The sequence below is a fragment of the Polypterus senegalus genome, chromosome 5 (genome assembly GCF_016835505.1).
Source record: "Polypterus senegalus isolate Bchr_013 chromosome 5, ASM1683550v1, whole genome shotgun sequence".
NCBI classification, from domain to species: Eukaryota; Metazoa; Chordata; class Cladistia; order Polypteriformes; family Polypteridae; genus Polypterus; species Polypterus senegalus.
In genome coordinates, this window is record NC_053158.1 from 23,747,034 (window position 1) to 23,891,212 (window position 144,179).

Here is a 144,179-nt window from a genome sequence, read left to right on the forward strand (position 1 = left end):
TTGTATTTTTTATCATTTGTGACTTGTGTAATTAATTATAGCTGAGATACTATGTGTGTTGTAAAGCAGAACACACGACACACCACCAATATTTGCCATTCATCATTGGTACCCGTTTTTCAAGTCCAGTGTAGCAGGGTGTCGTGACGTGGCTCCAGACAACCCACTGGATGGTCCGCCAAGTATTGACTTTTCCACTAATTCCATGGTAGCCCTCTTCATGGACAACTCGGCTGAATAAAAAGCATTCTGAAGGTCATAAAAGTTCAGGAATGATAGGAGCACAAACCGGTATCTGTAGTCCTTCATTGTGGACAGAATACAGTGATATGAAAGGCTTGTAGTGAACGCGTTGCTCTTCCACCCCCATAGCCACCTTGATGTGCATGACTGGTAGACTGAACTTGAGAGATTTCCAGGAAATCAATGTCGGACTGCTGGTTTTGTGGAACTGCTGCACAACATTGTTTAGAAGATTCTGTGATCCCCCATAATGCATCTGAAACTGAGTTGCAGATCTTTCAGTAGATCCGCTGAAGCCTGAGTATCTTCCTTGTCAGACAGCAGGGGGTCACTTTTGTCAGTTAAATGCCAACGTCTGATCGTGATGATCGGAGTATTCTTCATGTACAACCCTCTTTTGACAACGTCACAAAAACCCCCAACACATTCCTTCTTTGTAGCAAAATAATTTGGCTTGTCATAAGAAGGCATAAACGCTAATCTCCTCTCCGCTCATCTTCTGGTTCAACAAAGCTCCAAACTTTAGAAGAACTGCTAACCATCTGAAACCTGCAAAGTGTACGACAGATCTGGTTAGGTTAAGAAGGATGAGGGTTGTATTATCACTTGCAACGCATCTTCATATTCTGGTGTACATTTCAAGGGGACTTTTCTGCTCCTCTTCAAATTGCTCAGTAGGGCAGGGGCGTCCGTGAAATCTGGAATTAAATCTGTGGAGTCCCCTCATCAGAGCCACAAATCCCCTAAAGAACCTTGAATGATTTGTGAGAAATGATCGTTCACAATGGCAGAGGCCGTGTCCGCTCCCAGTTTTACTGAAGCAAAATCCCACAAGAAGGGGATTTGAAGCTCCAAGAAGTAACATCCAGTGCCTTTTTAACACCACCTCACTTGCTGGACAACAGTTGTGAGGTCTTGGAGATGCTGAACTAACAGGAAGAACATGATGCAGTCTTCTCTAAGTGACCTGTTTAGGACTTGTTCTAGTAAACTCTGAAAGGTAACTTGGCTGGCTTATTATTTTTTTTTCTCAATCCAAAAGTCCTAACTTGGAATTGCACGCCTTTGGCGGTCATTAATGCCGTCTCCCCCCATGTGTATCTGTCGATGTCCAGACTGCAGCCCAAGACTGCTGAATATTGCTACTTCATTCACAAACTCCTGTAGCAGGGCCACGGGATGGACATCATGTTGGGACATAACAGGTAGGCCGCACAGAATCTGCATGGACCATAAGGTTTTAGCAAATAAACCACCGGTGGTGCCCCCTGTTTTAGTGCTGTAATGGTGAGACCCCATTTACTTGGGGGCCTGTCAACTTGAGTGTGTGGCCAGTTTGCATTTGGACACATCACTTACAGGAGGATGGCACAGTGACAGATGGCACTACTGCCTTACAATAAGGAGACCAGGCGTCCCGGGTTTCCCTTGCATGCTCTCCCAGTGTCTGGGTGGGTCCGTGGGTCACGCGAGCCCGCCCCGGATTAACTGGTTTCCTCCCACAGTATATAAGACATGCAAGTTAGGTGAACTGGCGACGTTAAATTGGCCCTAGAGTGTGGTTGGGGGGGAGTGTGTGTGTATTTGCCCTTCAGGTGCATTCGAGGGCTGTGCAGGCACCGTTAGTCCTCAAATGGACCGAGTCTGGCAGGTCTAATTCAGGGGGCCAAAGGCTATCCCACCAGGGCTGGACAGGATTCTGACGGCCACTGTCACTCCCACACCCAGTATTCTCTAAGCCACATGACCTAACTGTTATCAATTCCTTCTTTGCTTGTCTGCGTCTGGCTGTTGTCATTTTTATGAATCTGGACTTGTAAAACTATTCAGTTATGACAAAGATTAGGTAATAACAAAAGTGAAAGGCAAACTCTGATTACAGCAAGTGACGGTTATGGTTACCAGGTGAATGTGACACTCTGATGGTAAATTCTGCGGTGACCGGATTTTCAAAGTCCCAAACTGGGGAACTTGTGTAGCATGGATGTCTACGTAAAAAGCCCATCCTCATTTACTTATCTCGTCATCAACACCGAGGGATCAGGGCATGGGAGAAAATAAAGAGAAACATTCGCAAATAACACTTGAAGTGAAAACAAATAAATCCCGGTACTCTGTTCTTGTGTGCTGCCATTCAACTTTAACACACGTTCTTAAATCGAGCAGAGAGGGGGTTTTTGCTGACGGAGTTTTGCACCCCAAACCCCAGACACAGCTACACAGACACAAGTCCCAGGTGCAAATGCGAACTTTATTAGCAAAGATAACTTACAACGGTTTCCTTCAGATAGCGGCACAAGCACAACATAATTCTCTCTCATTCTTTCTTTTCCTCCACTCCTCCCGAGACGAGCTTTATCCGTCCTCACACCCAACTTCAGCTCGCCTGGATGAAGTCAAACATCTGCTTTAATCTGTGACCCAGGAGCACTTCCGGTGCGAGGGCACAGCCTGTTGGAAGCACTTCCGGGTTAAATAGAAATCCCTGTAGGAATTGAGAATTACAGAGATCCCCATGGAACCCAAAAGGGCAGCAACACAGGACTACAGGTTCCAGCATTCCCTGCAGATGTTAATGTGGAAATCCTAACCCAGGGATGCTGCCATCTAGCTTATGAGGGTAGCAAATAGTCTAAAGTAGGTTAACTCCCTCGATTCTACCATTATATTTGTCTCACGGCCAGGTAAGGAACCTAAACGTGTCCCAGGAGGGGTACCAGCGTAGGCAGATGTCTGGATGGGACATCCTTCCTTTCTTCCAGCTTCTTCCTTCCCCTGACCAGGCAATGGACTGGAACCTGAGCCAGTAGGATTGCCTGCCCATGTGTTCCATCCACTACGGCCGCTAGGTATCGTATGGCTACGGTCAGGTTCATCAGTCTGCAGAGTGGCATTGTGCCAAGGTGATCGAGTTTGTATTTCTGCCATTTATTCAATAATCGTGCGAGTGATTTTCTTCCTCCAAGTCACCACTGGCAGATTTTCAACAGTTTTCGAGCAACGACAGACTTGTTCATGGAGAGTTGGTTCCACATAGACAGCGACTTTACACTGAACTGCTGAGTTTTGGTTCACCCCAAACTGCACTTCTCACCATGAACTGTGCACCTGCACACAGTCAGCAGTTCTGACCAGAAACAATGTGGTTGTTGCTTTGCACTCACCATATTTGCCCAGTCTTGGTACATGCGACTTCTTTTTGTTGCTGAAATTAAAAGTGATACTGAAGGGAAGAAGATTTGCTACCATGGGAGAAATCCTGGGGAAAAAAAATGCAAGAGGCAATGGACATGATACCGAAAGATGAAAACAGGAACAGGGAGGCGCTGCGACAGAGGAGTGCATCTCAAGGAGAGGATTCTGAAGGTGACTAAAAGAGAACTGCTGTAAGCGTCATTACAAAGGGTTTTGACATCTGGGACCCCCTTGCACAGGACTAGCTCGTCTGTCCAGATTCCTAAAATTTGTGGAGTATGGAAGTGCTTCCTGGCTTCAGTTGAGGGGAAGTGGTCATTAGGTAACTTGGGGGGCAGAGACATTGGCAGTGATGACTGTTTGTGTAGCGAGATTTTCCAGGAGAGAAAATACTGTAATGTGCCCAAGCAGGCGTTTTGGAGCGTCGTAAAGTGGAAAACACACTCAGCACATCATATCTCTCTATTATAAAAAACATTCTTGGAAGGAGACGAGACGTGATTTTTTCACAGAGAAACTTTCACGTCCCACAATTCAAGTCTTTGTGCCAAGAAATGTAACCACACACGGGGCCGGAAATAAAAGATAAAAAGAGGAGATGACAATGCAGAACGTCATAAAGAATTAAAAAACGTTGCCGTGATACACATGCAGAGTAGGTTAGTGATAATGGAAGTACGAAAATTCAAAAGTCTCAAAAAAAAAAAAAAAGGATAAGAAAGGTCGCATTAGCGCAAACAAATGGAAATTATTACTCGGTGAAATAAGAGAACAGCAAAAAGAGATTGAATATATTGTTAGGATTTAAACTTTAAGTCGGAGACTTGTAGATCGTCTAACTTGTGTTGCCATCAGGGAGAAGTAGTGTTTCTTCCCAATGAAGAGGCGTATCTGCGAGAAATAAAAGATTCCAAAAACGTTGTTGCAGTATGAAGTCCCGTAAGATGGAGACTTTTAACAGGAGATTCTTTCAAGTCACACCCTACTTACAACTATTTTCAAACAAGACCACAGTCAACTAACCTTAGTCACGTGAATGCTTTTGTCAGAAACGATTCCTGCGCTCTCAGCTCTTATAAATTTTATCAGGACAATAATTGTATACGTTCTAGATGACACGTTAATGACTAAGCGAAGAAGAAGCAGCAGGGACAAACATTTGAAAAAGTCATTTTATTTATTAGAGAGAAACGCTATTCACTCACAGGCAGTTATACGTTGTGTTGTCACGATGTAAGTTCAAACGCGGAATTAAAATTCAATGCGATCGTGAAGAAAAGGTAATTCCAAATAATGTTCTTACTAAAGTTTTAAAGTAACAATTCCAATGAAAATAATCTCTTGAAATTGTATATCCGGTTAACCAAACCCGGGAGGGGGGGAGCGAAGCGAGCAGGAGGGAAAGCGCCCCCTAGTTTATAAAAATACAAACTGCACTTCTCTGCGATGGCGAGAACACAAGGCCTAAAGGGAGATGCTTTGACTGGTGTGCAGATGATTTATCTGCATATTATTATGAACACGGTAGTGCAAACAAAGCTTTAAAAAGTAATCTTCCTCATTTCCACCTAATCTATTTTTAAATCCCCCAAAAATGTCATTTTAACAAGAGTAACGTGTCACAGTTGCTAAACCTCATTTAGTGTCATTTTCACAAATACCGTACAGGGTGTGAACTGAAACGTACCCGTCTTACTCATCACTAAACATAACGTACAACAACATAACACGAGGAGGAAGATGGAGCCGGGAATCAATCCCAAGCTTATGAAAAACCTGGAGAGAATAAAGGCTCAAATAATCAGGTAAAGTGACAAACATATTTCAACAAGTGCCACTCTAAACGACGCAATTAAGTGCTTTCATCTCGGCATTTCAACCTCTCAACAATAAACAAAAGGGAAAGAACTCCTGAGGCTTAAAAATAATTGTTTTATTTCAATTGCTGAACTAATAAAGGATTTCAATCTTTTGAAAAATTCTTAAAAAAAAAAAAAAAGCCCTCCTCTGCCTTTGTCGATTCAATGACCTTATCACGTACAAAAGCAATCATAAATCGGTTTGTTTGCATAGCCTGAGCTCATCCTTCATTTTCTTAAACACGTTGGCTCATTCTATGAAATGTGCCACCAAGAAGGACGGCACATGGAATTACCCAATTTGTCAAATTAAAAACATCTCTGTCCATTTCTACTAAATTCCACATTCTGACCTATCAGAACATCGTATTTAATCATCAAATTAGCTTTTGTTTCAAGAAAGGGAATAATACACAACACAAGTCTAGCATCACGTGATGGCACTCAGGTGACCGCACCGGCTGGACGTCCTCGTCTCTGGCTCACTTGCGAGGCTGGTGGATCTGCTGGTGCACGTGATGACACGGGGGCAGCTTCTCTGCAGATGGCTGAGGCTTCTGATGAGCTACCTGAGCTGCAGCAGGCGGAAAATCCTTATTGCCCTGAGAAAGAGAACAGGAAGATCTGAGAACAGGAGGAGAGCACATCTGTGTTTGTAATTAACAATAAAGCCGCTCCGCCGCAGTGCCATGGCAACTGAAGGGGGGCAACGCCACGGAGCCGACAGACCTGCTGCTGCCGCTGAATTTCAAAGGGCATGGACCACCTCTTCAGTCAAGTCGCTTCTTTATCTGTCACTTTCAGTTATTGATGATTTTTCATTTCATAAAGAAAAATAAATATTAAACTGGCAAGAATACTCATGTAAAAAGCTGTAGGCTAACCTGGAATATCACACATCTTTTTGCACTTTATGACATACTCATTGGTGCCTTTAAACCCTTGGGGATTCAAAGATCACTGCTTGAAAGTCGGCAATATATGAATGCTCAGTAAAACCAAATGATTTGAAACACTAAATACTCAGAATTTAATCAAACCATGGACTGCTAGGACTGGGAGAAAGAACCTCGGGGAAACACAGAGGAAAATGACAGCCATGCAGTCGAGCTAGGCCAACTGCATTCAGTGACGATCTCAACACACAATCTGCGTCTCAGTGCCTTTATTGACGGAGAAAAACTCTAAAAGTGATGCAGATATGCAAAGGGCCACTAGATGGCGATACGAGAACAGCAGCCGCATTGCATAAGAACCTGGGAAAGAAATGAAGGCCATCAAGTGAATGCAGTAAGCACATGGAAACATATGGGGGTCCATCTGACAGACAGACAGAGACAGACAGACTGACTGAGAGACGGAAGGATGTAGATAAGAGGTGAAAGGAACTTTGAAGGTTGCCGCTTTGAATCCCAGCAGTGACAGAAGGAATGCGACTCTGTTGGTCCCTTGGGAAAGGCCTTTAAACTGCAATTGCTGCAGGGGTGCTGTACACATAGCTGAGCCCAGAAACTCCCTGGAGAGCAAGTTGGGGTTTGCGAAAAGTGACATATTCCTAATACAAGAAAATGTATATATGACGATTAAAGGATTAAAACTCACTATATTAGAGAGCTAATAAAAGTGATATATTAGATAGACAGATAGGAAGGCTCAAGGTTATAGATAGATATGAAAGGCACTATATAAACACAGACAAATGGATATTACACTACATTAGACAGCTAATAAAAATGATACATTAGACAGACAGACGGACAGATATGAAAGGCACTATAAAATGTTATTGATAGACAGATAGGAAAGGCACTATATAATAGATAATAATAATGTATATATATATATATATATATATATTTATATATATATATATATATATATATATGTATATATATATATATATATATTTTCTCACTACTCAAGGCGCTCAGCAATTACAGGTTAAGGACCTTGCTCACGGGCCCAACAGAGCAGAGTCCTTTTTGGCATTTACGGGATTCGAACCTTCCGATTGCCAATGCAGATCCCTAGCCTCAGAGCCACCACTCCACCTATAATAGATAGACAGATAAGGCACTATATAACAGATAGATAGACAGATAGATAAGGCACTATATGATAGATAAATGGATAGATAAGTCACTATATAACAGATAGAGATAGATATATATCTATGAATGGCAATAGATAGATAGATAGAGGCACTATGTAATAGATAGATATATAGATAGATAAGGCACTATATAATAGATAGATAGATAAGACACTATATGATAGATAAATGGATAGCTAAGGCACTATATAACAAATAAACAGATAGACAGACAGACAAACTCACTCTTCAGTCCTCACTGGTGCAGCCGACTGGTTTTAGAAGTCACAGAATTTGTTTACTGGAGATGTTAGAAGTTTTTCTTCACGCAGAGAGACACAGTACTGGGGTGCAGAGAAGGAGCTTTTGGGACCTTCAAAGTCAGCTTGATGTTATTTGGAGATTTCAGGACTGAACACATTTGATGTTCTTGTCAAAACCGTACAATATGCACCACAAAAAGTGTACTTGGTTTCATATGCTTAGCAATTATCATGTAAAGTCTCCTAATATTTGCTAGCTGTAGGATTTTAACAATTTGAGGAATAAAAAAAAAATTACATTTTTTCAAAAAAATAAACACATTAGAGGTAAAATGCCCCTTTGTTTTACATACACCCCCCTTTTTCTAGGCGGAGGTACGTATTTTGTTGTCAAGCAGCTTCTTTTCAGGGTTTTTGCGCCTCTTGGTTGGTCTTTGACGAGGAGCCCATTTTCCCGATCTTAACCTTTAGGATACAAACCCTGCTTGTCAAGACTCTTCTCTCTTTGCCCTTTTAAAGGAATGTCTGCCTCACTCACAGAATAAAATCAATCCCCGTGATCTTTTTTTTTTTTGTTTGTTTTTAAATAAAAACATTTCAATCGGTCACGTCAAATACACAAACTCCAGACTGACAGCGAGTGTGCTGGGATTTAATGTTGGGATTCTGGAGCTGTGAGGCCGCACTGCTAACCCACTGCTCCCCTGTGCTGGGCGTCTTTATAAAACACTCATGCAAATAAAACCTTTTTTTACAATATAAGCTCCAAGTATGAAGTCTTTGAAGAGAAAGTGCGGGCAGTCAGAAGTGAAATCCAAAAGATATTTTTTAAGCAGACCAAAACAGTGCTGACTTCATGTGACAGGCGAGAGTACAGGCTCTTTAAAATGCTTTGAGGATTTTCAGACTACCAGCCATCGACCAGCTGAGTCGCTTAGCAGGCCTGCATGAAGAAGATCAAGCAGAAAGTTGGCTGAAGCTCCGATGATCAACCGTGGATTCCTTATACAAGATCTGGACCACAGTAGAGTTTGTTGTTCCCAACCCATTATAACAATTCATTTCTGTAATTATAATAACAGAGCTTCACAGCATACCGAGAGCTCAAGTGGACTTGTTTATAATCATTGAGGGACTCATCCTATAGCCTGGAAAATGGACACGAACGACAAGTACAAAACCCAAGAGCAGGGCATGTTTTTATCAAGAGCACATTTACAGATGATGACGACTGGCTTCGAAGTCGATTTCGAGTTCCAAGAGCTCTCCTCTAGACGCTGTGTAATGAACTGGCGCTGGCTTTACGAAGGCACGCTTTGAGGAATTGTGCGCTACCTGCTCCTTTGCAAGTTCTGTCCACTCTCGAGTTTTTAACCGCAGAAGCTTTTCAATGTGAACTTGCTGGCTGATCGGGTGTTTCACAATCATCACCGAGTTTGTGTCATGTCAGCTGTTTAGGATGGTACTATCTGCTTGCCATCCATATATGTAAGATTTCCTAACACTGTGGTTGAACCGGAAACATCAAAGTGCAATACACAGCAACGTCTGGTTTTCCCAAATGTAATCGGAGCGATCAGCTGCACGCACACTGCTATTGCAACGGCAGTGAACAAGTTACACCAGCCAGGGATGAATCACCTAAAGAATGAGCTGGCATTACATTATCTATAAAAATGGCAGCTCTGCACAGTCACAAGTGCTTTTTCCAACTAGTGTAGCAAAGGGCAAGCAGTTCTTTAACACAAAGGCGTCGTCACAGAAAGTGTGTCGCATTGTTCAAGCATGTAGTGTGGTGCCTAATGTGGCACACAGTTGTTTCTTGCCCGTACCTGAAGAGATGTGGTATGATGAGCCTGACCCTGACCCACCAAATGATCAGCTAAATCGGACAGCGTTACAACTTCGTTTGAATGTAATTAGCAGAATGTAAAAACAGGGAAACGGATGCACCATTTATTTTTTAACCAATTCATTTAAATTGTGGTCAGTATCACATAGTATAGATCTTATATTCCTTTGTTCACTGGCCAGATTTCTTACAGCATCCACTACTGAATTTTGTGACTCCAGAACAGTGCGCCAGCGCACAGGGAGATGGCCCTGCAGAAGTTCCCAAGGCAGAGGTGTGCGAAATATTTTATATAGCCGAAAATCATACAAGTAGTGTCGCAATGGCCTTTAACAGGCCCTGCCTTTTAAAAGCCTCCTAGCCTTGAGTCTTTAAGACGACAAAGAAAAACTCCCCGAAAAAAAACACAAACCCTTGTAGGGAAAAAAAAAAATGGAAGAAACCTTAGGAACGGCAATTCAAAGAGTATAAGGATTAATGGAGAGCTAGCAGGTAAACTAACTTGTTTAAGGGCACATCAAGAGTTGGGGGAAAAGACTCAACCTGCATCTCTGTGGCTTCCAATCAAAGACATTTTGGCCACCAAATACTGCAATACATGCAAGAGCAATGGGACCACCACAAGTACACTGGGGTCTCTTAATAGGCAGTCTGCTGCCGTATCACTGGTACAGATCTCTACAAAATCTGCTCTGCAGATTAAAAGGCATCCAGAGGTCAAGTGCCCACCATGTCTCCATGCCAGACCTTGCAAACTGAGAGCTTTAGAGGATTCCCGACTAAACATTCAAGTGGTCTACAGCCAGAATCACAAATATAAAATGTTACAAACAAAAGATTTTGACCATCATACAAACAGGGCTGGTGCCCTGCCCAGGGGTTTGTTTCCTGCCTTGCACCCTGTGTTGGCTGGGATTGGCTGCAGCAGACCCCCCGTGACGCTGTAGTTAGGATATAGCGGGCTGGATAATGGATGGATGGATGGATGGATGGATACAGAGATGTTAACAACCTTCTAGTCTAATTAATTTTTGCATACAATAAGGCCTCGTATATGTGAGGTGCCACAATTTGCCAGATAACCTCAATATTCATTTTACATGGAGGTTATTGAGCAGCGAAGCGTCATCGCCACAACGGGTTTGGTGCCCAGTCACTGCCCGTGTGGAGGCTGCACCATCTTCTCTTGTTTTAGTGGGTGCTCCACTTTTCTTCCCAGATGCCAAAGATGTGAATGTTAAGTTAATCTGTTCTTCTAACGTAGGCCCTCCATGTACACTGTCCTCCATAATGTTTACAACACATTTCTCCTTGATCTACCCCACAAGTTAAAGTTAACAATCAAACAGTTCAGACATTGTGATTAAAGTGCACATTGCAGGCTTTCATTTAAGGGGATTTGCATACATGAGGAAATGCCAACACTTTTTATACATGGTACCCGTATTTCAGGCCACCATAATGTTTGGAACAATTGGCGTCACAGATGTTTGTGATTCCTTATGTGTGTTTCATGGCTTCATCAGATACCTCAGCTTACTTCTACCCTTTGAGTCTGTAGTTTCCATTGTTCAACATGAGAAGAGCTCTGTCAATGAAAGTCAAAGAAGCCAGTATGAGGTTGAAAAACAAGAATAAAACCAACAGAGACATCGGCAAAGCATTAGAATTAACCAAATCATCTGTCTGGAATATCATTAAGAAGAAAGAACACACTGGTGAGCTCAGTAATCGCAAAGGGACTGGAAGGCCGAGGAAGACTTAAACTGCTGATGACAGAAGAATCCTCACTACGGTAAAGAAAAAGACCCAAACGCCTGTGTGACAGATCAGAAACAGTCTTCAGGAGGCAGACACGTGTGTGCGTGTGTGTGTGTGTGTCAGAGACGACTATCTGCAGAAGACTTCATGAACAGAAACACAGAGGATACACTGCAAGATGTAAACCACTAGTCAGCCACAAAAACAGGATGGCCAGAACAGTTTATTAAAAAGGACTTAAAAGAGCCAGCAGTATTCTGGGAAAAGGTCTTGTGGACAAACAAGAGGAAGTTGAACCTGATCAGAGTGATGGCAAGAGTGTGGAGACCAAAAGGAACTGTCTAAAATCAAAGTAGACCACCTCATCTGTTAAACATGGTGCTGGTGGGGTTATGGTTTGGGCATGTATGGCTACCACAGGTCCTGGCACACTTCTCTTCATTGGATGATGGAACTGCGGATGCCAGGGGCACAATGAATTCTGAGGTGAAGAGAAACATCTGATCTGCTCAAGTTGTAGTAAATCATCCAAACTCACTGGATGGCACTTCATCGTACAACAGGATGACAATCCCAAAACATTCTGCTGAGGCCACACAGGAGTTTTTCAAAGCTAAAATGTGGAAAACTCTTGAATGGCCAAACCAGTCACCCGATTTAAATTCATATGCTGAAGGGACAAGGGGACAAGCCCCAAAACAAGCAGGAGCTGAAGATGGCTGCATCGGAGGCTTGGCAGAGCATCGCCAGAGAAGATCCTCAGCATTTGGTGATGTTTGTGAATCACAGACTTCAAGCAGTCACTGCATGCAAGGGATATGCGACAAAGCACTAAATATGATGGCTTTAATAGATCACTGATAAGATCATAGATAATAGCCATTGCTATTACGGTGCCCTGAAATGGGAGGACCATGTAGAAATGTCGTGTGACCGGAAAGTAAACCCTCAAATGAAAGTCTGCAATGTGCACTTTAATCACGACATCGGAATTGTGGGGAAGAGGGCTAAATCAAGGAAAAAAAAAAAAAGTGTCTTTGTCCCAAACATTATGGAGGGCACTGTATGTGGGAGTGAAAGGGGGCCGGTGACATACAGTTAATCCTGTCCAGGGGTGGCCACTCCGTTGTGCTTAATGCCATCAGGACAGACTTCAAATTTGATTAAGCAGGTCTAATAATCTTCTATTATAAACTTCATGTCACCAAGGAAACACACGAAAGAAGGGAAAAGCTCATACTAATCAGCCCAGAGAGAATACTGCTGTCCTTGTTAGTCATAAAGTTCATATCCTGTATTAGCCACCGTTTGTTCCAGCAGATACTTGTAGTTGTCATCACACAAATCCTGCTTCTTATTGTTGTTTGGAAGATGAATTGGACAGAATGTCTGCAGAACGTGGACGGGTGGATGCTTTAGTTGCAAGTCACTATTATCCGAGTGTGATGCCACACAGTATATTGTCAAGGTCCACTCCACTTCCTAGTTAATCTGCTGGTCTGGTGTGATTTTATTGTGCTTTAATGTGTACCCTCCATCTAACGTTTCCTTTTTTCCTGCCAAAGCTCTATTATAAATTTAATGGCCACACGGACTCCATTACTAGCCTTCCCATGCCATTCGTCACCCTCAAAGAGCCACATGTGGAAGTTTAACGGGTCATACAGTAGATGACTAGAAACAACGGAGGTTTAGACTCAGTTTAAAGTGGAAGGCAGTTCAATGATTGCACTAAAGGCGGATTTTAAATTATTAATATATAAACGTAGTTTAAAGCACACCATGTTCTGAACGGGGTTGAGTAAAGAAAATCTTTTATTATCAGTAAACTAAATAGCTAATACTGGACTAACTGGAAAAACACTGATGCTGACAGTGACACGGCTGCAGACTAACTGATGTAATGTAATGTCATAGGACTGCAGAAATTTTGAATGTGCTTTTAACTCAATGAATGATCAATATGGGAAACTCGGGCGGAATTACTCTTAAGTTTATAACTTTCATTTCCCAGCTTTACCCTTTCAATAAACGATCAATATGCAAGTATTTGTCCATTTTAATAAATCACATCCTAACATGTTCAAGTCCTTGCTTCTAGTTGGAAGTTGGGGTCCCTACTGAAATCCAAAATTATTTAGACTGGCATCCCACCCAGAATTGGTTCCTACTCTGCTCCTGATACTTCCTAGGGCAGGCTTGGCCTCTGTGTCACCCGGTATTAGTGAATGAGGACAGATGGATGGACATTTAAGACGGAATGAAACGAACATCCATCCATTTAATGCTTTTCTGAATTGGATCATTCTAATATGGGTTTGTGTGGAGCAACAGCCTGTGCTTGTAGCAATGGCTGTAAGACATGAAACAATAACTCCTGTGCCCTCACCAATCAACCTAACGTGCACATCTGTGGGAGGGAAATAAAATAACCGGGACAAAAACCCACAAGTGCATCAACAGAACACGCAAACACAACAAAGAAAATAGCTACAGTAGGACTTGCACTCCTATCCATGGACACGTAATATGACAACACTAAAACGGAGCCAATAATTCATTATTTAATAAACCATTCTAGCGGTTATTCCTTACTGTTCATCATTCCAACCCATTATCTTAACAGGGCTTTCTTAGAGCTTCACTTTAGTGTAACCCTGATATTCTGTACATGCATTTAATGATGATTTTTAGCAAGGCTCCGTGATTCATACTAACCCCTACTTTCTCTGTTGTTCTTTTTCCGGTTTTCAGTGGAGGCCTTGGAACCCCTGCAGATTTTTTTTTTTTTTTCTCCAGCCCTCTGAAGTTTTTTTTGTTGTTTTCTTTCTGTCCTCCTGGCCATCAGACCTTACTTTAGTCTTTGTTACTTAGTATTGCTTAATCATATTATAATTTCATTTTTTCTTTCTTCATCTTTTAAAGCACTTTAAGCTACATATTTTGTGAGAAAATGTGCTATATAAAAAATGTTGTTGTTGTTGTTGGCAGGTTCAAGTGCAAAAAACAAAGTGAAAAGTAAAAGAGGAGCTCTCCATTGGTAGGCCGTCACAGGGCATTTCAGATTTCTACACTCTTAACAAGCCATGGAGCAATGCTGATGTGGAGCAGGACACGCTCTTCCTGCAGGTATGAAATGGCAGGCAATCAATACAACTGACATGCAAGACAATACAGAAAACAAGGAATCACAATACCTTTGCAACAACTCCAGAAATGATCAGAGTTGGCTTAGGGGGGCTGTGAAAGACATAAGAAAAAAAAATATGTCAAGTTAGTATTATGACATGATACCTTCAGAAAATTGCTCATCTTCAACCATATTGAAACTAAAATCTATTTTATTTATTTAATGTAAACAGGAGTCAATGCATTTGTTGTTCTTGGAGTATAATGGCAGCAGTTCTGCCTAAATTCACAATGAAGTGTATTATCATGCTCTTACCCTTGAACTACCCAAATTTGCTACCAGATTGGTTTACCCGTGCAATTTATGATTAACACACACACACACACACAGATATGCACATACGCACAGACCATGACCGCATTAAGTGCCATATGAATGATGCCTGCACAGCCCATCACTCCTTAGCACTTTAAGAGACTTACTTATTATTGGCGTGAACAACGTACAACATCTTAAATACAGAGTACATCAGACCTAAAGATTATATTGGTCTCCAAGAATATACAGTATTTGAACAAACAAAGGCTCAACATCCTTGGCCATTAGCCATTCATCAACCAATGGGGTCTTACTTTACATACAGTTCCCCTCTATTGGCTGGAGCTTCCCTCCTCAGACTGATACACCCCACAGATCAGAGCGTATAGCAACTTCCAGCTGCTCTTAATATTTACTTTATTACTTCAGTCACTCTAGATATTGAGACAAAGTATAGAAATGTAAAAGTGGCATGGTGTTTATTACCCCACGTCTGTGTGGGTTTCCTCCCACAGTCCATGCCAGTTAAGTGCATTGGCGATTCTAAATTGTCCCTAGAGTGTGCTTGGAGTGTGTGTGTGTGCGCGCACCCTGCGGTGGGCTGGCGCCCTGCCTGGGGTTTATTTCCTGCCTTGCTCCCTGTGTTGGCTGGGATTGGCTCCAGCAGACCCCCCCGTGACCCTGTAGTTAGGATATAGCAGGTTGGATAATGGATGTATGGTGTTTATTAAAGAATAATAATACCAGTAGAAGGAAGCATAAAAGAGAATAAAGATAGCAAAGTCTGGATATGCTGTAGTCTTCAGAAAAAAAGCTTATGGAGGATGTCAAGGAGTAGAGGTTTGTCCCGAGGCAGCCTTTGACTTCGTAATCAGTGTTGCACATAAGATGCTTTCACTGAGAGTCCGATGAAACAGTTGTCTCTGCGTCCTTTTCTGACTTCACCTTCACTCTCTTCTGTTCTTTTTGTTGTCACCAACATTGTGGTTTCTTCTTTGGTCCCTCAGACCAGCCATATTTATTTTAAAATTCCACGTGGGCTTCGGTACATGCGATATTACACACATTTGATTGGCTGACTATCCACATGATGGACAACCTCATTTAAACACCTAGATCTAGGAGCTCCTAGACCTAGAACCAATTTGGTAATTCTTAGTCCCACTGCGTCCATCTCTTCACAGGTTATAATGTAATTTACACGGCTGAGGCATCACAACCATTTTCTGGTCTTCTGCTTTGTTTACAGAGATGTTTTAAGGTGATTGATTACTGGTACAATTCCAGAAAAAGAAGATCCTTTAATGTTAATTGCCCATGCATGTGTCCTGTATTTCAGATTCATCTTGTTTATTTGATCAAGTTAATAATGAAAAATATAGGCATCTATTACGTAACAAATTGCAGATCTGGCACACCTAGGACAGACTGGTTCTGACTGGTGAGTTTTATTCAATGACATGAGATAAGAACTCACACAGACGTTGCCCTAGTTAGGATTTGCACCTAGAAACATGGACTTGTGAAGCAAACAGAGCTGATCAGTCAGTGCATTTCAGTGCGCTTCAATAACCCGATTATCCATAGAAACTTCATTTCTATAATGCCATATAAAAACTTATTCCAGTTAAAGAAATCGGGTTATTGGTTAACAGAGGTAGATTTCTCAGTGAATAATCGGATTATGCAGCCATGTAAACCCATAACCAGGTTACTGCAATTTATTTTATAGTCCACTGCATTCTGTCAGCCCGCACATGTATTTGCTTTGCATACACTTTCAGCAGCCACGGGTGTGCAAATGTTTGGGCGATTGCATTATTCCTTCTCCTGACTGAAAGGATCTATCTTAATATTTCTGAAATTGTTAAATTAGTGTTGTTGAGCTGAACATACAGTGCTAAGCCCAGAAACACAAAGTCGAGAGTAGTAGGGTAACATGTTAAAAGTAATGCGTGTTAGTAGTTTGATTACTTTTTAAAGTAATGATTAATCTGATGCAATAATAACTGAAGTAAAAATACCTGTGTTATCATCACAGCAGCACTGGCTGTAAGGCGAGAAGCACACGTACTGCGTCCTTCGCAGAGCTCATTGCACAGCCAAAGAGAAAAGAGTTTGTTGTGTGCAATCCTGTAAAAGAAACCTATAAAACATGTCTCAATCTGACTAAATAGATTTATAAAACACAATTACTACAGGGGTCATACTTGTTTTCTGATTCATGGAAAATTGAGATTTATTTGAAGAGATTAATGACATCAGAGCGTTTTGACAAAGAAGAACTCCAGAAGATTATTTGGGCATGTAAACAGGGATTTTTAAGAAACCAGATTTCTGCTTTAACTGGGCTATTCACATTAACCTGATTATAGTATGTCCCTGTGCCACCCAAAATCCATTGGCAGATTATTAAAGCCTTTGGTTCCCGCATATTGCCACTGGCTGCATTGGTGTTGCTTTCTGAACTACCTGGTCCTGTACAGGATCATGGAAAGTCAAAACCTGTCCCAGGAATAAAGCGTTCAAAGTAGGAACTAACACCGGACAGGATATCACGGAGAACACTAATGCAAAAATAAATGAAAACATGAAAGGATGAAAACAGAACTATTTTTAAAGAGAGCATGAGGGGGGAAAAAAGTGATCAGGAAAGCAAAAAATACAGAGAGAAGTAAGTACAACTGAAGTTTTTCCGCCTTTTGCTGTGCAAGAGTTAAAGATCACAAATGTTTATTTTTTTATTCCCTAGAACTACTTCAACCATTCCGATTACATTACTTCATACACCAGAAATGGAAAAAAAAACGAAAGAAAGCAAAAACAAAAGCAGTGTTCTCAGATACAGAAAAGAATCATTCATACCAGCTGGCAGGCTGAGCAACATGTCACCAGCACAATAACATTGGGAAATTGATAGAAACTCGGGTATAATAAGAGCCAAATCCTTTAAATTAATGGTAATGGCAAGTTTACCTTAGCTTGCTTAGTTTTGACCTTGAATATAAAAATGTTACCTGGGTACGACAGAACAGCACTTAGACTGAAGTTAAGACAGATGGGCATTCAGATTTCTGACTGTTAAGATCGTAGATGTGGTGAATGAGACAACACAACCCTTATGACATCTCACCAAGATACTTTCCGTTTTCCACTCATTGTTTGTGTGAACTGTTTGCTTTGAATTTCACTTAAATCTTTAAAAAGAATACACTTAGACAGTGGAGTTTATTTAAGTACGGCGAATCATACTAGTGCTGGAGTGTTTGTCTGGTAGCTGCATTCAAACTATTTCTAGTTCTCATCAACTAGAAATGAGGTCCAAAAGCCCATCAGTGCAGTCGCTGCTTCCTTCCAGTGGTCCTAGAACTCCAGTTAACGCCACTCATTCAACACTTGGCAGGCATGTTACAGTAAGACAAGCAACAAACCAAATAAAATAGCAAAAACTAAAATGCCTTTTTTTCACACTGGCGTTATAACTATGGTTACAGGTTTCTAGCAGAACACACCGAGAGCTTTAAGACGAGGTTTTCTTTCATTTTCAGATGATTTTTGGCTTGCATGCAGCTAATCATCAGATTCCACAACTGTTGCTCTCGTGTTGCAGCCATCTAATTATGATTTTCAAAGTCTGATTTCTAGTCCAGTCGCAAGAAGAAACAACATTTCCTTGTTCTTTGTGTCTCTTGTAGTACAAACCTCATTATTTTATTTGCAATGCTGAGGCATGTTGTGTATCTGAGACTCGGGAGAAGCAGGAACAGAAATCATTTAATGTACTGAAGCCCAGCACAGAATCTCTGAACGCGTGCCACTGTGGTAATTAGATTTAACTCAAAGGGAATCGCACATATCACAGACTCCAAGAACGACGATTTGGTTCACACAGGGAACAAAGTGGCAGTTGAGAGTGACCATAAAGCAGCACAATTCTGTTTGGTCAAGACCTCCCAAAAAGCCACCGAATATATTATCCATTTCCCTTGATAAGCGTTTATCTTGCAGCAGCCCTGCGGCACTAAGGTTCACACCATTGAAAAACAAGGATATGTTTAATTTAAATGGGGAAGCCAGGTGAGCACCCGGCCTGGTCCGACATGAACTCTACTCACAGACACAAAACGGTGAGGTGAAGTCCAACATATGCACTCATCGGCCACTTTTATTAGTTACAACTTGCTAGGACCCCCCAACCCCTGATTTGCCTTCTGAACTGCTGTAATTCTTTGTGGCATAAATTCAATAAAATGCAGGAAACATTCCTCAGGGATTTTGGTCCATATTGACAAGACAGGATCACGCAGTTACTGCAGATTTGTTGGCTGCACATCCATTCCATTCCACCACATCCCAAAGGTGCTCTACTGGATTGAGATCTGGTGACTGTGGAGGCCATTTGAGTGCAGTGAACTCATTCTCATGTTCAAGTTGGAGATGATCTGAGCTTTGTGACATGGTGCGTTATCCTACTGGAAGTAGCCATCAGAAGATGGTTACACTGCAGTCATAAAGGGATGGACATGGTCAGCAACAATACTCAGGTAGGCTGTGACATTTAAACGATGCTCAGTTGGTACTAAGGGGCCCAAAGTGTGCCAATAAAATATCCCCGACTCCATTACACCACCACCACCACCAGATTGAACCGTTGGTACAAAGGTAGGAGTTCATGTCGTGGACACCAAATTCTGACCCTACTATCTGAATGTCAAAGCAGAAATTGAGACTCGTCAGACAGCAATGTTTTTTCAGTCTTCCAATGTCCAATTTTGGTGAGCAAATGCGAAATTGTAGCCTTAGCTGCCAGGAGTGGCACCCAGTGTGGTCTCCTGCTGCTGTAGCCCATCTGCTTCAAGGGTTGACGTGTTGTGCATTCAGAGATGCTCTTCTGCACACCTCAGTTGTAATGAGTGCTTATTTGAGTTACTGTTGCATTTCTATCAGCTTGACCCAGTCTGGCCATTCTCCTCTGACCTCTGGCATCAACACAGCATTTCTGCCCAGACAGCTGCCACTCAATTATAATATTTTACCTTTTTCGGACCATCCTCTATAAACCCTAGAGTTGGTTATGTGTGAAAATCCCAGTAGATCAGCAGTTTCTGAAATACTCAGACCAGCCAATCTGGAACCAACAACCATGCCACGTTCAAAGTCACAGAAATCCCCTTAATTCCTCATCTGATGCCTGGTTTGAACTACAGCAGGTCGTCTTGACAATGTCTACAGGCCAAAATGCACTGAGTTGCTGCCATGTGATTGGCTGACTAGATAACTGCGTTAACAAGAAGTTGAACAGGTGTTCCCAATAAAGTGGCCGGTGAATGTGTGTGTGTGTGTGTGTGCGTGTGAATGTGTGTGTGTGTGTGTGTGGGGAAAAAAAAATTGTATAACTATTTACAGACATAAATATTTATTTAGTATTATATACAAAATGCACACCCAAAAACCATGACGGCGATGCACAACGAATTACTAACACAGTCCAGTTGCCTGGTGATGTTGACGAATGGCAGATAAAACACTCAAGTAAATGGCCTTCTGGAAGTTTACAAACCTTGTCTTGCTGTACTGCTGATGTTGATCTGATCTGTATCTAACCCTAACCCTAACCTCAAATGAACAAATCCCATAAACAAACCTGACCATGTACAAAGAACAGAAAACTAAGAAAACTGAAGTGATCAGCCTACTGGAAAAGTAAATGGGAAAACGATGAGATTCTCTGTAACTTCAATAGGAAAAAAGGGGGTCTTTAGTTCTATCTTGCACAGACAACATTCAATGTCCGCAGGGACAGCTGTTTTACTGTATTTTTTTTTTTTTTACACAAGTGACAATAACGGCAAGTCCCCCTTGAGGCGTACAATCTCAGGTTCTTTGAGAGGATGTGCAAGAGTTCATTCCAATTTGACTTGTTGACGCCATCCACTGGCAGCACACTAATAAACTGAACATCAGTCCATTCTGTAAAATCTGATGGCAGGAGGCAAATGCATCACAGGCACCTTTTAAAAAGCACCAACTCCCTGCAGAAAAGTGCAATGACAATGGCTTTTAAAAATACGTTAACATGCAGTCAGAACTCTGATGTGGCAGTCACAATTAAAAGAGGATGCCATTGACAGATCTGCAGAAGATTCACACTCATCTCCAGGTTAGACTGGCGACACATATAACGGAAAGAAAAGCACACAAGATTCTAGCTTCTTAACACAACAGAGCTATTGAAATTTTATAAGGTGAAAGTCATGCTGTTCTTGTGATTTGTAAAATGCTGAAAGGGAAATACTCCAAGAGTGTTAAAGTTCAAAGCATGGAAATTCAAAAAGGCAACAGCTTTACAAATCTTAAAAGCATATGAAAAAATGGAGGAGTGAAAACCATTCAGTTCAGCCCCTTGATACACTTAATAGAAAAGGAATCAGAGCAGACGCAGTGTGCCGAGCAGCGGCAAACCGATGGAGTTCAGGATGAATCCTGGCACTGCACTAATACCAGAAATGGCTTCTTCTCGATGTGACCCCGTACTGGAAGAGCTGGCTCAATAAACGGACTGAACAACAGCCGCTACAAGAGCCTCAGCCTGGACCACTCTGGGTTTCTTTTCTTTTTTGTTTTATGTTTTGATTAACTAAGTATTAAGCAGATGTTGATAAGAAAGAGATTTAAGGTCTCCAAAGACTTCTAACACTACTATGGATACTCTTTACTTTTGGAATACTGGAGAAACCTATAAGATAAATGGACTGTAAGGAAACAACTATGAATTAATAAAAGAGGAATACTTATGTCATCAACATTTGTTCTTACTGGCATGTTGCTCTGGCCTAGTGTCCGTGAAACAGGACTGAATCCTACAAGGGTACAGATTCAGTTCCTTCTCCTACGATTAACTGTTTGATTCCAAGTAAAAAGCTTTTTTTGTTGTATTAGAATTCCATTAAAGTGTATCAAGTCAACAACAGCACTTGACTCCAGTCGATGACTAGGGTTGGACTGGTCCTAAACTTTTGAATTCAGTATTGATTTTGGTTTTTTGGTACCGAAGCAAACAATGGATAACTGAAACTATCCCCCGTCCCTGGCACGCAGCAGCCTCTCGGCCTCAATACGAGGAAGAGGGAGGGTTCCCCTGTGGAGTCTCCAGTCTGTTTTTATGTATATAGAATCAGGACATTTAAGAATGATTTAGCACTGGGTCCACCATAAACACGTGTTGCAGAAGAGGAAGAGGGTGCAGCTGCTCATTCGGGTCTTCAATGGTCTTCTGTGCCAGTGTGCCCTCAAAGGGCGGCCTCTGGCTATCCCAGGACCACTGAAGCTAGGGTGCTAGGGTATTGTCACATTTAGGAAAGTTTGACTTAAAGGCATTCAGTCATAATCCTGCAGATGGTAGCTTCACCCCATCGGCTTGTCAGCAAAGCACATACACCAAATGTCTGACCTTGAGGTTCCTATTGTACTGACCAGGATTGCTTCTGTGATCAAACAAATGATCATTAGGGTAAAGCTAAACCGCCACATGAGGGTCAATAACACATTGAGCATGGGAAAATAAAACCAAAAAAATTTGGACATGAGCGTCAATAGGGTTTGTGCCCTAGGAAGCAACTATTCTATAACGTTTCAGTAATTATTTACCGCTTTGATGCTGCTCTTTCTGATCATAAAACAGGCCATTACGATAGTAATTGATGAGAAGAATTCATAATTAATTACAGAATTACAGTATTTGAGGGATTCTCTAGAGTGCCTCTTTAGCTTGCACGATTTGACTCAAAAACTAATCAGCACATCGTCATCTTAAAACAGGCTTAAGTTTCGAGTTTGGTATTTTTTGCTCCAGCCGTTTAGCTCTAGACCGTCCAAAACACTGACATACAGACAGACACACACACACCCATCATCGATATATCAATGTTTTTGGTATCAGGGGACCCTAAAATGTCACAATCCATCAAAAACTGGAGATCAAAATTTTTGACAACTCTTAAGCTTTTGCTCCTCTCCCATAGACAACAGATTATGGGGGTGGAGGGCATAAAGCAAAAATTGGCACAGAAAGTAGGACAAATTAAGAACTATGTTTTAATTGCACATGCCCTAATTAAAACAGAATTATACATCTTTAACTAAAGAAAAAACCTTAAATCTGTAATGTCATGGAGGTGCAGTCACAGTCCATGAAGGCCTGGTTCACCAACAAAAGCGCGATAGACATATGCGGCCGATAAAACCGTGACGGACAAATGAGCGCCAACAAACCCGCTAACTGGTTTTTGACAAATGAGCGCCAACAAAATCGGCACGATAAAATCGTGAGAGAGGCCAAGAGAGTGGGACGCCCTTGCTGCAACTCTTCCTACATATGCAGGGCGAGATCTTAAGGACTATCTGCGTGCCGTGCTGATGGCATGCCGTGTCTCATAATAGTGACTTCTAAAATAAACATTATTATATATGCTTTAAACTAGTAATTCATATTTAATGAAACTTTCGCGATTTTGTCGGGGCGATTTAATCGGCGCTATTTTGTCGGCACGCATATGTCTATCGTGCAAATGTCAGGTCACAGAAGGCTTGGCATGTTTCTCTGTGTCCATGTGGGCCATTCTCTGGGTAGTCCAGTTTTTAAATGTCACACTCCAAAGATGTGTACATTAGGTCAACGGACAACTCCAGGTTGGTCCCGTAAAAGTGGGGCTCTCTCACCACGCAGGGGTAACTCTAACCTGTCAATGGGATGCTCAAACCCCGTGACCATGAACTGGATTAAGTGGGTTTGATAATGGATGAACCTACAGCAATATCTAATTATAATGAGAACTTACTGAAAGACAGTGGGAAACATTTTCAGTATGCTATCAATGCAAGGTAGGAAAGTTCACTTTAAAAAGTTTCTTTTTGAGGTTGGAACAGCTTTTTGTATTCGCAAAAATTAAATAAATAAAATAATAATAAAAAAATAAAAAAAACCACAGACTGTAAATACCAAGTATTCACACGTTTTTGTTACACTCATCACAGCCATGAACATAAATGTTCCCTCTAAGATGTTTTTTAAATTTAAAGATCCAAGTCTGTGCGTCTCTACCTAATAACAAGAAAAGAAACTAACACTTTTTTCTCATGAATTATGAACACTAAAACTTAAGGCTTATATTTTTGCCGGACATGATACAAAATCATTAAATCTGTTGAGAAGCATGACCAACAAAAATAAAAATGAAGACATACTGTAGCACACTAGGCCAAGGCAGGACTAACTAAGCAGTGCAGTGACCCTACATATCCCGGACATTTTCTTGAAATGTTGAGAGAGTCAGACCCTGACCAGCCTTGTTGGAGAACAGCCAGCAAATGTTGGCTGCTATGCAGTTCTTGGGTACCTTCTCTCAGATGACCTGGCTTGACCACACAACACTGGTGTTAAAGCACAGTTACACTTTTCACTTTTCCGAGGAGCCTAACAAATTGAAGGATGTCCTTCAGTGGGTTGTCCAGGGTTGGTTTTGGCCTTGTTGCTTCTGTGACAGCTTGGTTGGTCTAATCAGCCTGTACTGATATAAACCCGTGGTTTTCAAACTTTTTGATAGGTGGACTGGTTTTAGTTTCAGAATCTCTTCACGGACCTTTATGGGGAAATTGCAAAACGATGACAGCTTCCCTATTGAATTTTGAGGGGCTTGATCGATTAACACTAGATCAAATTGGGGGGAGTTGTGGTGGTGGATGGGAGTGTTAGGTCTGTCATGGATAGTTGAGTGGCTTCAATTAGAACATTAAATTGGGGAACGGGATGCGCCTATGAGCTTTTGCATTTATTAACAGTGGAGAACACCACAGACCAGTGACATTCCTAACCTGCTTTATGGAATGGTGCTGGTCTGTGGACCGGCGGTTGGGAAACACTGTTATAAACCACATGAATAAATGAAAAATTGTTTGCAGATAAATAAAATGCAGATTTTTAATAAATATCCATCACATATGTCAGGTAACCAGTTTGGTTTTCATTGGTATAGTGATCCGGTGGTGTCTTTTTTTTTTTTTTTTAGACTGCTGTGGCTTTTTGGCCCTTGATTGGAGGTCCAATCCCTGATCTTCGAGAACCCTCCTTCAACCCCATCCCATGAACTTAAGACATCAAGCCCCTGATCCTCGAGACCCCAGCCCCACTTTATTCCGTTCTGACACGCATGAATGACTGCACAAAAATTAAATGGGTGAGAAAACCTCCTCTATTTTCGATTGCGCAAAAACTCAAAGGGGGCAAACCTCGTTTTTTCATCCAAGTTTTCTGTTGGGCTAATGGCAATATCAGAGGGGGCACGAAGTCCCTAATGCAGTGAAACCTTGGATTGCGAGTAACTTGGTCTGCGAGTGTTTTACAAGATGAGCTAAAATTTGTATTAAAATTTAACTTCATAAACGAGCGAGGTCTTGCAATACGAGTAGTACGTATACGCTTTGTCCGACGAGCGTCACGTGGGAATTGTGGGTAATGGTCTCCCATGCTTGTTCTCAGTCGTCATGCCTCACTCGTATAGTCAACATCCGTATGAGCGTATACTGTTTACTATAGCATGGTAACCATGTGTGTGCTGTAATGTGTGAGTCCCTGTCTTGCACCCCAAAACACGAGGCTGAGTCCTAGTACTTTACCAAAACCAGATTTGTTCAGCGTGAAACGGGAACAGCACGGTTATTTATTGTAGCGGGATCTACCGCTCTCCTATACACAGACACTGCAGTCAGGCAGGGTCGTGACCAAGTTAGTGGCCAAGTAATACTGTGCTTTTGCATTTATAATCTTCCTTGCATCACCCATTGACGGCAGGGCGCTTATATCTTGACTGAAATCTTTTCCGATTCTCTTTTAAGGCGAACTGGTACAGCACTGGGAGCCTGTGGTTGCTTACTTCGGGATGCTCTTTCGCGTGTTGGCCTTGTTGGGGGGAATCCCAAAACAGTTTATAAACCTTACAATGCGTAAAGCATTTTTTTTTTTAAATTTTCCTTGTTAAAGTTGCAAAAAAAGAAAAAGATTCCAGTGAGCCAACATATAGCAGTGATTCCGTTAGTTACAGTGAAGATTTTGTATTAATCATTTTTATATAAATATTTGTGGGTTGTGAAACGACTTATCTGAGTTTCCATTATTTCTTATGGGGAAATTCGCTTTGATATACAAGTGCATTGGATTACAAGCATGTTTCCAGAACGAATTATGCTCGCAAACCGAGGCACCACTGTAAGCGGTAAAGCTAGTGCACCTTTATGAAGGAATACAGAGAGATAGACAGACGGATTTAATTTGTCCCCAGGAGGAAATTTAGCTTTTTACAGAAGCTATCTGGGAAATATTGAGCTTCCATTAATATGTCAACTTAAATTAGAATTTTAAGATACGGCAAATGAAGCTCTCTGTTTTTAATTGATGGACATTCCATAAATTACTCTTCATTGATGTCCATGGGTTTATCACAGCAGAAATAATCTTTGGAGGCATCAGAATGACCAGGTGGTTAGCAATACTGCCTTATGGATCGAGTGTCGTGCTGTGTACTGGGCTTGTATGCTACATCTGATTGTTATGTGTGTGACGTTTGCATTTTTTTTCTTGTGTTAATGTATTTATTTTTTTTAACTGGAGTACCACAACCCAAAGAGGTGGGCTGGATTAAGGGGTACTTCAAAAATGCTCTGCCTGAGTGTGGATGTGTGAGAGCGAGTTCATCCAGAGCCTGTGCCATTCTTGTGCCCAATCCTATTCTGATAGCCTCTGGTTACTTGCCACTCCGAGTTGGATTAAGTAAATCGGGGAATGTTTGCATATAAATTTTATGCAAATCATTAAATACATGGGATTTATTTTCAAACCAGTAAACAAACGCTTCTGAAAGAGTGCTCTGAAATCTTGATCAGTTCTTACTTACAGCATGACCAAACCATTTCAAGCACTGCATGCACAAACCGTCCCTTCTAAACACACCGAGAGGACCACCTGCAAATGGGGAGAGACGATGCTACTAAAGTGTTTCTTCTTTAATAAACGAAGAAGTACAGTCCTTGTGAAGGCAGTTGCCTTAAAATTCATAAATGTCAGAATGCAAATAACTGTATGAAGTTTACTCTTTGTTAAAAATTACTATATAGTGTTATTTCTAAACCCACCATTTTGGCATCATTGCCTTTGTGTTATTCAGTGGCTGCACGGCTATACATGCTGTGCCTACGCTCCTGCTACATGAGGACTCCATTAGTATGCATAGCTATGACTACGCTGTTGGCACTCGTTTCCAAACAGCACCAGCAGATGGCAGCATCAGACTTTTCAGTCTAAGTTCAGTTTCGAGCTGCTGTCCAGAAGCAGTAATTCTTTACCAAACACCTAAATACAATCAAATGAAATTATATGCAACAGATCTGACAAACAGAGTGAGCCGATTTCTTCAATTCATATGTAATACTTCCGCTAACATTTCTATCTGCAAATTTATCAACTTAAGTGTTTATATGAGAAAAAACAATATTGTATTTACAATGAAGAATAAGATGATGACATTAATATTAGTATATTAGGATAACCTGTTTTTTAGGGAACAAAACACCAAAGCATTACAGGTTGGTAGAGTAACACAAGGGGTGGATTTACTGAATTAGGGGGTCTAGGTAGAGGTCAGCATGCCCCCCCACCTCTCAAGGCTTTCATATTAATTCAATCCCCATTTCTCCCCCTGTCTTCAAGTAGTGACCTGTAGCAAGCATGAAACACAAACTACTGCACAGTAATTAATTTACATATCGATTTTAACACATAAAAGAAACTAAAAGCACTTAAAAAAAAAAAAAAAAAAAGATAATAAATGCCATACAAATGTGCTTTATGAAACACCAGTCTGGCATTTAGATAAACACATATAAAATGAACAGCAGTGACTGAAGGAATAACCAAGTGTGATTCAGGAGGAAATCTAAATCACTAAGAACAACAAGGACGCTTCTATTATTTTACATGGTGGTGTAATGCTGTCGAACCAATGACAAACCCTAATCTGACGACACAATACAAAAATGTATGGCCATATTTTAAGAAGCTTTTATTCTTTTTGTCCAGCAAAATACTTAATGATTCCTGGAAAATCCTATTGTTAAAGAATATCACTTCCAAGGAGCGTCGGGGTTAGACTGCTTAGTTTACTTTCCTATTGCACTGTGGACCTCAGTCCTTTTTTTTTTTTAAATTATTTTAACTAAATCCCACTTTGAAAAAAAGTGACAAGCAGGTGACAAGTTGCACAGTGGGTGATGACCCTTGGGGAGTACAATCACATGATTGGTGAGGTGTGCCGAGGATGCAGACGGCGTCACTTATGTCTTGACTCTTCACCTTTTATGCTGAACAGCTCATCTTTGGGAACTCTAAAGCTGTGCAAGTCAGGCCGACTATAAACTGGCCCGGTACGAATAAGTGTAGCCACCAGTGTGACGGTGACTAACAAAACACTGGCATCACATTCAGGCTTGGCATATTCTTTACACTTGTGGTTGCTGGGACATGTTCCAGCTCCAAAAAAGCCAGTCAGGGGGGAATAAAAATAATGGGCGATATATGTGGGTAGCATGGGGCTAAACTGTTTAGTGTTATTGCTTCCCATGTTCAGGTATCTTGGCTCAAATCCCAGCTCGCTTAGTGTGGCACCGCATTGTGTTTTTGGACAATTCCCAGTTCAGTTTACTGCACCACGATGAGGTTCCTGGAGATGTGCATTGTGCAGCACCATACAGGCCCGCCACCATGTGTTATAATGTGGGGTGACATTAGGTTCCACTCCTGTTCCCACCACTTGAGCATTTTGGACAGTAGCATGCATTTATTAAGACCTATATTGGAAACAACTGGGAAGAGAGGGCAAAAAAAAGTCCACAAATTTAAAACCAATAAACAAAGGCAGGGTCCAAATTGCTCTCTATAAACATCCCTAAATTTACATGCTTATAATAACTGAATATACACAGCTGTCACAATCAAACTAAAAGACAGTCCCTTTGTTATATGGCTGGCTACTGTGAAACCAGCTGCAAACACGACCACCCTAACATCCCATAACAAGTGAACAGAACAATCTGCCAACCTCTAAAAAGTGGAACTTACATTGGCTTGAAATGGAAATGCACACTGACCAAATATTTCATCTGTATGGCAAGGCTTGCTGAGTTTTTCCTTGCAGTGGCAGCAATGCCACGCCCTCGACCCTCTGCAGTTCGCATACCAGGAGAAGGTGGGAGCGGAGGATGCCATCATCTATATGCTACACCAATCCCTCTCCCACCTGGACAGAGGCAGTGGTGCTGTAAGAATTATGTTTTTGGACTTCTCTAGCGCCTTCAACACCATCCAACCTCTGCTCCTTAGAGACAAGCTGACTGAGATGGGAGTAGACTCACACCTGGTGGCATGGATCGTGGACTATCTGACAGACAGACCTGAATATGTGCGTCTTGGGAACTGCACGTCTGACATTGTGTTCAGCAATACAGGGGCGCCGCAGGGGACTGTACGTTCTCCGGTCCTGTTCAATCTATATACATCAGACTTCCAATATGACTCGGAGTCCTGCCACGTGCAAAAGTTCGCTGATGACACTGCTATTGTGGGCTGCATCAGGTGTGGGCAGGAGGAGGAGTACAGAAAGCTAATCAAAGACTTTGTTAAATGGTGCGACTCAAACCACTTACATCTGAACACCAGACAAACCAAGGAGCTGGTGGTGGATTTTAGGAGGCCCAGGCCCTTCACAGACCCTGTGATCATCAGAGGTGACTGTGCAGAGGGTGCAGACCTATAAATATCTGGGAGTGCAGCTAGATGACAAATTTGACTAGACTGCCAATACTGATGCTCTATATAAGAAAGGTCAGAGCCGACTGTACTTTCTAAGAAGGTTGGTATCCTTCAACATCTGCAATAAGATGCTGCAGATGTTCTACCAGACGGTTGTGGCGAGTGCCCTCTTCTACGCGGTGGTGTGCTGGGGTGGCAGCATAAAGATGAAAGACGCCTCACTCCTGGTGATAAACTGGTGAGGAAGGCAGACTCTATTGTAGGAGTAAAGTTGGACAGTTTAACATCTGTGGCAGAGCGACGGGCATTAAGCAAACTCCTGTCAATCATGGAGAATCCACTGCATCCACTGAACAGTGTCATCTCCAGGCAGAGGAGCAGCTTCAGTGACAGACTGCTGTCACCATCCTGCTCCACTGACAGACTGAGGAGATCGTTCCTCCCCCACACTATGCGACTCTTCAATTCCACCCGGGGGAGTAAATGATAACATTACTCAAAGTTATGCTGCTTTATTTTTTTTTTTCATTTTTCATTTTTATTACTATTTAATTTAATATTGTTTCTTTGTATCAGTATACTGTTGCTGGATTATGTGAATTTCCCCTTGGGATTAATAAAGTATCTATCCATCTATGTTGCTTATTTTCAGCAAGGGTAGTAAAAACAAATACATGGCTTAACAGCACCATACAACCAAAAATCTCAATTTCAGTACATGATGAGTTAACGTCTTAATGTCTTTCAATGGTGGTTTATATTCCTTAGAGCTTGTCACAACTAAACTAGTTAAAAGCTAATGAGATGTTCTGACAGCACCCATTCCTAGCATTGTCAATAGTTCATTACTGAATGGCGCAGTTCCTGATGAACTGAAGTGTCAGTTAACAGACCATTACTTAGAAAGTCATAACCAGACCCACAAATACTGCATAATTACAGATCCATTTCAGTTTTACCCCGTCTCTCTAATATACTTCAAAAAGTAGTCACCATGCAGCTTTAGTCACGTATTGCACATCACAATTTACTTGAGAATTTCCAGTGTGGCTTCCACACCAGTCATAGTATAGAAACAGTACAGACACGTGCTGTAAATGAAATGAAAGTCATGGTATTATTAGATTTACAGTCAGTTCAGCGTTTGACACCACTGACCGTTTTAGCACACAGGCTGGAAAATGACATTGGGTTCAATGGCTCTGTGATTACCTGGTTTGCTTCTTCTCAAACAAATCATTTATTACCAGTTGTGATGGACGGCTGGCAGCTGAACCTGGCCGACACACCCAGGACGCTATTTGGAGACAGCAGCTTAGAGGTGCCCCAGATTCCCGCAGGGCACCATGGGAAATGGAGTTCAGCTTCATAGCTCTGTTGGGTACCGTGGGTGCCACCATATGATGCTGCAGGAAGACGCGGGGATTTTTGTTTCCCATATAGCCCAGAAGTATTCCCAAGTCACGGGGACTTTAGAACGGAAGTACTTCCAGGCTGAAGAAAAATGTAATTCTCCATCTGACCCGGAAGTGCTGGTGAATCACATGGACAGAAGGACAGAATCACTTCCGGGTCAAGGACTATATAAAGGACTAGGTGGAGACCCAGGGGAGAGAGGGAGTGTGACAGAGCTGCTGGGAGGAGAGGAGGAGAATTATTGTATTACTGATTTATTTATTGTGGTGGTTGTGGCGCTTTGTGGCACAATATTGAGAAAAGAAGAAATAAAAATATTTCCTGGTGCTTTTACGTGGTGTCTTGGACGTTTGTCTGTGGTGTTTGTGGAGTGACAGCGCCCTCTAGTGTCACACAGTACATATGGAAATGAAGCAGACGATACTCCATCATTATACTCAGATGTTAAACATGGTGTCCCACAATGCTCAATACATGGACCTTTCCAGTTTTCATTTCACATGCTTCCATGTTAATTTTCACTCACATGCAGATGACACCCAGTTATGCCTTTCTTTTAGGCCAAATGGCGTTTCTCCAATGCTGTTCTTAATTAGTTATGTCAGTGAGTTAAAGGAGTGAATTGATGAGAACTACTAGTCTCTGAATACAGAAACAGTGAATTAAATTAGTTCTATCTATCTAAAAGCTATTAAAATGGTTATACTTTGCTAGATTCTTCTTTACATTTGGTACCTGTTAGAGATTTTTCACAATGTCATTACAATGCCACAATAAGCTCTAATCATCTGTTGAAGTGCCATGGAATGAAGGATAAATCTTTACATAAATTCGGTGTCATTATCAGTACTGGTTTATTCACATTCATGTTTCTGCTTTTTCAATATAAACTCATAACTTAAAAGAGTACAGATTACTTAAACGAAGTACAAAATTGTTTTTCTCTTTAAATACCACATATTTTAACCTTTGCTAGCTAGCTTAATTTCAAAACCAAATTAAATAAAAGTAATATGAACTCTTGTTTTGTCACCTCCGAGTTAAATGGAAACATGCTGCTTAGTAGTCATAAACATCTAAAGTAACACGTTTTGTTTCTGTTATGCATTAACAAGTGTTTGTGTTTTACTGTTTTTGAATTCTTATTTTTCATGCGTTTATGTATTTTTTGAGATATTTGCAATTATGTACCCTTCCTTTAAATGTCTCGATATTCCTTGTGCTTTGTGGGTGGAGCCCCAGGAGGCATGGCCACCCTGATTTCACCACTCCTGAGCCCTCCCTGTGACTATTTAGCCAGAGCAGACTGCAGGTACAGTAGCAGGAGAACACGGTTTGTGAAAGGAGTTCTGCGATTTTCTGGTTCTCTGTTCCGGATAGTGTATTTGGATAGTTTTCTTGTTGATTACCTTTTGGACAACACCTTTTTGGCCCACTTTCAATCTTTTGAACATTTTGCCTGTATTTTTTCTAATAAATCCTTTATTTATAACGGTCATTCTTCCACTGGGGCTTTTGAAATATTTTGGCACATTGTCATTTTGCCAGCTTGCCTTGTTTGGGGCCCATTAGGTCAAAAGCCTGTAATGAGTAGTTTTGAAGTTAGCTGGATTTGGTGCGAGTCTCCTTGGGCAGGTTAGTTGGGTTTGAGGTCCCCTAAAAGGACCATAAAGGCAGGGCCAAAACCTATTTTGCTCTGCCTGTGACTCCTAATCATAACAGTGTTCAGGGTGCATAGGCTGAATTGTTTCATCTTTCTCATGGAGCAGAAATGTTTACAGTATAGGCAATGTGAGGCAGTGCTCTTTTAGATGATTAATTAATTTTTGTATTTGTTTTTAATCAAACTCCTACCACCTAAGACATCTAGAGGACAAGTGTTGCATGCTGGTATTCTGTTGAACAATGACCACCACCGCTGACATTACAGCCAACAACCCACACAGTGTTTAATGAGCAACCTTGCTTCTGTGGATTATAATTAATATAACATCATATCAGTCAATCATATATAATTTTGACATTGGACACCGTAACATTTTTTTTTTTTTTAATACCATTATAGGGTGAAATACGAACATGATGTCTGACTCATGGCAACTTCCTAGTGTAAAAATCATTACACTGTTACTACTATTCTGCCCGTGTCTGCGTGGGTTTCCTCCTACAGTCCAAAGACATGCAGGTTTGGGGCATTGGTGATTCTAAATTGTCCCTAGTGTGTGCCTGATGTGTGTATGCGCACCCTGCAGTGGACTGGCACCCTGCCCGGGGTTTGTTTCCTGCCTTGCGCCCTGTGTTGGCTGGGATTGTTTCCAGCAGACCCTCCGTGACGCTGTAGTTAGGATATAGCGGGTTGGATAATGGATGGATAGATGATACTACTATGTCTTTTTTTCTATTAATTGCTTACAAAAAGTCTATTTATTATGGGTTAAGGATTATAATAGTGTGCAACTTGATCAGCTAAATAATTTTGGCAAGTTTAGTTAAAAAAGCTGTAATCAGAATGACCCTTGATAAGAATAGCCACTGTCTGAACATCACTTGCCCGTTTCTCTTGGCAATTCATGTGCTTGCAGCACTAACCGGCAAATACAGCACAACACATGCAAAGCAGGAGAGCCATGAAGAGACTCTTTAAGGCATTTAATATAGTCTAAATACAGTGGTAACCTTGAGAAACGAGTGCCCCAATGTACAAATTTTTTGAGATACGAGCCATCACTAAGTCGATTTTTTGCCTTGAGTTACGAGCCATCAAAGAGCTTGTCGCCACACATTGCGAGGAACTGACGATGGAGGAGTTGACGGAACTACAGACGCAGCAACATACAGAGGTTCTGCAGGAGATCGGTATCGCGGAGGTTATCTATTAAAGTGAGAGTGTTTATTTCTTTCGATCCTCTTTTATGTTTTAGGTTTTATTTTGTTTGTATACAATATTTGTTCATTATAAATAAATTTTTCTTATGTTTGTAGCAGTGCTACCATTAGTTAGAACTGCATCTCCCAGCAGTCCTTTCAGGGGCTGTTGGGGGTCAAAGGTGGCCAGAGGGGTTTAAAAGGAGGGCAGGGGTCAAAGGGGAAAAAAAAGTTTGTTTTGTTTGTTTGGTGCTTGTATTTATCTGTTGAAATGAGTGCCGTTTTTCTGCCATACATCTTCATGTCCTGTATTGTATTGTTTGTTGGGGTCTGGAATCATTTGTCTACCTGTCTACTGCTTACTGAGGACAGTGTCTGGATTCATTGGCTTTCCCGGAAGAAGGAGCGCTCCTGAACCATTCATCTAGCATCATACTTCACCAATTACCGGTAGGACTGTGTTTTTCCATTTCCCTCTCTTCATGTAAATCGCTGGACTTGACTTCACCGCTGCTCATTTCCATGGACTTTACTGCGTGTTTGTCATGTTAATCTGTTAAATGTAATATCGCCCAAGGGATCGGGGGTGGTATTATTGTTTCATTTAATTAATTTAATTTCACTATACTTTATCGTTTAAATTCCCAGCATGTTTTTCTTTGTTGTCTCTGTAGTGTGTGTGTGTCGTGTCAAGGCTGGGGTTGTCCCTGGTAATCCTCGAGTAAAATAAATAAATCACCATCACGCACGACGGTGTGAATCTTAGCGGCTTATGACCGCTACATGTTGAAAACATTTAACAAAAAATTGGGGTGGTTTTTTGGGGGCTGGCACGAAGTAATCTCATTTCAATTAATTTCAATGGGGAAAATTGATTTGAGATACATGCATTTTGACTTACGAGCTCGGTCACAGAACAAATTAAACTCGTATCTCAAGGTATCACTGTACTAAATTAGAGATGGGCATGAATTTATGGAGTTTATGTTATGGAGTTAAGAAAAGGACTGCTATAGCATGCACTAGCAAAAGGGGAAAGTAAAAATAAAGAGAAAGGCGTATTGTCCTTCAGTGGTTTAACAGTCAAGACATTATGTCGCTCACTCTTCTGTATTCTTCAGCAGTTTTCTCAGGCCACTGACATAATAGTTTTCTGCTCCGTGAGAAGCAAAGGTGATCACGTGCCTCGTGTGTGGTGTTTCAGTATGTCTGGTTTGCCTTTCAGCTTTTATTCCTTCACTGCCACAACATTACAATGTGGTATAGGAGTGCCGCCTGTCACAAGTGGTGCACGATGTGAAGATTTACATCAGCTAATCACCTTTACAAAACTTTCAGTTTTCTTGTTTTGTTCTTTTCTCAAAAAGCTTAAAATTCAGAATCTTTGAACATCTGTAACCTCTTAGTTGTTATTTCACTGCTAATTACCTCTGGTTTCATTAATTATTTCTTCTTTGAATTTCCGTATTTCTTTTCTTTTCAATTACATCAATTACTGAAATCCTCTTGTCAACACTGCCTGCAGTCCATCACTTTTTTTTTTTTAATCACAATTTAAAAACAACTTAATTGCTCCTTAGTCATTATGGTAAAACTTACATTTAACTTTTTTTACACCCAATATAAATATAAAGGTTGAAGCTTTGCACAAATTGTAACAGGCAGACAAAAAGAAAATTAAAGCAAAAGGAAAAGAGAAAATAAATTTGAGGCACAGAACATCGCATTTTTGCCTGCTACTTGTTAAGGTGTCCTGTGATGTGCTGACCACCAAGGCATGGCATGGATAGGCCCTAGCACTTTATTATTCTGATCTGTGTACAGGATTGAGAAAGCCCTTTATATTATACAAGGGTGGTCCAGATCCAAGTATGCAACTTTTAAAGCAGTGCACCTCTGAAACATCGCCAGTTATCGAGAAAAGGCGAACACACTGAACCTGCTATTCGACTGACAACTGTCTCCCCGCCATTTTGGAATGCAGGGCAGGTGCTGCCATCTATCGGCAACAAAAATAATTTTTTGTGAATTTTCTATGTAATAAACTTAAGTTATTGCGTAATGAAAATTGCATAATTAGATCTGGACCACCCTATATTGTTGTTCCTTTAGTGCTATGTTTCATAATGGAGATGTGCTGCCCTTATTTTGCATTTCTTCCCATATTTCATTTTAATGAATTTAGTGGGCAAGCACAAAAAAAGAATTATGTTGTGCTTTTAACATATGGCAAATAGAAGTGAAACTGAAAAGCCTGAGTCGCACAAGGTATTCACTGTTTCGTGTTAAAAGTCGATTCTTGTCTTTAATTACACTACTTGCTTAATTAGACACATTAAAATGGTTTAGAAAAAAATCAATGAACACAGGAGTTGTGTGTGTTTTCACTCTTAATTCATAAAGTCAGAGACACAGAGTGTTATTAACATTATGACTTTAAGACTGTAGCAGACTTCTCAAAGTTGATATTTTTAACCGAGGTTTTAGATAATGCTTGGTTGACTTCAGATCTCCAGACTTGGCGAGGTCATGCCATATGGAGAACTCCGTTTTCATGGCTGTCAAAACAATGGGTGATAACACCTGCTTGGTAGGTATGTAGGTAGGTAGCATGGCCACATAGGAAATCCTGGGATGAAGGTGATAATTCAGAATCATTAACCCAGGATTACAGTGTGTTCAGATCCTGTCAAGAAAATTCATTCAGTTTCATTTTGGAAATGTCAGCTATATTCACTGTCTGAAGCATGTACTCTGTAGGCTATCTGTGTGTGCTACAAGTACTGTACATTTGTCCACTTATGGAGAACATAATGTAAAAATCGCAAGTGGTCTCCTCAGGACTTTTCTTGTACACTCAAATATGGGAATGGATATTTGAGGAATAAACCGCAAGACAATGATTACATTTTTATATTATGTACATTAAAGACATAATTGTACATACAACAACAAATCAAATTAATAATATATTGAACAATTATTATAAAAGTAAAGTTGAATAAATCAGACTCTGCAGCTGCATGAATAAAAAGGTATCAGTTCTGGTTAGCGGAAATACCTCAAAAGTTGCTAGAAATCTACGTTTTGTACCTAATACTTGTAGGCAAAATTTGGATGACCTAAGTGAAAGTGTACTCAAGTTATTGTGTTTACACTCACAAAAACACACACACACACAAACACACACGGACAGAATAGTATTTTTGGACTCATTGAGGTAGAAAACACTGAGATTCATCAAAATCTTGAGGTCGAATTTTTGGATAATTACAATATTCTCTTTCCCTATACTTTGTATGAGAAAGTAAAAATTAATAATCTCATCAAATAATATTTATCCATGTCTCAGCTGTTCTACATTTGTAGCCTGATACTGTGAGCTTGCTCATTACAGTGGCCTACCAAAGATTACACACAGTAATATCATTCTATAAATCATTCAATAATCAAAGCTATGTAAAGCAACTTAGGTTTATAAGGCCTCTCCCAGTAACACTGGACAAAAACCAGTTAGCAAACCTTACTTTCAACAGATAGAAAAATAAAAAAAAAAAAAATCAGAAGATGCCGATTTCAGAAACACTATCAACTTTGATTATTCAGGAGGGTTTTGTGACAAATATGTTCTTATGTTAGCTTGTTTTTCCCATGTATCTATGTAACATAAGAAATCTGACAAACAAGAGTCTATCAAGGCCATTTGTTTAGCGAATAGCTAAACTGTCCCCAAAAGCTAGAAGTCAGTTATTTTCTAAGCCACAAGGGCCCAGGAGCCTTCTGGGACGCAAACCCTGGTCTCCTGAATGCAAGGCAGCAGCACTAACACTGGGCCATCGTGCCACAAAGCACATCACCACACCACTATGCTGTGTATGGATGTTCTGCAGAGGCCTGTAATCCTTGGAGGGCACCCAACCAAACTGTTTGTGCCATATAACACTTATTAGGTATATTTAGCACACGGATGTCTGAACATCTGAAGCAGAAATGAAGATTGCAAAGTGCATTATAACTTAAGAGGTGTTCTCTTTGGTTTTAAAAATGCTGTTACATTGGAACATTTTAAAAACCTAATGGAACAAATCTCACCAAATGGTCTAACTTCTGACAATGAGCTCTCCTTCTTTAAAGCAGATCTGTGATCTTCAGAGTGAATGTGAACTTTAAGTCGCACATACACATTTGGCTTTCGACTACTTAGACAAAATATTACAATTTATGGATTTATTTTTTCTTTGGTTTTTTTGAGCACCTTTTGTATTTATAAGTTGGTGTTGAACAGTACTGTGATGTGACTCCGACGTGTGCGTTTTTCTTTAAACAAAACCAGCGCCACACGTGAGGAGATACAAAACATACATGTCTCCTACAACAATCTGACCAAATCTGTAGGTCTGCAGTTTGTAGCGATCATGGCAAATCCCAGACAATTTTAAGGATTTTATAAATACTAGCCAGACCACGGTTTTAGGATATCATGGGAGAGTTGAGGACATGCTGTCACCCTGTACTGTATGTATTAATCTATCCATTTATTATTTTTGAAAAGGACATCAAAAGACCAACTCGGATTACATTGTAAAAGAAGAAAAAAACAACATGTCATCAGTGAGGTGTTTTTTCTCCAAAACATTCTGCTGATTTAAGATTCCACTTAGGCTACGTGCCAAATTCAAGTGCCTGTGAAAGAGAAAAGTGGGAATGCTTCTAGAAGCAGAATGGAACCCTTTGTGACAGGGAAGAAACTGGCAGGAGCAGGTGGAAACAGGGCAGAATTTTGTCAGCAGCAGCCGGGAGCATTACAAATCCATGGCGGGACTGAGAAATCACACTAGCAGCATACATACAAAAATAACAGCTAATAATCATCACAAGACACCCAAATTCTAATTTTAAACTGATCTGTGACTTACATGAACCCTGCAAAGTAAACTTCAGCTCATTCATTAATTACTGTTCCACTGTCTCCCTTTTAAACCAGTTCCATGCTTCTCTGTTCAGTGTCTATTACAGCTTTATTCATCATTTCAGTCAAGAACGGTGAGGTAAGCTCCTCCTGTCTGTATATTTATTTTCTTGCCTAGTTTTTACATTTTTTCCTGTATTCTAGTTCTTTTGTTACCCTAACTATTTCTCTTTCTTCTGTAATTCTCTATTTTGTCTACACAGCTCTACTCATGACAAGGAGTTACAGCATTTTGATGGTTCCAATTATAGTGTGCATCGAAATCCACCAAACAGGAATCTTGATCTCTTACTTCACATACCGACTCTACAAATCCAACTGAGAATTTGTCACTAATATGTTTAGCTCTTTACTTAAAAGAAAGCTTGGTTTGCCCTGAAGAAGAGGTTCCCACCTTGAAATGCGTCAGGAAAAATCACTACATATGCTGAATTTGCAAGATTCCAGTCAAAAGCACCTCCAATTTCTTTTCCAGGTTTTTCAAGTGATACCAGATTTTAAGGACTGATTAGGTCATTGAGGTTATTTACATCATTAGTTTTGAACAACACTCACTTTGTTTTTGCACTTTTTGTTTTTGTTTCACGATTTATACATGTATTTTTTTCTCTATAATGTTATACTAGTACATTGTGTTTTTTTTTTCCATTTTTTCCCTTTTGTTAAAAATGAATTATTCAATCATTTCTACTTTTAATTACATATTTGTTTAATTCATTACATCTTCCTATCTTGTAGATTGATAGATAATTGTAATTACTTCATAGGTTTTGTTTATATTGCTGTATGATTATGCTGCATTTCATTAATATTTGTTCTCTCTTTCTCATTTTGTTTCTCTTTTATGTTACAAATTCAATTACAGTACATCTCGTTATGCACAGAGGTTCTGTTACTGAAAAACAACACGGATACAGAAACTGTGGAAGCTAAAGCATTAATGCTATGGGAAAAATGGAGTCAGGTTCCAGTGGGACACCATCTCAGAGGGAGGAGCCAGCAGAGGGAGATGGAGTCGGGGGACGGACAGGCCTTCCTCTCTCTTGCCCCTTGAGGCACAGTAATGATCCCACCATGGGTTCACCTAGGGAAGCCTTGTTATGACTTTTATTTCCTTTGTATTCAAGCTTTGTTATCTTCTAGCTGTTCCACCAGAGGCTGCGAGTGATTACAGCAGGGATGATCTGAGGACCTCAATAAAACAACCAATTTGTAGTAGCAACGGGCAGTGTGTACAAAGAGCAGGAACTTCGCATGAGTGGGAGCTTATGACACCCACTTACTGGGAATACCTTGTCTGTTGGGAACAACTGTCAGCCTTGTTCCTAATCACAAGTGGGGTTCCACAGCTAACCCACGCCTCTTGGCACCAGGTAGATGCACATTGATCCATTTGCTGTAGTGCGTGTATAGACACGGGCATCACAGACCTATTTTTGGTCAATCCTGCTTTTTGCTGCTGCGCGATAGGCCTCTGAATTTTGTATCCCCCTGCACTTGGCTGCGACTACAACTCCCTGATGTCCGTTCTCACCCCATCCCTTGGTCTGCAGTAAGGACCATCCATGTGATTAGGTGCGTTTAGACTGCAGATATAGCAAAATGGTTTGCACTTTTTTTTATATAATAGTAGATAAGAGAAACTGAGGATAGCGAGGATTTACTGTACTGCTAATGGTGACTGTCAAATTTCTCATAATTTAATTTCTATTTGTGTACTCCGATATACTCTCTTCCTCATGATAAATATACCAGCTATTTATTTTTTTATTATTATCCCTTTGTTATAATTATTGGTTAATTTTTATTTATTACAAATTTATCTATTCAAAATCAGATATAATTGTTACATTCTATTTCCTTGTTTATGCTCACTTTTGACTATGGGATTTTTTTTTTTTTCATTTTATTTATATCAATAAGCAAAATACAGGATGTATTATAATGTTCTTTTTATCCAATTGTCGACTCATTGTTTGACCTATCATTACAACACCTATTGAAATGGTGAGATATCACACATTTATTTAGTTCAGTCATTGACGAAGCCGTGTTATTAAATTTGCTAGTGTAGCTTTCACACAGCTGATGAGATGACGGCAGACAGAAATTAGGCTGGACAGAAGTACGCATTTCATTGTAGGCTCACTGGCCTGCTTAATTGTCTGTAATAACTTAAGAAGAAACTTGCACAGATATGGAGTCAGCTGCCAAGAGATTTTCTGTAATTCAAGCAGAAGTGGACCTCAAGCTGCTTCATAAACAGTACCAGCACCTGTTCATTTTTCAGCCAAGATATTTGCACTGCAGTTTTTTGGTTTTTTTGTAAAACTAAAATATTTAGTCATCAGCAATGATACTACTGATGCTGTATGGCAGCTAGGAGGAACAGCAAGAAGTGTTATGATGTAAGAGTTCACACGGTCTATTTTAAAATTTCCAAACCCACTCTTCTCTGTCTATTTTACTCTTTTCCTCCAGACATGTTGACGGTTGCATAATCGACATGCTTGGTTTGAAAAGAGCACTCCGTACTCAGCCACTCCAGGTGCTCCTAGGTCAGCCTACACTTATAATCCCATGAGTGTATCCTCGGTCTGTGCCCGTGTCTTCATCCAGAGAGCTTCATTTAGTACACCTAATACATAGGGGGTGTACTCCCCACACGTCCAAACCAAATCAACTTACTCCTCTTCATCCTGAGAAGTAGGGGTACTATTCTGAGCTCATCCTGTACTGTTGAGCTTCCCACCCTGTACAAGGGCATCATTTCCACTAGTAATCATAACCACATTCCTCCCACAATCCAAAGCTGATATGAGGGTGGGCCTGAAGAAATGATCTAAACTGGGGACCCTGGAAACACTGGGTTAGTCTTGATATTCCACCAGGTATACAATCACAAAACTACAAAATCTACAAAGCACATGCAGAAAGCTATGGCTAACTCCTATGACCCCTCTAACATCTGTGAGATGGTCTGCTGTTCCACGACAAAATCTGCAGTATTCCACTTGTATCTGAGGCTCAGTTACAAGTTGGCGTTTAAGTTCTACATTTGTAGCAGATGGGACAGCTTTTTGTCTTACCTTTAAAAAATAGGAACCGCCAGCCTCAAGGGAATCTCCACTTTCCATATAACCTTGAAGAGTCATGTTAACCAGGACACTGTTTTGAGTATTTTCAGCTGAATGTTACCCATCTATGTAACCTTGCCATTACAGAGCCTTTAATTACCACAGTAATTGTCCAAATCCCACCCAAAAAATTCCAGCACTGGCTCCTCCAAAAAAAAGCGTTTTTCAAGCTGGTTTGCCAGGTTCTCAAAGTGACCCTCTTGCTCTTGATAATATAACCATCGAGTCAGAAACATTTTTCCATCCTCCATGAGAACAGCCTAGAATTTGCACTCCAGCCACCATAAAAAAAAAAACAAAAAAACACAACAACCTCACATTGGTTCCATTCCATCTGAGCTAGCGTGGTGTTGAGGTGTCACCCGCTGCATGGCTGCACTCGGGTCCTAATATGGGAGCGGCAATGTGTTGTTTCAGCACATGCTCCTAACCTCATGAGAACAGCCTAGGTGATGCCCACTGGCCCTTTTTTAGCTATTGAATACTTTACTGTAAACTGTTTGAGGTCACCTAAAGCAATTCACCCATTGCCTAACCAAACCCTTCAAGCCTTCAGTTTGGCCCTGGGATGTTCTTGGCCTATGGATATTCCTCTATTATATATGAATATGCTCTCCTGATAGTGTGCAGAACTTAACTACTTCCCTTATCCATCACCCTACCCTAGATTTACCTGCATACCAAACAATAATGGCCATTTGGTCATAAACACAGTCCACTCTCACTCCATGGCCCTGTTTTCCTGAGTTTGCTTCTGGACCAGGAACAAACTAACCATTTCTATTGCACCTTCGCTACTTGTTTGGGTCTTTAAAGTATGCTTAACTGATGTTCTATCCATCTGAGAGTCCATCATCTCTTCCATTTATCTGAATATTTTGAACTTCTAAATTGGTGAATAGAATAGCTAACTCAATATGACTTTAAAGTGCAAAGAGGCAAATTCTGACTGATATTTGCACATACAGTATACACTCAATAGCTATTCAGTGTGTTCTGCAGATTGTGTGTTTAAAGGAGTACCATTTATTGGCTTTCTATTTCAATTAGGAGACTCACCAAGTGTATAACTGAAAGTACACCATATTAGAAGAACCTAGGATTCATATTGGACTAGTCGCCTTCTACATCAAGGCATGGTATAGAAACAATTAAGGCAGCCAATAGGATGCCAGGTTATACAGCCTGATGTGCAGAATACAAGTCAAAGGAGGTTATGCTTAAGCTGTACAGTAAACTAGAGAGCAGGCCCGGTTCTGCCGGTCGTGCAAAGGGTGCATGCACGAAGGCGGCCGAACAAAACGCAGGCTTGGTGCGGGGCTCATCTTTTCCCGTTGAATGCCGGTAACTTGCTTCAAATAAAATGGGCAAGTCACAACACGTGAATTGTGGCAGCTCAAGTACGCAGCACATCAATCAAAAGTTTTTGTAGTGTTAATCGGAATTTTACTGATGAATTAATTAAACTTGTCGTCGATTCATTAAATGCGTAAGTCAAGTTTTCCACCTACGAAGAAATTTTCTTTAATTTATTTTTTTTAAATTAAGGAAGTAGCGAAAATTTTTAATTTTAAATACACTGGTTTAGAAAACGAGGGAAGGTATTATAGGGTGAGGGGACGGCTGAAATTAAATGACATGATGGTGGCTTCGCCTCTAGAACCGGGCTTGCTAGAGAGGTCTCAGATGTATGCAGTTTTGGTCTTAAGGCTTAAAAAAAAAAAAAAAGACATAGAAGCACTAGAAAAATTCCAGAAATGACCAGCTATGTCAAGTTTAGGACTTCAAAGTACAGGTATATGTGTGATGAGAAATGACTAAAAGAGTTTAAACTTTTCAGTATAAAAAAATGATGAATAAGAGGCGACATCCTTTGTGTTTGTGAAGTTAAAAAAAAAAATTTGTACTAAATTTCCATGTAGTGTCTTAGAGAGTAGGACTTTGAGTTGAGTTTTAAAAGTCCCTAATCTTATTTTGGAAAAATTGGATGTAAAGGACTCAAGAGCTTTGTTGGGCTGAAAGGCCTATTCTCATCACAATTGTTCTAATGGAAACCGATGGCAGTACCTGGAGGGACGCGACTCAGAGAAACTGCTAGATTTTATTATTATTTGTAGTTTATCTATACCAAAACTTACATTTCAAACATAACATTGCTCATGTCTTCCTGGTGCCATAGTCCTCTGGGTCAAAAGCCAAAAAGACTGATGATTGACCATTTTTAACTGGGGCTAGCATCAATGCTACCGAATACGGTTTTAGAAATTACTTAGAAAATAACACTGATTGGGAGGAGGATAATTTGATTCACTTAAGTAGATTTTTTTGTCCTTTTCTTAAAGCCATTTAAAATTTCATATTTAGTTAAAATTAAAGGTGTGATGATGAATGTTGTTAGTGCATATGCCCTGCAATTTGAGTATGCGATGGATGAAAAAGAAGATTTCTGGAGTGAGGTGGATGAAGTGATGGACAGTGTACCCAAAGGACAGAGAGTGGTGATTGGAGCAGATTTCAATAGACACGTTGGTGAAGGGAACAGAGGAGATAAGCAGGTGATGGGTAGGTATGGTGTCAAGGAGAGGAATGAAGAAGGTCAGATGAAAGTGGATGTTGAGAAAAGGATGGACATGCCTGTTGTGAATATGTATTTTTAGAAGAAGAAGAAGGAAAATAAGGTGATGTACAAGAGTGGAGGAAGATGCACACAGGTAAATTATATCCTATGCAGGAGGGTCAATCTGAAGGAGACTGAAGACTGCAAAAGTGGTGACAGAGGAATGTGTTGTTAGGCAGCATAGGATGGTGGTCTGTAGGATGACGTTGGAGATCAATAAGAGGAGGAGAGTGAGAGAGCAGAGACAAGTATAAAAAAGGTGGAAGTTGAAGAAAGAAGACTGCAAGGTTGAGTTCAGGGAGGAGGCAAGACAGGCACTGGGTGGCAGTGAAGAGTTGCCAGATAGCTGGGCAACTACAGCAGAAGTAGTAAGGGTGACAGCAAGAAGGGTGTTTGGCATGACATCAAGACATACCAGTGGAAGCATGGAGGTGTTTAGGAGAGAAGGCAGCTGAGTTTTTAACCTGATTATTTAATGAAATCTTGGAAAGTGAGAGGATGCCTGAGGAGTGAAGAAGTGTACTGTAGCAATTTATTAAGAATAAGGTGGGGATTTGCAGAGCTGTAGTGGCTACAGGGGGGTTAAATTGATGAGCCACAGCATGTATTTATGGGAAAGAGTAGTGGAAGCTCAGATAAGAAGAGGGGTGAGAATTAGTGAGCAGCAGTATGGTTTCATGCCAGGAAACGGCACTACAGATACAATGTTTGCTCCAAGGTTGTTGTTTTAAAAGTATAGAGAAGGCCAGAAGGAGTTGCATTGCGTCTTTATGGACCTGGAGAAAGCATATGACAGGGTGCCTCGAGAGGAGTTGTGGTATTGTATGAGGAAGTCAGGAGTGGCTGAGAAGTATGTAAGAGTTGTACAGGATATGTATGACGGAAGTGTGTGTTATGGTGAGGGTCCAGCTCCATACTTCCTCTTTCAGTTTTGGGAGCCTCTTGAACCTGCCACCGTTGATTATGTAACCGGATAAGCTGGCAGGTAGGGACAAAACACTCCAAGCAACTGGATGGTGCAAAGTGCAAAACCTCTTTTATTAAACAAACCAAAAGTGTTCAAAACAGTTTGTGTTTGTAATGAAAGTATAGTGCTCCATAGTTCCATAAATAATCCATAAAAACAGAAAAAAATCCAAGTGATTAAAACAAGGCTAAAAATGAGAATGAAAACCACCAGTCACTGGGTCAAACGAGCTGAGCCCAACTCCTTCCATGTCTTCCCCAGCTCACCCATTACAAGTTCAGCTGGGGAAACATCAGTAGCCACAGTACTCTCATTATCGACCCCCATCTTGGCTGCCTCCGTCGGTGTCTGCCAGACTGCCATTGATGGGTTATCCTCTTATCATTCTTCTCGCTCACGTAGTCATCCCTTGGATACCCAGAGAGGACACCACCTTGATCACGTACGATCCATCCCTAGAGCACGATCCCTCGCTCCGTTCGGGGACCCCTGAATGCACTGCCTTCTGTCTCTCTCTCTCTCTAGGCGGCTGGCTCAATCCCTCTCTCTTTGCCCCAATGCCATCCTATCGCTCTACCGCTCTACATGCCTTTCTCTTACTCTTCTTTTTTTCCCCCCGCTCTGTCGGCCCGTACTTATATGGCTCCGTGGGCACAGCGTCTCAATCACACACTGCAGGAAGCCGGTGAAGCAATTGAGAACGATCACATTCTCATGTGCAAGGCGGACTTGCCCCAATTACCTCACTAACTCCCCACAGCTGCACGAGTGCACCCAAGGAGACTGACACGGCCAATGGATTATTTATAAAAAAAAAAAAAATGCCATTCTTCCAGAGCCGCAGACCCCAGTATACCACAGTGTTACAGTGGTGAGGTCTGCAGTAAGAGTGATGTATTCAACGTTGAGGTTGGATTACACCGAGGATCAGCTTTGAGCCCTTTCTTATTTGCAATGTTGGCGGATATGTTGACAGATAAGATTAGCCAGGAGTCCCCATGGATTATGATATTTGCTGAGGACACTGATCCATAGCGAGAGTAGAAAGAAGGCTGAGGAGACCCTGGAGAGGTGTAGATATGCCCTAGGAGAGAGAAGAGGAACGAAGGTCAGTAGGAAGAAGACAGAATACATGTGAGTAAATGAAAGGGAGGTCAGTGGAATGGTGAGGATGCAGGGAGAAGAGTTGGCGAAAGTGGAGGATTTTAAATACTTGGGGTCAACAGTACAGAATAACAGGGAGTCTGGAAAAGAGGTGAAAAAGAGAGTGCAGGCAGTGTGGAGAATAGTGTCGGGAGTGATTTGTGACAGATGGGTATCGGCAAGAGTGAAAGGGAAGGTCTACAGGACGGTAGTGAGACCAGCTATGTTATATGGGTTTGAGACGGTAGCACTGATCAAAAAGCAGGAGAAAGAGCTGGAGGTGGCAGAGTTAAAGATTACATTAGAGGGTCAGCTCAGGTTGGATGGATTGGAGACAAAGTCAGAGGCAAGATTGCATTGGTTTGGACAGTGCAGAGGAGAGATGCTGGGTATATTGGGAGAAGGATGCGAAGGATAGAGCTGTCAGGCAAGAGGAAAAGAGGAAGGCCTAAAAGAAGGTTTATGGATGTGATGAGAGAGGACATGAATGTGGTGGGTGTAACGGAGCAAGATGCAGAGGACAGGAAGATATGGAAAAAGAGGATCCATTGTGGCAACTGCCAACGGGAGCAGCCGAAAGAAGATGATTTAGTTAAAATTGTACATGGTAGGACAAAAATTCAAATGGCTAGAACTAGTTGTAGAAGTACAGTTTTGATTTTCCAAGGAATTCATTTTTTTATTTCATTATGTATTGTGCTCTTATTCCATTTGTAAATCACCTTGAGATTTTTAATATACAATATAAAATAACTACTGTAGCATGGATTGAATGGCACAAGGGCAAGTCCTGGTTTCAAATCACATTGTGCATTTATGAAAATCTGCAGACACATACAGAGAGAGAGAGAGAGAGAGAGAGAGAGAGAGAAGCGCGAGAGAGGCAATATTGTAATAAACAACAGTTCTAAAGCTATTAAGTTTTATATTTGAGGTAACACAACAATACTGTGGTTTCAAAGACCACAAGGTGATCTTCAACCAGCTCTCTGTGTTCGTAATGCGAGAAGAGAAAATATCTATACAAGAAAAAGGATGGAAACACCACAAAGACAAGCTATTAGGTTAAACAGCCTTGATAGGAATGCCTTGGGGTATTTTTTTTTTTTTTTGGCAGTTTTTATCTTGACTTCTTAGAGAGTCAAGGCTGGGGAGCTGTCAAAAGGCAGGGCCTGTTAAAGCCCATTGCAGCACTTCTTGTGTGATTTTGGGCTATACAAAATAAATCGTATTGTACAGTAAACCCTCGTTTATCACGGTTAATCCGTTCCAGACTCTACCGCGATAAATTAATTTCCGCGAAGTAGGATTCTTTATTTATAAATCAAATATTTTCACAGTTAGAGCATTGAAAACCTGTTTACGACCTTCTAAATACGTTTTCTAACATTATCAGAGCCCTCTAGACATGAAAGAACACCCTTTAGTCAAAAGTTTAAACTGTGCTCCATGAATAGACAGAGATAACAGTTCCGTCTCACAATTAAAAGAATGCAAACATATCTTCCTCTTCAAAGGAGTATGCGTCAGGAGCAGAGAATGTCAGAGAGAGAGAGAAAAGCAAACAATCAAAAATCAATAGGTGCTGTTCGGGCTTTCAAATATTTGAAGTACTGCGCGGGAAGCATATCGTATATCATTGAGGAGTTATATTTAATACGTAATATGTGCTCTGATTGGGTAGCTTCTTAGCCATCCGCCAATAGCGTCCCTTGTATGAAATCAACTGGGCAAACAAACTGAGGAAGCATGTACCATAAATTAAAAGACCCATTGTCCACAGAAATCTGTGAACCAGCGAAAAATCAGTGATATTTATTTAGATATGCTTACATTTAAAATCCGCAATGGAGTGAAGCCGCGAAAGTCGAGGCGCGATATAGCGAGGGATTACTGTATTTTATCTGCTTTAGCATACCATGCGATGGAATAAAACCACATCCACTGCTAGTTTCTGCCTTACACCTTAAACTGCCTCAAGAAGCTCCATGTCCCAAAAACTCTTGGTGAGGAAAAGAGTTTATAAAATAGACGGATATTGTGGTTACCTTTTTAATTTAAGGAAAAAGTGTATTTAAAAGTTAAAGACTATTTAATGTTTTCCAAGAGCTGTGTGTTATGAACAAATAGAGTTTGCATGGGGTATACCACAACATGTGTTCATTTACTCAACAAGAATTTTAAATAAATAAATAAACACAAACCATATTTGACAGCCAGTCTCCATGACTATCTCGCATGGCTAACTTTTACAAATGTGCAATTTTTCCACCAGCCACCTGCTCTCTCTCTCTCTATAAAAATCTCTTTAATAACAATAATAAAAAAAATATACAGAAATGTATGCACACCAAGCAGCTGGGTCAACCTAAACAACTGTTCGTGCCACAGTTCACACTAAAGATTTCAAAACCCTTTGCTTATATAAGACAAACACATAAAGATATATGTAAAGATATATAAGACAGATACATAAATAAAAAAGATTTATGGGGAGAAGTACAGTAGTTTCAAAGATGTAAAGTGACTGGTGAGAACAGAAGAAATTAAAAGTTACTACCATATGCCATTTTTATGCTATTAAGCACACTTCAATCGCAGCTGACATTCAGCGACAATAGGTAAAATTTATCTTCATAAAAAAGGGTTGACTTGAAACACACAATTAACACAATGCTAAGTGATTCATCAATACAATTAAGAAAGAGTTATGCTTGCATTATTCAGTTCTGTCTGCTCATGCAGTGGATGAGCTAAACATCACTGGTAATTAACATAATATACATTGACAAGTTATATTTCATTTTCCACATATTTCTTTCTCCTGTGTCAATGCAAAGTGGTTCTTAATGCAGAATACACAATGTTATAGCTACCAGCATTTTTGAACATCAGCACATTCACCAAAAGCTTTGAAAACAAGATCCAGTAACTCTAGCTATATAACTCGTCGTTATTTTAGAGCAGGGGTCTCCAACTCCAGTCCTGGAGGACCGCAGTGGCTGCAGGTTTTCATTCTAACCCTTTTCTTAATCAGTGACCTGTTTTTGCTGCTAATTAACTTCTTTGGAATTCATTTTAATTGACTTGCTCTTGATGACTCAGACTCCTTAATTGTTTCTTTTTCCTTAAATAGCAGCCGAACAATAATGAGATACAAAATGAGCCAAAACATGACCAACAAACTGTCCATCATACAATACCTGAAAATAAATAAAAATGAAGGTCTCAGAAATGTTGATCTGCTCAGGTCCTCAAAACATTTTACCAGTGCTCTTAGAAAAGAGAAAAATCAACAATTTCAGAAAGCAATGGAATTAAAGAAAAGGTTTAATTAACAAGAAGAATCTGCGCTTAAGAACTCATTGGAATAAAACTGGTTGGAGGCCCTGACTTAGTTGGTCTTCTGCTGGCTCACCGATTTCTGTTTGGGTGCCATTTAAGGAAAGAAATGAAGCAATTCAGAGGAACAAATCTCAAAAAGACGAGTCAAAGTGAAAGGAAGAGGAGTTAAATTAGCAGCTAAAACTGGTCACAAATTAAGAAAAGGGTTAGAATGAAAACCTGCAGACACTGCTGCCCTCAAAGACCAGAGATGGCGACCACTGTTTTAGAGTGCGTAATTCATAGTGGCCATTTTTATAATGGATGGAAATGCAAAGTGAGAGAGAAAGGGAGCATGCACTTATTACAGCACATTGCTGCACCCACCATACGACAAACCACCTGGATTGGGATCAGAGGGCAGCCGTGCAACGGTATACAAAGTAAGAATGTAAATTAATAAAATAATAATAAGTAATTCCGACTCATTGTATACATACATTACCTTCAGAAAATTTTCAGACCCTTTCAATTTTGATATATTTTGTTCTGTTGCAGCCTTCTGTTAAAATCATTCAAATTCATTTTTTTCCTCTAGTCATGCAACACTAACCCAGTAGTGAAAAAAAAATGTAGGAATTTTTGCAAATGTATTAAAAATAAGAAACTGAAAGATCATTTTGACACAATAATCCAGACCCTTTACCTTTGGTAGCGGGGACAGCTTGGAGTCTTCTTGGGTATGATGCAACAAGCTTCACAGACACCTGGATTTGGGGATTTTTCTACCATTCTTTTCTAAAGACCCCCTTAAGTTTTGTCAAGACAGATATCCTTATTTGCTCCCAAGGGGAAATTTGGCTTTTTAGTATAGCTTGATGGACAGACACACAAACGCACGCACCAGAATGACTAAAAAGGAATCCAAAGAAAGTTGGATGGAGACTATCAGCACATAGCCATTTTCAGGCTTTTCAAGAGATGTTTTGACTGAGTTCAAGTCTTGGCCACTTAAGAACTTTCGCAGAGCTGACCATTACCTATTATTGGAAAGTGAACCTTCAGCTAAATCTTTAGTCCAGAGCACCCTGGAGCAGGTTTTCATTGGGGATACTGTATCTCTGTACTTTGTTCTATTCATCTTTCCCTCAACCCTGAGTAATCTCCCAGTCTCTGCTGCTGCTGAAAAGTAATGCCACAGCATGATGCTGCCACCAGCAAGCGTACCCATTGGAACAGCATTACATAAGTGATGAGGTGCCTGCTTCACTCCAGAAGTGACATTAGGAATTGAGGCCAAACTGTTCAATCTTCGTTACTTCCGACCAGGAAAATCTTGTTTCTCTCAGTCTTTGTCGTGCCTGTGTTCTTATCTCCAAGTGGGCTTTCATGTGTCATCTGGCCACTCTGCCATAAAGCCAAGATTGGTGGAATGTTGCAGTGAATGTTATCTTTCTGTAAGTTTCTCCTGTCTCCACTCAGGCTCTCTGGAGCTCAGTCAGAGTGACCATCAAATTTCTTGGTCATTCTTCTTCCCCGATTGCTCTGTGTGGCTGGGTGGTCAGCTGTAGGAAGAGTTGTGGCTGTTCCAAGCTTTTTCCAATTAACAATTATGGAGGTCACAGTTCTCTTGGGAACCATCAATGTAGCAGAATATTTTGGTATCCTTTCTAAAAATCACACAGTCCTGTCTCTAAGTACTGCAGGTAACTCCTTTGACCTTCTGGCTTGATTTTTGCTCTGATATAGATGGTCAACTGTGAGACCTTCTATAGACATGTGTGTGACTTTAAAAACCATGTACAAATAATTACAGTGACCACAGATGGGTTCCAAACAAGGTGCAGACACATCAATGATGACCAACAGAATGGGATGCACCTCAGCAAAATTTCAAGTGTCACAGCAAAGGGAATGAATACTTACGCCAATGTGACACTTTAGTTTTTTATTTTAAAGTGAATTTGCAAATAATATTAAAATCCTGTTTGTGCTTTATCATTCTGGGGTATTGAGTGATGTTTGATGAGGGAAAAAACTAAATGATTTTAGCATATGTCTGCAACATAGCAAACTGTATTAAATGTGAAAAGGTCTGAATACTTTCTGAACCTAACATACTGTATGTTTCAATATTGTTATGCGTTATATTATTTTTTTGTTCTGTTGTGTTATTAAATACACTCTAGCTTAAATTGGGTAAAAAAATTGATAAACTGTTTGGTCCAACAAAGGTAGAGCAGAAAACTATTAGGATTAGACTCTGTGTATAATGAGTTGTAATCTACTACGTACTTGGACCTCAAAATCACAGTAACGTCAACTGAAATAGATCTTGTTCACTCTTTAGAAAAGGAAAGTTTCTGCTGTGGACTGTTCTCATTAATTTTATCAACTCTGTATTTCACTTGAATTAGGTGAAAAGTGTTTAACAGTTGTCGCAGATAGGGGGCAGTATCGCCACCTTGAACCCCTGTCCAAGATTCCAGACACCAAGTAAAAGTCCAAATGTTGACTTTATTCATACAGCACAGTGCACAAAGCACCCTCTCCTCCACAATACTCATTAAATACACAATAATCACACTAATAAACTCTCCACCACTCCCAGACGCGTTGCCCTCCTACCACCCAGCTCAGCTCGCCGTCTGGGAGCTCCCACAGTCCTTTTATAGTTTGTGACCCGGAAGTGCTTCTTAACCTGCAGTCCATGTGACATCCTAGCACTTCCGGGTCAAATCAAAACTCTTCTTTCTTCGTCAGCTCGGAAGCACTTTATTTCTTCCGTCCTCGTGACCTGCAAGTACTTCCGGGCTGTAGGAAAACCAAATGTCTCTGTGTCTCCCTGCAGCGTCCCCTGGCGGCCCCGACGTTATCCAGCAGGGCTGTGTATTAGCCCATGATGCCCTGCTGGAATTCAGGGCATCTCCACATTGCAAGAAGGGCTCCATCTGGCAGCTTGGGGGTCTTGGCCAGGATAAGCTGCTGGCCTTAGTCCACACAATCAAGAAATTGTCTACACAAAACACTAAAAACTCCATTCCCTATTTCAGTGCTGACTCTTTCACCCTTGACAGACTACCTCAGCAATCCAACGTTGTCCAACATAAGAAATATCCCAATCATACTAAAAGTAATGGCTCACCATGTTGAGTAATATTACTTGTCTGAATGATAATTCAAGTCTGAATTAAATAACCAAATTTTTACAACAGATTTAGCCATGGTTTCTGCTCTTTTTAACTACTAGAACAAGGATTTGTAAATGTTGTATGTATGTATGTATGTATCTACTGAGGCATACCACCTCCCAGAGGACTTCAGCTGGATAAGATAAGATTTTTCATTACATGTCAGAGCTCTTTGCAAGACGAGTCAGTGCATTCCAAATGGCAGAAGTAAATATATGACATTTAATTTCAGTGATATTGTCTTTAAATAAGCACTGCTTTCCTAAAGGGCAGCAAATAAGGAAAGGTCACACTTATATAACCTACCTGTGCAAACAAAAAACAGAAAAGTTTGCACACAATGAAACTAGGAAATGAAAACAGAAAAAAAAAAAAACCTGTTGTTAGCAACCATTTTTCATTTTCAATTCTGCTCTCTATACCACTTCACCCATCCCATTCACAAATAGAATTTATTACTAGTTAAAACAATTAATTCACTGCAAATGAAGAATAATATCTACTGTTTACTATGTTACACAATACTTACATTAAGTTGAGTTAATAAATAAATAAATAAATAAATAAATAAATAAACAAACAGTTCCAGGTTTCCCAGGGTGCGTAGAGCACTCTACGATGATCTGGGACCAGATCCAGAAGGCCAAGCGGGAGAAGACCGACCTGCATGTAGTTTGGCTCGATCTCGCTAATGCATATGGTTCAGTCCCACATCAGCTGATCAACTACGCCTTGGAGTTCTTCCACATGCCTCCTTGCGTCAAGAACCTGGTAGCGCTAAACTTCAGTGACCTGCAGATGTGCTTTGCCCTCCAAGACTTCACCACCGGGTGGCAGCAGTTGGAGGTGGAAACTGCAATGGGGTGTGCCATCTCTCCAATCTTGTTTGTGGCAGCCTTTGAGATAATCCTCATCGGAGCAAGACAAGTGGTTGGAGGAATCAAATTACCATCTGGTCAGAGGTTACCCCCAGTGAGGAACTATATGGATGATGTAACCAGCCTCCTTCAGACAGCAGCATATACATCCCGGCTGCTGGGAAGGGTGGACGAGTTGATGTCATGGGCCAGAATGAAGATAAAACCTTCCAAATCTCGTAGCCTGTCACTCAGACGGGGAATCAGAAATGACAACACCATCTTCACCGTCGGGGGGGAGAAAATCCCCCTTCTGGCTGAACAACCCATCAGAAGCCTGGGAAGGCAGTATACCGCAGATCTGTCAGACAAGCACATGGGGAGGTCCGTCATGAAACAGCTCAAGGATGGCCTGGAAAAGATCGATCGGAGCCAACTCCCCGGGAAGTACAAGGTTTGGTGCAGTTCACACTCTTCAGGAGGGTAATGTGGCCCCTGAAATTGAGCGAGATCCCCTCATCTGCCGTGAGTAAGATGGACGCAAAAGCCAACTTGTTCATCCGAAAATGGCTGGGATTGCCACGGTGCCTTTCCGAAACGGGCATCTTTGGGAAGAACACACTACAGCTCCCACTGCAGTCCATCAGTATGGGTTACAAGCAAGAAAAGTCCAGGCTGGTGCTCGAGCTAAGGGAATCCACCAACCAGTCAGTGAGGAATGCCAACGCCATGGTTTCCACTGGCCGGAAGTGGAATGCCCAAGTGGAGGTTGACCAAGCTGTCAGCAGGCTGCAACACCAGGAGATCATGGGCAGAGTCCAGGTTGGAAGAGCAGGGCTAGGATGGGGAGAAGCGCCACGGTTCTGGTCTAAGGCTAACTGCAAGGAGAGGAAGGAGATGGTGGTGGCAGAGGTGTCGAGGACAGAGGAAGAGCGCTACAAGATCAAGGCCGTGTCGCAGGGCCGACAAGGAGGCTGGACGACCTGGGAGGGAGTCGTCAGCCGGAACATCAGTTGGTCGGATCTGTGGAGGATCCCACAGGCAAGGGTCAGCTTCCTGATTCGTGCAACTTACGACACACTTCCCTGTCCTTGCAACTTCAACCAGTGGTTTGGAAATAAGGAAAGTTGCACACTCTGCAACGCGCCCAACGCAAGTCTCCAACACATGTTGTCAGGCTGCAAGATCGCACTTTCCCAGGGGCTCTACAGATGGCGCCACGACCAGGTCCTGAGGAAACTGGCTGAGGTGCTGCAGCGGCGTCGACAGGGCAGCACAGGACCACCACTATCAGAGGACTGTACCAGCTTCGTCACGGAAGGGGGGGGACAAAGTTACACCAGGCCAAGAGAGATGTCGAGGCCTTTTTCCCCGACCAAGAGTGGAACATGAGGGTTGACCTCAACAAACAGCTGAGGTTCCCCACAGAGATAACTACATCTCTCCGCCCTGATATTGTGGTGTGGTCCACCAAAGTAAGATCGGTGCACCTCATTGAGCTGACCGTTCCATCTGAAGGGGAGATAGAGGCCACCTTCGAGCGCAAGAAGGCCAAGTACTCCGAGCTGGCTGAGGAGTGCAGGGAGGCCGGCTGGAAGACCACCATCTACCCAGTGGAGGTGGGATGCCGAGGGTATGTGGGTCTGTCAACCACACGCCTCCTGTGGGGAGTGTTTTTCAGCTGCAGGGATAGGACAACTGGTTGCAATCGAGGGAAAGATGAATGCGGCCAAGTACAGGGATATCCTGGACAAAAACCTTCCCCAGAGTGATAAGGACCTCAGACTGGCCCGAAGGTTTAACTTCCAACAAGACATTGACCCTAAGCACACAGCTAAAATAACGAAGGAGTGGCTTCACAACAACTCTGTGACTGTTCTTGAATGGCCCAGCCAGAGCCCTGACTTAAACCCAATTGAGCATCTCTGGAGAGTCCTAAAAATGGCCGTCCACCAACGTTTACCATCCAACCTGACAGAACTGGAGAGGATCTGCAAGGAAGAATGGCAGAGGATCCCCAAATCCAGGTGTGAAAAACTTTTTGCATCTTTCCCAAGAAGACTCATGGCTGTATTAGCTCAAAAGGGTGCTTCTACTAAATACTGAGCAAAGGGTTTGAATACTTAGGACCATGTGATATTTCAGTTTTTCTTTTTTAATAAATCTGAAACAATTTCAAAAATAATTTTTTTTGTCTGTCAATATGGGGTGCTGTGTGTACATTAATGAGGAAAAAAATTAATTTAAATGATTTTAGCAAATGGCTGCAATATAACAAAGAGTGAAAAATTGAAGGGGTCTGAATACTTTCCGTACCCACTGTATATGTAGTAGGTATCAAACGTTTACTGTTTTTAGTTTTTAAGCTTTCACTGATGCAAATGTTAAAATCAACTAAGCAATATCCAAGCGGAAAATTATAGTGATCCATTTGTAAGAAAGACATTAAAAATATAAAATCAGTAATTGGATTGCATACATATGCCAATTCTATAAACTAATTTTATAATTCTTCATCATGGATGTTTGCGCTCTGTAAAGGCATCATCCATTAAAGAAGTAAAACAAATAATTGCTGGACTGCTTGCTACAGCAAGGTCATTGCCTATGTGGGGTTTATGTTTTTTTCTCCAGGTTTACATGGATTACTTAAGTTTTCCTCCTGAACCCTCAAAGAAGTACATGTTAAGGGTAACTGCTTATGTTAAGTTGGTTTGATGTGGACTGCGTAGGAGTGTGCCTTGCAATGAATGGCTCCTACATTGTGCCTGTGTTGCCAGGATAAGCATTTGCTCACCACAGACCTTAAGGAGGCTAAGACAATTTAGATAGTGAAGGGATAACTGGAAATTGCTTTAAGAAACTACAACTTAACTACAATAGTTTGCTTCCCATATCCTAAAGTTATCAATTAAATTATCAATCAAGTTAAAGTGAACTATCAATTATAAACAAAAATGTTTCACTTTAATCATGACTTAGATGGATCACTATGTGATACATGGCCTTTTAAAATTTTCACACAGTTTCAGACAACCAAACTGAACCATGACAAATAAAATCAGAATATTTGCTGCAGAAAGCTGCATGTCTTCAAGTGTAGAACAAATGCTCATAAACTCATAATGTGAAAATTGTATACCAGCAGAGTACACATTTTCCAATAACATGTGTAAGCAAATTATGGTACAACATTCTATGCCAAAAAGTAACCTAATTTCTAATGACCTTGATTATTTTAAGATAAAAATCATCAAATTCCCTCAAGTTTCCTTGACTGCATTGTGAATCTCTGCTACAGGCAACGTACTTTGAAAAAAGCTTACTTCAAACAATGTGTTTCTATACAAGACATCATGTAAAGCATCTTGCACAAACACAGGAATAGCGCAGTTATGGATAATGATGATAATGCATCTGTATAATATTTCTTGAAGTAGGTGAATGGACTTCCACATCGACACAAAGTTACTCAGAAATACAGACTGGAGAAGAAACCCTGCGGTTGGAGAGATGAAATATTAGCTGGCTGACTAAACTGTCTGTGTAAAATCTCTGTGATGAAGTTGTGGAAAGGAAACCTCAGCCTTAGGAGCAAGAGTATGAATTTTGGCTCTGCCACCATGAAGTCTAAATGTTCAGTGTATATATTTAAGTTTCCCCACATATCACATAGTAGTAGGGTGTTGTACCGTGTTAGCCATTATGGATGCAATGAGAAGTCAAGCAAGATCACACCTTTTATTGGCTAACTGAACCGATTACAATATGCAAGCCTTTCGAGGCAACAGAGGCTCCTTCTTCAGGCAGGTTGTAATCAGTTAGCCATTAAAAGGCGTTAACTTGCTTGCTTGGCTTCTCATTGCACCCACATACCACAAAAAACAAATATAGATGGATTGTGGACTCTTTTAAATGGCACTGAATAAGTGAGTCATGAAATACACTGGAACCCCATTTACTGGGTTAAGAGCATTTACAAAATTTGCTGGATGAATCAATTAATGCACAGATCCGGAGATGGATATAAAATGAATACAGTAATTTACTTGGCTTTATCTCATTATACTGTAGTTAAAAATTAATATCTTGAGGTCTCTGTGATCTGAAATTCATTCTTGAAGTTTCCTTTACCATACATTTCCATTTACAGTAATATTTAAAATGTTTTGCCTGACTTTGAAATCCCTTGCTAAACTTTTGGCAGGACAGTTTAATATATACATACGTATACATATACACACACAAACACAGTATATGAAAATAATATGACCTTTCCAGCTTAACAATCTATTTAAAATGAATGACAGAGAGAGAGAGAGAGAGAGAGAGAGGATCCAGATTAAACAACAATCAACAGTAAATACAGTGGACATTTTCTGATTGACATAAAAGACTGGTTACACTGTACAACTTCTGCACAGTCCTGGGGTAAATGGTTTAGTGATAAGAAGAAATTCAACACTCAGTAAAGCCCAAAACGTGTGTTACTAATGGTCGAAGTCCACCATAAGCATTCTAAAACTATTACTGAAAAGGTTTATAGTTTGATAGGGAGATGCATAATTGAAATGCTGATTCCTTTTAAAAAGAAGTCAAGGTAACGGGGAAAGACATGAAGTGTGAAGTTGATAGCAAATATCTTTGTACCATTACTGCCTTTATGACTATATACGAAGAATGTTTCCAGCCTAATTTTGAAGCTCCTGATGGACACATTTGGTTTTCACCCAGTGGACCGGTAGTTTAAAATAGATAGTGACCCTTATTGCCATGTAAAGCTGATTGCAATGTTATCCTGAATATTTGAGCCACAGAAGATTAAGTACTATAGCTATCGGATCTGGTTGAGAAAAAGGAATGAATAATATAAATGTACAAGGTTTTGCCCTCTATCTCATGAAGAATATTTCTGTCCTTAAAGAGAAGATTCTACAGCAGCTTTATTCAGCTCTGATGTGCTGCTCTTGGCACTCTGCACAAAATTAAGGAGCAAACTAGTTGATAGTTTCAAAATTGAATGGTATACTTACCAAATCTAAAAGGAGTCAAACAAGGAGAACCATTTCAGAAGTATATCAATGAACAGTTTTTTTAAAATCATATGACAGCATCAGTAGAACTATTCTGGGGTGAGCATTTCATCTATAAACTTAAAGAAAGAATTCAAATGTGTAAATAAATTAGAATAATCCCATATAGATTTTACAGCACAACTATTTGCTACATATATGTATTTATGTATGCATGTGTGTGTGTAGTAAATATGAATATGCAAGGTCTGCCTTGAAATTAATGGCTGAAAATATTCAGATTATAACCAATTCACTGACAGACCTCACAGAAGGTAATTTCAAAGAAAGCATCTTGGGTAGGAAGATCATCATGTAATACTGTAATATAATATTAATATACTACTTAATTCTCGATATTATCAGTGTTATTACTTTTATGTTCAACCAACCCAAGTGATTTGTCAGGTAGTGGGTGCGGCAAAGCGCTATCAGCACATGCTCCCAACCACCTATACCTCCTCCTTGTATGTTACATATTTATTATAATTTTTCATTAAAGTCAGAATAACATCATTACAATCTGCTGAATCTATTTCAGGGTCACAGGGGACCAGAGGCACAACCACTCTATTGTTGAGTAATTATGAATAATTTATGCAAGACAAGAACCAACCCTCGATTGGCTGTCTATCCATCTATTGCAGGGTCCACTCAAACAGAAACCCACACAGGGCCAAATCAGTCTCCAATAAACCCAATATGCATTTTTTGTGGAAAAAATGAGGAATACCTGCAGAAATACAAGAAGAATATGTAAAGACTACACTGATAACCCTTCATACATTGCGAGCCAAAAAGAAGTACCACATTTCAAATGTTTATTCTACAAAAATGATACAAGATAAAATAAATGTCACTACGACACAAGAAAGGGTATACACAATTGATTGTTTTCACTGTATTTTAAAAATGATGTCTTCAAGTTGGTGGCCATTATTAGCGATTACAGGGTTCGAGACAATTTCAGGCAGCAAAAAGTTCCTCAGCATTTCTATTTAATGTTCTGAAGTGACAGTAACCATTGCTTCCCCCTCCTCAAAAACGTAAGGGCCTACAATGCCAAATTCTGCAACGGTGCACCAAACTGTAACATGCTCACTGTGCAGGGTTCTCTGATGAAGTTTTCAGGTGTTGGTTTCAGCCCAATTGCGAAAGTTTTGCTTATTTATGCAACCATTCAAATGGAAATGTGCATGTCGCTGCACATGATGATGGCGTCTCGATGAACAGTTTGCAGAATGTTCGCACACAACTCTTTCTACAGTTCTCCCAGTCTCTCTAAGTGAGTTTCTGCACTACCATCATTTAGAATGGATGTAAATTAAGGTCCTTATGCAAAATCCTCCTCAAAGACGTGTTGGAAATACCTAAGGCAGAAGCAGGTTTGCGCGCTGAATGTCTAGGAGATTGCAAAATTGATGCCCTTACAGCTTGGATGTTTTCAGGCATTCTCACAGTCTGGAGGACAGCCTGGAGATTTTCTGTTCAATGTTATACCCGTCTGTCTAAATTTAGCCACCGACTGCAGAATTGTTTTCCAATTTGAGACATCACCGTTAGGAGGAATGCTAGTAAGTTCAGAAGAGGTGTTGCGTAGTGATGATGGATTTGTTGTTTTTGAAGAATGCTTCCACAGTGAAAGCGCAGTGAGCACTGGACCAAGGGATGTTGCCGACTAAAAACTACAAAGGATCACCAATCAAAGGACCCCCACCTTGCGCAATGACCTTGAGAAACGTGGTACTTCATTTTGGCTTACCCTGTACTTTCTAATTTCAGATATTTTTAGTGCAGAAGAAAGCACAGCAGAAATGTATGGAAAAATTCAGGTTAAATGATTCTTCTTTGCAAATTTCGCAACACTGGTAACTATTTCAAGTAGTGAAATAAATTGGCTGGTTTCCTTATTTGTACTGTTTTACTTAGCATAATATAGCTTATTAAATCATCACTGCATAAAAGTAGATGTCTGCAGCTAAACATTACAGCACAACTGTCAAAGGAGTATAGTTTTAAACTACTTAGTGATGTGCTGCTTTGGTGTTTGCTTTGAAAGCAAATCATTGAAAACTATTTTGCAACCTGATTAAAATCGGTTTGGTTTTTAATTTTAATGTTGTAATGATTTATATTCAAATCAGAAATTACTCAGACAAAATGTACAGCTTTATTAATCAAAAACATTAGAAACACTGAATTTGTCATAAAGCCTGAAAAAAAGAGCAAGCACATTTATGGACTGCAAATTAAAGTTAAAAACATTTTCAAATTAACTTTCAAGTCCTGAAATTATTTAAAAAAACAAATTTGAATGAATAAAATGAATACTGACAAGCACCTTGAGCATGGGAAAGTTGCTATATAAATAAAATGCATTATTATTATTATTATTATACATTTATTACTGAACTGCAAGTTAAAGAACTGAATTAATTACACACTAAAATAGTTTTCATCCAAATGTGCCCAAACACAACAAAATAACTATTAATACTATACATCTAAAATATTTAAACTTTTAAAACAGAAAACTTTCTAAAGGACCACTGCTGGTTACTCAGACTTGAAGAGTGGAATTGGTAATAATGTATTGCTTATAAGGAAAGGTAATTATCTTAAAACTTTTATTTAAATATTAAACATGACAAACTCTTAAGCAAGGAACTATTAGCTATTTTTAAATGTAATAAGATAACAAGCAGCCTACTTAAAAAAAAAATGTAAGTTTGTACTGTTTATCTATTGTATGACAATGAGTTTTTCAACCCAGTTTAGCACCCACCTATCGATCTATCTTTGGAATCTGTTCTGGGTGACAGAAAGCCAAAGGCCCAGCCATCCCATAATCGTGTAATTACCTTAAAACACATCAATATTAAAGAAAAAAAAACACACACACACAGTAACTAAAGCTATAGTTTCCATATGCAGAAGTTTCTAAAAAGGGTGTTTTCTTTAACTCACAAAGTTAACTGTAAATTCCTGAACTCTACAACATCTTAATGCAATTACTCGTTCAGATTTTATCGTTCAACATGCCCAGTGTAAGGCCTAAATGCACACTTAGCATTAAGTGACAACATGCAGCTCACTCCATGAGAATTCAATACTTGGATAATTTAGTTAGGGTAAAGGCTTTCAAAACAAGCATCTCTTGTCTGCCCCTAAAAGTGGCGAAAACTCTGGAATGAAGCATTTAGCAGGATTTAATGCTGATGGTCAATGGATGAAACAGACCACAGAAAACCAATGTTGTCTTCAGAATAGCAAAAACTGCTCCATACTTCCTTCAAGTTTCCAAACTGGCTTCCAAGTTTCTTGATAATTTACTCTCAAACTTTTAGAGTCATTTATTTATTCCAGATTCCACAAATTAGGTAAAGACACATTTTAATGCTAATGTACATTTATCTTTTCTTACTGATAAGAGTATCCAGTTCTTCTTCTCGTTTAACTTAAAAGTCCCTCCAGCCTGTTAGTACTACTTGTGATGTTGCACAACCCAGCACATTAGAATTTCATGTGTGTCTCCAGTAACATCTACAGCACAACATCTAGAATGACCATGTTCTCGGACAACAGCAAAACACTAAACAATTAATGACACCAAATAATAATCAGTTTAAAAATAAAGAAAATAAGACAAATCCTGCACAGAAAATAAACCTGACATCAACTCTGTCCACAAACAGATATATACTGCATGTACTCAGTTGCTCGAAATACTTGGGAGTATTTGGCAACACATTATTTAGACTTTGTTTTAAGGAACAGCTGCATCAAAATTCACAACTTCTGAATTTTTCATTTTTTTGAATTGATAAATGCCAGTGGACAGACTTACACCATGTGTTCAAGTTTTGTAAACTCGTTTTAAAGGCAAACTTTCTCCAAAGCACATTCAAAACGAAGTTATTCAGAAACAGAGGCCCATGAAAGCTGCACAGGCTAAAAATCACTAATTCATTATATATCTTGAATTAAAAAACACCACATAACAAAGGGATTGTATTAGCAGTTGTCAGTGCTTTTCAGGTCATTTTTTTTATCTTAGCCCAAAAGATTCCTGCTTCTAACCTTCCTCACTTGCTAATTACGTTTCTGTGTCTAATAAGTTTTGGGTCCACTCTGTCCAGTTTTTAATTTGACTAAGGCCATGATTTTGTGCATTTGTTGCAGACTTCCTAAATCCTGAAAAAAATAGAAAATAAGTCAAGTCAGTGTAAATACTAGTTCAAAATTTAAGATGTTAGTGAACCATTTGATGGTATTTATGAATCCTTTCAGGAGCCATTTTGCACTGCGAGAGACAAAATCTTTCAAAGTCAGAACGTTGTACCTTCTGGTTGCACCTGCCATTTCTTGTAGTTCACTTAGAAGTCTTTGAATTGAATAAAGCTCATCTATAGCCAAACTGCTGGTGGCCACATTGGCACAGATAAATCCATTTCATGGGCAATCTCCCTCTTCCCAAGTCACTAACATCTGTCCATCTAACCTTACAAAGAACTGGCTTAATCTGAGTTCAGGATTGCAGCAGCACTGGACACAAGGCAGGAAGCAACCAAGTCCGTCATGTATGAATTTTGGACAGGCAAAAATGCTACTAGATATGCATACATGTTTAAAACAGCCATTTACTGCAGCTGGTTTATACTGTGTAACTGTAACATCTAATACATTCTTGTTATTATGGTGCTGGAGAGTGCCAACATCTTGACATGCAAGTAAGAATTTCACTATACTCTGTACATGTGGCAATCCTACTACTATCAACATAATGACTAAAGGGCATTCAAAAATGTAAATGACAAAAACATTTCTTTTCCCCAATAACGTATTATATATCACATATTGGAACAATTTCTTTTTTTTTTTAAACTAGGCCTATCATTTAATTTGTAAAGTATTTAAAAAAAAAATCATAGCACAAACACATAATACAACAGAAAAGTGAGAATACTACAATCAGCAAAAAAAAAAAAAAAATGTTACACACACTATTTAGTGGTTTGTGCATGAAGGTGTTCACCGCACGTTCTCCAGTGTGTTATCAGCAAGATAAGCGACGGTCACTAGAGGTCTATAACTTAAGGAACCAAGAGCAATAAATCATCTGTGTGACCAGTAACACCTTAGTTGCCAGTTGAGGTGCAATGTTCACCTGAGATCTGCAAGTTGATTCTCGACTGATTACACTCCTGAGTCAATCTGTCACAGCAGGCAAGAATGCAAGATCTGGAAATGGCCTCCATTTTAGGTAATCAAGCACAGTTCGTTTTAGCTTGATGAAACTTGCTCTCCAGCTAGATGTAGTCAGCAAAAGACTATTGATCCCTAGAATCTTTCTTCCTGCTTGTAGGGCAGGTTGATGTCCACTTTGGGAAAAAATAGACCTGAATATTTGCTTCTGCATAATCAATTAAAAGACTAGTTGATATACTGTGCATATATTTTGGTAATTTAGTGCAGGGGTCTTCAATCACGGTCCTGAAGGGCCACAGTGGCTGCAGGTTTTTATTCTAACTAATTTCCCCAATTAGAAGATGGTCCATGCTGATAATGAAACTTGGTATTTAACTGTTTAGCTTGTTAATGCTTGCATTCATCCAAGAGAAAATGTAATTGCAATGTAGAGTTTCCTTCTGTGAGATTATCCATGTGGGTTGTGGACCAGAATAGATTTAAACTTAATGCTCCTTCCTATTCCCCTCATTCACTTGAAAATATTTTTCATCACAGATACTTCATGGTAAGCACATTAGCTGAAGTGCTGCTGGTTTATTGGTTATCTGCATCTCCTTATTAACCAATGTCTGATTAAGCAAATAGGCAACAATTAAAACTTAAATGCAGCTGCTAAAATCTAAAATAGGCAATTAAGGGTTCTGAATGGTAACAGGCAAAAAAACTAAAATTAAGCCCAAAAAAGTATTGCTTTAGTAGTAAATAAAAGGGTTCTAATTAAGAAATTGGTTAGAGTGAAAACCTGCAGCCATAGCAGACCTCCAGGACTATAATTGAGAACCACTGATCTACAAAGTAACTAAACTTTGTCTTTGATGAAAAAAGGCACTAACAATTAGGACACTGGCTGGAATGAAAACCCGTATCCACTGCAGCCCTCCAGGACCGTGACTGAGGACCCCCGATTTAGTGTAAGACTTACTGTAAATCCAAACAGAACACCCAAAAACTGAGAGACACTTAGCCAACAATGCATTAGTATCATTTATGTAATGTGTTAAATGTGCAGAATATTTAAATATTGCACATCTATGAATCCGTTTTCTGATCCTGCATTAATCGATTACATGATCACAGACAGCTTAAACCTAGCTCGACAGTCCTGGGTTAATTCTGGATAGGGCAATATTTCAAATGATTTATTTATATAAGAACCAGCCCTGTACGGTGAGCTAGTACAATCACTAAAATTGGCCATTTTTGAGTCAATTAACTTAAACTACATGCCTAAGTTATGGTAGCCAATACTATACATGCAAGTACAATACAAGAATACAAATACAATTTAAAATCCACTACATTACAAGGATTTGTAAATTCAACTTTTACTCCGAAAGTTATAGACACTTCTATTATAAAGCTGTAGAAACATTTATTATACTATTTATTTTAATTTTGTAAAAAGAAGCTCATAGATAACCGAGTGGTTTTTCATTCAGGTGGAATGACGTACAAATTGGAAAAATCTGCTGCCCGAAATAAAATCAAGACTCAATAAGAAAGCGAGAGAGAGAGAGAGAGAGACACAGAGAGAGACAAAAGGCCTGCAGGGGTCTAGTTGCCAATTTCCTTCTGACCGCCTCTCAGAAAATTAGGTCAAGACAGAGTGTGGGGTTGGAGGTGATGATAGGGAGATGGGGAATCAGTGAGCAATCCTAGACTAGTAAATGGTACTTCTTTCAGCACTGAAGTGGTTGAGAAAAAGCATCCGGTTTTGAAAAAACAAATCATACATTGTTTGAAAAGTTCAAAAATGTAAAAGGGTTTAGAACATGAAATGCTCTATAAAAAGATGGTTTAACTTGTTTTCCTATAATCATTTTAGTCAATTTAACAGGACAGAAAACACAAACAAAAAATATTCATGTACAAAAGGCCAAGCCAAAGACAATAACAGAGTGCCAACAGTCAAGTTGTGAATAGCTCTTTACTTGCTTACTGAAAATAAATACATACACACATGCATACATAAATTAAAAAAAAAAAAAAAATCTTTGGCAGTTTTAGAAGCAAGGTACTTAACAACACTAAAAGAAACCGTATGCTGCTTAATTAAAACTGGAAAGAGCTAAACCTTGCTATAAATCCAGTTCTTTTTTAATGAGCGTTTCTCCAGATACACTGAGTTAAAAAAAAAAAAAATCAACACATCAAATGACACTAAAGTTAGGCTAAACAACTGTGGAAGTTTATCAGCAAGATGAACCTTATTTAAGAACAGAGCCTAGTAGCAACACTTCAAAACAAGAAAGTGCTTAAAACAAAACATTAAGGTGACAGCCTGAGATACAAGAGGTACTGTCTAGTGAAGTGCGACTTGGAGGTGACACTGTCAAATGGAAACTTACAGTCTTTAACGTCCTGTGGCATGGCTGCCATGTGCAAAGAGCAGGAGGGATCCTGAAAGCACTTTAAAGAAGTATCACGTTAAGGTTTGATTTGCAGGCGCACAAAACAGTGTCTAGACTGCCATTACACTGTAACACTGCCACATTAACAGTTTCACAGGTTGATGTCCTCACCTTCCAATCCTTCAAGAGACTCTTCTCTTTCAGTTGGCTATGAATGGCTACCTCAAACATGTCACTGTTTGGAGGTTCACTTTGTAAAGGGGCTCTTCTTTCCGCTTAGCAGGTTAGTGCAAAGCACCCAAACTGTATAAGCATCACTAACAAAACCATATTTCTTTTCTCCTTGCCACTTTTTCATAATGGTATTCTGGCTTTCAGTTTTTACTGCACAGACAAGTGAGACATGCTGCAAACCACAAAACTTTCAATAACCAACAGACACCAGACAGACAATGGTGGTTTTCTATCTCCTAGACTTTTTGATAATTTTAGATATCAGGATATATTATAATTGTTTAAATATTTTTTCATAATGGGAGACCCGATGGGTTAAAAGATAAAACTAAACCAGCAACCTATTTAATTAAATTGCCAGTCCTCTAGCCTCTTTACCATTAATGAAGGCAGCTAGGAGCTCAGACTGTATTGCAGATGGAGCCAACAAAAGCTTTGCAGCATATCTTGGTTTCTCAACTAGACACAAGGTGTTTTTATTCAGGACATGATTCCCCAGAATGCATTTGAATGAAAAATTAAAAAAAAACAAACAAAAAAACCCACACCTTTCCATGGCTCTGAAAGTATAAGTTTGAATTCCATCTCCAGGCACTGCCTGTGCTGTGTTTGCATGTTCGCCCAGCATCTGAATGCATTTTCTCCTGCTATGTGGATTACGCTGTCGAAGATGTAGAGTGGTGTGAAAGTGTATTTACCCTTTCCTAATTTCTTCTATTACTGCACATTTTTGACAGTGAATGTTTTCATCCCTTCAGCCAAAATCTAATAATGGATAAAGGCCACTTGACTGAACAAATAACATATTCCTTTGTTTAACTAATTTCTGGAACAAATAATGAAACGCAAACGAACAAAATCCTCCTATTCTAACTGGCACTGTGTGAAAAAGTAATTATCTCCTAGTTAAAAGCAACTCAATTAACATTAGAATTACCAGAGCCTACGAAAAATCTCATAGATCCGGCCCATCTTAAATCCGTTCGCACGTCTCTGTCAGCGCCTTTTATCCTGTAAATGTGCCGATAAAGACACGCAGCAAGCAGCCTGGTATCCTAACCCCCCCCACCACCGCAGAACGTGCACAAAGTTCTCCCAGCTCATGCCTTGATTGATTATCTAGGAGTGAAGTGCTGGAGATTTAGAGAGTGGAAATAATAGATCGTTATTTGGAACGCATGCATTTCATGTGTGTTCCATTTCTACAATAATCTGTGTAAACACATTGTTAAAACAGAAACGGTTTTCATATTTTAGTAGTAAATGATCAAATGTTGGCATAAACTATATAATGTTTGAAGGCTGAAGTCCATCCATCCATTATCCAACCCGCTATATCCTAACCACAGGGTCACGGGGGTCCGCCGAAGTCCAAAGATCAAATAAACACTTTCACAAAAGGTTCAAGGACGATACAATAGCTTCCGTGGCGTAGCGGTAAGATTTGCTGACTGGTAATCAAGAGTCCCCGGCTCGATCCGATCTGGAGGAATAAAAGCTGACACACAAACACTGGTGAATCTGCCTTCTTCGTATTTCATCGTCACTTGATTTTTTTGTATTCAGTTTTATTGAGTGTTCCTGCTCACGCTAAATTAGTATGCAGCTTATGGTCTATGATGTCAAAAAAACAAAAAAACAAAAACAGAGACATACCTATATATGTTATTTGGAATTATTCATTTTATGACCTGTATAGTAAATTTCAGAAAACATTGTGCCACGGATGCAACATTATTCATATTAATTTGCATAACATCTTGCGGTTGTAATCCGTGACTGAGTGTTTTGCGTGTTTTTTTTTTCCCCCCGATCTTGCCAGTGTCCACGTTGCTGTATGGTGGCGTTTCTTTTGTACACCAGGACATGCAGAGGAAACAATAGTACAGAGAGGTCAGTTCAGCGCAATATGCAATCATCAGATTCAAATGTTAACAGTTCACACACACGCAAGGACCGTCCTTCCTACATTTACGACTGTGTACCTGTTGCAATGTACTCAGACCTGATGTTCAGTATCAAAAATCTGCAACAACAGGAAAAACAAAATATCAGGAATGTGATATTGGAATTCTAAGTGTTAACAAGTGACTCCATATTGTCAATGTCAGGGTAAGCATGAGTGTAAATGACTATACATGGTTATGGGCTGGCACCTAAGAGGACCTAAAGTCCTCAAGACATCAATCTTGATTTAGTTGGTTTGATATTAGGTGAATGGATATTTATAAGAAAATTGAAAACCAGTAAAAAATATATTCCACAGTGTTGGAGTAATAGTCTGTGTTCCGGCCTGTATTCCAGACCACTTACTGTAGAAATATTAGATTTTAAATATGTGGAAAACAGTGAGGCATTACTACACCAAATTCATTCATAGCATGTATGCTTTAGCAAAAAGACAGACATAGATTTATGCTGTGGCTCAGACAGCAGTGCCTTAGTGGGCTATATGCCATCACTCCCATTTACATTTAGGAGACACTCATACCCAGAATTCTTCTTCTTTTGGCTACTCCAATTTAGGGGTGGCCACAGTGGATCATCTGTCTCCATCTATCCCAGTCTTTAACATCATTGTCTGCCACATTGACTGCATTCATGTCCTCCTACCACATCCATAAAACTCCTCTTTAGCCTTCCTCGTGCCTGGTGGTTCCATCCTCAACATTCTTTTCTCGAGGTACCCCTCATCTCTCTTTTGCATGTACTGGGTTACTGAAACCCATAACTATCCTTTTAAATAATGACAAGTGCACCTCTTTTTTATCCCCCATACAATTAATACTCCTGGTTCAGACTTCACACAACAGAATGCTACTTCTATTTATCCATTTGAATGTCATCACTACTTCAAGTACTGTATAATTTACAACAGAATACAAGGAAGAAACTCTACCAACCACCCGCATTTTTCTCTCAATGTTTCTAAGCACTGCTGTCCCAGTCTATCATACTTGATTAAAAAAATAAAAAGCCACTAAAGCTATAAAATTCGTAATTTTAATATATGGAGTAATAAAGTTAAAACAGCTCTACTGTAGAATTGAGAGTTGGGAATTAATAAATGCAACAGCTTTGCAAATTCTACATATTTTTTTTTCTGGGTACAACAGTTTCATAAGAAACAAAGACATGTAGGTTACGTTGTCTGGCAACGTAAAACTGGTACAATGCGAGTAAATGTGGGTGTGCATATCCAGGAGTCATGGGAAAGATTGGTACCTTTCCCTGTTGTAGGTTCTTACACTGTAATTGAAATAATCGGATACAAAAAAAAAAAAATAATAATATATGGACAGCTAAAACATCCAATTTCTGTTTGATGTGAGAAAACCTAAAAACTAAATAAACATTTAAATCTAATATTAAAAAGTTTTCTTTTAAACACATTAAAATGCTAAGTGCTCCTAAGTGATTTCTGAAAAAGGTTACATGCATGCTTATGTTAATTATACCTTATATATAAAACATTTATTTTACCCGCACATAAAAAAGTTACCTTAGAGGAAGATGAGTGTTGAGTTTGCATTGAACATAAAATGTCTGAAATGTAGTACTTACTGTATGCTTGGTTGAACCAGGTCTCACTTAGTGTAGTGCGATTTATAAAATCAAAAGAATAGGTAACTGGGGGGGTAGGTAAATATTTACACAATGACCGCTAATCACCATGGAAAAAGCAGGCTATAAAATATCCCAAGATATTGTAAACATGAGGAAAAATGTCTATGCTAATATGCTACTCTATGTTTCTGATGTGCATGCATTTAACATGTTTGTGCTGAATAGTTTGCATCGGTTTTGAAATACAAGAAAAAGCTATTTTTGCTCAAACAACTAACTGTAAAATTTCATTCGTTTAATTGTTTTGTTTTGTATTATTCTTGTATTATTCTTCTTATTTATTCAATTCAGCTCAGCTTATTTTTGTATAGTGCTCAACACTGAATGCAGGCACAGGGCGCTGTGACAAGTTCTCTGGTAAAATACAATTTAAATTTTACAAATTACTAATTACAGAATTAGTACACAAAGACACAGATTAGTTTAAATACACCAAAAACAAAGTAGAAACTGATAAAAGTATTTGTCCATTGATTAATTCTTGATCTATGGCCAGTTGACAACAAAGGAGAGGAAAAGCAAAACTCCGTTCGGCAGCATCCCTGGAGAAAATAAATCTCTGGAGGGTCCGTGGTCAAGTGTAAGAGAGAAAAAGTCAGACACTGCCACAGTTTTGGAGACCTCCACCAATCAGCCGCTCACCTCCCATCTGCATTCTATAGTCAGTAATGGGCTGTCTGATCTGATGACAGATCTATAACATTTATTATGCCACTATTTCTTTTTTGCTAATTATTAATTTTTTATTGAGAACTCTGTAAAACTGCAAATCTAACAATATAGATTATAAAATTATTTGTCTTTTCCAATAACTGTACATCTTCTTTACACTCGTGCTGCTTCCATCTTTTTATGCAAGAATTTTACCTCTATATCAATCCGATACTACATACAAGCTAACTTACTGCTGCCTGTGGTGCATTATTTACATTGCATCTTACAATAGGCCTCAACGTTATGTTTTCATGCACGTTAAGCTCGGTTTGAGTGAATGCATTATACATGGGTGAAGCCATAGTTTTTCTAAAATAACCCCTTCACTACTTCTCAGTCTGAAATAGGCATTTCATTATGAATGATTAATCAATCATGTGTAATTCCATTGTATTTTCCATTTTAATTTATTTAAAGGTTCTCAACAGGAGGGATGCAACCCACAAGGTTGCCTTCAGTAAACTTTTAGAGGACCACAAGATGAATGAAAATGGTTATAAAATAGCAGGAAAACACTGAAATAAACTAAAAATCAGCCTACAGCAAGGGTGTTAAAGTTATCTTTTAAAAGTAGATTGCTTCATCCATATGCAAAATATTGTAGCATCTTGGTCGGAGTGTAGCCTGGCGGCTGTGCGACAACTAGATCTGGTGAGGAAGGCAGACAGCACCAGAAAGAACTGCCCGTCAAATAAATTGGGGCAATATGCAAAAGGCACAGACAGGAAAAAAAAAAAAAAAAGGAAGTGGCACTGTGATCGGGTGAAATAAAAAGTAATGTAGTGAGCACATTAGCCAGGAGGAAATGTCAGGGTGATCTTTGTCTATAAAGACCAGTGGCATGGTCATCATTGCTGTGTTGTGTTGTGGAAACTGTGGTGCGTTCAAAAGTGGAGAGTGAACAGGGATGATGTGTGTCCAGACACCAGGCAGAAGTCCAAAAGCAGAGGAGCAAGGTACAATCTACGTATATAGAAAGTTCTGGACAGTATTTCAGAAGTAAGGGCATCTCTCTTTCCTAGAAGGGCATATTGTAAGTGGACAATGGAGATGCATTTTAATAGCAGGTGTAAATGTAATTGAAATAAAAAAATATTCAGGTGCATCTATATATGAAACAAACATTAAACAGGGTTTTTGAGAAAAGTGACACTTCACTTTTTATGTAACATATTGTAGTGACCCATTACTTGATTTAGGAAGAAGGTACAGAAGGGCAAGGACATGTTTGCAGAAAGGCAGTTTATTTAACAATTGCAAAAAGAACAAGAGTATAATGTATTAATGAAAGAAACTAGACTGAGAACTAGTTATGCCTAACGTTAATCAGTACAGCACAACGCACTATACCTGCTAACCTGTAGTTAGAATAAAAAGCAGCGGCTCATAATGACCCAACCAGAAAAAGTGAAAAGAAGGTGACATACCGCAACTCCATGAAGAGCTTTAGTGTTTTAACATGATGCCAATTAAAATGTAACAGTCGCATGATGGAGATACTTTTAGACATGTGCCACCGCTACCGCTTTGCTTACTTTTTAGAGTTAGCAGCTCTTCTGTGGGCTACATGATCGACGTGACCCTCCATAACTCTTGTATCTTCTCTGGTGACTAGATTGTTGTGTGTGGATAGAAAGCATATTTACAGTAACAAGTTGAAATGCAAATGTGGCTCTAAGTAATGGAAATATCTAAATTCTGAATTCAGAGGATAATGAAGTAGTTTCTGCAATTATGAAAAAAATATGAGGCAATTAATTCTGCTTTATAGAAAATTACTTTTTAAATTTTCAGAAATACATAATAATTATATGCATATTTTAAAAAGTAATACTTAATCCTTGTTATGTAGTGAGCAGAAAAAATATCAGCGATGACAAATTTTGTATGTTGGTAATTATTCGTTATTACTTAACCCATAAAAAATGACAACTAAATTTTATAATTAAGAAGTTCAGGCACTATTACAAATTTAATTAAAAACACAAAGGCTATTTTTGAAAGAGATTCTTGCTCGTATTGTGCTTTAAAAAATACAGACCTAGTAACAGCACTAGCAGCAAAAGTACAACATGAAATGATGGCACTTCCAAATTCTTGACATTCACTGGGGATCTTGGAGGAATGAATGTTGAGAACCACTGCAGTACAGTGCATTTAGTTAATTGCTTTCTACACCAGCCGCTTATTTCAATGTTATTGTTTTTACAATTCCATCTATTGTAGTTAGGCAGTAGTACATAATTGTTTTTTGTGGGTGGTTTTGCTGTACTAGGGTATTTATGGATGTAGTGAGAAGTAAAGCAAAATGACACCTTTTTTTGGCTAACTAATAAGATTACAAAGGATTATAGTTTACAGCTTTTGAGGAAACTCAGGCCCCTTCTTCAGGCAAGATGTAATAGGTGGGTTTGCCTAAATGTTTGCATTTATTTGGAAAGTTGCAAGAAAAAAAAATTAACATTTATAAAGTAGTTTATCTGAAGGTACTTGGTTAATCCTGAAAATATAAGATAGTGGTGGCTTAGATAAATGTACCTTCAAAATAGAAGGCTCAAGGGAAGCACTGCGACGGGGCAGGTACACTCCAAGCTCCCTCTTCCCATTTGGAAGCCTCTTGAACCCGACACCGTCAATAACATAACCGAATGAGCGTGACAGATGGGTGCAAAACATACTAAGCAACAGGATGGTGCAAAGTGCAAGTGCTTTTATTACACAACCAGTAACGTCGCACTGCACGATAATGTGCAGTGAATACTCTTGACTTGAGCATTCCTAGTCTTTATCCTCTTTCTCTGTACGTTTAGCATTTGTTTGCTCAGAGGTTGATGCACTTGCTGCTTCCTGAGCAGCTCTCCTTTTCTCCACCCTAACGGCCCGCTTCTTCTCTTCTTTTGTCGGTATCTTTTCACATTAAAAGTACGATGCAAATCCCCCATTCCACCACATCCCAAAGGTGCTCTATTGGATTGAGATTGCCTCATGAATAACGCCATGGGTAGAATTCGTACTATAGCATGGCGTTAGCACAAAAGCCAAAATGTGCTTACACACAGAAAAATCTAAATGCAGGAATCTGTGCGTACTCCCAACTTCCACGTTCTTCCGATCAGCGTGAAACGTAACGCTCGTGCACGCACTTTATGTAACGCCCCAACTCCTCCCAGAATTACGCCTCTTTGAATATTCAAATCAATATAAATTGCCCTTAAGCTCAGCCTCCTGTGAAAAGACAATGGGAAAAGCACAGGGGGAAAATATAAGAATTTCAGCGAATACAAAGTGGAGGCAAAGGAAAAACATACTATTTGTTTAATTAAACCGTAGTATAATCAACAAAAGGAAGTTGATCGAGTGACAGAACGTGTTGGAGAAACTTGAAAGCTTACGTTCACAAAGTCGCACAGTGCCGGAAATAAAAAAGAAGTCACATATCAAAGTCGCCATGAAAAGGCGAGTTGTAGCCCACTGTGAGTGTCATATGAAAGCTTATTAGGGTACAGAGAAAAAAAGGCACACAGTGGGGAAAAATCACGAAATGTCAACTTCAATCTCGAAATTTCCACTTTAATCACTTAGTTTATTTTGTCATTAAAGTAGAACATCATAAACTTCATCTTAAAATCATTTAATTAGCCAGTTTCTCAAATCACATCGTAATTAAAGTAGCATGTTAAATGCTTTGTTTTGTATGTGATCTTCTATATGCTCCGTGTGTGAATCACTACTTGCTTCTTAAACCGGCTCTCTTCCTCCAACTGGACACAGAATCCATTACATTCATGATATTACAGCTCTCTGAATAACTAAAATACTGAGATGTATACGTGATATAATTTTCTTGATGATAGGAGTTAAAGCACGTTATTAAACATGGGTTTTAACAACGCAGTGATTGTGTGCGACCTTCGATGAAATTATTTATTGCAGCAGTACTCATGGGTGGCTCTAAGCTTGTAGCGGCCCTGGGCAGAGGAAGAATCGGTGGCCCCTTCACCCGCCAATGTCAAAATGGTATCTTATGCACGGTGGATGGCCACGTCCGTTGCAGGAACTGCATAGCCGCCTCGTGCTCATGACACAAGCATTTAACTTTTGCCGAAATTTGTCGCTGCATTTTTAGCTGTGTTGTTATTTTCTCTTTCCGTTTTATATTCAATATATATTGGCGTAGCCGCCCCTGCAGTTCTTGCTTTTCTTTCTCCAAGTAACCGATCACCACACAATCAGCTCTGCAATAGATGTTAAGCCATCTGTAAGCTTAGAGCGCCAATTCTTCAAAACGTTTAAAGAACATTGAAATATCTTCGTAGTACATGTTTAATTATTCTATCCTTCACGACAGTCCCAGTGATGAATATAGATTATTTAAATGAAGTTAGCAAGTTTTATCTGTATAATAAACATATTTTGTTGCAAGGAGCAATTGATTAAGTGCGTTTAAAGTTCTTGGGATGAAACTGTTTCTGAACGGCAAGGTCCGTACAGGAAAGGCTTTGAAACATTTTGCCGTGGCTGAGGTAGCGTGTGCTTGAAGCTGTATACTGAGAATTCTGTTTCCGATCAGCTGCTGCTGTGATTCACACTTAGATACAGTGATATAGGTACTCCGAGTGGTGCAGTGAGAGTAACATGGAAAAAGATGATGCGCTGTGGCAACTCCTAACAGGAGCAGCTGAAAGAAGAAGAAGAAGAAGATGCAGTGAGAGTAACAACGCTAAAGCACTTATGGTATTTGGAATACTATGGCTATTCCCTGGACCATTATTTTGTTACAAGTTAATTACAATCAGATGCATTACACTAATAAACAATATGTGGTTAGTTTTAGTGTATTTATAAAACCGCGTCAGGAAAATAAGGAGTAACCACACAAGAACACCCAGCATTGCTTTGATGCTGGGTGCCAGCAGTCTGCAAAACCGAGCAGAGAACTTGCGTACGACAAGGTATGAGGTACCGTGGAAAAGTGCGTGGCTTTACGCCAAGTGTAGGTTTTATACATCGCAATTTGAACGTGGAAAAGTTCTTACGCAACATTTCTGTGCGTACGCACCGTTTATACAGGAGACCCCTGGTGACTGTAGAGGCCATTTGAGTATAGTGAACTCATTCTCATGTTCAAGAAACCAGCTGGAGATAATCCGAGCGTTGTGACATGGAGTGTTATCCTGCAGGAAGAGCCATCAGAAGATGGTTACACTGCAGACATAAAGGGATGGACAAGGTCAGCAACAATACTCAGGTAAGCTGTGTCTTTTAAAAAATGCTCAGTCAGTACTAAGGGACCTAAAGTGTGCCAAGAAAGTATCCCCCACACCATCACACCACCACCTGCAACCTCAACTGTTGATGTAAGGCAGGATGGATCCATGCTTTCTCGTTATTGATGTAAAATTCTGACCTCACCATTGGAATATTGCAGCTAATTCAAGACTCATCAGACCAGGCAATGTTTTTCCAATCTTCCATTGTCCAATTTTGGTGAGCCTGTGCAAACAGTAATCTCAGTTGCCTGTTCTTAGCTGACAGGAGTGACACCCGGTGTGGTATCCTGTTTTAGCCCATCTGCTTCAAGGTTTGACATGTTGTGCATTCACAGATGCTCTTCTACATACCTCAGTTGTAACGAGTGGTTATGCGAGTTAGTGCTATCTTTCGATGAGCTCAAACCAGTCTGTCCACTCTCCTCAGACCTCAACAAGGCTTTTTGCCCACAGAACTGTCGCTAACTGGATATTTTCCTTTCTTTGGACCATTCTCTGTAAAGCCTAGTGATGGTTGTGCGTAACAATCCCAGAAGATCAGCAGTTTCTGAAATGTTCAGACCAGTCTGTCTGGCACCAACAACCAAGCCATGTTCAAAGTCACTTCAATCACCTTTCTTCCCCATTCTGACGCTTGGTTTGAACTTCAACAGGTCGTCTTCACAATGTCTACAGGCTGAAATGCATTGTGCTGCTGCAGTGTGATTGGCCCATTAGATATTTGCGTTAAAAAGCAGTTGAACAGGTCTACCTAATAAAGTAGACAGCGAGGATATATAAAGTTTTGAAATTTCAAATCTCCCATTGAAAACCATTTTCGAATTTGCAAAGTCATATATATTAAACAGGAAAAACGTTCTGTACAACTTCAAGTAGGAATTAGTTTAATGTTTCAATTTTACCTTGAGAGCAGTTGCTTGAACATGTACAATTTGTATATTTTCCTTTTTTACTTATCTGAGAGCCACTCGGATGCCCAACATCTGGCTAATCCAGCAGCACCCTTCTTTTACTGCTTTAGGCAAATTAACTACAGAAGTATAAAGAAAGGACACAAAAGGTCACTTCTCTGGACTTGCATGGAAGGGGAAAGAATTTATGTAAGCACATAAAAGATTAAAATTTATTGAACAATTACTTGCACATTTTAAATGTAAACCACTGATGTTACCAATTTGCAACTAATCATGCTAAGAAGTTCCTTGCTGCAGCATTTGGAATGGGAACTGACTAAATGTAGGCAGGTTTAAATATTTAATTTCACCTGTGATATAAAGATGGTGTGTGTTTGGGTCCTGCTGAGCTCCAGGCTAGACAGGAAAGAAGTGACCTGCATTAAAATGATAAAAATTGCACAATAATGTAACTTGGTTTGCTTGTCAACATAATTATTTGAGTAATATAACCCTCTCATAACAGACATCTTAAACATACTGTAACCAGTATAGTTGCTGTAGCCGGACAACTGCCACTACCGGCATGAAGAACGGGGCGTGAAGCCAGTGGATTATAGGCAGAGTAACATGTTTTCATAGGCCACAGTGAGGGGTACTTGGCAGTGTTTGAATTGATCAGTTACATGGATATGCAGCTGCTATAAGTGACACAAGTGTCATGGGTTTAGAAATGTAACTGCAGGTGAACTATGGGCAGAAAACTGGAGCCACTGGCCATGCTGACCACTAATAGCAATAGGGCAGGATTATAGATTGCATGGTTCTGATTACTTTGCAGTAAAACCTGTGTTACAGTTTATCAGTACCTGAACAGCCAGTTTTGCTTCCTTGCATCTTCATACTGTATTCCTGTTATACAATAAATCTGTACCTTTCATAGTTCTTACTTATTTAGATAATTTTAACTAGTATTAATAATTACACAGGGAACTTATTTCATAGGGCACCTTTTATAGAGTAATAGTGATTTATGCTAGTATAAGTCAATTTGTATAGTTATTTTTCATATGCTTATTAGAACATTAGAACACTCTAGACAAGAACAGGCCATTCAGCCCAACAAAGCTCACCAGTCCTATCCACGTATTTTCTCCAAGAAAACATCAAGTCGAGTTTTGAAAGTCCCTAACGTCTTACTGTCTACCACACTACTTGGTAGCTTATTCCAAGTGTCTATCGTTCTTTGTGTAAAGAAAAACTTCCTAATGTTTGTGCGAAATTTACCCTTAACAAGTTTCCAACAGTGTCCCCGTGTTCTTGATGAACTCATTTTAAAATACAAGTCTCAATCCACTGAACTAATTCCCTTCATAATTTTAAACACTTCAATCATGTCACCTCTTAATCTTCTTTTGCTTAAACTGTAAAGGCTCAGCTCTTTTAATCTTTCCTCATAATTGAACCCCTGTAGTCCTGGAATCAGCCTAGTCGCTATTCTCTGGAACTTTTTTTGTGCTATGATGTCCTTTTTGTAGCCTGGAGACCAAAACTGCACACAGTACTCAAGATGAGGCCTCACCAGTGTGTTATAAAGGTGGAGTATAACCTCCTGTGACTTGTACTCCACACATTAGCCTTCTTAATGGCTTCTGAACACTGTCGGGAAGTCGATAGCTTAGAGTCCACTATGACTCCCAAATTCTTCTCATATGGTGTACTCTTGATTTTCCGACCGTCTATTGTGTATTCAAACCTAATATTTTTACTTCCTATGTGTAATACTTTACATTTACTGACATTAAATTTCATCTGCCACAAATCTGCCCAAGCCTGTATGCTATCCAAGTCCTTCTGTAATGATATAATGAATTCCAAATTATCTGCTAATCCACCTATCTTGATATCATCTGCAAACTTAACTAGGTGTGTAATAGAAACACAGCATAGAGAGAAGTGTGTACATTGCTTCTTACAGGAAAAGGCGATGGAAAAAGTGCACTTGAATAAAAGTGCACTTTTGTTATACTTTTACACCAATATATGTTCCTGTGTTTGAACGACACAGGCAGATGGGGAGTGTCTGATGATTGCATATAGCGCCGAAGTTACTGCTCTTTACCATTCTTTCCTCTGCATGTCCTGGAGTACAAAAGAAACAGCATACAGCAACATGCGGGGACTGGCAGGAACACTCAATAAAACTGAATAAAAAGAAAAGCAAGTGACAGTGAGATACGAAGAAGGCAGCTTCGCCAGCGTTTGTGTGTCAGAACCCGGCTGGTGGGTCGGGGTGGGGGCATTAGTATGCATCGTGGTACACTGCAGAGCTATAGCGCGTCTTTAGTGAAAACAGCCGTGTGAGATGGGGTTGTATGGATTGATTCTGAACGCGACTGAGAGAATGAAAAGTGAATTAAAAAAAAGCTAACCTTTACAAGGATCATGAATTGCATCGGCTGTTACAGCCTGAAATCAAATGTATGCTTTTATTCTAAAACAGTAAGACTAAGAGCAGTTTACTTCTCAAAACGGAGTGGCGCAGGATCGAACTTGTGACCTTTTGATTCCCAAGCGGGAACTGATTCTATTGAACCACGGAGGCAGTTACAATAAACTGCTGTCAATGTTGCATGTTAAGGCGGCTTTTTGTTTCTGCAGTTATATTTTTGAATAAAAGCGCAATTGTGTTATTCTTGTGAAAATGTTTCTTTGCTATTTGGACTTCAGGCTTCATACACTATATAGTTTATGCCTACATTTTGTCATCTACTACTAGAATATAAAAAACGTTTCTGTTTTAACAATGTGTTGACACAGATTACTGTAGAAACGGAACAGACATGAAATGCGTGTGTTCCAAATAACAATCTATTATTTCCACTCTAAAACTCCACTTCACTCCCAGATACTCAATCAAGGCATGAGCTGGGAGAAGTTCGTGCACGTTCTAAATTGGTGGGGGGATGGAATAGCTGGCTGCTCCAAGCTTCTCTTTATCAGCACATTTAGAGGACAAAGGATGCTGTCGGAGAGGTGTGAAGGGATTTAAGAAGCGATTTAAGGTGGGACGGAATTACGAGTTTTTTCGTAGGCTCTGGTAATTCTAGTGTTAAACAAATCTTTCTTTCCTTCCATTATAAAAGGAAGAATGATGATACAAAAGAGTAATGGAGGTTCAAGTCTTTTATCAAAAAAACTGCTTCAGGGATAATAACACATGTGCTAATGTTGTTGAGTATAGTTGTATGCAGGCTGAATAATTTCAATTACATTTTACAATATGTGTTATACATGCTGCAATAAATGTCCGTTTTGTCTTGGCAGAGTTTTCTATATGACTCTATACTTTCCCTTTTTGTACTCTTTATTGAGTAGACTTTATCAGAATGCCTCAAATCCCATAGACTTACCCTGTTTATAAAGGTATTGTACTTTATGAAAATTCTCCCCACAGTCCCTTCTACTTCTATAACCTCAAGCAATTAAACAGAATAACAGAACAAGCAGGAGTTAAGTTACAAGTTTAAATAATATATTATTGACAATATTCACAAAATAATAATGAGCAAAGTACATGTGAATATTGGCAACCATACAACCTGATAAATGCTAGATGTGTAGTTTCAGGCAGCACACAGATCTGTAGTTACTTAAACATCTCTAGTTAAGTCATCATTCCTAGTCAGTTTTCTTCAGGACAGGCAATATGCTTGTTTCAATATGGCTGCCAAGTTGTGCTTTCTGCTTGTATTCTACTCTTCATTGCCATGGGGTGAGAGAGAGAGAGAGAGAGAGAGAGAGAGAGAGAGGGTGGGGTAAAGCAACCAAATTTATAGTTTCTCTGTCCAAATCCTTGCAATAGACTGCTGTGGTACAGAATCGCCTTGGATTCAAAACAAGTCCCACACAGCCATACTTCAGACAAGTGCGTGTACACACTGCCTTTTCACACCTGCCCCCAAGACCATTTGTTGATCCACTTTCCTGTGGGGGTTGTCTCATATGAATGTTCTGCACAGAAATCCTTGAGAAAGCATTTTGAACCCCCCTCCATAACAGCCCTGCCCCAACACACCCCGAAATAAAATTCACATACTGTGTCAGTCCTATAGACTTGGGGGTTAGTTAGACATGAAAGCACTGCTGTTCTCATCAATGAAATAAAATAAAACATTTCTCCTGGAACATTAATATTACATTTGCTTTGTCTGCTTTTGCTTACAAATAAAAGACATACAAAATATCAACTTATATACAGTTTCATGCCACAACATCCAAGATGGCATCCATGAAAAATGGTTATTAAAATACTGTATGTGATCATTTCATAGTCATTCAATCAATTTGAGGGATGGAAGATTGTGTAGCAGAATTCACGACTTTTTAGAAGAATGAATGTCATTTTGTGTTAAGATGACATTGTGTCTCTATTATCTGCAATGCGTTAGGTCAATTTCGTGACAACTTCAGCCATTCATGAGTTCATGTTCCTGAGTTTCTACCAGTTTTGTTTAAATACTGCAGCTTTTTTCTCCCCCAGTGGTGTGCAAGATGGTTTTGAGTGACTTTAAAATGACTCAGTATGGAGCCTCAATCAAGGGCTCTGTGTCTCATGTACTCTCTCTTCTGTTTCTTTTTCCGGTTTCTTTGTGGTGGCGGCCTGCGCCACCACTACCTACTCAAAGCATCATGATGCACCAACATTGATGGACTGAAAGCCAGAAGTCTACGTGACCATCATCATCAGGTCCTTCCATGAAAATGCTAAATACAAAGAGGACTGTTTGACTTATGTTAGGTAGATTGCCCAGAGGGGACTGGGCGGTCTCTTGGTCTGGAACCCCTACAGATTTTATTTTTTTCTCCCGCCTTTGGAGTTTTTTTTTTGTTTTTTCTGTTCACCCTGGCCATCGGACCTTACTCTTATTCTATGTTAATTAATGTTGACTTATGTTTGTTTATTTTTTATTGTGTCTTCTATTTTTCTATTCATTTTGTAAAGCACTTTGAGCTACATTTTTTTGAATGAATATGTGCTATATAAATAAATGTTGATTGATTATTGTTGTCAGGATTGGCTGCAGAACAACATCCCTTCAAAGCTCCTACTAGAATAAGTAAACAATCAAACCTGAAATCAATCTGGAATTAGAGAAAAGAGAACTAACATATCCATTTGGATTATTTCTTTATATAGGGGATCATAATTAGTGTGTATTTTTGAGCATCTGATATGATTGTGTTCTTCCCCCAAAGCGTTTAATGTTTTGGCTTAAAGAACATTCTAGTTGCAAATAGTTTCTACATAACACAAAACAAAGAATCAAAATGGCATCCCCTAGAATGTAACTCTGGAAAGCTTTTGGCTTTCTTAGCTTACATATATGTTAAACTATGAATGATATAAACCAGTTGTCTTTCTGAATGACTAAGATAATTCTGAAATATGGCTTGTGAAAAGATCAATTTAAATTATCTGACATCCAATATTCTTTGAACTTACCAAACATAGTTAACAATTTTTCTTTTTCTGTTCCTTCATCAGATTCAATTCTGAGAAGTCCATGAATGTGTTTCATTTTTTGATTTTTTTTTTCTTTCAAATTCTACTTTTGTACTAATAAATTATATCATTAGGCAGTTGCTGAATTTTCTTGTAAATAGGAAAATGGGAAAATCTGAGAATAGACTGGCAATGTAACGAGGAAGCAGTTTTAGGAGTTATAGGTCACTGAAGGTCAGGACTGGAGAATTGGACAAGAGTTCATCAAGATCGCTTCCTTATCAAGCTGTGATTTGGACAACGATAGACAGCTGAAACATTTGGCTGGCATTAAATATTAGATTTGACAAAATACCAATCCGAAGGGGAAATTCACCTGCATACAGCAGGAAAAACATAAAAACAAGGATACAGACTCACAGGACAAATAATATGGCCATTCAATCAATCGATATGTAAATAAAAATATAAATAAATACATCTATATTGTTCAGATATTTCAAAATAGTATTTTAAAATAAAATTAATGAGTGCTGCTTCCATTGTGCATACATGCAGAGTGTCAAGTAGTAATTGTGTTTTAATGTTTAAAATGCATTCATTCATCAAGCTGTCAGCCAGATGCATGCTATCCTTGGGCCTTTGGTCATCTTTTAAATTTAGCCAAATAAGTCTGAGAAAGCTATTTTGCTAATGTGACCACGTACTCAATTTGCCAGAGGCAACTGTTAGTGTTGATAACATTTTATTGATGTTCCCATCCACACAGAATACTATATGCACGAATACATCCTGATACATGAACAGATTTTGCATATTCATGGTCCAGTTGCTTATTAAGCAAAAAAAAAAAAAAAAGACAAACAACATCCACCTCAAAAGTACTGGGAAAGTATCTAATGCAATAGCCTTCTGATGAAAGGATGGTGCCCATAGCTCACTGAAGAATTTGTCACCATTGTCCTCTTGATTTTAAATTGGAGGTCCTTGATACGTATTTCTTGTTAGCTGTGGGACTGCTAATCTCTATGTTTTATATTCATCATCCTTAAAGCAATAAAACATTTCTTCTAGATCCAGGTTCCATAATGGCCATTGATCATCATGGGTACTACTTCCACAACTGTTTTTCCTATCAGAAAAATTAATGGTAAAGATGGTAGGCAGCAGATGCACATATTAATGTATTATTATTATTATTATTAAGGAAGAGACCACTGAAATACCAGTTGCTGAGAGAGGGGTGTATATAAAAAAATAATAAATCACCCTCTGTGATGTCAGCATAGCAAAATGTATATCATATCTCATCTTAAACTGCATAGCATCTTATGCACAGGCCTCTCTGACCACAACTTGCCTTTCTGGCCTGGACTGCAATTTTCTAATGTTGTTGAAGTTCTGTGTGATGAACAAGGCTTCACTTCATTAAATGTGAAAGGAAGGAAGGGGGTGCACTGGTAAACTGATTTTTATTTATTTTAAAACACACAAGGACAGAAGTGGTGGGTGTGGGGGAAAGGAAACATAACTGAGAACTAGACTATAAAAGGAGGTGGTAGAGCAAATACACATGAAAAACACATACATGCACATCTCAGCTCATCTGCCTGGGAGTTAGAAAGTGAAATAGTACTAACTGTTTAAAAGTCAGAAAATCATGGGCTTTATGATTGTGACATCACTCATGATTAACTGGCACTGGAATGTGTCCAAGTTTTTCTGAAAATAGAATGAACCAGATTTTTTTTATTAATACAACTGCACTGCATTTTTTCATTATGCCTATTGAGAAGTGTTATCTGTTGAAGAAGTTCTTAAAAGGAGATGCATTTAGATTAGAAGTCATATTGTAGATAATAGTAACACTGCTTCTTGTGAACTCCTTTGTTTTTTTTAATGAAATATCAATAATGTATTAATAGTAGAGATCCTGTGTGCTAATAACATCACACATTTCACTTAAAAGTAACACAGCAGGTGCAAATGCACATAGTAAAAGCAGAAACCAGCCAACAAGTACATTTATTAAATAATTTCAAAGAATGATTTAGCACCTGGTTAAATGTAAAAAGACTGGATATAAAGAGAACCTGTACAATGTGAAACTTTTCACGTCTATGAATGAACACCTTAGAAATAAGCTTTCTACCTCATTGCCATTAACTATCTTTGAGATTCAACAGTTTTTTTAATTGGTTTTTATTATGCATGCATTATATAGTTCCATTTAACAGGAAATGTTTTTGTGAAATGCTTTGTAATAATACAAACTATGAATGTTAATTCCAATCATATTTTAAATTCATTGTTAATTAATACTGGCTTTATTACTCTACACTCTTAATTAAAAAAAATAAAAATAAAAGCACAACTAAACACAAATGATGATAAAAGAAAAACTTTTGTTTGGAGGACTGTCCTATTTACATTATTGGCAAGAAGAAACCTCAAGCCCCAAGAAGTACTCCCCCTTTAAACGGTTATAGAAAAAAATTATTTGAACATTAGAAAAGTTTTGACAAGAATAGGACTGTCAGCCCAAAAGGCTCATCCATTATACTTGTCAAGATTGTTCAAAGCAACATTAGGTTTTTGAAGGGTCTCTAAAGTCCTCATCTCAACCATGCTACTCGGTAACTGACAGCATGTGTCTATGGTTCTTTATGTTACAAAACACTTTGTGACACGTGTGTAAAATCTGCCCATAACAAGTTTCTAGCCATGCCCCCATGTTCGTTTTGCATAAAATTTATTTTAAAGTAACAAATGAAATGTACTGTACCAAGCAAGTCCTTTTAAAAAAATGTCACTCATGTTTCCTTTTAATTTCCATTTGCTTCAACTGAAAAGGCACAACTCCTTCAGTCTTTTCTCATAGCTCAGTCCTGGAGTCAGCCTAATTGTTCTTCTCTGGATGTTTTCTAGCACGGTCATGTCCTTTTTGTAATATGGAGACCAAAACTGAACACAATACTCCAGGTGAGGATATACATGTAACTAGTGCGATATATAACTTAAGCATAACTTCCCTTGATCTGTACTCCACACCTTGTGCTAAATAACCTAACACTCCATTAGCTTTCTTGATTACTTTGTACAATTCTTAATGCAGATACTGAGAAGTTTATTATGACTCCTAGGTGCTTTTCTGAAGGGGTACTTTCAAGTTTCAGACCTTCCATTGTGTATTCAAAGCCAACGTTGTCCTACATGTAAACCTTTACACTTGCTAACATTAAATTTCATCTTTTGCAAATCCGCCAAAGCCTATATTCTACCCAAGCCCCTTTATAACAATAGAGCAGATTCTATATTTTTTTACCCTTTCACATAGTTTGGTATTATCTGCAAACTTAAATGATCTGGAGAAGAACATAATTAATAAGCTGGTTATTTATATTAAAAAGACTAGTGAACTCAGCATTGATCTCTGAAGGATACCCCTTTAAACATCAGACAATTCTGAAAATATTTCATCATAACTCTTTGCTTACTGTGTTTGAACCAACTTTGTACCCACCTACACCCCGAATCATATCTGATAGACCATAAAGCACAAAGAGCTGTACTTTTTAATGTATGCTCTCACAGTGATGAACAGCGTAATGCAAATGAGACCGTGCAAGAACAAAATGCTTTAAAATAAACAAACATTCATATTACTTCTATTGACGAGACTGCAGGTTTAATACTAAACAGTAATTACTAAGAAACTAACTGAATATACAAGAAATATGACAAATTTTCAGTTGTTCTCTAAAGATGCATTAATCTCTTACTTTTCTTGCATTTAAATTAAATAAAAATAACACAATTCCTATCTTTACTTGTAATCTTGTCTATAGTTAAGGGTTAGTATAAGGATACCTCAATACCTCACAGACATAGAGGCCAGAAATTCAGCATTTCTACATGTATATTCACCCATTAGGCTGACTCCTTAATCCAAGGCGACTTACAATATTTATGATGCCATTGATTACATTTCTTTTGGTTTTCCAATTGGAGCACAGGCAGGTCAAAGTGTCAACAGTGGGATTTGAACCCAAAACCTCAAGAGTTTTAAATTCAAAGCCTTAACCACTATATCATACTGCATGCCATAACCTGCCATTCTAGGACTGACCAATCCACACTGGGATTCAAAAAACTGACTCTATGGGTTTCACAGTCAGTGTCATGAATGTGGCTTCCATCATGATCATCAGTAAACAGAAAAGACTTTTTTTAGGCTCAGCTAGCAACTGCAAGAGGAATTTTTTGTTAAATGCTAAAACATATTTGGCAGATGCGACAGCATTTCCGCAACGTATCATTTAAAGAGTAAATTAGGCTGCTTGGATATGGAAGCTGAACAAGCAAGATGACTGGGAAAATACTATTTGGGATGTGTGTGTGTATGTGTGTGTGTATATATATATATATATATATATATATATATATATATATATATATATATATATATATATATATATATATATATATATATATATATATATATATATATATATATAAACATAATTCAAACAGTACATGAAAATTACATTAAATACAGTATGTAACATGATGAATGCCAATTGTGTTTTAGTTTTATTTTACCCACATTATAAGGGGGATGACCAAAGTAAAAAAATGAACAAAGGGAATTCGAATATGAACCAGCACTTTGTAGTGAACATAAAACTCAACTACATAGCCTCTAAACTACACTGGCTGCTAAAAACAAAAAGTGAAAAAAAGAGTGCTTTGAAAAAAAAAAAAATCTGCTGTGTAAGAAAAAAACTAAATCATACTTTCAATTTCCAGTATACACTAAAGTTTTCTTCCTAGGATCACAATCTTGCCATTTTGGAAAGGTTTGCCTACTCCAGTAAATTATAGGGGCAAAGAGTAATTTAGCCAAATCGGTAAAGTAGTACTATACACAGATCCAATGAAGATTTCAAAAAAAAGGCACTGCAAGAACAGCAAGCTTTCCATCTGGGTTTAACAGCATTGTGAAAGATCGAGGTAAAGAGAATATCAAATGGAACAAGAAAGTAGCTAACAAGAAAAGAACATGAACTGTTTCTGGAGGCTAAATAAGTTTTAGCTACATACTTCTGACAGCTGGTTCTATAACCATGGCCTAAAGTCCATTTTAGCTGGTAGAATGATCTGAATGAATCTGCTAAATGAGTAAATGTAGTGAAGAGCTCCCAGTGTGTGACTAGGAATACTGTACTAATAAGAACCAGAATGAATATCATGAAGTTGGAGGCTTTCCCCATTGCCTCAATATGTATGCAATTTGACCATTACTCACACTCCGTAATACACAACTGGGTTGAACAGTAAACATGGGAAGAGTACCCAGTATTAAATTAAAAAATTCTACCAGAGGATTTCAAATTCATGTTGGGAACAATGAAGATACACAGATGTGATGGTTAACAAGAATTGAACCGGAGAGGAAATGATTTGTTGGACTATGCAACACAGGAACTGTACACAATTGCCAACAGGTTGAAGTACTGGGACGCCGATATACGCACACAGGGCCACCTGGATGAAAGATTTTTTGACTGGATTTGCGCTGTATTTGGATTAAGACAACGGAAGACTTAAGATACTCAAAAGGAACTGTAATCATTACTTAGGATTTGTGACAGATGCTTCAATACACAAGATATTCAGAAATAACATCTATTTTCTATACAAGGCCGTGGCCAAATAAATCATATTAAATAAAATGTCACTCACAAAGGGGTTATAAAGGGTAATGGCAGGATAGTGTCTGCGTCTATGAAGTGGATACTCATATTGTAGGAACTACTAGTTAACACAGGAGAGGATCCATTAAATTGACAATTGTTACGTGCAGAAAATATAATCAATAATTAGTATCGATTAAATTACAACTGAGATTTATGCTTTAAATGGTTATTCACATGCAAGCGATTTTTTACTGTTATCATTCTTTTACATTGATGTAACTCGCATAACAGTATTTTAGTTTTGACTTGGAATACGAGACATTAACTACACAAAAAGGTCCCTATGAAATAGGCATCCTGAGAGAAGCTATAAATGAAATTAGATCAGAAAAATCAGATAAAAAAAAAATTTTCATATAGGCAACAACTGTTTAGAATATTCCTGGTTATAAAGAGAAAGATGGGAAAAGGGCCATAAATGGAATTGCGTCATTTTTTTGCAAATGGAGTGATATCTGAAATAACAACAAAATGGGGTAGCTACCACATCTTGATGATAAAGGAGGAGAATATGAGTAACACTGGAGAACTTTTAAGAAAATTTTGTCAAGTGGTTGAAGCAAGCCAGGTTCCTTTTGTATTACAGACTATTGTTCTATCACAACAATATGCTCCTTGTCTCCATGTCTGCTTCTATGTTACAAGTTAAACCAGCATTAAAAGCCAAGCAAAGCGTTATTTTCCTCCATCTTTCAAGTACTCTGTCCTCCATTTCCTGTTTTAAAGTATGTGTGGCGATGGGTTTTCAAAACTAGAATTACAGGCTTGAGATTAAAAAACATACTATCAGGACATGTCCCCAGCAAGGCAATTAGTCTACTGCATTGATTTCATAAAGGAAGGGAAAAAATATTTTCAGTTAATTTTTATTTCTTTTGGCAAACCACTTGGGCCTTTACAGAAATAGGGCAAGTATTTATCTAGGTGCTACAGAGGAAAAAGTGTTAGGAGGCAGAGCAAACACTTGAAACGTTCATGATATTTGTCTGAGGGTACAGGGGAGTGTTACAGCCCTCCACTAAAAAGTACAGGCAATGAAAAATTGAAATCAATGGGAAAAGTGGGGGTATCCTGGTCAATAAACTTGGATAAAAATGACTCCAGACTGGCAACTGGGATGGCAAGCCATATTTTCCAGAAAGGGAACAAAAAAAAACAACACACGTTAAAACAAAGTTTGCATTGCCCAAAACCACACTAGGGACAAAAATATTAATTATGGACACCAATAATGGTATAATGGTAATATCTTACACAGTTCCTGCCTTGTGCCCAATTTTAGCTGGAATTGGCTCAACTTCCTAGAGACCCTGGGTTTGGAAAAAGGATGAATGAATGATGTCAACATTTTTCAGGTCAGACTCAAGTACCATGATCTCATGTAACTGTGTTATAAGTTTGGTAGTTCTTTCACATGTAAAGAAAATTTTTCTGTAGGCAACAAGAATTCATTAAGAGTAGTCTTGAGCCTCATTTGCACTTTCAGTTTGGTTGTCAAACAGGTCCTCCATTAACAGTTGCAGAAACAATACAGGCAGTCCCCGGGTTACGTACGAAAGGGTCTGTAGGTTTGTACTTAGGTTGAATTTGTATGTAAGTCAGAACAGGTACATTATTTTAATAAATGCTATTGTTGACCGACTGTAACCAAGTGCTCTGCCAATAAATGATGGAGTTTCACCTCTCTCTGACCTTTTTTATTATTTCTACTTTATTTTCAATGGTGATGGTTTTTCCTCTTCTTTACTGTATTACCAGCACTTGCATGAGATTTGTGTTTCAGAGACACTCTTGAAGGGTGAAGACAAAAGATTAAGATGAGCTCTTCTGCACAGCACTGTACACGCTATCACAGCAGGAAGGCATCCGTCAACACGTCTGATGTACTGACAAGAGACAACGTCCTGCTATATACGTAACAGTACAAGCAGGCTTGCTATTGAGAATGAATGGAGGGCGGCGAGGGGCGGTTCACCACCCGCCCACCACACAGTAATCACCACTACAGTATGCTGCCTGCAGCGTCCACCCGCCGAGAACGAACATGGTGCGGCCAAAGGCAGGTAGTGAATCGCCCAACCCCAATTTAACAGGCAGCCATCCGAGGCACACTACAATGCTACCCCTGCCGCTCCGTTCACCTTCAATGGCCTCCGTTCAGCCACAACCGGGTCACCGCTTGCTGCATTACCAACCGTGTGTGCTGGGCGGGCAGTGAAACGCCCCCCTCCGCTCCATCCAGCCTGCGTCCAGTCAGAAGCAGCAGCTGCGGCGGCGTAGTGGGCATGCAGCTAACCATTGTCCTGCACACGAGCGATAGCTGTGGCCCTGGTGACTATGGTCACCGCTTGCTGCCAGGTGCCGCCCGAGGGCCACTACACTGAGCGAGCAGCGAAATCGCCCCCCTCCAGCCTCCGCTTACAGCATCCCCAGGCAGAAGATGATCAGCGGCAGTTACTGAGGCGCATGTGTCACAGCTGCGTCCTCGTTTGTAAGTCATAGGTCGGATGTCCGTAACCTGGGGACTACCTGGATTATTTTTATTCCTTCTGCTATCATCAAAACAATGACATTTTTAATTAGACACAGATAAGCCTTGATAACTTTCATATTTACCCCACAACCTAACCTACCTGCTACCTTATAAAATGCAGAGCTATTTTCTTATTATAGCAATTTAAGATGCTTAATTTTATTCTGTATTTTCCCTTTTTAAATCCATCCATTATCCAACCCGCTATATCCTAACACAGGGTCACGGGGGTCTGGTGGAGCCAATCCCAGCCAATACAGGGAGCAAGGCAGGAAACAAACCCCAGGCAGGGCGCCAGCCCACCGCAGGGCACACACACACACACAAGGGACAATTTAGGATCGGCAATGCACCTAACCTCCATGTCTTTGGACGGTGGGAGAAAACCGGAGCACCCAGAGAGAAACCTACGCAGACATGGGGAGAACATGCAAACTCCACGCAGGGAGGACCTGGGAAGTGAACCCGGGTCTCCTTACTGCGAGGCAGCAGTGCTACCCACTGTGCCATCCCTTTTTAAATCCTGTCCTACTGTTCCTGTATTATTTTCCAATTTTTCTTGTAATTTATTTAATCACACTTTGTCCTCAGCTGTGCCTACAGATGCACCTCTGGCTTGGCTTTCTGTTGATGGCAACAACTTAATAATCGTCTACGGTTTATTTGAGCCTAGTTGGTTCTACATCCTCATCACAAGTTTATTAAAGCTAAGGTGGCTCAAATATTTCAGCTGAATCTTGGCTCAAAGTCATTGCTTGTTTACCATTCAGTCTTGCCTTTAAATAATACCGTTAGCAGCTGCCACTCAGTCAGTCTCAGCGGAGTCCACCACATCAGCAAAAGGACAGTTGCATAACAAATAGTTTTCTGTGAGTGTGCAATTGGAAGTGAATGCTTCAACAAGGGATGAGCTGAGTACTCAGCAGCATAATACGACATTTTAAATAAATTACTGGCTTCTACAAGTGTGGCTTTTGGATTATACCCAACTTTGTGAATCTTTAAAATGTATCATTCACAAATGCAAACAACATTAATCAGACAATGAATTAAATATTCTTCATTGTACAATGGTCACAGTCCGTGTTTAATAAGGCAAGAGTAAGAGGTGCCACAACTGAATCAAACCCTCCTGTCAAAACACAACTATATGCAAAATTTACATTTTTGCTTAAGACATCTCATGTACTGGTTTATGAAAAGGGGTTCAATAAGCATTAAAATTAGGAAGTGCAGCCAGACCCTGGGACTACCAATATTAGATGGCTTAAGATTTGTTCAGCCATGACACACAACAGGCTTTGTCCTGCTTGTTTTTAATTTGCTATATTTACATTTTGACATTGAAATGTATGGATTAATAGTATAAAATTCTTCTAACATTTTATATTATTTTTTATTAGTATTATTGTTTACTTGATTGACACCTTCCTCTAAAGCAACTCACATGATCAGGATACAGTATAAATTGTTTAAATATGCATTTAAGTGTTGCACAGGTCGGTTAAATAACTTGGTCAGGTTCACAGACTGAAAATGGACTGGAAAAATGAACCAGTAACCTTTTGGTTTAAATGCCTAGATCACTGTGGCAACACAGTAGTTAGCACTATCATTGCTTCGCTCCGGGGGCCTATTCTTGAAAGCCTGCCAGCTCACTGTCTGTATGAATGTAATGTTTTGTGATCATATTTTTATTGATGTTAAACAAGAAAATATGCATAATAATAAATAAGGCCAAAAATTACACAAAAACACTAATCACTACACTGCTGCTTCAGATTCACAAGTCTCCACATCCACTTGCATTCCCTGATTCTTAAATGAAGGTATAGGAAAATACATGTATTAAAATGCACAAGGTGGTAATGGTTCATAACTAATACCACCATTTACAGCTTAAGTACTTCGGACTTCTTAGAAATGAATTCCATTTTTTTTTTTACATTTCTAGCACTCAACTAAAAAAGAAAAAACATGAAACTTACAAAGAAGTTTTGCACTATATTCAATTTTATCACTGTAAACAAGGAAGAGTCAATGGTAGAAACAAAGACACATATTGCTAGTTACAGTACATCTACTGGGCAATTTAAATAAATAAATGCAATAAAACCAGAAATTCTTCTCCACAGAAACACCACCCACCAGTTTGTATCAGTGAATTGAGTGGCATTTGTTAAAAAAAAAATAAAAAATACAAACATTCCCCAAACTTTCTTTGTTTGGTCTATAGCTACTTTAGGGCTATACTGCTGCAGTCTAGTTTTAAAAAAGTAAAATAAGAATTTAATATAGATATTAGACATACTCATCCATCTACCAAACTCACTCATTCAGAATAGGGTCGCAACAAGGCTGGAGCCTATCCCAGCAGGCATTGGGCAGAAGGTAGAAACAACATCTGAACAGGGTGCAAGTTCATCACAGGGTAAAGACACACACACGGGTCAGTTTAGCATCATCAATCCACCTAACCTGTATCCGTTTAGATTTTGGGAGAAAACTGCAGCACTCATTGGAAACCTACGCAGAAATGGGAGAAAATGCAAACATTATGCAGGAAGCACCCAGGGACACAAACCCCGGTCTCCATACTGCAAGCCACTCTTGATGGAAATAAAAAAAAAACCATGGTGCACAACCCCTACATACTATTGCAATTCATTATTATTGAGCTGCAATCTGCATGTATTATTTTTTGAAACTGGATACATTGCAAAAGCCTGCATAATAGAAGTTCTTTACCTACTCAAAGAGTAAAAGTAAACATTGTACTTCTATAAATACACAAGACTTTCTTAGGTTTACTTCACTGATTAGAGTGCCACTGTATTGTATTGCACAGAATAACCCTCCAAATCTTGCATTAATAAGACATTTTTAATGTGACCTGCAACACATTTCATATGTGGTTCTATTGGATTTTTGTAATTACTGTCATCTTCTAGAATAAAAAAAAAAATTGTATGATTTTTTTTTTTTGCCACTATGGTATCAATTACTGGAAGTGCATAGCAAACATAGAGAAAATTACAGTCACTTTTCCAATAAAGATTCTTTTGCAGATTTAAGGAATAGTGAACTTACAAGTCAAAATTTTCTTTACCTTATCTGTGAACACAAACACACTACAAAGTATTATTTGGCTATTTTCACAGACAGTGTACACGTCCATGTTAAGATATTATGTTTGGTTAAGAAAAACTTGCAGAATTACAACTAAGTAAAACTCGGCGTCGCAGGTAGGATGTTGGAGGACACGGGATGGGATTTTTGACCAATGAATTGGGGGAGGGGTGGATTTTCAATTCAAGTGCATGGTATTCTGGGAATGCCATCTTTCATGTTGAGTTTTCAGTAAATGACTTAATATTTTAGCATAATGCACACATTTTGACCATACAAATGAATAATGGACATGTGGATTATGTGACACATATTATGCAAGATTTGCTTTTCTTTTCTTCCCATGGATATTTTTGCATTGTTTGCCGTTATCCAAAATTGGTCACCTCATGGTCCTGTTGAAATTTCATTTTCAATATGTACTTTCTCCACTAAAACATGAGATTAAAAATGTTTTACATGGGTTAAGTAACATAAAAAAAAAAAATTTTTGGGAGAAGTATTTCATTAATTTCTCGGCCTGCTGACAATGTGTAGATATTATAATATCATTTCCTAGAAGTACTGAAAATTATTCCAAAATGTGGTACATTTTCATCTTTTGGGTATATATTTAAATTAAACCTCCACATATTATGCTATTTTAATAAATTTAGCACAGTAGAATTGGTCAAGCAGGACTCACGAGTCAAATCCAAAAAAAAAAAATCTACATATTCTCCCAAAACAAAAGCTTGGGGTAATGTAAACTTATTTTAGAAGAAAGTATACACGCCAGAATGATGAAACTTTGAGGTAAAAATAGCTTATGAAAAAATAAAATTGCTCTAAGAAAAAACTGATTTGATTCCAAGCAAGACATTGTTATTGTTAACTAAAAGATGAGCATTGCAATATGCAAGCTATGAAAGATAAAATGTGTATGACACTCAATATACAAATGGATTAAAAAAAAAACTGTACAAGGGTTAGAGACCTTTGTTGTAAAATTTACTTCTGACATTATGTATATCATTGTTGGGTCCATACAAATGTTGCATATTTAATGTAGTATATATCAATTCCCAATTCCAATGAAGTTGGGATGTTGTGTAAAATGTAAATAAAAGCAGAATACAATGATTTGCAAATCCTTTTTAACCTCTATTCAATTGAATACACTACAAAGACAAGATATCGAATATTCAAACTGATAAACTTTATTGTTGTTTTGCAAATCTTCACTCATTTTGAATTTGATGCCTGCAACACGTTCCAAAAAAGCTGGGACAGGGGAATGTTTACCACTGTATTATATCACCTTTCCTTTTAACAACACTCAATAAGCGTTTGGGAACTGAGGACACTAATTGTTGAAGCTGTGTAGGTGGAATTCTTTCCCATTCTTGCTTGATGTACAACTTCAATTGCTCAACAGTCCGGGGTCTCTGTTGTCGTATTTTGCGCTTCATAATGTGCCACACATTTTCAATGGGAGACAGGTCTGGACTGCAGGCAGGCCAGTCTAGTACCCGCACTCTTTTACTACGAAGCCACGTTGTTGTAACACATGCAGAATGTGGCTTCGGATTGTCCTGCTGAATAAGCAGGGACGTCCCTGAAAAAGACGTCACTTGGATGGCAGCATATGTTGCTCCAAAACCTGTATGTACCTTTCAGCACTAATGGTGCCTTCACAGATGTGCAAGTTACCCATGCCATGGGCACTAACACACCCCCATACCATCACAGATGCTGGCTTTTGAACTTTCCGCGGATAACAATCCGGATGGTCCTTTTCCTCTTTGGCTCGGAGGACACGATGTCCATGATTTCCAAAAACAATTTGAAACGTGGACTCGTCAGACCACAGCACACTTTTCCACTTTGTGTCAGTCCATCTCAGATGAGCTTGGGCCCAGAGAAGCCGGCGGCGTGTTGTTGATATATGGCTTCTGCTTTGCATGGTAGAGTTTTAACTTGCACTTGTAGATGTAGCGATGAACTGTGTTAACTGACAATGGTTTTCTGAAGTATTCCTGAGGTCACATTGTAATATCCTTCACAGAATGATGTCGGTTTTTAATGCAGTGCCGCCTGAGGGATCGAAGGTCACGGGCATCCAGTGTTGGTATTCGGCCTTGCTGCTTACGTGCAGAGATTTCTCCAGATTCTCTGAATCTTTTGATATTATGGACAGTAGATGATGAAATCCCTAGATTCCTTGCAATTGTACGTTGAGAAACGTTGTTCTTAAACTGCTGGACTATTTGCCCACGCAGTTGTTCACAAAGTGGTAAACCTCGCCCCATCCTTGCTTGTGAACGACTGAGCCAATCATGATACCCAATCATGACAAACACCTGTTTCCAATTAACCTGTTCATCTGTGGAATGTTCAAAACAGGTGTTTTTTGGACATTCCTCAACTTTCCCAGTCTTTTGCTGCCCCTGTCCCAGCTTTTTTGGAACGTGCTGCAGGCATCAAATTCAAAATGAGTGAAGATTTGCAAAACAACAATACAGTTTATCAGTTTGACATTCGATATCTTGTCTTTGTAGTGTATTCAGTTGAATATAGGTTGAAAGGGATTTGCAAATCATTGTATTCTGTTTTTATTTACGTTTTACACAACGTCCCAACTTCATTGGAATTGGGGTTGTACTATATAGTATAATTATTCTACAGACAAAGAGTATACAATGTGTTTTACAGAAAGCAAATGAAAATTGCAACTGGTGGCTTAATCAGTTTATGTTTACTGTAAAAATATAAGAACTAAACTATGTTACAGCAGCAATAATATTGGAATCTGGCGCGTCAACCTGCTATATATGGATGTCAAAATTTTCAGTTTTTCACTTCACATTAGATAATAGTGTAATATAGTTAAGTAGTGAATTTGTTTCTTCCCATGTTACAATGTTAAATTTTCCTTTAATCCAACAGAGAAAATTCACTTTACATTCTAGATTATCAGTATAAAAGTCACAGGTTCAACTCCAAATGGCTTCAGCCTGCATCTGAAATGGTACAAATGTATTACTGTTTTTATATGAATAAATCAAGCCGTATTTAAAGTCTACTCCCGAAGTTAAAAAGGAAAACAGTAGATAACAGTGGGTGAATATGAACATAAATTTTATTTAAGAGTACAGTATAGACGAGGTAACTGAAGGACAAATGTGTTGACTCTGAATTCACTAATCCATCAAGAGAATGAATGCATTACAGTAGCTCAAAATGCTTAACAGGAGGCTAATTTAGAGAGCTGTTAGAATTCAAAGGTTGCAGGTTTGAGGCTGGCCACTGGCAGATAGAATAATGCAAACCTGTGAACTGAGAAGGGTCATGGTGTGTGTGTGTGTGTGTGTGTGTGAACCCTTGGCAGGACAACCTGTACCACTTAGTATTTCAATATCTCACCCTAACCTCACCATTTAGTTGGGATACAAACATTAAAAAAACACATTCCTCGAGGAACCTAAACCAACAGTCCCACGGGCCTTTAACAAGTATCTGGATGAGATATTTGGATAGCTTAGCTATTAAAAGGTACAGACAGGTGTTCCATTCATTTCATGGTATTCATCTCTTACCTGCTGCTTTCATACTCCTTGCTGTCTTTGTCCTTCTCTTGGGGATATTCACCAGCTCCCTGGTGTTTCTGCACAATCCTCATTCCTCCAGCTTTAACTAGGATAAGAATCAAAGTACAAAAACAATCATTATTTAGCAGTTAAAAGAAACAAAGGGGACTCTGTGGTTCTCATATTCTCCTCCCTGAAGCACCCCTTTCACTGACCACTTAATCTGTCCAGTAATGAAAGGTTTACTCTACAGGCCCAAGACAACTGAATTATAAGGTTCAGTATATGTGAACAGATGTGGTCACTGAAGATGTCTTACCGTTAAGTGGATTATGCAATGGAGTGACTTGAATTGATTTCCTTGGAAATGCAAAACAAAATGATTAAAGGGTATTGGAAATTGTTAGTTTTGCGTAGCATGCAAATCGCGATGTGAACTATGCACTATTAAAAGAAATACCATTGCAAGCCGTTATTTAGGAAGTCCCGAAAGCTAGCAAGAAAGACAAAAATGATTATTTTTGTTTAACCATGATGTTATAAACTAGTTGCGGGTTTAAATTGCGGACTTACTAAAAGTTTAAGTTAACCTCTGACTAAAATAAATAAGTTATTTCAAAAACTTACAACTTTTCATTGCCATAAATGTCACCGGCACGCAGCTACCATTTGTACGGACATTCTTACACTAAACGAAGAGAAAGGACAAAGTCGGAAAAAGCTGCACTGAAAGGGGTTCATAAAAGAACTGTGCGTGATAATACCTGCAGGTAGATGTCCAGCTTTTGTTTCGGGTTTTTCCTTCGGAGGCGATGACATGATTGTGTGATCGAATTAAAACGGTTTTTTCGCTTTCTTCGTGTCCACGTTTCGTCCAGCTGTTACTTCCCTACTTCTCGCTTCGGTCAACGTGGCTTTTCCACTTTTCTTCAGTGTTTGGCAACTCAGCAGCGTGACGTATCTCGAGGTGGGCGTGGCCGAGAACGGGCGGTGCGCCTGCGCCATACATATTCCTTCGGAGTTAATCCTGACGTGTCTCTCCTGTGGCGCGGTGCTGCACGTTGGCGTGAGGTCTCATTTAAGCCGTTTAAGGCACCGGGGGGTGGCGTGAGGTGAGAATCGCTGTCAGAGTCACAGTAAACATGACACTGATTTAAGTATTCCAATGATTTTCATTGTGTCAAAGTATACCAGGGTCGTTCTCGTTAGTTTTGAATTTAGCACCGAATCAGGTTTCTAGTACAACAAATGTACCCCCCTTATGTCATGCTGTTTTAAAGTACAGGTTTAATCGTCGAACAATTGCCAATATAGGTAGTGACAACAAACTTGCAAGGAACATTTAATGTTATGACAGCAAAACTTCATATAATATTTGTAATGAACCTTAACATTTCCAGGGCAGAGGTCTTTTGGCTCCAGCTCCATAAGGTTTAGTGTAATTTTGAATTGGACCTTCTTATGTTTGCATATTTTGTTTTCTCCAGCTACTCTGATTTTCTTGCCACATCACACAAAAATATGCTTATTGGAATAACTGGCCACTCTGATTTATGCCAGTTTGGGTGTGTATGAGTTACAGTATTGCAGCATATTGTAAAATTGATAGATGGATGGGAAGTCTTACTTCAGTGTGATTAATAGTAGAGGTAAAACAAGAGGAAATTAGAAACCATGTTAACCCATAGAGATTAAATATTAATAAAGTTTTTAAAAATCAGTTAAAAAGTCTTAATCTCATTTACACTCGTGAGCCCTATGATTACAAATATAATATGAAGATAGAAATAGCATCAATACATCTTTTATTTAGCCAAGGTACTACCAAAACTATTTGCAGATTTACTTTGTATAGTGGATGTGAACCAAGATAGTGGTTTAAATCGCACATTTAAGTCCTTTCCTTTTGAAATTTTCTGTGTGAGTTTCACCAAAGAGCATTAAGGTAAGACCTTATCTAACTGGTAAGTATTCTTACTGGAGGACTAGCCTTAAATAGCTTTATGTGTCAGAGCATGGTACAATTTGGAAATTGCCCTGACTAAGTTGGGAACATCAGGAGTGTATTGAAGAAGAAAGGCATTATAAATCTCATCATAACTTTAAGGTCAATACCCTTCCTTCTTTTGAAAAGTGTACTGGAATCTTTGTTGTCATGGAAACGAGTATGAAGCTGCTTCAGCACTAATCTGAAAAATAATTGCTTCAGACTGGCATCATCCCTCATGCAGGGCTGTGTGTCCTTTGCTGGTAAGGTAGGTACTTGCTTTCTGTGACACTTAACAGCAAGATTTGAGTAGAAAAATTCTATGCTAACTGCTTCATTAAATTGTGTTGAATCATTTCGTTTCTCAACATGAATGTATATTTTTAAATGCTTGATTTTCAGTAAAAACAGCTGAAGGGTTTGTTTGTTTTAAAAAAAAACTGCAGGAAGAAATTATAAGGACATTCTGTGCTATTTTCAGCATTACTGTAATATACACCGATTAGCAACAACATTAAAACCACCTGCCTAATATTGTGTTGGTCCCCTTTGCACCATCAGAACAGCTCTGACCCAGCGAGGCATGGACTCCACAAGACCTTTTGAAGGTGTCCTGTAGTATCTAATAATAATAATACATTTTATTTATGTAGTGCCTGCTCAAGGCACTTCTGGCACTGAGATGTCAGCAGCAGATTCTTTAAGTTCTATAATTTTTCAAGGTGGGGCCTTCAAGCATCAGGCTCATTTTTCCAGCATATCCCACAGATGCTTGATCAGATTTAGATCTAGGGAATCTGAAGGCCAAGTCAACACCATGTACTGTTTGCCATGTTCTACAAACCATATCCAGTGTGGCAGGGTGTATTATCCAGCAGAAAGAGGCCACTGCAATTAGGGAATACCATTTCCATGGAGGGGTGTACATGGTCTGAAACCACTTTTAGGTGGGTGATACATATCAAAGTAACATCTGGATGAATGTCAGGACCCAAAGTTTCCTAGCAGAACATTACCCAAAGCATCACACTCCCTCCACCAGTTTGCCTTCTTCCAATAGTGCATCCTGCTGTCATCTATTCCTCAGGTAAACAACACACACCTGGCCTTGTGCATGATCTAAAAGAAAATGTGATTAATCAGACCAGGCCACCTTCTTCCATTGCTCCATGGTCCAGTTTTGATGCTCATGTGCCCACTTTAGGCACATTCAATGGTGAACAGGGGTCAGCATGGTCTGTCTGACTTGTCTAGGTACTAACATTTACATTTATTCACTTGGCAAATTATTTCACTAAAAGCAGCTAAAACAGAGGTAAACTTAGGCTAGGCCCTGGTTTTTCAACAAGTGTAAGGCCGGGTTTATACTTCACGCGACGCATGCTACAGCGGACGCTCCTGCTACGCAAGCATTTTACTGTTTATACTTGCGCACATACTTTACGGAAATCTGGAGGAATAGTGCGAGATATCATCACATTGAGAACAGATTTGGATTCACTGTATTGTGAATTGCTTTTGGATTCACTGTATTGTGAATTGCCTGGAACACCCATTAAATTCCAATGACACCTTACCATAATATATCTGAAAAGGATGTTTAATGATTAAATCCAGGGATTTGTCCATATCAGTGAGCATTGGGCACAAGGCTGATACAATCCCTGGACGGGCATCAGCTCATCGCAAGGTGAATACAAGCACTCACACACTAGTGTCATTTTAGTTTCACCAAATCTGCATATCTTTGGAAGGAAACCAGAGGACACTGAAGAAACCCAGCAGGAAAACATGCAAACTCCAGGCAGAGAATACCAGTAACGTGACTCCCTGTGAGACAGCAGTGCTATTGCTCTGCCACCGTGTCACCCCCAGCTGTGTAATTATTAACAGTTTTCATTATTTAAACGAAATTAACGATTTATCTGTATGTAACATACAAACTTTAATACATTTCATCATGAAAGTGATATCAAGTATAAATCTTAGGATTCTAAATGTCCAGAGAGTTGGAATATCATACATTGAATGTGTTCTGTGTGGCGATCTATCTGTCACATGTAGATAGTAAACAGAGACTCTGACGTCACATTCCAACTTTTAGCACACTGCGTCCCCCAACTTTTTACTGGTACTTCAACGTGCGCGTGCGTTACGTTAATTTCTGTGGACCTGTTCAGAGGACGCGTCAAATGAATGCTGGGAACGCGTGGCACGCCTTCTGAGCGTGAAGTATAAATGAGCCCTAATAGGACAGGTAACAAAAGTTGACTGGTGCCAGTGAAAAGATGTAATAACCACCGCATACCAGGAACACCCCACAAGACCTACTGTTGTTGAGATTCCCTGACCGAATCATCTAGTCATTATAATTTGGTCCTTGTCAGGGTCACTCAGATCCTTATTCTTCTACATTTTTTCTCCTTCCAACTCATCACCTTCGAGATCTGACTATTCACTTGCTTCCTATTCCATCCCACTCCTTTATAGGTGCCATTGTAATGAGATAGTTAATGTTATTCACTTCACCTATTGGCTGTTGTGGCTTATCGGTGTAGGTGCCTCTGACAGTAGGACTTTTATTGTAATGTTGATGAAAACCCATTGGAGAAGCACTACAGTGATGTCACCCCTTTGTAATGAAGAAGATTGATAGAGGCTTCCTGAGTTGAAAATTTGCACTTCTTCAGCCTAGCAGCCTCTGGTAAGATTAGTGTTGATTTGCTTGTAATTCAAAGGTAAATTTTGGCTATTGATAATATAACATCATCCACTTAGTCCAGATTATGGAAAATGATTCCATCATCACTGGGTGTAAGTCGAAAAGCGTCCCTAAAGAAGACACCATTGTAAAGTCCACTTGACACTTGCACACTCACTCACACAGGGTCACTTTGCAACCTCTAGTTAATCCCCACCAGACACAGTCAGAGCATGCAAACTGCACACAGTCCTAACAACCAAACATGGGATATGAGTCTGCTGTTATGAGTCCATCTGTCTGCTAAGTTTTGAACAATCACAAATAAGTCATTTGGTGTCCACCTCACCTCTAATTTACGGGACGTCTCTGTGGAGAATTTCTGATGTTTTCTTTTGGGTAACAGCTTTTATGAAGTTATTTACAGTAGGTTTAGAAATATCTAATTGAGAATTTGCTGCGCCTCAACCATCAGGAAAGAACGACAAGTATGTGTGTATGAGACGTCACATGCTCTGTTGAAACCTTCTCAATGTTGTGGGCTTTAAATGCAGTAAAACGCTAATTGAGAGTGGGGGCTCCTGGGTGACTCTTGTTCAGCCAAAGTGCGACAAAAGTGTAGCATAGATTAGAATGAAAGTACAGCATGGTTAATTTAGTTAAGGATGGAGGGGGAGGACTTCCTCTGAGTCACCTGTCCGGTGTAATGCACTATATACTGTATATGAATGTATGCATACAGAAAAAAACTACGTTTCTTTCTGCATGACATATACAGTTGATCAGGCTTCTGTTGCTTGCTCTTCCCTCCTAGGAAATGAAAGTATTTCTTGAACATGTGTGAATGTGTGGCTCCAGCAGTTCTTTTTAAAGAATTTATGCCACATAGTCATTTGTGTACTCAAAACACTTTAAATACCATATTCTACTTAAGCATGTGAAAAGTGTTAAGTTTTTCCACAGTTTTATACAGAACGTATAAAAAAAAAAAAATCTGTATTCATGAATATTTACTTATATGTTTGTGTGTGCTATGTTTAAGGCTGGGTTCCTCCCCTGGATTATGTTTGAATTTATTTCTTATGTCTTTTTTTTTGTTTATTTTTGAATCTGTGATTATTTTTGTTAATCTTAACTTTGTTATTTATTTTTATTATTTGTCTAGTTTTTTATTTTATGTCAGTTTTATTTTATTTCACTTGGGGGCTCCATCCTCTGCTCGCTTCGCTCGCCCACCCCCAGGTTTGGTTTTCCAGATATACAATTTAAAGAGATTGTTATTTTCAAGGGAATTGTTACATATGCATTATTTTCACTTTTACTTTAAAACGTTTGTAAAAACAATACTTTATTTCCGGCCCTTGGCATGGTTAAATCTCTTTCGGGCAGGATGTATAACGCTGCTCACGTTGTGATTGGGAGCAGTCGGATCATCTGCTGGCGAGCTGCGTGCTCTGCTTGTCGCTTGTCGTTGTTTTAAGAGCTGGGAGCACATGAAGTGTGTCTGCCAAAAGCATTTCCAATAACTGCTAGGTTAGATGTCCGTGAACTTGTTTTAAATGTTGTCTCACTGCCTTGTCTCACGTGACGTTAAAGTGTCTCTCGCAGGAAAATTGTCTTCCAAGAAGATCACGTCTTGTCTCCCTAGTTCCCCCTCTCAAGATTTTTTTTATAATAGAGAGATGATTATTTAGTTTCTATGTACACATAACAGTTCTCCTACCTTTCTTGTACATTGCAGGTGGACCCCAAGATATGGGGCCACCATTACCGCATCGCCTGGGAAAGCAAGTTCTTTGTGGTTCATTTGAATACACTTGGAAGGTGAGTTTTTTGAGTGTGCTGTTTCATTGTTCTTATTATGCTGGAATGCAATTTGGCTGTTCCTTTTAACTCCTGTTTTCAGCATTTGCTTCTTTCCTTTGTTAATAAATATTTTTTATCTATGAAGATAATTTGGAAGACAGTGTTTTTGACTGTTTGTTAGGTGCTCATTTTACTATGCTCAGAGCAGTCAGAAAAGACGAAGGTGTAAGGCCTCCAAGATAGAGGCCTTTTTCAGAGGCAGGAAAAAGAATAAGAAAAAAAAAACAGGAAAATGTACGCCTAAGAAAAATAAAAAAGAGCCTACTGGATTATCTTTGTAAATACAAGTATTTATTAACAAAGAAAAGAAACACATGCTCAAAACAGGAGTAAAAAGGAGATGCTTAAAGACAATCCAAGCAAACAAAATCCTACATCGTAATCCTACAGAGTAAACCAATAAATGCAAGCAAAAAAAGATCAAGTAAGCAGCAAAGGACAGTGAAACAGCCCTACTCGCAAATCTCACTTCCCAAGTGTATTCAAATGAATGACTGCATTTAAGGACAATCTGGGGGAGGTTCCCAGCAATGAGGTATTGGTGGCTCCGCCTCTTGGGGGGTCCACCTACAAAGTACAAGTAACCTAGGAGAACCAATATGTACAAATGGAAACTAAATAATCATAAAATAAAATAAAATTAATGCAACATACATAATTAGACAAATAATTAAAATAAACAGCAATGTTAACATCTATATATATAATTCACTAAGGCAAGACAACCATGGAAAGTGGTGTGGATTCACTAAGCCGCCGACAAGTAAGACACCAATGGCGCACGCAGGAAGGAGCCACGCCCACCAACTCCAAGACCATTGGATACAACGACAACTCACAGAGCCACGGCCACCAACTCGGACGCGACGACACAGAAAAACCGGCGTCATTTATATTCGTCTGTCGTAGAGGTCACATGCAGCTCCGACTCACGTTGACTGTTAATAGAGGCATGTTTCTCACGGAGGTGAGTCGCCATATGTGGCGTGTAAAACTGTTTGCGAGGGGTATCCCATGGGTTTCCTTAAAATGTTCCTTTACAACTGAGGTTAAAACACAATGAAGTGAGCAGTCTTTAAAAAACGAGTTTTCGGTTACGACGCACGACCGTGTACACTATTACAAACTGTTTTACACGCTACATACAGCAATTCGCATCCGCGACAAACATGCGTCTTCTTAGATACTCCTGCACTTTGTACACACGCCCCCTCCCACCGTGGTCGGGTGTCTTGGTGGATTATATATAGAAAGGCAGCCAAAACCGCACAGAGCAATGAAAAGCCTACGTTAGTCACAGGTGCATCTGGACTGTACAAAGACGACAACGATTCAAGTGACCAGTTGGAGGTGGGCACATGAGCAGGCAGTGTATACTGAACGAGAAATCAGCAGACTAGCATGACGGAGGGAGCGGAGTGGATGTCCTTCTCCTCTCCTCCCGTTCCACCCTGAGCGCCGCACGGACGATTGTGTGTTGGTTCGTTCCGTGCATTGGTTAAAATCCAATGAAGGAAGCAGTCTTTAAAAACCAATAGGCCCGGTGCCTCTGTTTCATTACCGTCTCACCTGCTTTACCAAAGCAGGCCCCGCAACAGCAACAGCCAACTGGGTAACCAAAATCTTTTTGTTCAGGGGGGAGTATGGTTACAAAGCTGAAACTTAAAGGAATTGACGGAAGGCACCACCAGGTGTGGAGCCTTTCGCGTCATTTGACTCAACACAGGAAACCTCACCCGGCCCGGACACGGACAGGATTGACAGATTGATAGCTCTTTCTCGATTCTGTTGGTTGTGGTCCATGGCAGTTCTTAGTTGGTGGAGCGATTTGGCTGGTTATTTCCGAAAATGAACAAGACTCCCGCCTGCTAAATAGTTACACGACCCAACAGCGGTCGGCGTCCAAATTCTTAGAGGGACAAGTGGCTTTCAGCCACGTGAGATTGAGCATTAGCAGGACTGTGATGCACTTGTATCTCCGGTACTGCACGCGCGCTACACTGAATGGATCAACGTGTGTCTACCCGGCGTGGGTAAGCCGTTGAACCCCATTCGTGATGGAGACCGTGGCTTCCAATTGTTCCCCACGAACGAGAAATTCCCAGTACGTGCGGGTCATATGCTCGCACTAATTACGTCCCTGATCTTTGTAAAGCCCCCCATGGTCGGGTGACTTGGTGGATTATATATATAAAAAAAAAGCAGCCGGAACCGCAAAGAACAATGAAAAATCAACGTGGAAACCGACTGAGGCGGTGTTTGGAAAATTAACAGTCAACGTGACTCACAGGTGCGTGTGGACTGTACACAGACGAAAGCGACTCAGGTAGGGAGTTGGGGCCGGGCACATAAGCGGGCAGTGCGAACTGAATGAGCGCCATTCAACCCCGTCCTTCGCTTTGGAAGGAGAAAGCGTGACGGCGCTCCTCCGGTTTTCAGTCACGGACAATTGTATGTTGGTCCGTAGCGTGCACTGCTGCAATGTTACTTTTCTTGGTGGTTTATTAAATTACGGATTTTTCAAATGTTTATTTTTTCCTCTGTGCTTAAAAATCATTTAAAAAGCGGCCTGATTAGGTTGGCTAGTAAACAATAATAATCACAGTATCAAAATGAAAAGCACATTGAAGAGAAATTTAAAAATAAGCTAAGTGGGGGGGACCCTATCTTAAACATAACAGTAAGAATGCACTGTGTGATGTTTAATTCTTAATGCATTGTATTTTTAAGAGAATTATGGTTATCATGACATTCATTAATTACATTTATTTTCCAAATATCATAAGTGTGGGAATCTATCTTAGTAGCATTGTGTGCAAGACAGAAAACACTTGTGGTCTTTCATAGAGCATCCCATCAGGGATTAATATAGTATATCAAAATATTAGCACACATGCCCATGCGCAGATACACTAGGTCATCAATCAGCCATGCCAATTCCATTCATGTAGGAATTTTGATCCATGGGTTACTAGGCTGCAAGGCACTAGTGCTAACCACTGTGTTATCTTTAGATAAAGCAAGTGCAGTAAAACCTATTGTTCACATACTACAAAAATTATGTTTATTTTAATTAGACATTGTCATTGGCAGATCCAGTACTATGAGTAAAAATAGGTGCTGCAAATGTACTTTAGCGTGTTATTTCACTTCTAAGAAAAGTGTATTTACCATCAAGTGCTGGTGATCTTGTGACAGTATCAATGACATTGATCTGTCTGCTAGCTTTCACTAGAAAGTCATTACTTCCCTAATGATTACATTCTTCTGTATTTTTCAGTGTCTGTGTTCTAATTATGTTACAGTAGCTATGCTCCCTGGCAGGTACTGTATAATTATGGTAGGCAATGTGTAGGATAAGATGAAATAGTACTTGATGTAAAAATAGGGTGTCATGCTTTGCCCATGGTACTAAATTGCATGCTTCTGAAGGTAATGATGTGATACCATTTGCTTTATGACTGTATCAATATTCATAGGGAGCATTTAAATGTACCTGTTTATAAGTTCTGTGTATTCATGCACTCTGCATGTTCCTGCTTAATGTAATGTGGTTTAAACTGCTTTGTATATCATGTGTAAAATAGCACTTCCTTGGCATCAAGCAGCTTAATTAATTAGATTTACAGCCCAGCGTGTTTGAAGAATTATTCGTCAATCATTCCATTTTCTGAGCCTGTTTTGTCCATTAAGGATTACAAGAAGCTGGAGTCTGTCCCTTTCACCATTTAGTGCAAGGCAGTAACCAGCACTGTTCATCACAGGACACAATTAGAAACCTAACTATACAAACCTATTCCAAACCAGTTTGGAGTCAAACCTGATATGTTTGGTATTTTTCAAATCAAAGTTATTTCTTCACGATCATTGTTCATATTAACTAGAAAATACATGGACTTCTAGTCCTCCCAAGACCAAGGGTCCAGCCCCAGTAGAGTACCAGCAGGTCGATGTGTAGCCGCCGAAGTATAAGGCGAGATCGATCACAGGTAAAACGCATGCCGAAAGAAATCCCTCACTCCAAAAGTTCATTTTTAAAAATATTTAGTGAAAGTTAATAGCTAATAATCCACACAAGAATAAAGAAAAAGGTAGTTACACACATAGAATAAAAGGCAAAAAAAGGATAAATGTATCTTGAGAAACTTTAGTTATTTCTGTACTTAAAAGTTCTTTTCTTCTTCTATACTTAAAGATTCTTAAGTTCTTCTTCTGTACGTTTTAAACGTATGGCTATACACTTAAATAAGTGTTGTTTTACGAGTTACTTCACACACTCAAAAGGCCCATAGGCATGGTTTAAAACCATATGCCCTTTACACCTTACACATGGCAAAGCTGGTCACTAACTGAAGAATAATATTTAGTCAGAGCTATTAGAAATGGCAATAATATACCAATACAATTCTACTTTTGGGGGTTTTAGGAACCTCCCATAGATTATGCATTGCCATCTTAGTAAAATATTTATGAATCTTATATAACTAGGAAAATGACTCTTACACGATGCACTGCATGTACTTGATACACAGCGGATTCCGGAGTTGCCATTCTTCTTTTTATCACATAATCAGCTTCACTCTCAGATGTTGCTGCTATTCATTTCTCTTTCTGCCATTTCATCTTCACAGTCAGTTTGCCTAAGCAGCTTGCTGCTTGACCCTGATATCTTTGTGGATGTTGCTGCTAGCCACATGTTTTGCTTCAGCAGTACCTATCACATCATAAGCTTTCAATTAAGATCAAGTTTCTAGCCCCAGTGGTTCGCAATAAGTCATGTGACACAGAACTTAGCAATTTAAATGTACATAATAAATAAGACTTTATGGCCAACACCCTCTGAACCCCACCTCATATATATATTGTGGGGTACAGACAGGCGAACACCGATGGTTCCACAACCAACACACATTTATTTATAATATTATACAAAAATACCGCACACACAATCCGGTGCCCCAGCACCAATCACCCTTCATTCAAGGCCTTTCCAATGCCTCTACTCTTCTTGACCGCCTCCACTCCTCTCCTCCAGGCTTTGTCCTCTTCCACCCGACTCCAGCTACCGAATTGAGGGAGGTGGCCCCTTTTGTACTCACCCAGACGTGCTCCAGGTGCCTCCCAATGAGCTTCTGCTGGCACTCCCTGGTGTGGCGGAAGTGGTGGCCCTGCACCAGGAAGCACTCGGGGTGTCCCTGGTCTTCGTCCCCCCAACACTTCCGGGTGTGGTGGAAGTGCTGAGGACCAGGGCTCTCCAGGCATCTGGGCACACATGCGATTGGGAGACAGCTGAATGGCCTAAATGATAGGAATTCCACGCCAGAACAGGGGGCGGCGGGGTGCACTGACTGTCTCTCTCAATCTCTTGCAGACCGTCCACGGAAAAACCCACAGGGTACTGGCACCACTGGTGGCATAATTCCCGTTTTTCTGGTGCTGATGATGATGATGTCACTTCTGGTCCTGCCCCCGATGAAGATGTCACTTTCGGTCCCGACAACATCACTTTCGGTTCCGCCTAGATGACATCATTTCCTTGACTGGCCTTTAAAGCCGCCATTTTGTCTCAATAATTTCAGTTCTGTTTTGGGCTCACATCTGTGAATATATCTGTTCGATTTAAACCTAATTTTTGCAGCCCTTGAACAATATACGGGTGGCTGCCCCAAACCTTCATGATGTCTAAGACACATTGTTGTGATTATATATATGAGAGAGGGATTTGCCATGAAATTGTATTCTAAACTGAATAATTCTTTATCAGTTTAAAAAAAAATATGGAGCAGAGGTCCAAACATGAAAATGAAAACCTTATATCTTACTGAATTTATCCATTTTTCAAGCCAAGAGTGTTAACAAGTTTCTTGAGATTGTATACATATTGGTAAACAGCATATCTATGTTTTTTAGTAAGGGAGAAAAGGAAAACAAATCTGTGAGATTCAACCACATTAAGAGAAAACCGATTGTGAGCTTCACCTCATTGATTGTGTTCCTCTGCAGCAATTTTTCAGCCCCAAGGCTGTGGTTTCACTTTACAAACTCATCCCCAAGCGCTGTTATTGATGTTATTGAATGTTGTTGCCAAGATGTGAATTGCTGTCTCTGTTCTATAGAAAACTAGACAATAATCACTGAAAAAAGTCTCATAATCACTCAAAATATTTCACTACTTATGATAATAATTAAAAGTTGAGTTAAAATTGCTTAAATCACAACTTAGAACTACCTCATCGTATTATGAGCTTGAGTAAATGTCTACCATGTAGAAACAGTCAAACTTACTAATTACATTTACTCACTGAAAAAAGTTTGTTGTCAGTCCTTTTATTATTACAGTATATCCTCAGAATCTGCTATAAAATTAAATAATTGGTTTGTGGCACGTCATTCCATTTTATCCTGATTTGGCTCTTTGCTCTGTATTTTTTTTTTAATTTTGCATACACAAAACACCAAAGAAAGTGTGTAATGCTGAGTGTGAACTGTAACCTTGACACTATCAAAAACCTAAGGCTTTTATAAAAAATCAATGCAGTTCAGTTGAAATGTATTTTGTGTACAGAAAACTCTTTTGTGCACACTATAACATAATGCAGCATGTAGCCATTCAGCTTGAATCTCATTCTCTAGGCTATGTAAAATAAAAACACCGAAGGTAGTTGGTAAAAAGAAGGAAAAAATAATCATATGGTTTGAGTGTGCATCTTTCATTAAATAACTGCTTCTGTATGTGAATTAATATGTGCCTATATTGCCTATAGAAAATATGATTTGAGCACACATTGCATAAGAAAATAATAAGATTTTAGTATGGATGTGCTGTCAGCACTGGATCTTGTTATGAATCACGACAGATGTACACTCAAATCAAGTGATTTCAGGGCATAATGACAGCTCTCCTGCTGTATTACACACTGGGCACCCTTTTGTGTAGAGCATTTGCTGCAAGCCATGCCAAAACATAACCGTTGAAGAAACCGAATTGCAGAGACAAAAAAAAGCATAAAATTAAGCCTGATGCTACAGAAATTTGCCGAGAAGCTGGTACTCCAGGGGTAAATGTCAAAACTACCCTCACAACAGCCGTTGTGAGCAGACAGCTGACCAGGAAACATATCCTTATCTGTAGAAAATAGTGCCAAGAATCTGTGATAAAACGTATTACTTCCAGTTTACTTTTGTTGTCATAAGCAGGCCTCACAAAACTGGGAGGCACATTGTCTTAAATCAAAACCCTTGCTGTTTCAAAGTGGACACATCTGGTAAGTTGTAAGGCTAACTTCCATTTTGAAATGCAAGAACAGAAGAGATATTTTTTAAAATGTATACAAATGCTTCACTTTAGAACACAATTTCATAGGGCAAATTAGTATACTGTATATGATTATTGTGAAAAACAATAAAAAAAAAATACTTAACTTTAACACATACTGTATGTCTTTGGAATGTGAGAGGAAAACTGGTGCACCTGGAGAAAGCCCAGTGGAGCTGAGAGGCAGCAAATGTAAAAGCCTTTGCCAGTGTATTACCTGTTTGAATGTATCCCATTTCAGCTGCATTTTATTGTGTTTCATGAAAATAATATTGAATATAGGCAAACATTTTTGCTTTCTTTTAATCATAGGCTAAGCTTTTTGGGCTTAAATTATCTGGATCTGTATATCACCATTAATAGGACAAAGTCAGTAAAAGAATACCAGTATTGACTCTTTGATGCCCAGGTAAGGTAAGCATTTCCATACAGCAGAAGGTGGGCTGTAGAGCAGGTCAGTCTAAACAGCAATTGGTTCATAGCTTCAGATTAAGCTTTCAAGACCAGTTCCTTCTGTTGCTTTTTTGTTAAGCATCTCTTTACCTTACTCTCATAGTTGAATTTAGTGATATGTCAAAGCCAGCATAAATGTCCAAGTTATTTGTGCTATCACCTGTCTTTGTTGCTTTGTACTGTATCTGCATTTGTTATTTATTTTCTCCTGTTTTTAACCTGGCACACTGATCAGTGAATAGAATGATGTGTAATCTTTTGCAAATTTCTACAAGTGGTCAAGGTTTACTCGATGACTCATCTGGCATATACAGTGTGAATTGAATATGGGGGCTTATGAAATCATTATAAATTTATTAGTATTTTTCAGCCTTCAAGGTTACGAGACAAAGAAAATAAACCATACGTAAGATACCATTAACATTGTCAAACTTGGTAAATCAAGTTTAAGTCATGAGTTCAGGGTCAATCCCTAGGCAGCACCATGCAGGAACCAGCCCTGAAGCATTACAATTCATTTCAGGGCCAATGCAGAGATGCAAGAAAGAATTTCAAGATATTCCGTACACATGGCAATAATGACCTTATATACCTATAAATCCCATGACTTTTAAGATGTGTGTGGAAAGGTGCAGTACCCAGAGAAAAATCAAGATAGGCACCTGAAAAACACAGATAGCATAACAGTCATTATTTGTATACTTTCCACTTTTGACATTTTCATATTGTTGCTTTCATAAGAATTACTTATAAACCTTTTGTAACTACTTCAGTTTATTTTATTTTATATGGCACCACCAGTGCAATATTCACAGGTACAAGAAAACCCTCTTATATAATACACTGTTTGATTTGTTTTCATGTCTAGTTATGCAAGACTTTGAGCTTTTTGGGCCAGAACCCCCACAGCCTTTTTGACCTCTAGACCAGAAGAAACCTTTTTAGGTCATTTTTAGATCATATGTTCTTCAGGAAATTACACCATTATGAACAATGTAAACCAATAGGTGCCTGCAGCAAACATGATCCAGAAGTACTTGAAGTTGTGCATGCCATATCAGCTGACCCCAAGGATTCACCTCCTAATGGGACAAGAGGAGTCAAATTTACTCCTTTTCACAAAACCTTGAAAAAATTGGGATTGTAATATAGGCATGTGGAGTTTTGTATAATGCTATTTTGAGGTTGCTGATCATAAATAAGTTTATTCTTTACTGGCCGTCCTAGCCCTCTAGGATCCATTCCCAGAAGGTTCAAAATGGCAAATTTAAAACATAAGCATGTGGGGTATTGTTTTAGGCAATTTGAAGGTCAGTGATTATAAATGTGGTGTTATTTTTGATTCTTTACTAGCAATCTAGCCCTCTATGGACCTCTATCTGATGCAGCAAGTCTTGTTTATTGTATACTTCTACTAAATGATGTAAATCATTATATTTCTTATGAACACCCTGAATTATTATGGGTCACACTGATTCAGACTTTTTCTTTATTATTACCTGTTAATAAGGCATGGAAATAAGCTGCATTGTCAGAGAGCTGGAAATCCTTGGGCATCTGAAGTTTCTTTAAATATCATGCACTAGTTTCCATGTTGCTACACTAAAATCCATCCAATCGTTATCCAACCTGCTATATCCTAACTATAGGGTCACGGGATCTGCTGAAGCCAATCCAAGCCAACACAGGGCGCAAGGCAGAAAAAAAACCCCGGGCAGGGGACACACTCACGCACACATTTGGGACAATTTAGAACCACCAACACACATAACCTGCATGTCTTTGGATGGTGGGAGGAAACCGGAGCACCCGGAGGAAACCCACGCAGACACGAGGAAAACATGCAAACTCCACGCAGGGAGGACCCGGGAAGCGAACCCGGGTCTCCTAACTGCGAGGCAGCAGCGCTACCACTGCGCCACCATGCCACCCCACTTTAAAATCACTAATGTTAATTTAACACTTTAAGTGTTTATATGAAAAGGCAATGTTTCCATACATACACTTGTAAGGGCCACTTTGACACTGCAATAATTTATTTAGCGCTGTAGATTTTGTTGTATACTTTGATAATTTTGAAGAATATTCAAATTTAGATAGAGTCACTGTATTTTAATTTTTTTTTTTCTGTTTGTGATTTGTTTGTCTTAGAGCATATTTATGAATTCCAAAACAGTTTGCTGAAAATTTTGTAAGTGGTTTAGGACTGATTAGCACAATACTCTTCCTTAGGCTGTATGAGGTCCCTTCAGGTGTGCTAATATATAATTAAATATGAAGAATTCCACATCGGTTATGTTTCTTCTCAATATGCAGTGGAAGGCTGAACAAACCTGTATGTGATCACCGCAGGTTTCTGACCGTTGAACTTGTTACCTACTTATTGTCACCTGACTTAAATTATTTCATTAACTGTGATAATAAATGGTCCTTGTACCATTGAACATGAACTGTTGTCCCTGTTCTATGTGCAAAATCCATGAAACAGTTAACAGAACACGTGGCTACTAAACATTTCTTTTAGACATATAAGGACTGATCTGACTAACAAATTAAAGTAGGTAAAGGTATATAAAAATGTGACATGTCAAGAACTACAGTTTGTATTCACACAATTTCAGGAAGCATTATAGTACTGGCTCATTAGAAAAGGTGGCAATTATTTCAGTACCTGCTACTATGCCTGTAACAAGGATGATTGTATTTAAACTCTTATCTTGACACTCTGTGTTGAAGATCAATGTTAGTTTTGAGATTTTATTCATATTATGAGTCTTCCAGCCTAGTTAGCTTTTCTCTACAGAAGACTATAAAGTCAATAATTCTGTACATTTACAGTTGATTAACAGAAAAACACAAATTTTAACAATGAGAGAAGATTATTTAGTTTGTTAGGGTCATTTCTTTAGCTAATAGACCATCTGTCGCTTCAAAACAGTTTTAAAAGCTGCCTGAGTCTTCACTTTATGTACTTGACTTGGTACTTTTTCTTTTTACTTGACTTGATTTATTCACTTTCTCTTCTTCTTTGTAGGCCCTTGCCCCATTTTTTTGACAGTCTAAACTTCAGCTTTTAGCCCTCATGATGCAGTTTGAGATATGATTGTTTGCTAGGTTTGTCTCTAATGTACAAACATAAGAATTTATGTTAGTTTTAGGAGGTATACTCAATGAACGAAATACTAGGAATGCCTGTGCACCTGCTTATCCATGCAGTTATCTAAACAGCCAATCATGTGTCAGCAGTGCAATGCATACAATCATGCAGGTACAGGTCAGGAGATTCAGTTTGTGTTCAAATCTAACACCAGAATGGGGGAAAAATGTGATCTCAGTGATTTCGACCGTGGCATCATTGTTGGTGGCAGATAGGCTGAGTGTTTTGGTAACTGCTAAATGCTTGGAATTTACACCATCAACAGTCTCTAGAGTTTACTCAGAATAAAGCAAAAAACAAAAAAACATCCAGTGAGCAGCAGTACTGCAGACAGAAATGCTTTGTTGATGAGAGGGGTCGAAGGAGAACGGCCAGCCTGATTTGAGCTGACAGAAGGGCTATATTAAAGCAGATAACCATTCTGTACAACTGTGGTGAGCGGAAAAGCACCTCAGAATGCACAAAACATAGAATCTTTTTGTGAATAGGCTACAAAAGCAGAAGACCATGATGTTTCCGCTACTGTCAGCCAAGAACAGAAAGCAGAGGCTGCAGTGGGCAGAGGCTCACCAAAACTGGACAGCTAAGGACTGGAAAAAAGTAGCCTGGTCTGATGAATCTTGAATTCTGTCGAGTGACACAGATGGTAGGGTCAGAATTTGGTGCCAACAGCATGAATCCATGTACCCTACCTGCCTTGCGCCAACAGTCCAGTCTGGTGGTGGCGGTGTAATGATATGGGTAATGTTCTCTAAGCACACTTTGAGCCTGTTAATACCAATCTATCATCTCTTGACTACCACAGCATATCTTTATATATTATATGCTACTGTGGCTGTTTGTTTGTCTGTCCAAGATTTTAAATTACCTGTAGCTCACAAAGCATTTGATGTATTGACCTGAAATTTGGTACACATACTGTATACTACATGACGTCTACTATCCACTTTCAGGGTGATGATTGACCTCCAAGGTTATTCCTCTTTGTATTTTTATTTTATTTTATTGTAGATTCAATTCTCTGCAGCGGCCAGCAGGGCATCGTGTGGCGCATGCATGCGGGTGCCATTCTCGTCCCTACCACCTTTGGTGTCACTTCCCCTACCTCTTTATATCTTAAATCACTCTTGAAGCAGATTGAAGACTTAAGTGCCAGCTTAAGTGAAAAATTAAGGAAAACGTACTAAGTAATTGCAACACAAACGCTGACTTAATCAGTTTTAATGCGAAAAGATGCAGACGAAAGAAGAGATGAAGCGGGCCACTAGGGTGAAGAAAAGAAGAGCTGCTCAGGAAGCAGCAAGCGCATCAACCTCTGAGAAGACGAATGCTAAATGTACAGAAAAAGAGGATGAAAACTAGGAATGCTCAAGTCAAGTGTATTCACTGCAGGTTATCGTGCAGGGTGTCATTACTGGTTTGAGTATATAGCTGACCTTGTGTATTCATTTATAGCCACAATTTATTTCCAGCAGGAGAGGGCACCATGTCACAAACCAAAAGTCACCTTGGACTGATTTCATGAACATGCCAACTGGGTATGAATCCGACAGAACAACTTTGGGATGTGATAGAACACAAGATTTGCAGCATGAATGTGTAGCTGACAGATCTGCATCGTGTGACGCAATCATGTCAACATGCACCAGAAACTCAAAGGAAAGTCTTGTGGAATTCATGACCTGAAGAAATTAGACTTTTTTGAGAGTGAAAGAAGGCCCTACCTAGAGCTATTATAGTGCTCCTTATATTTTTCTCAGTGTGTGTATATTGATATGGCATCCTTGTTAAGATAATCATTGCCAGACAGACATAGGTCAAAAACAGATGTTTTTATTACGAGACCCGAAGTATAAAACAAAGTTCAGAGCTTTAAAGAAGTGTTCAAGAAGTCAAAGCTAAATCCTGTTATGTAGCTCTTACTCTATAAATGCCTATGTTCAAGCACTTTAAGTCAGAACAGTTAAAATGATGTGATGTGACATATGACAATTGAGTGCTTAAAGTATTAACACCAAAATCTCCATCTCATGTGTTCTTAAACCTATTTAATCAAATTACAAGGTCTTGTTATAAACCTCAGCATCATGAGATGGAAGATAGAAACCAGCTCTGAAAGAGACATCAGTCCATCATAGGACACAGTCATCATGCAAACGTAGATACACACACTCACATAGAGCAAGTTTATTGCCAAGTTTTCAACTGGATTAGTCGTCTACGGCAGGCATGTCAAACACGCGGCCCACAACAGATCTGTCTGACAGATCCTAGTTAGCACTAAACTTGTACAAAATGATTACTATCATTTGTGATTGAATCATTCTGCATCTTCGGCGTTACTTATTTAATTTTCTTACTTCTGCCTTCTGACAAAAGCACGTTTTCCCCTGGCCTTACGGTACTGGAAACGTCATCTGCTATTATAGTTGCAGCTGCAACGTCGCAACTGAAGTGCTAGGCTGCGGTCTGCGGCCCAATACCGGTGCCGCAAGAGAACTGCCAGCAACACAGACTCACTCAGTGAAGGGCTACAGCAAAAAGGGTGCACCCTTTACTGAGGACACTTTTCAGAACGCTAGGCGGGCGGGGCTTTGCAGCAGCGCAGAGAGAGGAGAGAAACCGCGGTGAGAGTTTCTCTATATGACACGAGTCTATAGAAATCTTGTTACTACGAAGTACATTCAGCAGCAGATACTTTCATTACAACGAAGTGATCTTGAAATGCTTGAATGAATCATCCACAGAGCAGTTAGTTCTGGCTATGGCCGCAGCTCAGTTGTGCACATTTGCACAACGATCCCCAAACAGAAACATTGTAAAAAATGTTCTTTCTTCGAACTTTCCTCGTACTGTTTTTTGCTGTTTTTGTTTTTTGTGGTTTTCAGTGATACCTTTTCCTTATTGCTCCTCAACATTTGAAAAACATCCATCGGAATTTAACTCATTGTCACCCTTCTATAGAAATGGCATACACGAAAAAACAATGACAGTGTTAATGTTTGTGATGTGCAATCTGTTGGAATGACAAATGCAATGCATATGTCTTTGTTATATGCAAAAAAGAAGAAAAATCTCGGGTTGCAAACGTATGCGGACTGCTGCATTTGAAGACGTCATAAAAGCCGTTTTTATGTGGTTCAGTGATACTCATTCAAGAAACATTCCTATGAAAGCGGCACTCTTTCAAGAAAATATGAGGTTTTTAAACTCTCTTGGGACCTGGACAAACAATCTCACACAGACGCAGCAATAGTGCTTCAGGACGCACTTCAGCGTGTCGTTCCTGTTGGGTGGGGGGGATCCCAGATCCCAAAAGAGTTCAGAAACCTCAATATATGCAGAAGAATAAAAGGATGATTTGGCTTCTGATTGATAACTGTGCTGCCCACAACTTACTTCCGCATTTAGATAATGTTCACGTTGAATTCCTCCCACCCAATTGCATGGCAGTGCTTCAGCCATTGGATTTGGGCATCATTTGCACCCTGAAAGTGTATTATCGCAAGGAAATGCTGAGAAAAATTCTCGTCAGCATAACGTGTAGACAGGAGAAGATTAAAATAACGCAAAAGAAGCTATTAAAGCTGCTTCCGTTTCCAACATCCTATCTTTGTGATGCACATTTTCTGCAGTGACAGCAACCAAAACGAGATTACAGAGTAGACTGAACATAAGCAACACACTTCGCGTGTCACTGTCTTCCATCCTCCCTAGATGGGATTGTCTGGTTGCAGGAAAACAACTCAGGGTTCTCACTGATTCTGCATTATGGTAAGCTGAAAATTTCTATTACTAAATTATAACATAATAATAATAGAAATGTAATGTAAATTGTGCATAAAACTGCCCTACGAACCCGCCCATAATCACCCCACAAACTCCAAGCTACAGTAACTTTGTATAATAGTATAATAGTATTTGTTACAGTGCGGCCCGCTGATGAACATATGGCAGTTAAAGCGGCCCACCAATGGTAGTGAGTTTGACATACCTGGTCTACAAGATGTGAGAGGAAAGCTAAATGAACATGGCGATAACATGCAAACTCTAAACAGATTATGATTGTAGTGACTGCACAGGAAGAAACAATAATAGTTAGTTTGAAATAAATGTACAGGAACTGAAGACAAAAAAGCAAACCAAGGTTGAAGCCAGTAAGTAAGAAATTTAGTATTTTAAATAGAGCCCAAAACGTAAAGCAGGATGTAGCTAGAAGGCCAGTAACCAGGAAATCAAGTATAATTTATGATTCATTACGAGAGACAAGAATCGAAATCAGAAAACCAAAAGCAAGAAATCAAAGTCACATGCTTAGCTATTTGAAGAAATATGAAAACTCAGATGATATGGAAATGCGTGATGCTGTAATGACATCATGGGACCTGCACCACTGATCATTAAGCCTAGCAACTACACAATCAGCATTGGCAGCATGTATACAAAAGCAGGATGGTGTCATGGGAGAAAGGATTCAAAAGGAAACTTTCATAAAAATGCATTACAACAAAAAATAAACGAAACCACCGAATTTCTAGACCTCAGAAACCTCTGGAATTACAGCTTAACAAGTTTTTTTGAGGACTAGAAGTGATTTAAACCTTGGTCTGTGAAGCCTTTGTGCTGCCCCTTTTGAACACATTTAGAATGTAAGCTAAACAAAATTCAATTTAAGACTGAACAAATTGCATACACGGTGCATCTGTCATGCCACAGCCAGTGTTTATTATCTCGCTTATTTATTTACCTTTTATTATTTTTGAAGTATTTTTTGTATTTTTAGGAATTTTCTATTAATTTTGCTTTGTCTGCTTATTTATGTAGTTAAGTGTTCTTTGCGTCTTGTGGAGGGAACCCCCCGTCAAGAGGTGGAGCCACATTGATATTGCTGTGGAAAGACTCCCTCATACTTTGTATGTGAAACTGGGGGAGTTGGTCCTTCAGTGGTTCTTTAAAGTTTGAAAAGTATATTTTTGTGACTGTTGTTTCTTTGATTTCTGGATTTTTTTCATTTCTGTATTTGGTCTTTGATTCTTGGATTTTTTATTGAGACTTATTTGCTCTCGAATGCCTTTTTAGGCAAGTCCTTTTGCCTCCTTTTTTAAAGTTATATTTTTTTCTGTGTTTTGTGCTCATTTAAAATAAAAATACTGTATTTCTAAAGATTCTTTGTCTGGCCTTGTCTTTTTAAGCTGGATGTTGACAGTTCTCCCTTGAAGGGCATTTGTTTCGTATTGTGGAGCATTTTGAAGTATCTTGAACCCTTAAAGGCCATTCCCTCTTTTTGGGCCTGCCCATGGAGTATGGGATCAGGCTGCCAGGAGTAAGGCCTATCTTAAGCAAGCTTGTGATGGTTGTGGCCTGCATTTTGTGATTTTTTGAAAGCCTTGCACTTTTTTATTTACCATTTTGTGTGTACATTTATAACAACATTTTCATGGGCGCTATTTTTTTTTTTCCTTACCCAGCATGCATATATCATAAGCTACAACAATGTGTAATATGACCAAAGCCAGAATTACAGGATGATACTATACTGAATCCCACTGTTCTGTGGTGTTTTCCAATGGGCTAGTTATTTTAGGGTTGGTGGGAATAACAGTTGAATGCTCATGAAATGAGAGTATGTGAGGCATTGTAAAAAAAATAAAAAGTTCTGAGGTACAGTTTAAAAGGAAGGAATCAGATGAAGAAGTGAGCATTTAGAAAATGATTTAGCCCTTAGCTGTAGAAATATCTGAGAACTAAATTATATATTTATAAATTAATTTCTTTTTAATTTTTTTGTTCTTATTATATTCTGCAAGCCAATCTCATTCCAGCACGTGACTGGCCTCAGTCTTGTCTTTGGATTTACAACAACTACCTATTTATAAAAAAATGAAGTGCTATTGGTGAGTCTGACATCTGACAGATACATAGTGAAAGAGGAAAAAGTGAGTAACCGATCGGGAGAAAAAACAAGAATGAAGGAGAAGGCAAGCGCACTGTCTACAATACGAGAGAGAGAGGTTAGGAGCACGCGTTGATACAGTGCATTGCCTCACCCACCACATGACAAACCAACTTAAGATCCAGATTAGGACCCGAGTGCAGCCATAAAACGGGTGACACCTCAGCTCCACACTACTTCAGATGGAGTGGAACCAGTGTGAGGTTTTTTTTTTATATGGGCTGGAGTACCAATTCTGCCACCAACTCCCAAGTTTTTCCCTGCAGGTTGGAGGACCTACATGCAGGGATGGATGCAGATTAACGTTATACCCAGGATGGAGTAATTGCAGGTTAAGGGCCCTGCTCAACAATACAAGCAAAGAAAAATATCCTGTGACTGGGTAACAGACCAAGGTCACCAGAAAGGAAGGTTGGGGCACCAACTGGGTGACCCTGGTAATCGATAAATGAAAAATTAACAAATGGTGTCCAGGGAACAAAAGAAAGGCGGCTTGGTTTTGTGCTGCATAAGAGATTTCAAACAAATATGTCAGTAGTTGTTGAAAGTTCATTTTCAAGTGAACACTGTTTTCGGAGGAATGCCAGTGTCTAAGGCGGAATGGGATGGACCAACTCTGGCAGTTTGCAATGTAGTCAGGCATCCTCGGTGGTCTTCTTCTAAGAACTGCGTAAGTTAGAAAAGATACGGTTAGCAACAGCGCCCCTTCTCATCCCAGAGTAGTATTGTTTGCCTCATCATACTCAGGAAGATGATACTCAGTTGGAATTTACATTTTGAAACACTAGTAGAAATAAATGTTCAAATCATAATTGAAAATGGATGATGAGAGAGAAAGGTTAGGAGCTTATTTAGATATAACAGAAACATGGCCTATAGCAGGCTCAGTAGTGTTACTAGACACCAATGCACATGGGAGATGTCATCATAGATGTGCCGCTAGGTTTATCTGAGAGTGTTCTTTCCAGGTACTGTGCCTGTATAAGGCCTGGGTAGGGCAGTGCCCACCCACTTTGCTTATTGGCCCACCCTGTTTTGTAGCTTGGCTTTTAATTTTTTTTTCTTTCTTAAAATTAAAATTAGCCTACTGCTTTCAGGCATTTTGACACACATCTTCCTTGACCAAAATATCATTTAATTATACACTAATCAATTATTTATAAACTTAACTCAGTAAAATTGCCAGTGTTAACTTTATCACTATAAAAAGTCCATATATGGTATGTGATTTTATGGCTAGATTACACGGTTTAGGATATAAGAATTACGTTAAATTATAGCGATCATAATCACTCAAAACATCTAACTTTAACAGGAGGTTATCAATTAATAACTTACTGAATTTATTATGTAGGTACAGAATGGCCTGTAGGAAGGAAATATAAATAGGGCAAGATAAGCATGAATGATGTGTCAACAAAAAATCCTTTTATGTTTTATTAGCAAAAGGAAACAAATAGAACCACAAAATGTGCCAGCATCTGGTGTTATGTTATGTGATTATCTAACCTCCTTAATTCATTGCCATTGTGTGGCTTTGTGTGAATGGAGTTGGAGCCTATCCCCGCTGGCATTAGGTGCAGGACAAGAATACTCCCAAGATAAGGTACCGGTGTATCACAGGGCAAAACACACATGCTATGTGTCACCAAGTGTCACCAATTCCCCTAACCTGCATGTCTTTGAACAGTAGGAGGAAACTGGAGCACCTGGAGGAAGCCCACGCAGACACAGGGAGAACATGTAAACTCCACACAGGGAGGACCTGGTCTCTTTGCTGAGAGGCAGCAGTGTCACCACTGTGCCTCCCCAAATTTCAGTGATACTATAATGGCAAGAGATAACCCCACTGCTAGCTGTGCTAAATTTAGTAATGGGTTTGCTGTCAATGGCAATACTGAGTGTGCTGGAAAATCCACAAACATTCCATTGCCAAATGTCAAAAGATTGGCCGGGTGAAGGATTTATCTGATATGCATATGCCACCAGCACATCTGATGTTAAATTTTCTGACTTCTGTTACAACCGCTAAGATGTGAAGCTTTGCAGCTCATTTATACAACAGATAATAATATGGGAATGGAATACGGGATAAAAAAAGATGTAATTTTGTCATTTTGGTGATAACTCAATCAAGGACAGTGTGAAAGCCAGCCCGACCACAGACAGACAGACACTGTTCTTCAGTCCACCACACACGGTTTATTTACAGTATTTACATACAGTGGTCACAGTCCCACACAGCACACAGTGCTCCAGCACCAAACACCCTTCTCTCGGGCCTCTCAATGGTCCTCTTTGGGCCGCCTTCTCTCCACTCTCCCGAGCATTGCCTTCTTCCATCTGACTCTGGCTCCTCGACTGTTGGAAGGCGGCCCCTTTTGTACTCCCCCGGATATGTTCCAGGTGCCCCTTGATGAACCTCCGCCGGCACTTCCTGGTGTGGCGGAAGTGCCACATGAGCAATTAAATAAATGAATAATCACATCCCCATAAAGGTGCAGGACTGCAGTCGGGTGCGAGTGTGCACAAGTACATTTTGTTCCGCAGTTGATTGAGGTGCAGGCGGATCACACTGCACATGTGCATATGAGGACAGATCAGTTAGGCACCTCAATGGGGCTGCGGAGAGAATAGCTCTTCGCATCTGCACCCAGTTTGGCAGCAGTGTTAAAAGAAGAACACACGGGACAGAAAGGTAACGAGAGGAAAAGGAACGAAAGAGAGTGGAGGTTAACGTATGGAGAATGAAGGGCAGGAGTGAGGTGAATGGAATAGTGAGGAAAGGAATGTGAGTCCTGGGAAAGGAGCGTATGGCCGGCGCTTGAGTGGGCTGAGGGATGTTCCTGTGGATCATAGGAGCAGGAGCAATGCATTACTCTTGAGCACACCCCCACAAGGCTGGCGAGGGCAGCGGGAGTCATGGGAGTGTATGCTCGGCAGCACCCCTTAGCTCGCCATTGGACAGGTAGCAGGGAAATGAGAGAATGAAATGGTTGTCTGTGTCTGTTGGTTGACGTCTCTTTGTGATGTGAGGTCTGAATTGGATAAGCCGGAGTCTGTTTTAAAGTGAAGCACCGGTGACTGAGGTTTTTAACGGGCAGAATCCTGTCATGTTTTTAACCTCCACAATTGTCACTGTTTTAATGGATTACTTATTTATAACAGAAGATTTCACTGCACTATTTATTTAGACACTGTTCTGTTGTATTTAATAAAAGCACTTTAGCACCTATGCACCTACCCCTTGCTTTGTGTGAGTGTTCTCATTTGCTAGACTCAACCCTTGGTTACATTATCAGCGGTAGTGGGTTCAAGTGGCTCCCGGAAGTACCTGGTAGTGTGGAGCTGATCTGCATGGTCACACCTAACCTTTTATAAAATCCTAGTGTCGCTGCTGCTGCATTTACAGAGGATAAATGAATGGGGCATAAGTACGCTCACATAAATTTTTGGGGAGAGAGAAACTCTACAAATAATTCTCTAACTTATATTAATCTTTTTAGTTATTTTATGTGACTACATGAACAATATATTTGTGAGTGGCTCCTAGCTAGTGATTGAAATTTAGAATTAAAATCAAAGCAAACAAATAAACAAGCTTAAATGAACAGGGTCCTCTCAGTAAAACAAAAGCATTTAAGACTAGTGTCTCAGCAGCATGATACGATACAGCTTAAAGATGTTCGCACAAGTGGTGCTTTGAAGAGGCCTGCTAGTAATTAGCTTCGATTCAAAGGTTCATTGAATTTAATTCTGTGCTTCTGAGTAGTTTAGCCGTCTGTTATTCTAAAGACGAGAGGTTGTTTCCATGCTTGCAAATGAGTCTCAAGAGTTTTTTATCATGAAGGGGCTGGTAGTGGATTGTATTATTAAAATGCTGGTGATCTTGATGAGTGTTAGAGTAATTGGAAGCAGACACCAGGCATCTACACTTAGTATCTTAATAAATAATGCAAAAATTAAAGATGTAAAACAACATCCACATTCACCCTATTGCTCATTGTGTAGCATTTTCAGCATAGGTTGTTCTATTTTTAATTTATTGTAACATTGATGCAGTATCTAGGACCAGGTTGCTGTATCTGTCATACATTTCAAAAGAGTAAGAAACAGACTCCACTATAAAAGACCTAGGAGTGGGTGGGTGGCCAGTAGGCCAAGGTCTCCAGGTCTGTGACGTTACTTTGGAGTTTCTCTTTTACAATTTTTAATCTCCACCATTATCCACTGGCTATAGTGGAAGCATTCATTTATACGAGTTATGTGTATAGTAATTGGTATAATCTATACACGTATTTTAACTGAGAATTGTTCACAGCGCTACGTGCCTGCACTCAGTGAAGAGCACTATACAAACAATACGTTGTTATTGTAAGAAACAGCACAACATATATTAATAGAAGTGTGGTGGTACAGAATAAACACCGTATCAGTGTTATCTAAATGTCAGCCTCTCTGCTGGAGTAAAAGTGGATCCTCCCTTATTTGTGTTTTAAAAGCAACAGACATCTAATGTTCTGTATGTTCTGAGTCAGAATTCCCAAGTTGAAGATATCTGTGTTAGGATTATTTATGAGGGAGAAGATGGGCACAATTGTGTATCACGCTGAGTATCTGTAGGCAGACCTGGGTCTTGGTTGCAAAACTGGTAACACTTATACAGAAAAACTCTTGTCTGTACCCTTTGCATTTCAGAGCATGTAATCCACCTGAAGCTGAGCATGCTTGAGCCTGTCCCGTACCTGCCAACCAGAAAAGCTTGGGTTGCTGCTGGAGCAGGCATTGGAAAGGCTACCAGAGGTTGCTAACCCTGTGGTCTTTATGTGGATTCCAATGCTCCATTGCAGTAATGGAGACACTGCTGTAAAATTAGTACCATCCATCATCAGATGAGATGTAAAACCGAAGTCATGACTCTCTGTGGTCATAAAAGATCCCTGGGCATCCTTCAAAAACAGTAGGGTTTACCCTGATGACCTTGCCAAACTGACCACCATGCCTTGATAAAATCTAACAAATTAGAAGAAGAAAAAGTAGACTGCTTTTTCAAATGTAAGAAATACACACATGCTGCAGTCTATCTTGAAAAGATAATGCTAAATTTATTTTTGTCTGGTAATGCCATGGGTGCTTAAACACGTATACAGATGTTGATACACTAGAAAAATATTTTGGTATGATATCATGCAGATACTCAGACCCACAAAAGATGGACAACCACAGTAACATAATCCTAATTAGCCCCTCGAAGTAACATAATCCCTAATTAGTCCCTCCAACCTGCCCAGCTCTAATGCTAGGCACATATTTGTTTGGAATAATTGACAAATAAATTAGTTACAATTTGACATAATTAAAAATAATTTAAACTCATTTAAATCACCAACTAAGTCTGTGTGTATGCCCTGTAATGTGTTGAAGTGAGCATATCCGTGTTAATTTGATTATGTCCACCATCTATCTTCAAGTAATTGGTTTAATGTAAGTAAACTATTATGCTGAAGCATAGAAAACAGTGAAAACCTAAAATGCCAAAAAAAAACACATGAAAGGCTTTAATTAAATTTGAGATTCATTACAAAGTTCCAAAATCCGGCACTGGTGACAATTCAGGGTTTGTAGAGATTTCTGTAGAACTTTAAAGAGAATTGCAGCCTTTCCAATAAGGCTTTATTTAGAGTTAGGACATTTTGCCGATTTTTCTTTGACTTTATTCCCTGTTTTGCTTATTAAGCTTTTTCATTCAGTACTTACTTTCTCTGTATTCTGACCGCCTTGCCTACATCTGCTTCTGGGTTTGTTTGCTCCTTTACTCGACATCTTCATGGCTGCATGCCTCCATTTTGTTTTTTGTCACATATTCAGAACACTAGAAATGTCAAACCTGAATGCACACATTCTTCAAGTTATCTGTGGGTGAGCTTTAACATTGTCATGTGAACCCTAGTGTTCAGATCATTTACACGTCAGTCTGTAGAGGTTGGACGAGTCATTTGCAAAGAATAATGATTGGTTACAAAGTTGTTTACAATTAAATCTAACTGGCTGGACACTTGTTCTCTAATATTACTACTTGGATTTATTTGTCAAAAAAATCATAACATTAGGTGAAAAATTTAGTGGTTGAAAACAGAGCAGAAAAGGTAAGCTAAGAGTGTTTTCCCTAATTAAGAACACAATGTAAGTTTCATTTTTTTAAGATTTATCTGCAAAATATGGACACCAGCAAAACTGCGATGCCAAATTTAATAATGACAATTGTAACATCACACACAGTGCTGTTGGCACCTGCATATCCTGTAACAATCATTATTACTATTAACAAAATGGCTGAACGCCACCCACAAAACGATAAATAAAAATGATAATTATTTCCTAAAAATGAAAAATAATGCAACCAAATTATACACAGAATAAACTGAGATTCATAACACTAAGTGCACAGGGTGGTGCCAGTGTTGTGAATATACCACAAATTGAGGAGGAGCCATTAAAATCTTGGGCACCGAAGCTTTACTAATTTTATTAATTAAATTATAAAAAACAATACTTGGGAAAAATAGAAAAATTACTCATTTTAAAATTCAAACCAAAATGATGCAAAGAAAATAAGAACTAAAATGAATATAGTGATAACTAAAGATAAAAATCTAAACTAGTAATACAAAATTCAGAATAGGAAAAATGCAAGACCAGCACCCCCAAACTCCCACACCCACAACCCTGCTCAAGATAAAGTGGATTTAGAAAATGGTATCCTATGGTAGTATAGTTCAGAAGCAATATATAATTTTAATAATCAAATAAATATTACAAAGCCAAAATCTGAAATACAAATAACAAAGTCTGAAATACCAAGGCAAAGTTAAAAAATCTGAAAAGCCAGAAAATACACTAAAATGGTCAAAGGACTGCTGAACTTAATAAAAACTGTACCAAGCAAAAGGCACTAGAAAAACACTGAAACTAACTTCACAAATAATTAAATCCCTTATTTTCCCAACCTGTGGATGTGGTATTACAGTTGGGCTGCGGCCGACCTGAGATGAATCCTTGCCCCCTCATTCATCACTCCGATGATCACGCTCGATTCACAGAGGCAGCCTCACATGTGGACCACGGCCGGCCTTGGACGAAAGCCTATCCAACAGACCAATGAATTGCGCACTCAGTTTACAGTTGCAGCATCACAGGTGGATCACAGCCAATCCTGGATGACCAATTCCCTGATGATTGTGCTCAATTCACAAAGTAGGAAAATGCTTGAAGAGTCTAGCTTGATTTATTTAACACTCTGGTAATCGTGCGGGACACAAAAAACACCCACCTAGCCCACTTAGATGATCATGCTTGGCCATGAACACTGGCATGTGAAAAACTTGGTCTTGACATCACAAGGTATGGGAAATACTGGTCTAAGTCTAAAGAAGACAAGACGAAAGCTAAGGATTTTTTGATTAAAAACAAATACTCTGTCTCAACACTCCTTGTGCATAAGAGCTTAGTAAACATTTTCATTTTCAAAATGCCACTGTAATTCACTGCAGAATGAAATAGCCTTAGGCCCAGATGCCTATCACTTTGTCCCATTTTTTAATGGTTTTAGAAGCTAGGGATAATGAAATTCTACTTAAAATATTACACCAAGCCACAGTTAACAGACTTTTTATCGTACAAACCAGTTTCACTCTTGAATAATGATGTTAAGATACCAGTTAACATATTAGCTAGAAGAAATGAGAAAGTGCTTCCCCTTGCAACTTTCAGTTTTACTACTGGGTTACAAATATTTGCACAATACAATTTTATAAATTGAAAGAAATCCACAAATCCACACTGGGGTGATTTGTAATAGAAAATAAACCTGTTTTAAATTATCTTTGTATGCTCTTCTCTGTGCTGCAGCCAACACTAATTATCATCAATTTACCAACAACACAATTGTTCACCAATTGCTAAAAGTATGGGACTAATGTAGAATCCATTTTAGGGCAGAGAGGCATTTATCTGTTGCTCCCATACATAATAATCACCCTTTTCAACTTTCTCTTACTTATGCCATATTTAATGTATAGGAAATGCTCAGGACTGTGAAATTTATAGATCTCAATATTGATAATGTTTTTGCATATTTTTTTATACTCTAGGAATGCTGTCTAACTGTTCTTCAGAAATAGCCAGTATCACCTCAGCAATAGATACAGATAAGAGGTGCAGAATACTGGGTAGGCTAGGTTTACAAATGTTTCTAATTTATATTAGGAAAAGAGTCTATCTTGAAAGCTAATTGTTCATATTTCAAGAAATCTGGGCTTTAGTAGGGTGCTATGACTAACCTAATTGCCTAATCAGGTCTTACCTGACCATAACTGGTATAAAAATCACAGATTGGAATTAAAAAGAAGAAACAAGCACAATATTACTAACAATAAAACATAAATGAACAGAAATAATAGTCAAATGAAATAACATAAAAATATGATGAGACACAAAATAAATAGCAATTATACCAAGCACAATGATGCAATAAAATCCACGACAATCGGGCTCTCCCCTGTTCTGTTCCCAAGGTACAGCCTAATGAGTCGCAGTCAGATGAGAGAGGCCCATCCAAAACAGTGCACTATGTTAGATAGATAGTAGAAGGAAAGTTATACGTAAAGCAATCACACATGTACATTTTTATACTGAAGCTTGTTGGGCAATAAAGAAGGTTTTAACTCATGATAATGTGACAGCTCTGGTCAGCCTTCCAGTTACTTCAGCCCTCGTAGTGATTCTTACTGCTTTTCAGATAACCTCTCACAGTACAGTCTTAAGAAAATATTACATTTCAAATTCTGAATCAAAACATGTCATTGTCACTTGCAAAGTAGTTTCAAACATCTAGAAAGATGAGAATATTAAGCGCTTATTAAATATTCTAGAGCTGTAGTGCTTCCCTTGGTAATTCACTCATTTTATTGCTGATTTTTGTATTGTTAATTGTATATGAACAGATATCTTTGAAGAGATGCACTTGTAAAATGAAAAAGAAAAAAAAATGAAGACACACAGTGCTTGATTACATTTTCTAATTAAACTCAAACTGTATTAGGCAGAGTGGGTAAGCTAATCAAAGGCAACAATTTCAAGCAATAAGTGACCAGTAAACTCTAAGAGAAATGACAGATTTATGCCACTTATATACTTCTTAAAAAATGCTGTTTTCTTCAGTAGTATAAATCAAAGGTTATCTGGGTTGTTCTAGGCATGAGACAGAACTTAAGGATTATTGTGAGTTGGAAACAGACTGGGAAAAGATAAATACAGGACTGTACCAAGATGTATTTTAACAGGCGAAGGTTGAAAGATAGAATAAAACTTAAGGGAAGAAATCAAAAAGAAAAAGTTTATCACAAAGCCAAAATCAGAAACTGAAAGTGAACCTCAGTGCTTGATTTTTGAAAGCTAAGCTAAAAAAGAGTTTTATCCACAGAGGAATTACACAGTCACCATGTTTTATGTCATCAAAGGCAATGTGGCAGGAACCAAACTGTGGCAGGCTCAGAACGGGCATGGGTGTGTGCAAGATGGCATCATACTGGGTTTGATTGCAGTACCTTGGCCTATCACACACACACGCACACACACACGCACGTGCAAAAGTGACTTGATCTGTCAGGTGCAACGTTCACGCCTGGAAGTGTGTCTAATCATGCTGGTATAAGAGAAGCCTGTATTGCTGAGAGGAGAGGAAAGAACATAAAAGAAGAAAAGAAACAAGGAAAGACAGAGGTTAAAATTAACAAAAAAGAAATGAAAAGAAAGAACGGGCAGGATCACGAATGAGACAGGGTACTGAAGGTAGGAGGCGGGCAGCCAGGAGGAGAACCCCTCGGATCAGTATAGGGCTGATGCTTGAGGGAGCTGAAGAAGGCCATCCAACTGTGAATTTTTCGAGTATTTGGAGTGGCGTAATGCTCACTCCCACATATGTCGGGGATGTGACAGCGAGAGACGGAAGGAGCAAAGTGAGGCTCAGCAGAGCACCCTGCTGGAAGCCATAGACAGAAGGGACCTGAGCCTGTGGGAGAAAAAGATTGGTTGTGCCCATAGGCAGGATGTCTCCTCTGTCTGCAGGATCCTGCACGGGGTAAGCCATTAATTAGTAAGCCATCATAGTATGAAGAGTGTAAATAGTCCATCCATTTGCTAATCTTACTGATTTTTGAGAAATGCCAGACACTGTCCTGGTTATATTAAGAGCAAGGCATGAACCAACCCTGGGCTGGTTAAAAGTCCATCTCTGGGCCCACTCACAGTGTATTAATATGTATCTATTACACCCTATGTATAGTTCTGCTTGTTTTGGGGGTTTTATCAATGAACTTTTCATTTTCAGCATCAGCTTTGTGAATGGCTTGGTAATTTAAAATTTGATTTTGCATCTTTTTGTTCTTTGGCATTGGTCACCCAAACTTTTTTGTCTTCCTGGTTTTGACCCTTCACTTCTTCTTTTAACTACAGGTAGTCCCCTGGTTACGGCCATCCGACCTACAACTTATGAATGGGGCCGCAGCTGTGACGCATGCGCCTCAGTAACTGCTGCTCCATCATCTTCGGCTGAACGGAGGCTGGAGGGGGCCGATTTCGCTGCTCGCACAGTGTAGTGTCCCTTGGGTGGCCCCTGGTGGCAAGCGGTGACCCGTGGTCCATAGTCACCGGGGCCACAGCTATCACTCGTGTGCAGGACGGAGGCTTGATGGGGCAATTTGCTGCCCACCCACTACGCAGCTACTGCTCTTGACTGGACGCAGGCTGGATGGAGCAGAGAGGGGCATTTCACTGCCCACCCACCACACACGGCTGCCCTGTTCGTTCTTGGTGGGTGGCTGGTAATGCTGCAAGCGGTGACCTGGTTGTGGCTGAACGGAGGCCATTGAGGGTGAACGGGGTGGCGGGGGGTAGCATTGTAGTGTGCCTTGGGTGGCTGCCTGTTGAATGGGGGCGGTAGTGGGCGATTCACTACCCACCTTTGGCCTCACCGTGTTTGTTCTCGGTGGGCGGACGCTGCAGGCAGCATACTGTATCGGAGGTGACTGTGAGGTGAGCTGGTGATGAACTGCCCCTCGCCGCTCCCATTCATTCTCAATAGCAAGCCTGCTTGTACTGTTAGGCGCATAGCAGGAAGTTGTCTTTTGTCAGTACATCAAACGTGTTGATGACGGGTGCCTTCCTGCAGTGATAGCGTGTACAGTGCTGTGCAGAAGAGCTCATCTTAACCTTTTATCTTCACCCTTCAAAAATGTCTCTGAAACTCAAATCTGATGCAAGTGCTGCTGATACAGTAAAGAAGAGAAAAACCATCACCATTGAAAATAAAGTAGAAATAATAAAAAGGTCAGAGAGAGGTGAAACTCCATCATTCATTGGCAGAGCACTTGGTTACAGTCGGTCAACAATAGCATTTATTAAAATAATGTACCTGTTCCGACTTACATACAAATTCAACTTAAGTACAAACCTACAGTCCCTATCTCGTACGTAACCCGGGGAGTGCCTGTATGTCTTTTGTCTCCTCTTTCCATCTCTTGTTCTTCATGTTGTAAATAATCCTCAGGCATGTCTGTTCTGGACATATTCTCATACCACAACAATTAAGGGTTGCCAGTTAACATAAATTCTGCACCTTTGAGATACAAAAAGAAAACCTGTAAAACACATGACTCTATAAACATTAAGCAGCAATGCTATATACTGAGCCATATTAATATGCATGAATAACCCAAAAATATAAAAACAAATTCATGTTTAGATGGTTGGATTGAATTGGGATCAAACACATGGTACACTGTGTAGGTGGGTGCAACATTGGGTTAATCACAGGAACCAAATTGTTTTGGTGTGAGATAAGTGCTGTGGCCGCTTCTCTTTTTTATATAAAATAAATAAAATTGATAAAAATATAAATAACAAGCTTGCACATAACACCAGAATAGGGGTAATGGAAGATTACCTAGAATCAGCCAAATTATTAAAGATCAATCTTGACAGAAATGGGAAAGTAAAATGAAACTAAATATACATAGTTAGTTGCTCCTGCAATGACGTCCAGACTACTGCAGTCCCTTACTAGAACAAGTATCATCATGAGCTTCCAAACCACTATAGATGGTTCAAAAAGCAGTGGCGCATCTTGTGTTCAACCAGTAAAGACGGAAACATGTCACTGTTCAAGTCATTACACTGGATCCTTTTAGCAACAAAAATTAAAAACAACATTTATTTCTGTAGTAGATTTTCATACAAAGAATGTCACTCAAAGTGTTTTAAAAGATGCCAAAGTGAAAGTTATCAGAAAAGAAAAAACAAATAAGATTAGGTAAGAATATTAAAGAATAAGTAACAAAGGGAAATAAAGAAATCCATATAATCTTATAAAATCTATTAGATATATAAGTAGTAGAAGGGTAGCATCCTTATATACAAAGTACAATATCATAATGAAGTTCAAATCCTTGATGCACATACAAAGTAGTCAGAGGGGTCAGGCATATGGAGACACTCGTATGAGGTCCGATACTCCTTCTTGACCACTCAGAGTCTGGTGGTACCACCTCTACATGGCATCAGATCTCAGTCTAAACTCTTTTCATGTGTAGCTCCCACCTGGTAGAAGGAGTTACCAACCTCCAAATGACCCACTGACTCCCATTTGAAAGCTCTTTTGTTCTCCGAATATAAGTTTAATTGATAATAGTTTTGATGTAAGGTTCTTAATAACTAAGACAAGAATAACTAGTTTTGTGTTGCTCTATTTGGCTTAAAGCTCTTCAGATCCAATGGTCAATTTTTTAATCATGTTCAGTAATACTTGTTTCAAGATAGTCCCAAATTGATGTTTTATAGACTATGGACAAAAGCTTCTACTACTTGAGTACATGTAAATGTAAAATTAAAATATTTCAGATAGGAAGTTAAATTTGGATACACATTGGGGGTCTAAAACTAGAAAGTGCTCCTAACGAAATGGACCAGGAAGTCCTAGTGATTTTTCTACATCCTGACAGTGTACAGAAGCAAATAAGGACGGTAACAAGACATTAGGTTACTGTCACACACGTGCACCTGGGAAACAGCTAAAGGGCCTACAAAATAGTAATTATACGGCAGACCAGGGCGTGGCGGAGAGTGCTAACTGTCTCTCTCAGTCTCGTAGACCATTCTCGGGAAATCCTACTTGGTTCTGGTGTCAACAATGACGTCACTTCCTGTTCCGGCACCGAAGATGATGTCACTTCCAATCATGAGGACATCAATTTCGTTCCGGTGCCGATGACGTCATTTCCCGTCTTATCAGTTAAAACCACCATCTTGTCTCCATGCAATCAATTCTGTTCTGGACTGTGTTCTATGCACATCGTGCTACTTAACATCAAACCTTTGCAGCTGGGAAAAACAATATACAGATTGCTGCCCCTGATCTTTATGATGTTTTTGGCTCTTTCTTATGACAGTTACATAGCCTGATATGGTGAGTACAAGTCAACAGAGGTTATCTGGAGTACTGTGTAAAGTTTAGTCCCCACATTTTCATCATGCAGTGCAGAGACTAATTATAGACATACAGAAAAAATAGGGTGTAGAACAAGTAGTGTGGTAGACAGTAGGATTTTAGAGACTTTTATTTTTTCATACTTTGACTTGAAGTTATTTTGGAGAAATTATATGGATAAATGTAAGGGTTGGTGGGTCGAATGGCCTGTACTCATCAGAATTATTCTGATGGTCTTGTTTCTGCCTTTTCTGGGTTTTTGACATTAATTGTTCTGTTGTGTGAAGCTGTAAGGCAGCATCACTAATCACTGTGCCATGATAACATCCCACATATGACTCCATGATGAAACTGATTTTATTCAGTTATGGGTCACTAGGGCCAGAACCTCTACCAGCAACCAGGCATGAAACTCTTCTGGATCTAATGCCAGTTCATACATAATTAATAAACTGAACTTAATTTCATTGAATTATGCATTTTAACATACAAATGATTTAATAACCAGAAGCTATATATATAAAAGTCAATGGTACACATGTTTCTCAATGATCAACTAAAAATACTGTACAGTGAAATCAGCCCTAACCCTCCCCCTTCTGGGTAGGGTGGGGTGTGATCTTATGGTCTTGTATGCATGTTATCATCCAGTTGATACTCGGAACGACCACCAGAGGGCAAACTGGAGGCGACTGCCAGCATTCTTTATGTTTGAGCACCACTACGACCCTGTTAATTTTGAAATTAAATACAGTTCTACACATGCAAGTGTGTGTGTCTGTCCAGCCCGGAAGTGAGACATAGAGTCGGGGTGAGGGCTCCATCTCTGAGGATACGTGAGACCAGTACACCGGCAAAAGGAAACCTCTTAAGAAAGCAGAAACGATGAGAGCACGTCGGCAACGCGAATCCTCATAGCAGAGAGATGCCCAGAGTAGTTCTGACGATTTAAATACTTTCTAGAATCCCGTGCTTTTAACAACATGGGCTTGCACAGTTAGTATAAAGCAGGCAACTGCCAGCATTCTTTATGTTTAAGCAGCACCGCACGCCTGTTGCTTTTCAAATTAAATAGAGTTGGCTGGTTCTGAGCATCAACTGGATGATAACATACATACAAGACAGCAAGACAAGGACATTAGTGAGTATTTATTGTTTGTTAATTTATTTTTTTTAAGGTTGTGTTTTTTTTTTAATTATGTTTTCTCAAACAATTAAAAAAAACACTTTATTTTCCTCCCGGGCAACGCTGGTTATTTCAGCTAGTTGCAAATAAATGTAAAGGTTGCAAATACATTAAAAGGCCATTAGATTTAATTTATATTGCGTTTTGTGTTTTAAGGTGAGTGTCTTTGTTACAGATTAAAGAACTCTGTAACAACTCTATTGTGGAGGATAGCATAGTAAAAATAAAGTGAAATGAACTGTGTTTTGTATGCGTATTGACTGAGAGTACATGAACTTGGTAGGGGAGGCGATTTTTTGTTCATTCGCTGAAGTGAATCTGAGAGCCTTAAAATGTTGTCACACTAAGCATATTGCAGCGAGGCATCTGCATTTGACATTTCTCAACACACTCAAGTTGTTTTCACACCAAATGTGTTAAAGTCGCTCAGCTTGAATATTTTCTCTAATGAAATGAAATATTGCATTATGAAAAAATATCACTCAGCTGCATCTGAATGCGAAAAAAAAGGATTGTTACACATGGGAAGGCATTGTGTGCTAGCTTTTAGAGCCCTTACAGCGATATCCTTAACACAGCAAGAAGCCAAGCTTAAAGAAGAAAGCTGTACAGCTAGAAGTTCACTAAAGGCGGCTGGTGGCATATTTCAGTCGGCTTTGCTTGCTCACTGACTCACAGAATCTCAGCATGAAGGGTTTTAGCTCAGCCTCTAGTCGCTCCTCCAGCAGAGCTGCAGCCTCCTCTCCTAGATCCTTCTTTTCAAGATAGGCAGTCATTCTTTCACCTTATTTGAAAGGCTCCCCCAACTTGCCCAAGGAAACCAAACAAAGAAAAAAAAAATCTTAAGTGTCTCAAAACCAAGCAAGGAAAAATAAACAAAATGACACTGTGTCTGTTCTTCTCTTGAACACTACTCAGTAATTGGAAGTGAGTTTGAATGAAGTTCCTAGACATTTTCACATGCAGGAGAACATCTCATGCCTTACAGGGACTTGCACTCAAATTTACTAAGATGTCTATTTTCCCATTGACTGATCTGTGCTGCCTAGTCGATTAGAACTGCTCATGATCACCACATAACGCACATTATTATTTTAGGATGTTACTAGTTATGTGTGGTGGATTCAAGTTATTTATGAAAATACACAATAGTTTGTGTTGTTTCAGTATGTAATTCAGGTCATATTTATCTTTATTATTAAATAAATGTTTCAAGTTTTAGTTTGGAAGATAGAGTTTGACTTTTACAACATCTTGCAAGAATTTAATTTAACAAACATGAAGGAAAATGAACTGTGCCACATGTCTGCAATCTTCCATCCATCCATCCATCCTCTTCCGCTTATCCAAGGTTGGGTCGTGGGGGCAGCATCTTAAGCAGAGAAGCCCAGACTTCCCTCTCCCCGGCCACTTCTTCCAGCTCTTCCGGGAGAATCCCAAGGCGTTCCCAGGCCAGCCGGGAGACATAGTCCCTCTAGCGTGTCCTGGGTCTTCCCGGGGCCTCCTCCCGGTTGGGCGTGCCGGAACACCTCACCGGGGAGGCGTCCAGGAGGCATCCTGATCAGATGCCCGAGCCACCTCATCTGACTCCTCTCGATGCGGAGGAGCAGCGGCTCTACTCTGAGCCCCTCCCGGATGACTGAGCTTCTCACCCTATCCTTAAGGGAAAGCCCAGACACCCTGCGAGGAAACTCATTTCAGCCGCTTGTATTCGCGATCTCGTTCTTTCGGTCACTACCCATAGCTCATGACCATAGGTGAGGGTAGGAACGTAGATCGACTGGTAAATTGAGAGCTTTGCCTTACGGCTCAGCTCTTTTTCACCACGACAGACCGATGCAGAGCCCGCATCACTGCAGATGCCGCACCGATCCGCCTGTCAATCTCACGATCCATTCTTCCCTCACTCGTGAACAAGACCCCGAGATACTTAAACTCCTCCACTTGGGGCAGGATCTCTCCCCCAACCCTGAGAGGGCACTCCACCCTTTTCGGCTGAGGACCATGGTCTCGGATTTGGAGGTGCTGATTCTCATCCCAGCCGCTTCACACTCAGCTGCGAACCGATCCAGAGAGCTGAAGATCACGGCCTGATGAAGCAAACAGGACAACATCATCTGCAAAAAGCAGTGACCCAATCCTGAGTCCACCAAACCGGACCCCTTCAACACCCTGGCTGCGCCTAGAAATTCTGTCCATAAAAGTTATGAACAGAATGGTGACAAAGGGCAGCCCTGGCGGAGTCCAACTCTCACTGGAAGCGGGCTCGACTTACTGCGGCAATGCGGACCAAGCTCTGACACTGGTTGTACAGGGACCGAACAGCTCTTATCAGGGGGTCCGGTACCCCATACTCCCGGAGCACCCCACAGGATTCCCCGAGGGACACGGTCGAACGCCTTTTCCAAGTCCACAAAGCACATGTAGACTGGTTGGGCAAACTCCCATGCACCCTCCAGGATCCTGCTAAGGGTGTAGAGCTGGTCCACTGTTCCGCGACCAGGACGAAAACCACACTGTTCCTCCTGAATCCGAGGTTCGACTATCCGGCGGACCCTCCTCTCCAGAACCCCGAATAGACTTTTCCAGGGAGGCTGAGGAGTGTGATCCCTCTATAGTTGGAACACACCCTCCGGTCCCCCTTTTTAAAGAGGGGACCACCACCCGTCTGCCAATCCAGAGGCACTGTCCCGATGTCCATGCGATGTTGCAGAGGCGTGTCAACCAAGACAGTCCTACAACATCCAGAGCCTTAAGGAACTCGGGCGATCTCATCCACCCCCGGGGCCCTGCCACCAAGGAGTTTTTTGACCACCTCGGTGACTTCAGTCCCAGAGATGGGAGAGCCCACCTCAGAGTCCCCAGGCTCTGCTTCCTCGTGGAAGGCATGTTTGTGGGATTGAGGAGGTCTTCGAAGTACTCCCCCACCGACCCACAACGTCCCGAGTCGAGGTCAGCAGCACACCATCCCCACCATATACAGTGTTGACACTGCACTGCTTCCCCTCCTGAGATGCGGACGGTGGACCAGAATCTCCTCAAGCCGTCCGAAAGTCGTTCTCCATGGCCTCTCAAACTCCTCCCATGCCCGAGTTTTGCCTCAGCAACAACCGAAGCCGCATTCCGCTTGGCCTGCCGGTACCTATCAGCTGCCTCCAGAGACTCCTTCTTCAGCTTGACGGCATCCCTCACCGCCGGTGTCCACCAATGGGTTTGGGGATTGCCGCCACGACAGGCACCGACCGACGGCCACAGCTCGGTCAGCCGCCTCAACAATAGAGGCACGGAACATGGCCCATTCGGACTCAATGTCCCCCACCTCCCTCGGGATGTGGTCGAAGTTCTGCCGAAGGTGGGAGTTGAAGCTACTTCTGACAGGGGACTCTGCCAGCCGTTCCCAGCAGACCCTCACAACACATTTGGGCCTACCAGGTCTGACCGGCATCTTCCCCCACCATCGAAGCCAACTCACCACCAGGTGGTGATCAGTTGACAGCTCCGCCCCTCTCTTCACCCGAGTGTCCAAGACATATGGCCGCAAGTCCGGCGACACAACCATAAAGTCGATCATCGAACTGAGGCCTAGGGTGTCCTGGTGCCGAGCACAGAAGTCCAATAACAAAACACCGCTCGGGTTCAGATCGGGGGGGCCATTCCTCCCAATCACGCCCTTCCAGGTCTCACTGTCATTGCCCACGTGGGCATTGAAGTCTCCCAGCAAAACGAGGGAATCCCCAGAAGGTATGCCCTCTAGCACCCCCTCCAGAGACTCCAAAAAGGGTGGATACTCCAAACTGCTGTTCGGCGCATACACACAAACAACAGTCATGACCCTTCCCCCCACCCGAAGGCGGAGGGAAGCCACCCTCTCGTCCACCGGGGTAAACCCCAACACACAGGCTCCAAGTCGGGGGCAATAAGTATGCCCACACCTGCTCGGCGCCTCTCACCGGGGGCAACTCCAGAGTGGTAGAGAGTCCAGCCCCTCTCAAGGAGATTGGTTCCAGAGTCCAAGCTGTGCGTCGAGGTGAGTCCGACTATCTAGCTGGAACCTCTTAACCTCGCACTAGCTCAGGCTCCTTCCCCTTCAGAGAGGTGACATTCCACGTCCCAAGAGCCAGTTTCTGTAGCCGAGGATCAGACCGCCAAGGTCCCCGCCTTCGGCCACCACCCAACTCACACTGCACCCAACCTCCTTGGCCCCTCCCATAGGTGGTGAGCCCATGGGGAGGAGGACCCACGTTACCTCTTCGGGCTGTGCCCGGCCGAGCCCATGGGTGCAGGCCCGGCCACCAGGCGCTAGCCATCGAGCCCCACCTCCAGGCGGGGCTCCAGAGGGGGGTCCCGGTGACCCGCATCCGGGCAAGGGAAAATGTTGTCCACAGTTTTTATTCTTCATTGGAGGTTTGGAACCGTTCTTTGTCTCATCCCTCACCTAGGACCATAAAGCCCCGGACAACATAGCTCCTAGGATCATTGGGACACGCAAACCCCTCCACCACGATAAGGTGACGGCTCAAGGAGGGGATGTCTGCAATCTTTATAATCAAAAATGACGCCCATGTTAATTATTTAGTCCATCTGACCTACAGCTTCTTAATAAAAGAGCTCATGTAGAATAAACTTAGTATGTTAAAGTGCCGACACGGTGGGTGCCTGTCTAGATGTAGTATGTTATAATAACCAGAATAGAACTCAAGGTGTAGAGGTGATTGCAACCAAGTCAAGTGACCATAATATAATACAGTTAATAATGTTTTTTGCAAAATGCAGTTGCAAAGACTTAAACTTTTAAGTTTAACTTAAGAGAGCAAATTTTAAACAGATGTGCCAAAGTCTAACAGGGATAAACTGAGATAAACTTATAAATGTGGAGACAGTCAAGGAGCAGTAGAACAGGTTTAAAAATGTTTTACATATAATGCATTACAAGTTTGTCCCTAAATTAGTAATTAGTACAAAATGGGAAAAAAACTCTGCAATGGGTTAATAAGAAGTTGGAAAAAAAGCTCCAGAGCAAAAAAAGACTACAAGACGTACAAGACTAATAATCCCAATCCTAACTGTAGGGTGTATGAGAGAATGAGGGAAACCATTAAGGAGGATATTAGGGAAGCTAAAAGGCAGTTAGAAAGAAATATTGCAGGTAGGGCAAAAGGTGGCCCAAATAGATTCTTTTGGTATTTTAGTAAAAAAAAAATGTCAAGGAGGATGTGAAGAACATCAGGAATAGCAAATAGGAATTAAAATATACATACAGAGACATAACAACTGTTCTAAATTTGCATTTTGCTGAATGTGAGGAAGTGGATAACCTCCCAGCAGTAATAGGGACTACTAAGGAGGTACTGAGTGATTTGGAAATTGTAGAGGGAGAAGTGCTGTGTAGATTAAATATACTTCAACCTGACAAATCACCAGGACCAGATAACATTTATCCTCAAGTAATTAAGGAGGTTAGCGAGCACATATGTAAACCCTTGACATGCATTTTTAGAAAGTCACTGCCCACTGGGAAAACTCCTAAGGAATGAAAAATAGCAAATATTATTCTGTTATATAAGAAGGGTGATCAGACGGATCCAAGTAACTGGACCAGTAAGCTTAACGTGCATCAAGTCAAGTCAAGTTGGGGAGCATGCACTGGTACAGTGCATTGCCACAGCCACAACACAGCGACCTCACAGGCAAACACGTGGTCCAGTCCCACCCCGCAAAATGACCCTCTATCTGCCACAGCCAAGCGTTATGTGGGAGACCCCTTGGCCTGGTCCAGCCACTTGGGTCCCCAACAATGAGGATCTTACAAGCTGGAACACACTTAGGGAAACGTGCCACATGGCCGTAGTGCCGTAAATGATGCTCCCTCACAATACAGGTAATGTGCCTCATTCGGGACTCCATGAGGAAGCGCTCATTCGACACAAAGTCAAACCAACGGTACCCAAGGATTTTCCGGAGAGACACAGTACCAAAGGAGTCCAGTGTTCATCTCAGGTCACTGGATAGCGTCCATGTCTCCCAACCATATAGCAAGACAGGAAGCACCAGGACTCTAAAGACTTGGACCTTCGTCCTTTTGCATAGATATTGGGAGTGCCACACACCCCTTTTTTATTTTCTTGATTTTATTGTAATCATTACATACAAATCGATCAATTTTTACAAAAAATAGGATTGAAAACAAATTAACCCCTACCCCTGAGAAAGAGAGCATAGCCAACGGAATAAAGCTTAAAACTAGTAAAAATAAATAATTTGATGAGTTTAATAGGCGGATACAGAATAATGGAGAAAAACAAGAAATGGGAAGAGAATCTACTTCCTTAGTGTTTTAAGAGCTTATACTAAAATATTATTGATTAGATCCTGCCAGGTTTTGAAAAAGTTCTGCACAGATCCTCTAAGTGAAAATTAGATTTTTTCCAATTTCAAATAATATAAAACATTTATTACCCACTGACTTAAAAAAGGAGAGTTAGGATTCTTCCAGTTTAGGAGAATAAGTCTGCGTGCCAATAGTGTAGTGAAGGCAATCACAGTTTGTTTGTCCTTCACCACTTTAAGCCCATCTGGAAGGACACCAAACACAGCTGTTAATGGATTAGGAGGGATTGTGAGACCAAGGCTGTCTGAAAGGCACTTAAGAATTTTTGTCCAGAATGATGTTAATTTGGTGCAGGCCCAAAACATGTGACCCAGTGAGGCTTGAGCTTGATTGCAGTGTTCGCAGGTTGGATCTTGCCCTGGAAGCATTTTGGACAATTTCAAGTGAGACAGATGTGCTTGATATATAATTTTGAGTTGAATAATTGTATGCTTTGCACATATGGAGCTCAAATGAATTCTCTGCATTACTCTGCTACCTTCCACTCCTTTTCTGAGATTTTGAGTGAGAGATCCTTTTCTCATTGTCCTCTTGGATCTTTGAAAGGGAGGGACTGTAAAATATATTTATATATTGCAGAAATGCTGTCCTCGAGACTGAGCAATACTTTTTCCAGCATAGAGAAAGGTGGGAGATGGGGGACATCGGACAGGTTCTGTTTGACAAAGTTTCTAATTTGAAGATAGTGAAAGAAATGTGTTGCTGGAAAATTAAATTTGGAATGTATTTGTTCTTAGGACGCAAAGATGTTGTGTATATAAAGATCTCTAAGCAATTTAATCCCAAATGTTTTCCAGATATTAAAAACTGCATATGTTTGTGAGGTTTGAAAAAGGTGGTTCTCATGCAGAGGTGCCACTGATAGATAGATAGATAGATAGATATTTTATTAATCCCAAGGGGAAATTCACATACTCCAGCAGCATACTGATAAAAAACAATATTAAATTAAAAAGTCGTAAAAATGCAGGTAAAACAGACAATAACTTTGTATAATGTTAATGTTTACCCCCGCGGGTGGAATTGAAGAGTCGCATAGTGTGGGGGAGGAACGATCTCCTCAGTCTGTCGCTGAAGGTGCTCCTCTGTCTGGAGATGATGATGTTTAGTGGATGCAGTGGATTCTCCATGATTGACAGGAGCCTGCTCAATGCCCGTCTCTCTGCCATGGATGTCAAACTGTCTAGCTCCATGCCTACAATAGAGCCTGCCTTCCTCACCAGTTTGTCCAGGCGTAAGGCGTCCATCTTCTTTATGCTGTCTACCCAGCACACCACCGCATAAAAGCGGGCACTCGCCAGAACTGTCTGATAGAGCATCTGCAGCATCTTATTGCAGATGTTGAAGGACGCCAGTCTTCTAAGGAAGTATAGTCGGCTTTGTCCTCTCTTACACAGAGCATCAGTATTGGCAGTCCAGTCCAATTTATCATCCAGCTGCACTCCCAGGTATTTATAGACCTGTACCCTCTGCACACAGTCACCTCTGATAATCACGGGGTCCATGAGGGGCCTGAGTCTCCTAAAATCCACCACCAGCTCCTTGGTTTTGCTGGTGTTCAGGTGTAAGTGGTTTGAGTCACACCATTTAACAAAGTCCTTGATTAGGTTCCTATATTCCTCCTCCTGCCCACTCCTGATGCAACCCACGATAGCAGCGTTGTCAGATTCTCC

General features: G+C 39.8%; 1 protein-coding gene across 1 annotated transcript; it reads right to left on the reverse strand.

Annotated features, from left to right (window-relative positions):
* Nucleotides 1-5,350: 5,350 nt before the first annotated feature.
* Nucleotides 5,351-98,917, reverse strand: LOC120530166 (death-associated protein). The gene is made up of 4 exons (XM_039754391.1): nucleotides 98,725-98,917; nucleotides 97,970-98,066; nucleotides 14,463-14,505; nucleotides 5,351-5,899 (listed from the first exon to the last, which is right to left on the reverse strand). Exons 1-4 carry the CDS (start codon nucleotides 98,777-98,779, stop codon nucleotides 5,780-5,782), a joined length of 315 nt encoding a protein of 104 aa, XP_039610325.1. The 5' UTR covers nucleotides 98,780-98,917; the 3' UTR covers nucleotides 5,351-5,779.
* Between the last annotated feature and the right edge of the window lie 45,262 nt (nucleotides 98,918-144,179).

Bases quoted from the DNA above. Each gene is read 5' to 3' on its own strand.
- LOC120530166 (XM_039754391.1), bottom strand. From the start codon at position 98,779: ATGTCATCGCCTCCGAAGGAAAAACCCGAAACAAAAGCTGGACATCTA. The intron at 98,067-98,724 runs GTATTATCACGC...TTCTTATCCTAG, and splicing joins AGCTGGACATCTACCTGCAG to TTAAAGCTGGAGGAATGAGG. The intron at 14,506-97,969 runs GTAAGAGATGAA...TGTCTTTCACAG, and splicing joins AAGGAGTATGAAAGCAGCAG to CCCCCCTAAGCCAACTCTGA.